We start from the raw sequence: 144,179 nt of genomic DNA on the forward strand, positions 1-144,179 counted from the left end.
CTTGCCTGGTGGCAGGAAGAAGCATAGGCACCTGGTTATATTCTCCCAGAGTGTTTTTTGTGGTTTTTTTTTCTTTTTTTTTTTTTTTTTAATTATTTATTATTTATTTATTTTTGGCTGTGTTGGGTCTTCGTTTCTGTGCAAGGGCTTTCTCTAGTTGTGGCAAGCGGGGGCCACTCTTCATCGCGGTGCGCAGGCCTCTCACTATCGCGGCCTCTCTTGTTGTGCAGCACAGGCTCCAGACGCGCAGGCTCAGTAGTTGTGGCACACGGGCTTCGTTGCTCCGCGGCATGTGGGATCTTCCCGGACCAGGGCTCGAACCCGTGTCCCCTGCATTGGCAGGTGGACTCTCAACCACTGCGCCACCAGGGAAGCCCTCCCAGAGTGTTTTAACTGTGATTTTCTCACCATTAGTGCATCATGATAGCAAGATACTGAGTCATGACCAACACTGCCATGAAATAAAATAAAGTAAGAGAGGCATGAGTTGTTTCTTGAGACTTTTGTTTCATTTATGTAATCTAAACACACATATTCATGCACACTGTTTTGTGATATAAACTATCTTTATTTCTTCCTGTGATCCTACTCAGAAATGAAACTAATTAAACTGCCAAACTACTCTCTTTTGGGGATTCTTTGTTATTCTATAAAGACCCCAGTTTATGGGTTTGAAAAACATCGTTCTGAGGCAAAGCAATTGCATTATGAGTTTTTTTCTCCAAGTGCAGAGATTAATAGAACTATTAACTCATGTAATTCCCCACTGTAATATTCTGAAACTCCCCAGTGTGAATCTGCAAAAGACAGCTCTACCTCAGTATTACAGTATTTATAATTTACTTTAAAATACTTTTGCATAGGCAATGTGGTGAGTTTATATATGTGGACATGTGCATTTGTACGGTGAGGGGAGGTTTGTTAACTTAAGAAGTTAACGCTGGTGGTACACTAACTGTGAATGCTCATCTCAGAGTTGGTGGATCCGCCCTTGAAAGAATCTAAGCCAGTGACTTCCAACCCTGGCTGTACATTAGACTCTGAGACTTTTCTAAAGAATTTAATAGGTATAATATTTTATTTTTAAAATTATCATACAATAAGATTGACCTTTTCCTTTGTTGTTGTGTAGTTCTATGAGTGTTAATACATGTACAGATTTGTATAAAACTCTCACAATCAGAACACAGAAGAGTTTCTCCACCCAAAAAACTCCCTTGTGTGTATTACAACCCCTTCAGGGTCCAATGCCAATCTTGATTTGTTGAGAGGTTTTTAAAAAATACCAATGCCTAGACTCTGCCCTCAGAGTTTCTGATTAAATTAGAGTGGGGTTGGTATTGGGATCTTTATTTAAAAGTTTCTTCGGTGGCTCTAATGTGCTTCCAGGGCTGAGAAGCTGGTGCCCTCGTAAGCCCACACTCCCGAGGCTGCTATCACAAGATCTTCTATTCACTTCAGCTCAAATCTGCAGTATGTGTTTAGTTGGGATCATGGCTATTAAAGACTTTTTTTTTTCATTGTAGAAATGAATGTTGCTCAAAATCTGTGAGTGACCTGGAAGAAGTCTTGCCCAGGCACCTCCCCCCACCCCCCGCAGAGAGGACTGGTCACCTGGTGAGCCCATCACCCATTGCAGAAGGCCATGGGCCTCGTCAAGGAAGATTGTCAGGCGCAGGATCTGACCAGACGTTTAGCTGAATTCTGTCCCTAGAATATTATAGGATCTGCATGAGCAAATCCTTTATGCCTCATGGCTGTCTAGAGTGCCTAAAAGGATAGGTATCTGTGACTTCACTGAGACTTCAGAGAAGTTTGATGTCTCTGTCTCTGCTTACCTCTAAATGTTTGCTTTGCAAATTTGGTATGAGACTTGATTTCTTTGTAATTTACCATCCGATAGAGAGATGTTGGGGGAAAACATTACGCTTTCCAACTTCTAACTTTTAAAGCAGTAGTTCTCAGTCTTAGCTGTACATTAGAAACGCCTGGGGAAATTTTAAATCCTGATACCCAGACTACAGCCTACTACAATTAATTCAGAGTCTCTGGGAGTGGGATCCACGTATCACTATTGATACTTTTGAAATTCCTCAGATATGTAGCTAAGGCTGAGAACCACTGTATTAGAGGCTACTAATATCTGGCAAAAATAATCTAATAATTTTGAACAAATAAATTGGCTTAAATTTATTCAGCTCTTTAAGTTGAACTCCATCTTCCCTCACCTGCACATCTGGGCCTGGCTTCCAGCTGAGCAACTGGCTGGATGCTTATTTATACCATGCAGCTGCACATTGCCTTCACCACTGGCCTCTCCGCTTGGAGCCATAAACACCCTTAGAAGATGTATTAGTTGTCTACTGTTGTGTAACCAGTTACTCCAAAACCTAAAACGATAAACATTTATTATCTTATAGGTTGTGTGAGCCAGGCATCTAGGAATGACTTATCTGGGTAGTTCTGGCTCAGGGTTTCTAATGAGGTTACAATCAAGTTGTAATCTGAAGGCTTGACAGGGGCTGGAGGGTCCACACTAAACTCATTCATGTGGCTGTTGCTAAGAGGCCTCAATTTCTTGCCACGTGGGTGTAGGTCTCAACACAAGGCTGTCTGAATACCCTTATGACATGGTAGCTGGCTTCTAAGAGACGGCACAGAGGAAGCTGCATTGTCTTTTTTGACCAAATTTCTGAGTCACACACCATCAACCCTCTTTAATTTTATTTGCTAGAAGCCAGTAACTAAGTCTAGCCCACACTCAAGCGAGGGGAAACTAGACTCCATCTTTTGAAGGAAAACTGTCAGATCTTGTGGACAAATCTTAAAACCACCACAGAAGATAATTGGATATGGCTAAGGGAATATAAAATGTGCTTACATTGCCTTTATGAAAAAAAAAAGTCTAATTCCACTAGGATGCATCAACTTAACAGTAATCAGACACCTACAGAATGCAAAAACTCTTGGAGTGGAGATCACAAATTTCATGATTGTTAATGTATTAATGGGCAGCCATGGCAATTGGTTCTCATACCTTAAGTCTTAAGAAGGAGAAAGAACACACCAGATCAAAAGAAGTCATCTCATCTTGCTCAAACCCCTGTTTTACAGTGAATCAGTTCCTTAAGAGACATGTACTTTATGGGGAATGCTATGCATGTTGTTAACAGATAAACAGAAATGACGTTTAATTTCAAGCTCCATTAGTGAGAACAAGGGAATAGGGAGAGTGGTGAGAACAAGGTCAGCCAAGATGGTAAAGGACAAAAGTACTTCATTTCCAATCACTTAAAATAGTGTACAAATGCAGCAGCTAGGATATTGTTGAGTGCTTGCCAACTTAAAATAGAAGGGATTATAGGAAAGAACTAGAAAGCCTTGATACCAGAAGATCTCAAAATGCTCTATTTTCTATTGAAATAATTGTTTTTACAGCAAGCATTTGGATCATCTAGACTAGATATCTACAGTCTATAGGCCGAATCTGGCCTGCTGTTTATGTAAATAAAGTTTTATTGGAACACAGCCATGCTCATTCCTTTACACATTTACCCTGGCTGTTTTCACAGTACAGCAGCAAAGCTGAGTAGTTGCAAAAGAGGTTCTATGGCCCACAACACCAAAAGATTTACTATTTGGCCCTTTACAGAAAAAGTTTGCCAATCTTACAGACTCAAGATGGGGATATATGAGCATTATTAACTTCATTACAATAATCCCAAAGCTTTTATGATAGATTCTCTGGGCTTAAAGACAGATCTAAGAGAAAAAATGATGATCAAGAGACTGGCAAAAAGCATGCCATTATTTATTAAAACTTGCTACATTTAGGGCAATATGACTAAAAGTTAATGAGAGTATTTCCTCTCATCCCATAAGTAAAAACGTAATCTGGAAGTAAGTCAGTACTCTTTAGTATGTAATTGATAGAAAAGAACCTTAAACTATTTTCATGAAAAAGAGGGAGAGACATTTATCGGCAAATAAAATTAAAGGGAGTCAGAACCTGGGAATTTGAACACCATTCTTCTCTTTCTTTATGATTCTGTCTCTCACCCTTTCCCACCTTTCCTGCGCTCCCCCCTACACCCCAATCCTGTTCGTCTTTCTCTGTTGGCTTCAGTTTTTCTGCTGCAACTGAGTTTTCTCCATGTCATAAGGAGTGTGACTCCTGGAAGCTCCAAATATATGATTCCTGTCATCACTAGAGCAGCCAAGAGAGCATTTCTCTTATCTAACCTCAGTATAGAAATCCCAGAAGATGAAGTACAATGATTGGTTTGGGGCCCACTCCAGTGGTTACAGGTCTTTCTACAGATGAAGAACAGAAGAGGAAATGGTGTGAAGACAAAACGACAAGCAATGGATGGACACAGCCTACTCCATAGTACCAACTGGCCCTGCTGTAATAGTTAGCGACAAGACCCAAGGAAATTCTAAGAGGATATTCCATCTCTTCCTTGGCTTAGGCATGGCTCTTGAAAATCATAATTATTTAATATATTGTGATTTGAAAACCTCTCTAGGTTTCACAACTCCATTCACTTGTTTCTCAAGAAATTCTTTATTCTTCATGCTCTACTTGATGCTTCATAGAAGATAGACATACAATGTTACGTTTTCCTTTGACCATATCTTTCTCAGGGCAAATAATTCCAATTTCTTGGTTCTTCCTCAAGACCCTATAGCTGAGAGTTCACTCGTTTTTGTTTGTTGTTGGTTTTTTTTTTTTTACTTCTGTAACATTTGTTTTTTCCAAATTTAAAACACATCTTCTTAATATATGAAACTCAGAATGTGACACTGGGTAATGATCCATAGAACCCTGGCTATATTTAGAATTAACATTGGAATCAGATTCACCTGGGAAGAAATCCTAGCTCTGTGACTTACGTGTTGTATGATCTTTAAATAATACTCTCATTTCATAGATGAGGATTATAAGATTTCATTTAGTAAATATTTATTGAAGTGCTTGGGATATCAACAATGAACAAGAGAAATAAGTTCTCCACCCTCACAGAACATGTATGTCAAGGAGAGTATAGACACATTGATAGGCTATTTCCATGTACTATGGGAGGTACTGTGATATGAAACACAGGACGCTATAAGGGGACATAGAAATGATATTCAGCCTAGACAGGGGTGGGGGTGAGAAGTAGACACTTCCCAGAATTGGTATTAAGGTGAGACCTAAAGCAGTGAGCCAGGGAAAGGAGAGGAGAGTGAATAGTGATTGAACAGTGTTTGGGGGTAGCAAATTTATCATAATACAGGAGAGCATGGTGATTTAAAGGAACTGAACGTTAGTCAAGTATTAGTCAGGAATCTTCAGGTGGTGAGTGGCAGAAATGCATTGCCAACTGGCTCAACTGAAAAAGTAGAATTTATTGGCTCACTAATCAACCTATGGGTCTACTTGGCTGGCATCAGGGATGGCAAGATATAAAGACTAAAAAAATGTCACAGTTCTCTTCATCTCTGCCCCTGCCTTTTGCTTGTCTTTGCAGGTGAGGTTTATTCTCTACTTCTGTAGACTATTTTCTCCACACAACTGAGAAAATAGATACCAACTGATGTGAATTTACAAACGGTAGCTTTGCTATTGACAAGGAAGGAGAGGTGCTATTTTCCATTTGCTCCAGGCTGCAAAAATGTCAGTAATTGTGCAGGGTCTGAGATTTACCTTACAAGCTAACAAGTTAGCCTGCCACAGTTACATGGATGCTGGTAGAAGACTCTAGACTGCTGGCTCAAAGACATGTAATTCTCATGGCACAGCGGGGCAACGTGAGCTTACTGTTCACATCAGTTCCCCCTTGGTCCCCTAGCATCATGGGGATGATGTGGGGACATCCCAGGTAGATGTTGCACCCACAGTGGGCTTGTGTCACCCCTAAGGATCTCTGATCTTAAGAAACTTTCGATCTTAGAGAGGGACTGCTAGCAAACCTGCTCAAATTTCACCCTGCGGGGAGACATTATCTTTATTATTCTAGCCAGGGAACAAAAATGTCCTCTGACCCAGAGGGAGATACTATCTCTAACGTCTGGCTGTTTGATAGGCAAATATCCTTGAAAAGATAGTCCAGGATAAAAGCTGTCACAGGATGTGTAGAAACACCACGGAGAATTGCCCTCCAACCAAAATCCCAGGGAAGGAATTGAATTTGTGTGTCTTGGGTCACGTGCCCATCTTGGATCAAGCACTTTGTCCCAGGATATGGGGTAATATTATTGGCTCTGGTCAAAATCAACTTCCCACCTAAAGACAGGAGTCAAGGTTGGTTACTATGACATTGGTGCTTGACAAAGATGAGTCATATTTATTATGATTCAGAATTAGAGTACAAATTATAAGGCTGAAGAAGTAAGATGGGTTATGAAGAACTATGTAGTCATATTAAGGAGTTTGGAACTTTTCCTATGTGCAATAGGGATTTATTAAATAATTTTATAATGGGGTAGTGTTAGTGTTATCATTAGAAATATCACAGTAGCACAGATTTTAGGGATAGGAGAGGGTAAATGAGGAGACAAGTTAGGGGACTATTACAATAGTCCAGGTAATAGATAACAAGGACCTGAGCCAGGACAGTAGGGATGAAAAAAATGGGCAAATGTAAAGATATTTTGGTAGCATCAATAGGGAGCGAAGACAGAATCAAGGACAAACTTTGCTTCTGTTTTGGGAAACTTAGTGAATTGAGATTCAGAACCTAGAAAGAGAAGTAAGTTTTAGGAAGGAAAGAAGGCAAATTCAACTTTGAAAATTATAAATTTAAGGTAGGACGGGTCATAGAAAGCTAGGTTGAGGAGATGGATTGGGAGACATGTCCAAGACATGAGAGAGAAGTAGGCTAGATAGAGAAAAGACTCCAGGACAAAAGCTGAAAAACACGGATATTTTAGGGGCAGGCAGAAGAGATACCTGAAAAAAAAAAAAAAAAAAAAGTTGGGAAAGAGTAGCCAGGATGGTTAGAAGAAAACTAAGAACAGATGGTAGAAGGGAAGCCAAAAGAAGATAATTCAAGAGTAGAAATTGACTTTTTTAAAAAAAATGCTGTGCAACATGCCATATGACAATGTACCACAAGGTAATGAGAATTAAGAACAAAACAAAGAACTCAAAGCTTCAGGAAATCAAAATTCTTTGGTTGTAAGATAAGAAAGGAATTCCATCAAACTTAAAGGAGCACTGAGGGGATAAAGTGGGTCCTTTTTTCACATTTCTCACACTATGAAGGCATTCATAAGTGTCCATCATTTTCCTTTATAACAGAGTCACTGTGACCTCCACGTGGCTCAGATTATACTTACTCCTAGATCCTACTCAATCACTCATAAATATCCAGTCATTACATCTGTACTAATATAGCATTTTTGTGCTCCACTGTACTTGGCCTTAAAAAAAAGTACCTTTTTTTCCCTTCTGATTATGTCACTGGTACCAAATCCTTTGACATATGGGTTGCACCAAAAGTCATAGATTAATTGGCAAGGTAAATACAAGTGGCATTTTATTTCTGCTCATCTCATTAATGTAGATCAGTTCCGGGTGATTAGTTCTCTTCCACACATTAGGTTAAACAGCCCTGTAACTTGGTGCCACACAGAGTAGAATGGTTTGCGATCGTTCTGTTTGCTTTCCCAGGGAGGAGTCAATAGCTTTTTTGTTTATGTGTGTTTGCACATGACACTCTCTTACATTTCTCTTTTTTCTTCCTCCAGAACTAGCTCAAATAAAATAAAAATTCTTAGCTCTTCCTTTGAAAAGGGGGGGAAAAAAAACTCATGTGCCAATCCAAGTCGAGAAAGATTGGGAAAGGCATTTTATAATTCATTAATATACATTGGTTCCTCTTAAAATTTTTTCCTTTTATGAAAAAGAACTGAATAATGTTACAGGATCAGAAACTAATAAAAAATCACATACTTTCAAAGATTTATCACTTGCTTTTTATAGCTTTATTGACTATTACCAAGTTTCAAATAATTAAATACTGCAATTGGGACATTAAAAATACAAACTAATTTACCAAAATAATTGTATTCTGAATATTATGTACAATATTATACATTTTACATTACATAAAGGGTTTTTATACATAAAGATTTGATTCATGATTACCGAAAATCCAAAATACATTTGAACAAAACATTCCTAGGCATACATACATAATCACTCAACTGGGATAATCAAAACCATACATGAGTGTGGTTATTAAAAAATAAAATTACATTCATACGATAATGGTAGAAATTGAAATCTGTTTTTATTGATTTGAAAGTACTATTATAAAACCACACACATAAGAATGATGTAACCTAATTCTATTTAGTTAAAAATCTTTATACTGGAGACTGCAATATGTCTCTATCCCATGGGAAATTTTTGATTTTTAATATTTTTATTTTAAGGGACTTGTATAATTCATAATCATTAAAAGTCTATCCATGGGCATAAAGCAGACCCAATCCCAGCAAACAGAAAAGTCATAAGGGTCAACCATACCACCATGTGTATTTCACCGTATAGTTTTTGAAAAATACCCTATTCAGTTGTACAATTTGATATGTCTTCATATTCATGCTTGTCATCAGTGAGTACATACAGAGGCACAAAGCTCACAGGGAAAATATATATTACTGTAGAGAATTAGATACTAAAACAAAGCTATCACTGGGTGACTACAGAAAAAAAAGGGGTGCTCACGTGGAAAACGCCACCCATACACACTAAATTAGTTATTAAACAAGGTGTCAGTCCTTCAAAAAGGTTAATACGCTGATGTGTCATACCTTGTTTGAATCCTGAAATATCTAAGTCCAGAATACTGTCAAGTGAGTTTTAGTTCTATCTCACATTTAAATTTAATTCCTCTCAAGAGGAAGAGCTGTGATTTTAAGCAAAGCCAAACATTTCTTCTAACTGATCTGAAAAGCCTGAAAAAAATGTCTTTATAACAAAAACGTCTTTCTAACTGTATGTCACTCTGTCCATGAATCTTATCCTAGAGATACACCGACTGGTGAAAATTCTATCAGAACTATGCATAAGAACCTCGGAAAGGCAGCAATTAGTAAACTGGCCATTCTCCTCAATGTCTGTACAGCATTTTTCAGTATTCTCTATCCTGCATTTCATCAAAGGCAAACAACAGAATGCTTGGAACGTAGAAGACAGAGAAGGAACAAGTTGAAACATATACAAAATCAATGTCTTCTCCAACATCACATCATCTATGAAAAATGAGATTCAGAGCCTAAGGTCTGCTTTATTCTTCTTCTTCTCGTTCATGTTTTGCTTGAATATAAAAAGAAGCTCTAACCTAGGTTAACAAAATATATTCATATAAATGTATGAGCATTTCTAATACAAAAGTTAAAAAAAAAGTCTAAATTCTTAATTTTTGTAGTTAAATATCCTAGAGTTCAGTAGGCAGATTTATTTTTGAGCAGCTTGAAAAGAATCCGTCGGCTGAGCTCTGTCTGTGAAATCGGACACGGCTACATTTCAGCTCTTTGCCGAGATTTCTCAGCAGCAGCGGCTCCGTCCTCCTCCTCCTCTTCTTCTTCCTCGTAGTGATCCTCTCGGCCTTTGGGGTGGTTGTCATCTCGAACTTCTTGCTCTTCTCCATCATTGTTTTTCTCATCGGCCTTAAAGTTAAAAAGAAAAAAAAGGAAAACTAAGAGAGAGGGCACAGAGTTAGTGGTATAAATAATTCCCTCTAAAAAAAAAAACACCCCAAAAAACCAGTATGAAGTTATTCATTTTTGGAGAAAGAAAACAAGTGAAGAAAAATGTTCCAACAGGCGAGTGCTACAGTCTTTTCTAATCTTCACGTTGTCACAAATTTTCCTAGTTCTAGGTTGGCCTGTTAAACTCTATGGCACCTTAGATGTACCCACTGGTATCTTTCCAACTATACATACGTATCTCCCATACTTTAGCGCACAGGCACACAAGCACAATAGAAATAGGTAGATCCTACGCATACATTTTCATCATTTTCACCATAGGTCTCTTCAGCATTATGCTCCAATTCCCTTTTTTTCTCCTCAGTCAAATCTTCCTGAACCTAAAACAAACCAGAGACATCAGGTGACACCTTGATCATTTCAACACTTGCAACAACATGTTTTGATTTCCCAAAAGTTCATTTAAAGCAGCAGAGATAAAATTAAACTAAAAATAAATTTGAAAAGAAAGAGATTTGACTGGTCTATTAGCCATGAAGAAATGTATAATACACCTACTACAAAAAAAATCAACGTGATTCAGAATCTAGGACCTTTGTGTTTTGAGTTTCTGATTTGTTTAACACTCCAAGTATAACACCTGAAGAAATTCACCTTATAAAATTAAATGGGAGAACCGCTGGAAGTCTGAAGGCTCTGACAGAATGTAAGTTCTTGCGAAGACAGGAACCATCTGTCTTACTCAACTAACTGCCTTCAATGCCTAGATGCATACTTGGCACATTGCAATTGCTTAATAAATATTGTTGAATGAATGAGTCAATGAATGAATCAATGCAAAAAATAGCTGCTCTGTAAAGGCACAGAAATCAGGCACCACTACCTATATATAATGTAGTAGAAAACTGAGGAAAACCTGTGTGTATACATTTCTAACATTAAGAATAAACTTCTCTGGCTAAAATATCTAGAACACATTTCAATTTCTTCATATAATAGTTATTAAGCTACCTCAAATCCCTACATCTCTTTAGTGTTCTAACACATTTCTGTTTTAAGTAGTTTTCTTCATGTATGCTACTACTATCATGTGTCACTGATTCCGATTTTTTTCAAAATGCAAATCAAAGAAAGCATCCAAATATTTTTGCTAAATAATCTGTATTTAATGATCACAGTCCACACAAATAGAGGGTAAAATATTTTCTAACTTAACTATTCTGAAAACTATACATATGCCAAAAGGTTTAAGTCATTTGAATACATTTCAAAAAATCGCTGACTACCAATTAAGCATGATGCAGTGTCCAGGTACCAGAAAGAACCCTGATCTCTCTGAGGAGAGTGGCATAAAAGGAAGTCTTCTTGAATAACACACAAAATTACCTAATTTTGGGGGGCGGGGTGTATGTGTGATAAGTATCCCAGAAATGGGCAAGGGAAGGAAAGTATGCAGGTGTTACAATTAAGGAACGACTGATTAAGGGCTGCCTCAAGGTGTCCAGCCCAGGTTCAGCAGGGTGAACTGCAACCCACCAGACTCACTTCGGAGGGACCCTGGCCTGTTAGGAGCTTACAAAGATGACCCTTCCAAGATGCCCTAACGGAGCCCAGCCTTCACGAACCTCTTCTAACCAGTCAATTGTTGGCTGGACTCTCAGCCCCTACACCACGCTGGCACCAAATAAATACATTGTGGGGACAGGTATAGAGTATATTTTATATTCATGTGTCCTGGTAGAGCGAGCTATAAAGAAGACACCTCTGTCTTACCTGCAGTTTCTATCAGTGGCCAATGACATCTCTTCTGCCCTTAGTCATGGAATCTCATGACAGCATTTCCCAGGACATTGTAACGAAAACAGTGAAGCACTTATTTCAGACTATATTAAGGTCTCACTAACTGAAAATTGCTGAAGTGTCCCCAGTCAATTTCAGTAAACAGACATGTCTTCTACAGCCTTAATAATGAAAATATACTAGTGAACACTAAACATGCTTTAGTTGGGGTTGGGAGGGAACTGCCTTGAAACTGTGGTATGGTGAAAAGAACCAGGGTTGGCAAACTTTTGCTGCAAAGGGCCAGAGAGTAAATATCCAGACTTTCTTGGCCATGAGGTCTCTAGCAGCTACCCAACTCTAGTGCAGCATCAGCCTTAGACAACATGTACACAAGAAGGCATGGCTTGTGTTCCAATAAGGCTTCACTGATAAAATAGGCCCAGACTCTGTAGTCTGCAGACCATGGAGTCAGACAGACCTGTGTTAAAACCTTGGCTCCTCAACTCTCCAGGTTGTATGAACAACAAGGTCATTTGTTTTTACTGTGAAGATTTTCAAGCACACACAAATAAAGGCAATAATTCAATAAACTCCTTAGAGCCATCACCAAGGCTCAAAGGTTACCTCAATGTTGCCACGCTTGCATCACCTATCACTTTTCTTTATTTTCTGATGAATTATTCTTAAAATTCTAGATATCATGTAATTTCACCCCTACTCTTCTCGGAATGTATTTCTAAGCACACTGGACTTTTCTTATATAACCATAATGCCATTATCACGTCTGATAAATAATTCCATGGTATCATCTGATGTCTAGTCCTTACTTACATTTTGCTGATTGTCTTAAATATGTCTATTTATAGTTGGTTTGTTCTAATCATGATCCAAACAAAGGCCACATCTAACACCAGTTCCGCTCCCCTCTTTTTCCCTTAATGCTACTATCTTGAATTGTTGTCCAGTAAAATGACCCACATTCTGGATTTATTTGCTTCTTTAAGGTATCACTTAACTCGTTTTTTTAGCCTCCACATTTCTTATAAAAGGAAGTTAGCTTAAAGGCTTGAATGAATTCAGATTCAATTTGCAAAACAAGGACTTTTCAGAGGTGATGCTGTAGATTTCATATTTTCATCACATCAGGAGGCATATAATGCTTGTCCCACTTTTAGTGAAGCTAAGGTTGGCCAGTGAGCTCAGATAGCTACAGCCTGATCCCTCCATGGTAAAATCCCCTGACCTCCATCCATCTGGTGATATCATCCATTGATGACTGCTCTTAAATCAACTGTTTTAATTAGGGGGTTACAAAACTGGTGACTTTCTAATTCCATCATTCCTTCTGTATTGACTAACTTCTATAAAGAAAAACTTGCCCATATCAGCTATTTAGTTACTATGCTTAGTATATTTAATCATGGTAGCTTTTAACAGCAGACCTGGGTAGGGTCTAATCGTGGTTCTAACAATAACAAGCTGTGTGACCTCTGAAAACTTACCTAACCTCTCTGAAGCTCAAATGTCTTATCTGTCAAAGAAAGGGTTAGATAAAAAGCGGTGATTTTTAATTTTCTCTCTCTCTCTCTCTCTCTCTCTCTCTCTCTCTCTGTGTGGGGGGGGGAGCGGGTAGGGGGAGTCATGGACCCTTTTAAACACTTTGGTTAGGAAGTCTTTAGTAAATGGGCATAGGTACACATAATTTTGCATGGAAGTTTCAGGAGGTTCAGACTTCCCGAAGTCTAGCTACAGACCTGACCTGTCGTAGGCCTGTTCTCTAAACAGCGTGCTCCTGAAACATCAGCATCAGCTGGGGGGCTTGTGAAAAACTCCAACTCCTAAACCCCACACAGACAGGATCAAAATCTCCAAGGGTAAGGTCTGATCCAGGAATCTGTATTTTTTACACACTTTCCAAGGTGATTCTTAGCCACAGCAAAGCCTAAGAGTCATTCGCTTGAGTGACAATGAATGTCTCTGGCTAGAGAGATAAACACCTGTTTATGAGTTCTGTCTTCTCTTCTCTTGGGATCTACTGTAGGAAATTTAGGTTGTTGACTAGTTGTCAATATAATCTGAGGTGGGAACCACTGATTTAAATTACTTTTTAATTTAGGGATTGCACAAATGAAAATTTTGTAGGTTTTCAAATTTATAAATGTACCTTTTCTATTCTAGTAATATATTCTTCATATTTGGGGCAAAAGTAATTCAAATGCATTTTAAAGGCACTGCTGACATGGGACAAAGTGATATGGAGTTTCTCATTTTAAAATATGCTTACACTAATAACCAGAAGCCAAATGTGACTCTTTTACAATGTAGACATGCCAATTATGTCTTCCACACTTGACCCTCTTTATTATCCTGCTAAAGCCGACGCAAACATTTTGTTAAATATCTCCCTACACCGCTCCTCATTACTCATTACTGAAATCTAATGTTTTAGGCATTTTAGAAATGGTCCCTATGTGATGTGGCAAAGTTTAATAAATAGCGAAAACAAAACAAGATAAAACAGATCTTCTGAATCTGAAATGGGCTTTGGCTAGCTACCCAGTCCCCGTATGTATTCGCGCCTTTCTCTGATGCATCAAAGATGTTACGGGATGAGCCAGGAACCAGAAGGCTGCACCTTAAGTAGTCAAGAATCCTGGAATCCAAAGAAGTGGATGGGATGTGACAATGGAAGGGCCTTCCAACAATGTCCACTATGGTGGTGAACACCCCTGCTTGCCGGCGAATGTTTAATAGGAGAGGTTCTGCCATCTGGACAGCTTCTTGATGTGGTGATTCACAGGCTGACATACCACTAAAGGGAGCCAGGTAACCCTGTACCTGCTCTTACGTGAGTGTTCAGATCAATCTGTTTTCAGTTAGATGGGAGAAACTGAGCACTCGGGTTTTTCAAAGCGGTCATTTAGTCTCTATATATTTTTAAACATTTAAATAATTTTAAAGCACACATAGTACTTTTTGGCAATGTCATAGTTTGTCTCGTTTGCTCATAAGGATATAAAAAATCTGTAAAGTAAGCAACATGAGGATGGGCACACCATATGAATGTCTTTCACTCTAAGGATCCCAAACAGTAAACAATGAACGCGTGTTAATAGCCATCGTCTTTACGTCTCAGAAGGATAACACTGTTGCACTCAGATAAGAGAAGGCAGGGAGAATGCACACTTGTTTTGGGTCCTCTACTCTCAGAGCTCAATCAGTCTGATGAGCTGTACCTTTGAACAGTTATAACCCTGGCAAGGTGCAACTCCTCCCTAGGGGCAAATGTGACAGAAGTCAGGCTGATTGTGGGCTGGAAGGGAGGGGACCCCACGGCAGCAATGGGCCTTACATCCCAGGGGTCAGCTGGGGCAGCGGAAGACTCTGAGGCTTAAGGAAGATAAGAATGATGCAAATCACACAGCGTTTTACGGTTTTCAGTGCTCACACACACAGCACTTGTAAACAACATGCTATGTGTTCTCACGTATTGCATCCCTGTTTGTTTTTCTTATTTTGCTGCAGTCTGCTGAGAACTTCGTCTCTGTTACTAATCCTTGCCTGGTATATGGAAGTGCTTCTCCCTCCTCAAGGCAAGAGCTGAGAACAATGGAAAGAGGTGGGAAAATCCAATAAGTAATCAGCACAGGAACTACCAGAAAACTACCAGAAAAATATAACACAGCCTGAGCAAGGGGCGCTTACGGGGCGGAGGGGAAAGGTACCCAGGGAAGAAGAGAGGCACGCTGGGCTTCCGCTGAGAGCTCACACGGCAACCACCCTAAATGAGAGGGCGTGTTGACCTGGGGCCTCTGTGCGAGGGTTAGGAAGTGGGGGCAGGGGTGCCACAGCTAGGAGCTCTGGGCAGGGAACCAGGGGTCGGGCGGGGGAGGGGGAAGGGCTCCAGTCAGTCAGCCCGCCTGAGGGAGGAGGGGCGGCGGCATCGGGCACCGGGCTCTGCCTCGTCACCATCCTCCTTCCCTCCCGCCTCTCTGCCTTTGTTTTCTTTCTATCTTTGATCCCTCTTGGATCCCGGGATTTCTCTCTCCACCTTAACTGACAGAATATAGAAGTTAAAAAAAAAAAAATCAGTAAATACTGATTAAAATTTTATGTTTACCCTTCTGAATTTTTAAAAAGAAGCCAAGGTCAATCTCTTCTCTTTTAATCTCCCAAAGATTCCTGGCATCTGACATAATGAAACAAAGTCATATTAGTCTAGACATCCTGTTACAAGAGAGGTCCAGATGAATATCTTTCTCTTGCCAAATGTCTTAATATTCAAGGCTGCTGGGTTCTCTAATGCTCTCTTCTGATAATACAGCTCAGGGTCTTCATTAGGATGAACAGCAGGATGAGAAAAAGGAGAGTAAGAAGATCAAGCCAGGTAGACTGCACGTGACTAGAGGTGTATGTTGCCAATGGCTGCAAAGAATGATGTTCTTGGGCTTCCCTGGTGGCGCAGTGGTTGAGAATCTGCCTGCCAATGCAGGGGACATGGGTTCGAGCCCTGGTCTGGGAGGATCCCACATGCCGCAGAGCAACTAGGCCCGTGAGCCACAATTACTGAGCCTGCGCGTCTGGAGCCTGTGCTCCGCAACAAGAGAGGCCGCGATAGTGAGAGGCCCACGCACCGCAATGAAGAGTGGCCCCCGCTTGCCGCAACTAGAGAAAGCCCTCGCACAGAAACGAAGACCCAACACAGCCATAAAATAAATAAAATTAATTAATTAAAAAAAAAAAAAAAAAGAATGATGTTCTTTTCTGTTTTCCCGGGATAAACACAAATATCAGCATCAGCTCTGAAAAGCTGATAAATGCAATCTAAACGAGACGGCAGACCTGGTCAAGGGAACCACGCCCGTGAGTGTAGCAGCTCGTGCCTTCTGAGCAGGCTCTCAGGGGTTGGGGCGGGGTTTGTTCAGGCTGCCATTTGTCCATCCTCTCCTGCCGTTCCCCTTAGGGTCAAGAGCCACACATCTGCAAGAGGCCTGGCTGAGAGGGGCCTCTGAACCAGGGCTTTAATTTGCTGGTCCATCTGCTGGTCCAGAGAGAGACTAAACATGGGGCCTTGGCCTCACCCGTATCATATTCCCGAGAACTGAGCTTCAGCGGTCCACACAGTACCCCGCCATGACTGACCAGCTACAAACAACAGCGTTCATCAGTCAATTACATGATTGTGGCACCAAGGTGGATGCTCTATAAACCTAATTAACAATGATATGCCAGAGGTTTACAATAAAAAGCAAACTAAAATGAAATGTTAAGAAATTCCACCCAAGTGCATTTTACTCAGCAGAGCTCCTTACATACTCTTCCTTTTCTTCTTTGTTAAACTTGATTAAGATGCTAAATTCTTAGAAGGGCAGAGGCTAAAAGGAGAGGCTATAAAATTTTTTAAGTGTCTGGGGGTGTTAAGTGTATTCTGATAGACACCATGGGGTGCCCCTGTGACACAGGCACGGTGGCCGTGTCTACAGGGAAAGTCTCTGGGGTTAGTCCAGACCCTCAGTGTGCAGAGCTTTGCTCTTCTTTCTTGTGAGGGAAAGAGACAGGAGGAAATAATTCTTACAAAGATCACATAAACCTAAGTCCGCCATTTCTGGAAGGCCAAGTGTCTTCCCAATTCAAAATTTCTAGGGAAAACCAGAGAGGAGGATTTTATCACCCCATTTTTGTTATCTTCTAACCAAATGTCTCCACGGCCTTGGTCCATTTCCCCTCGAAACCACCCTTCCTTATCCAGCCTACCGCTCTCTGGACCTTTCTACAGAAGCCCTCGCGGCCGAGGTTTGTTTCAGGTGAGCGTGAGGCCCCCAGCAGTCTGGCCTCCTGCCCTCCCCCTTCCTACCTCCTCTTCCCCCTCTTCCTGGTACTGGTCATCCACATTGTCCTCCTGCTGGTCTGGATTCCCTGCCATCTGTTGAAACAAAAGGGGAGGCTCAGGTTACTGAACACTGGAGATGGGTTGTCCAGTCCTCTGGGACAAAGAACAGGCAGGCCACCATGAACAGTACACTTTCGACGCATCAGTGGCCAGGAAATGATGACTAACCATTCTCAACACAAAGCCCAGGATGCCCATCACCCGCTCTCTCTGAGGGTGGGCATTTCACATGAGGACCCCCAAAAAACCCAAAGAGGTGAACCTCCTGTCCATGAGGTTATGGCTAACCTTTTGCGTAAAACCAGGCATTTAACTCGGGTTAAAATACCCGAGTGAAAACCACCCTCCATCGTGGCATCCGCTTACCACCAAATGCTCCTCCACTTCTGCATTCTCTTGCTTTTGGTGACTTTGTTTCTGCTCTTCATTTTCATCTGGCAAGTTTTCTTCCCTCACTTGCCCGGCTTCCTCAAATTCATCCTCCCCTTGATTATTAGGGTCGTCTGCTGGGTTTATATCCTCTACAGCTGCCCTCTGTAAAATTTTAATGAAAAGCAACCACCACTTCAAATTCCAGGATCAAGTCTAATTTCATTTGAAAGGCCACACACTGGCAGAAAATGAAATTGTCCTTCACCAGATTGTTCAGATCTATCCTTGCCAAGACTCACAAGTATTCATCCCATTGTCAAAAGATAAAGCCTCTGCTTTATTTGTCAGAGACTGATGCATCAGAATTAAGTTCAAATAGCATTTCTTTCCTGCAAGCGATTCCAAAATAGTTCTCAAAACTCTAATATCACAAGTAATATGAACATAACTAGATGACAAGAAAAACAGTTAATGAAAGCCAAAGGACCAAGTAGGAGAAATAATTAAAATGAGAGATTTAGATAGGCAAATAGTAACTTCTTTCACTGGTATGTTGACTTTTTTACAGACGAGTTATCCTTTTACAAAACCAGCTGTTACATGTAAGTGAGTGAAAAGCAGTTGAGGAGAGAGGAAGCCCACACCAGAAAGGACCCAAGAAGAGGGTCCACGAGGAGACGAGAGGAGGCTAATTCACATGTAGACGATCACGTTCTAGTGTGGATCATATTTCTTTACAATGAACACTACCGTGAAGCTGAGAGAGGCTGCACTGGCAAGAGACAGGAGAAAAGGGACCGGGCTAACCCAGCCTCCGGCAACATATTTTGAAAAATACCTCCCCCTCCCCGCCCCACCTCTCAGGTAGTAGTTCTGTTATTGTGTTCAATGAATGCCCTTCACATTATCAACTTTAGGATTATCTGGATGTCCCACTTATGCTCCCAAAGCACCTTTCAAAATAATACATGCCCTCATAAAGATTCGGATTTTAGAGCCTGAGCCGGGCAGAAATGGCGATGCTTGTAAGAGCTTCCCTGATCACACCAGGGTCATCAATAGGACACTTCACGGAAGCAGCAAATGCTTCCCGGAGACGGTGAAGCCTCAGAGTGAGATTTAGTCTCCAGACCACAAAATTCTACTTCAATTCACCTCAGAGCCTTGAACATGTACAAGAGCTCACTGCAGTCTCAGCTGATGTATTATCTGCACATCCCTGGCTATGTACTTTGTTCAAGAGCAAAATGACACTTTTCTTGGGAATATAGAGAGTGACAAATCATAACCTTCACACTAAACTCCAGTTACTCCACAATCTTGTTACATGGATCACTTTTTGTACGTTATCAATAAATTGTGTGGAAATACAGGAAAAACGTAACACATTTTCTTCAGAAAAAAAGTACAAGATGTCTTTTGCAAAAGTACATGAAAATGTACACATTAGTTCCAACTCTAACCAAGTGGTAAAAAAGGTTTAATAGGCACAGTTGTTAACGTTCAAAAAATAGTTAGATGATCAATTAAATCTCAGTTTGTTTTTACTTTAAAAATAAATGGATAAAGTATGAGACAAAGAGAGGGACAAGCAGGCTAATAATTTCTAATTAAGAGAAGGCATGGTAGAAAGGCCAGCGTTTTCCAGCGTGTTATCTAGAGCAAGTCAACTGATGAAAGGACAGTAAAGGATTATGCAGTCAGGTAAGCAATCGAAACACACAGCGTTTCCCACAGTCAGTGACTGGAATACCCACCCTTCCCCTGTCCCCTCCACCGCTCTCAGGACGCTCTCAGACATTTGCACACTCGCTTTCTTGCTCTCTCTTTCACATCCTCTGGCTTTCTCACACTCTCCTGCTATCTATAGCTCTTGCTCTTTCCTGAAAATATTTCAGGGCTAGGGTTCCCTGGAGCATACTCTGAGAAATGCCAATTCAGGGGCGGGTGGGTAAATGTGTTCTGCCACCTCTCAGTGCAAGTTATGTGCAAAAGCTGTTTCCATCAGGGAGGCTTCAAGCATCTATCAGGAAGACCTTCTCAATGTTTATCAAGGAGGAATATGGACAGGGCCCATAGGATAGCACAGACTGAATTTTATGAACATGGTGGTGGATTTCCTAGCAAAAGATGACAGGAGAGCTAGGATTTTACACTGTGAAAACCACCTACACATAAGCGTTAAGGACACACTCATTTGCAGGCAAGGCCAAGGCCCCAGACCACCCAACTGAATTGGGAGTCTTGGTCCTTTTTGAGTAAACAAAAAGAACATTTCTGGTTACTATATCTCTACCTGCTAATATTCTAATTTTTCTATAGCACCATGGTGTCTGGGAAATTTTTTCTTTCATTTCTCAAACCTCACCTTCTTATCTGTGTATTTATTAAAATAGTCACTGGACTGTTGGGAGATTACAGAGTCACATGACACACATTCACACCCCAGCAGACGGTTCCACGCGCTCCACAGTGGTTAATCTCCTTTCTCTGGTTCTCTCTCCAACTCCCACACTTGCTTTTTTTTTTTTTTTTTTTCTTTTTCATCTTTCAGAACTACTACATATTTCAATGCCTCTTTTTTGCTTTGCTATTTTAATTTGACTAATCTAAAAGTCCCCAGAGGGAACCTCCTTGGATGTTTTCCCAGAGCAACCTTTAACCCATTCTCATCACACACACACTCCGTGGTTTACAGTTAACAACACTGCTCATATCATATAATTGTGTAAGCCACCTTCCTTCTTTGCTGATGAAATAACAGACATATCTGGAGCCAGAGTCACGGTGTCAGGTAAACCTTCATGTTTCCTTTCTGCCTTGTGAGTTCCCGAGTGTCAAGACCGGAAGAGAGGACACTTACATCTGCCTCGGATTCTGGGTCAGCTTCGGGGGGCCCTTGTTCTTGAAGCTCATGTCCATTCTCTGGGTCTTCTTCTGCCTCATCTTGGTGCTGGTTGTCTCTCTCATAGGCTAGCAAATCAAAGGAACTAATATCAGCCCGAACAAACCAGACAGGATTCTTCCTTTCAAAGCAAAGCAAAGTCACCAGCGGGCTTTCCTACAGACCACTTCACCCACTCTCTCCTCCTGCTAGGTTAGCTCAACATAAGGTGTATGTCTCAGCTTTTCTGGAAAAGTTATGCCCTTTCCCCAGGCCTTCTGTCTACAGAGATAGTGTGGAAAGGCCTTGTGTCTACAGAGACAGTGTGGGTAAGTGACACCATTCTAACTCTCCAAAAACAAATGTTTACAACAAAAGCGGCATTTTCCCCCCATTATGCCAAAAACAACGATCAAAACTTTCTTGATAAAATAAAGCCCAGTCAATTGGACATCGCTAAAATTATCAACTAATTTTTGGTAACGTCAGAGAAAACGGCAAGGCACTGAAAGAAGAAACTGATGCTATTTCAGGAAATGAAAGAAATAACAACCCCATTTGTGGAGCTAAAAAAACAAATTCAGCCCATCGTCCTGTGTTCTCTGAGGTGGCGGTAATGATGATGCCACAAGCATTGCATGTTTATACTCACACACACATTTACTTGCTACGTTTTGAAAAAAATTATTTCAATTAAGAGAATTTATTGATAGGTAAGAGCACACAAAGAGAGGAACAAATAACTTCTTTCGGTAAGATGCAAGAGGAAAGGTTAACTATAGGGAGAGTATTCAGCCTGTAGAAAATAAAGATGCAGGTAACTTTCCATCAGGTTTCAAGTGCACCAAGGGATCCATTAAATAAAAGCGAGAACAAATGGTTCTCTAGTCTTACTGATAATGGAACAAAAAAGCTTAAAGTGCTGCATGGGGGGACATAAGGAAAACAATTTCTTGACTATAAGGGCTATAAAATATCAGAACAGGCTGTAGAGGGAGTTTGGGTAATCACCTTCCTTTAGATTCTTTAGGAAAGGATACAGAGCTAAGTGTTAGTGTTGCCAGGGAAACGGTTACTGTCTAGTCCTATTATCACAGTAAGCGGTATTTGATAAATGACACATAGATGCGCACTGCAAATGAAAGCTACTATTGACTTAATTTGAAAAACTTTCAAGGCAATAATCTAAACACCTCCAAGGTAAGAAGAAAATGTAGAAGTTTCCCAAAGCATAACAGTCCTATGACAATGTGTTAGAAATAAGTATTTAGCATACAAAAAGCTTAAACTACCATTTCCTCTCTAAGATGTCAGGGAACAAACAGACTATCTTGCGTGATTTAGGCTACCAAGGTGAACTGTTTGGGAGGATTAAGAAAAGCATACCCACAACAACAAAAGACAGATGGTACGCAAATCTCTGAACGTACAGGTATCCTCCACTTTTTGAAAGTTCGTTTTACGTCACTTCACTTTCACGAAAGACCTACATTAGTACCTGTTTTGGGTAACCGAAAGAATTCGGAAGAGGATTTCCAATTTTATGGAAAAAGGTGAAAAGCAAAAATAGCGACTAGTGTTGGTTCTGCAGCGAGAGAGAGAGTCTCGTGGAGAGAGTACACACCCAGGGCAGAGCGGCGAGAGTGGCATCGTCCAGCTCCTTCCCCAGGACCTACACTCAGTGGCTCAGCATCAGCCCCCAGAGCTCCGAACTGTGCCTGTGAGCATCTGTGCTTTACCTTGACTTATTCTGTGTATCCCTTAGCAAGATGTGTCCTATGGTAACTGCTTCTTTGCTTTACACCATTTCCGTTTACAAAAGGTTTCACAGGAACGCTCTGCTTTCAGAGAGCGGGAGAAACATGTACGCAGATACACATATAACTCTGAGTTGATGTTATATATTACCAAGCAGTTTTATTAAAACATTCATCATCTAAGAAGCTCACCACCTCCTTCCTCTTCCTGGATGCCCTGGTCCTCTGCTCCCTGAACAATATCATTATCTACAGCATCATAACGAGCTTGCTGCCTGCAAGGGAAACAAACAATCATCACCTCAGGGACACAAATTAAGTAGCACCGTTTGACATAAGTCATTTATCTTTAAAGAGAGTTATCAGTGAATTTTTCGACACTTTTTTAAAAGCCATAAAAATATTTCTTAAGCTTATCCAATTAGGTTTAATAAAGATTCCAGATATACTTTCAAAACATGCCTTATAAAAGAGAAAATACCTTTCAAATGATCAAATAAAATGAAGTTAGCACAAAACCTGATAGGTTATTTTGAGACATACACTGCCATTTTTAAGCAGGGGAAAAAAATGTTGACTGTTCTGAAAATTCAGTGTTTGGAATGTAATTTTCAGGTAGTGGTTCTGCCTCAGCTACGTGAGCAATAGGAGCCCCTCAAGTTCAAGGGTAACAGATACAGGAAGCTGTCTTTATGCTGCTTGTGAACGACAGAGGCGGGCTGCCTAGGCCCATCAGGAGGCTACCGTGCGTGCTCCGGGCGCTGCGGCCGGCCCTGCGCGAGCCCAGCCTGCCTCTGCTGGGCCGTCTCCGCGGCGAGGGGCCGGTGCTGCTGCGGCGGGGGTCCCTGCAGCCTCTGCTGGGGCGGGGCCTCCTGGCGCTCCTTCAGCCGCTGGGCCTCCTCCGCCCGCCGCGCCGCCAGCCTCTGCTGCTGCAGCCGCTCCTCGTACGGCGACGGGAATTTGGCGACCGGCCTGCCTGAAGGATACACCTGGGGAGCAGAGAGTCGGTGCTGAGCAAGAGCTGTCTGTCGGGTGCCCTGGGTCCTCCCTTCGTCCTTCGTCCGTTTCGCGCGACACGCGCAGAAGGCGGGGCTGGTTTACCAACACCTATCTGTCAGGCCAACTGTCATAGCGGTCCAAAGCCACCCGCGGCTGGACTCCACTCCTGTTTCCCAACGCTCTGAATCACCCCTGGCTTCTTTCGGCAGCTGGTCTCCTCCATTTGTTGGCATTAAGGCAGATTTTTGCTCCCTCTCAAATGGAGGAGGACGCAACAGAAGAAATGTTTCGACCCTAATTAAATTTATGCTCAGAAGGCTCTGGTATATGTGGGCACTTAATAACCTCAGACTAAACGGGGCGATTTGTGAGCTGAGGCTGAGGCTAAGGCTTATTCCATGAAGCGCTAAAGACCTAGGGAAGCTAATTAACTCTAGCAACGCAGACACTAATCTCAGGCTAAGCGGAGCCAAAACAAGTCAAATTTCAGATTAGGGTGGAAAAGCAGAGAACCATTTTTCTTCAAAGAAACCAAAAATGGACGAGAAGAGAGAACTTTCAGATTAAAGGAAAACCTGATACAGGAATTCTTAAACTCTGCTTCCATTAAGCCGTCTACCACTCCCTCCTCCACCCCCCCCCCCCCCAACTAATACAAGTTCACACAGTTCTCAGCAAAGGAAAGAGCGTGCATGGTTGAGGGAAATTAAACCTAGTGGGGAATTACCTTTGAGGAAGGCTATGAAGGACCCAAGACTGGGAGAGAGGCTTCTTCATGCCACGTTTGCAACAATTTAAGAGTGCACCTGCAGGGGCCTTCACACCTGCCCAGCCAAAGCCTCTAGCGGCTTGAAGTCTTGGAAAGTTTGAGGCCAAACAAAGCTTCAGAGCTATAACTAAAAGGTGACCGGCATCCACGTAAGGGCCAGGTAGCCTACCGTCAGGTATCACCTTCGAGGTTGTGTAAGGAAGGTACACCTGGCTGCATTCAGGGTTGCTTTCAGTTCTTTTAAAGTGTCATTTATAATAATAATGGATGTTTTTCTGAGTCTTACTTATGTGAGAGGGGAGTGCTCAGTGGTGGAGCCTGAGCAGAGACTGGTTAGACACACTCACCTGGTGGCGTGTCCTTAAGTCAGCTTTCTGATGACTTGCTAACCACCCTGAAGGCGAGCGTGCAGAAGCCAACGCAGGATTTGACAGTAAGTGAACAGGGAGAAAAGTACCCTTGATCACAGAAACTGAGTCACTTCTCGGCCTCAAGATGCCCACGGGTCTCGAGCACAGAGGGGAAGGTGCGGGACGAGGTGCCCGTCTACTCTCCTACGCTGTTAAAGGGATGTGCCTGAGTCTCTCTCGCTGCGCACCCTTGACGAAGACAACACATACACACGTGCACAGCACCTTCTCTTTCCCCCAACCATCTTTCTGGGATAAGGAAGCTATGCTACTAACATCACAATAGAACATTTAAATACGTACATGTAACATTTAGCAAGATCACCCCGATTTTATTTTATAGACTGTTATACATGAGGGCTTTTCCCTTAACACAGCTGACCCTTGAACAGCGTGGGAGGTTGGGGCGCTGACCCTCCGTGCAGTGGAGAATCTTCTCATAACGTTCAGTCGGCCCCCTGTATATAGGGTTCCTCCGTAGCCTCCCTGTAGGGGCTCCTCTGGGCGGTTCCCCACATGCAGGTTCTACCAACCACGGATCTTGTAGTATTTACTACTGAAAAAAATCCTGGTATAAGTGGACCCATGAGGTTCAAACCTGCCTTGCTCAAGGGTCAAGTGCACGTAGAAACAGCGGCGCACCCCTCATCCCAGCCAGCTGGCTGGGTGGCCTCGTACCTCAGCACGAGCCTGCCCTTGCGGGAGTCTGGCCTCCTTCTGTTCGCGCCGTTCCATCCACTCCCGGCCCCGCTGCTCCTCCGGCGGCGGGTCGTGCTCCTCCTCTAGGCGCTCCGCCCGCCCGACCTGCTCCATTGCCTCCTCCTCCAGGGCCCTCCGATGCTCCTCCTCCACCTGGCGCTCCTCGGGTTCCCCGCCTCCTGCTTCCTGCCGGGTCAGTCCTGCGGGAGCCTGGGATCCTGCCTCCTTCTGGGTGGGGGGGTACGGTTTTGCTTCCTCCGTTCTTCCAGGGACTGCTTCACGGTTCTGCCACACTTGGCCGTTTCGAGACACCTAGGCCAAGCACATCACTGGAAATGACACTCTTCTATTTCGAAAGTAGTGACAGAATTTCTTTATTACCATTGTCTACCGGGTTACAACATAAGCAAAATCCTGGAGTCTAGCAATACAGAGTCCTGACTGAAAAGTATGGCTGCAATGGAGTCATTTAACTCTTCTCACTGTGTGATCTCACCTACAAAATAGAGATAACATAAGCAAAATTTCATCGTGGAAAGAATACCGTAAATAACCTAAAAGTAAAGCCTACAAGTGACCACATCTCAGTAGACCCTACCCTCGAAAGCAATCTAACGCCTGTTCTCCCTTAGAATAGAAAGGGAAAAACCCTCATACTTCAAGTGATCAAATACTTACATAATTTTCTTCAAGGTAAATTTTGTTTTCAATAGTTATTTGAAAAGAAAAGGATAAGATCAAATAGAGGATGAGTTAGCTTTTTTGTTAGCTAATATAAAAAAAAGAATGCCATTACTAATGGACATCCATGTTGGCTATAATAGTGCCATAATTAAACATTTTTGACATATTAAAGTGGTATTTCTTTGTAAACCAGAGCAAGTCTTTTTTTTTTTTTTTCAGAGCAAGTCTTTTGTGAGTATTTTATATTATTAATACAGAAAACCCTGAAGAAAAAAAAAGATGTGTCTTTTTACAGAGAACTCCTCTTCTAAAACTGGTTGATTTAAATCAGTTTTCTCTGCAAGTCTCAGAGATTTCTATATGGTCTTCATTACTTAGAAAAGAGGGGCAAAAGAGAGATGGTATAATATCAATAGGAAAATGTGTCACTGTCCTCCCTCCCACCAGCCTTCTTTAGCAGAAAGAATACTTTCTTTGGTCAGGTTGCTGTCCCGTAATTGAAATAAATGTGAAGCCCTGTTCTTAAATTAGCAGAAACATAACTTAGAAACTGGATTGTATACATAAACAAATAAGCCAAGGAAAAAAGTCCTTTCTCAGACATCTGAGGACAGCTTTTGGAGGTGTACATTTTACCAAGTCCTTGCAAACCTGGCAAGTTTGAATTGATACTGCCCTGGCTTTACAGGAAATATTTCTCTGAAGGGCCCTAAGTGCTTTCCAACACCTGTCACTTATCTCCACAACATCCCCGTGAGAAAGGTTAGAGCAGATGACTATTATCTCCACCTCCCAGATGGAAGAACTAAAAAGTCTGAGTCATTAAAAGATTAATCCAGTAAACTGGTAGTTAAACTTAGATAGAGAATAGAACCAATTTCCACACCAGGGCTCTGGTTGTGCTTTCTTAAGTTAGGAGCAACAGAAGACCCAGACAAAGAACAAGCATCCAGGAGGATACAGAATCTGTCTGAAGGAATGCTTTGCTCAGACTGAAGATTCAAACGAAGTCCACTCACTTCAACTTAATTATTCCCATAAGGTGATAAGAAGGTGAGTTGGGGAAGGTCTTCTCAAACATTCATTGTTTAAAACGACTTTGTCGGGGGAAAGATAATCATACTTGCCATTTTTATTACAGGTGTGATTGCAAAAACACCTCTGTAAGAATTAATCATATGGGCGACATCACTTTTGATGTTTCACTTGGGAGATATTCTTAAGCAACAAGGCTTAATTTTATGAAGAACAGAATACAAAAAATGGATTCTGTGACTAGCACTTACACTCTTGTAGTTTTATGAAGGCTATATAATACAAATTTTGACATGTTTTGTATGGACCAAGCACAGCATCAAGTTCAAATATATTATCAGCTTTAATACTTAAGTGGGCTGATTGTCATATAATATCCTCATGATCATTTAACCGCCTCACTCTATCCCCAATTCCCCCCCAAAAAAAAACCCCTAAAATATTCAGACATAACAGCTCCTTTCAGACAAATATACCCACATGAAGAAAGACAAAACTAGTTCAGTCTTTTCCAGGAAACAGAACAGCAGTTCTCAAAGTGTGCGTCCCCAGACCAGCCGAATCAGCTAGAAATGCAAATCCTCAGGTCTCACCCCAAATTAACTGAACTGTAAACTGTGGGCTGGGGCCCAGTTATTCCTGTTTTAACAGCCCTGCTAGGGACTCTGATATATGCTAAAATGTGAGAACCGGTGTTCTTCAGTTAGAGCTGGCAATATTTAGAGCCGTTCACCTGAGGACAGCTTGACAGGGAAAGCACAGCTTGACAGGGAAAGCACAGGTCAGCTTGACCTGACCACAGATGACCAGTTCATGCCTCTTACCTCCCGAAGCTCTCCAGGTAACTTGTCCCTTGTTGCGCTGACACCTTGTGGAGAATGTGCCACCTGGGTAACATTTTGCTGCTCTGCTGGTTCTGGTTTTCGAAAGCTTGGAATCCTATTCAGAGTATCTTTCAGTTGTTTATATTCTGCAACTTGAGTCTGCATACAAATTGCACAATTGGATGCAAATTGCACAATTTGAGGAGGGAAAAGGATATCATTCATAGACAGTTCACTGGAAGACTAGACAAAAATATTATACCTAAATGCAAGAAAGGATAAATATGCAGACTGCTTCCATGCATTAGCTATACTTACTTGGACATGCTCAACCATTTTTAAGCACATGCAAATTAGAGTTAAAGGGAACAGAGAAAAAGTATTTAAGACAGATGTTAGTTTCCCATGCTACATTAAACTAAGTCAGGATTTTTATATATAAATTTCTAGTCTAAATATCATTATTAAAAGTAAGAAAGCTATGCAATCAGTTTTATGACATTAAACTCTATTTTAAAATTCCACAATTATATAAATATAAGTGCAGATTATCTTTTACCAATATGGTCTGAGTAACACTTTTCAGCAGAAAAGAACCATAGGCTTCAAATAAGTTAACTGAATATATATGTAAAATCACTCAGACCACCCTCTTCTTCCAGTCAATATGTGCTCACATAGGGTCCCTTCCTCTCCAGAACGCTTCCTGTATTGTGCTGTGCAGTTTTGGAAAGCAATAGCATAGGCATGCAATGAGGCTGGATTTTTATTCTTCAATTCTGAATGTCCTTTTCTTCTACAGCAACAAAGGCACTAATGAAGGCATAGGTCTAGAATATACTCATATACTCATATGTGTGTACCTGTGTGTATATGTGATAGGGTGTGTGTGTGTGTGTGTGTGTGTGTGTGTCTGTGATATTTTTAATACAAGAAGCTAGAAAGACGGAAAAAAATCAGACACTTTAAGTAGGAAAACCAAGAGACTATACTTAGCTCATCATAGGCACCAACACTGCAACCCTAAAACAGAAATACTGTGTGTGTAAACACACACGTACATGAACACAAAGCACCCAGAAATCTCTTCTGAAAGAAAGAGCCTGCTGGCCAGGGCCGCTGCCCTCAGTGTGCACAGCACGGCGGGAGTCGAGGCTGGTTGAGTCGTGCTCCTGCGGCCACAGCTGTGCACCTGCACGGTGCTCTCCCACCCCCGTTCTGCCTTTTTCTAATTCACACAGAGGTGCAGAAGTCCGCTTGCTACATCTGTCTCAGGGGAGTGCTTCTTTATCATTTGAACAAAGGCGTGCCACACGGCTAACAGTGGCCCTTAGCCCAGACATCTACCAAAACATTTGCAAACCAACTTTGGAGGTCAACGAAAAAAAAGATGACATCCACACAGTGATACTTTTAATAAGATAAATATTCTAGTCTTTCTTCTTTCTCCTCCTCCTAGATACATAACCTTTGAAGGCAGTAATGCTGTGGTTCTCAAATACTAGCGTGCATTAAGAATCATGTTAAATTATGGAAGGATCATGTTAAAAATGCAGGCTCCTGGACACCCCCCCCCCCACCCCACCCTAGAAATGATGATTCAGTAGGTCTGGAGCAAGGCCCAGGTAACTGTGATACAGGGAGTCTCCACAAATTCCAGCTGAAAAGTTAAGTGTGACTTTGATGTCCGGATGACCTAAGCTTCCAGCTTGGTTCTGGGCAATGATTTCGGGCCAGCTACAGTACTCCTTTTGACCTTACTTTATTTAGATATAAAAAAGATACAATATTTTATAACTCAGTAGGTTGTGAAGAGTAAATAAAATTCTGTACATAAAGTTATTATGATAATCCCGATAAATTGTAAACTCTCAAATTCTACTCTGTTCCTGCTTTCTCCTGCCCTTAATTATTACATTTAAAAATCAGGTTGTCAAGACAGAATCTCATAAAATGATTTACATGAGAGACGTAGATGCCTGAGATAGCAGTTGTTTTCTGAGCAGATCTGGGGAAAGTTTTAATACGGGGGTAAAAGAGCAGGAGAAACTTGGAGGCCCCACCCAAAAGAACCAAAAAGCTATTGAAAGAAATAGAAAATCATATGTAAGTTAAATAAAAAAATTTTTTCTGTTGCAAAACCTTGTCGGCAATACTCCCAGGATGCTTACGACAGAATCTGGTTTTGGTCATTAAATGAACTATTTTACTTATATTTTTCTGAATTTTCAAATTATTGCTTAGTCTAATATTTATGGCTATTATAGTATATAGAGTATTCAAATTGGTTTGTCACATTTTTCAGTATGAAAAGCAGCCTCAGAGAAAATAATAATACTTGGTAAAAATTTTATAAAGAAGGTTTTGAATGTAATAATATCCTCTAAAGACAATTTAATTTATACCCATGGAAAAAATTACCACACAGCTACAGTTTTGTAGGGAGATAATCAATGACTGCCTTGAAAAAGGACCCCACAGACACAGATGCTACAGCCTCTGAGATGAATCAGGGCCCAGCATATGATTCTTTTAATAATTTTATAAAGACAAAAGATAATACATGGTCTCCTGGTAAGCACAGATAGTTGGTTTTCCTTTGCCCTTTTCTTTTAATTCTTCCAAGAGAAGAAAAGTGAAGACCGGTGATTAAGAAGACATAGCAACTAAACTAGCCATTCCTATTTCTTTGCTTCGACTAGAAAGCTGTAAAACACTCAATGTGATATTACTTTAATAAGCTCTCCAACACTTGTATTTGTTCATTTGTTCATTCAGTAAGTGTCTACTGAGGGCCTGCCTTGTGCCGAGGACTGTTCTAGGCTTTGAACAAATGAAGCTTACGACTCTCATTTTCCTTCTCTATTGACTTGAGAGCTCTTCTTATTTCCTGTAATTTGACCAAACAACACATAAGCCTAGTCCCAAAAGCAGTGTGTGCAGGCTGTAAAGCTGGGAGCAAGGGAGGGAGGAATAAAATATAGAGCTTGACAATAATTTATTTAGGTAGCTAGCATCATAAAATCCTACAGATCATATAGCGTGCGTCAATACAGGTCATACGGTGGCAAAAGACCACATATGTGGGATAATTTCTGTGACTGAAACAAGTATTAGACTACTGCATGCAGGGGCTGGAGGAGGGTAGAAAAAGTAATATGCACCACACTGCCAGTGCAAAAAAAAAAAAAAAAAATCAAAGGTTCATTTAATATTCTCTTGATCAAGTTTTGAAAGCATGCATGATCTTCAGGATCAGGAAAGCTCTGTCCTAAGGAACTCAGTGAAGCCTGGCCTTTAAGAGACTACACGCAAAGAGGAATTCAGAAATGTTAAGCAGACTTAAAAAGAACCCAGAGAGGCCGCTACCCTTCTAACCTGTGCAGCAGCTAGTGCACTCTTGTGGTCTTCCAAAGTCACTACAAGTTGTTCATGCTCGGAGAGTAAATTCTTATGCTGTTGCTACACAGAAAAGAATTTTACAGGTTGAGTTTTAACATTCTAGGACAAACTCTTCTTGGGCAGACAGTGGCATGAGCACCCAGATGCTGCTTGCTTGCTGGTTGGTTTGTTTTTGCAGTATTTGTTAAGTTCCAAAATCTTTGTAGAGGGAAGACTATGATTAACGTAGTATTCCACAATCTAAAACGTGCTACCCAAATATCACAATCACTTACAGTGAAATCAACACACACACAAAAATACCTCTCATTATTAATAAACCTTTGTAAATAAAAAGCTTATTAATCTAACAAACCTGCAACATTACAGCCATACTGGAAATAAGTGAAAAATATTATTAATAATATTAGAATTAACATTTTTATTATTAAAACATTATAACAGTAGTGCAGAATATTTGAAAAATAGATGGGGAAATATATAATCCCACTATCCTTAAATAAGTTACAAACGATTTTATATGTTTCCTTTCGGTCTTCTCTACATAATTGTATATAGCTATCATAATAGCCTGCATTCTATTTCATGTACTTATTTTTCACTTAAGATATTAAAGGTATTTCTATATTGCCAAAAAAAAAAAAAGCTTATTAAGATTCAGCCATCTAGCAAAAGAATCATTTCAGTACTAATGGAAATGTTGGGATTTCCAGATCATCGTTTAGCTTATGATGCAGAAGTGGTAAAAGTATTGGGCCTGGTCCAGTTTATGCAAAGCCCAAAATAACAGTGTGCATTGTAAAGCATGTCAAATAGGGAACGACTTTTAAGGTCACTCTACAAAGTAAAGCAGGCAAACACTAAACAGTCAAATGCTGGGTTTTTTGGTTTTTTTTTTTTTTACCTTGACATCTTGCAGCTGTGTGTGCATGTCCTGATGCGCTCTCCTCAGCTGTCTGTTCTCTTCTCTCAAATTGTACACGGATTCTATTTTAGAAAAAGGAAAATCATGCGTAAAGCCCTGGGCCTTTTGGGCTCTTGATTCTATTATTTTCACATCTAAAGCCTCACATAACTTTTTCTAGGACTGTTTTGAACTTTGACAGTACAATATTCCAAATCAACAAAACCTATACCATTTTGGGGTGTGGCATGGATTCAGCTGGACAACCCAATACAATCTGGTTCAGTGGTTTAAATACATTTAAACAAGCTACACGTCGCAGAAGTTAAGGATTTTTAATTACTCCTGTGCTGAAAATGAAATGTTTCTGTTAAGAAGCAAACCCTTAGGAATGAAATGTAATGGGTAGGAGTCATCTAAGATTTTGCTCTCTTCACAAATTAAAAACAGGGCTATCAAAAAGCAAAACCACATTTCTCAGAGCATGAATAATTTCCACAGTCCCCAAAAGGTATTTCAGTTACAAAAGCAACTCAAGAAATAAACAAGAGACAGAGAGACACCCCATCTGCTCAAAAATTCTAAATATATTTTCTTTCTCCCACCATTGAGTTCTTGACTGATCCAAATTCTCCCTCCGATAGCTATAGGACAGTTCTTTCCAGGGCTACCATGTGAGACTGCAGCAATCAGAGTGAAGTCTGAAAACCTCCTGAACCACAAGCTCCACTGTTCGGGGAACAACCTCTTGCTAATTTTCCCACATTTTCTGTATCTGGATGCTATGAACTGGCAGTGCTTGGGCCAAATCCAACACACAAACATTTTTTTTGGCCCCTGCAGTGTTGGCCTACACATAGCGTCTTCCACATTTGAAGAGGTGTCACCATTTAAAAATCAAGAATCTGGGTCTAATAAGACTCTGGCAACATTAGGCCAGTTCTCATGAGACAGCACTCAGCAGAAGTTAAATGGTGGCTGGGTGACCATAATGACTCATTTCCAACGGGAGATACTGTTGAGAGTGAAAGGGGTGCTGTTAAGAATTACGCTGGGACAGCAGCAGGTGTGGACCTGCACTACGTCGGGCAAACCGTCCCCAGAGTGGCAGCCGCTCGCTGCAGGCAGAACTTTATGCCTCCAGGGTGGCCCTCAGCACAGAGGGAAGGTGCCAGTCACCATCCCGCCTCGTACTTTCTGTCCACTTTCACTCCACTCGAGTCCCTGCTTGATCCCTGGGCGCTGGCTTCGTGACTGGGTTTGGGGAGAGATCAAGAACAAGGTGGGAACTGTGGCCAGTGGTTGGGTTGTCCACCTACACGTCACACCGGATTTTCTCAAAGGTCAAAACAGGACACTGTGGCAACTGAAGAGGACCACAAGCGTGTCATCGGCTGGATGGGCCCTCAGTCTACACACAGGCACACGTGCACTTGAAACACCCGAACTTGGCTGACTTTTAAAGGAATTCAGTTTATAACCTTAATGACGGTGTCTCCTATGCCTTTGCTGTGTGACCCTGAGCAAGTTACCTAACCTGAGCAGGCCTCAATTTCTTCACTTGTTAAATCAGACTAAATATAATGCCTACCTTGCAGGTTGTTATGGGACTTAAATAAGATACCTGTACGAAGAGTTTCCCCCAGTACTGGCACATGGAAAACATTTGTTAAGTGTCAGCTATTATTATAACGATAATGGGAAGAATAATCATCTAAGTTTATATGTTATCAGCTCACAGCTATCCATATTCTAAATTCTAAACTCCCTCCTCGTGTCACAGTAATCTGCCAAAGACTACTCGGACTACACACGTCATAGGTTTGCCACTACAGACCCGCATCTATCACGATGCATCTATCTTTAATTTACTATCAGGGACCATAATCAAACAAAAGTGTTGATGTGACAATCACTTATCAAAGTGTCATCAAAGTCACTGTCACATTAAGTTGTTTGAAGTCTCTCTGAGAAACTTCTTCCAAAAATTAACTGACACCAAAAATACTGTTCTCTCTCTCTCTCTCGCCCTCTGTCTCCATCTCTGTCTCTCTGTGTCGCTCCCTCACCCACCAAGGTATTGGTAGATTCTCTCTTCTGATGACAAGAGCCCTATCACTTACTGTATTTCTCCTTTTGTTCTGGGTTCTAGGAAGCTCAGACCAGGCCATCAGGCTTGAACTATCTGAGTATACAGAACTCACAGACAAGTATCCTCCTATTTTCCATGGTTCTGATTTCTTGTTAAAATTTTACTATACATGGACTTGGTTTCAAAGAAAGAAGTAACTACAGAGTAACACAAGATAATATGCCTTTTAGGGCTATTACTAAAATTGAATGAACTAAATTATGTAAAGCATGCCAAGGTCAGACACCTAGAAAATTTTACTTCTCACTCCTTTATGGATCTCCTTAATAGCAATATAATTAAGTATATTTCCTCAGCTTGGCTCAGGTTTGAAAATGCTAAACAGTGGATCCTACAAGTCAAATGTCCTCCTTCACCACACAAAGGTGTAGCATCCCCACGGTGGCAAGTGCTATCTGCACAATGGAGTCGTCTGGTTCTCTCTTCCTCTTACCACCTTTGTAAGGACTTGCAGTGTTTAGTCTCTTCCTTTCTCTATTTTGTTATCTTACTGACTCCTCACCACCTGGCTCACCACCAACAAGCCAAGGCCCCTACATGTCTACATCTCTTGGGTGTCATCTGCTGACATCTGGCTCCATCAAGACCATCTCAACCCTTTGTAAACTGCCTCAGTGGCTATTTAACTCCCAGGTGCCTTTTTGGAATACTTACAAAGTATTCCTATTATTTTGGAATACTGTTATTAGCCTATTATTTTGGAATACTTTGAGACAAAGCATTGCAAAAAAAAAAGCACAGAAAAGTCCACAGGACCCTTCACACAGTTTCTTTCTATGATGACATTTTATATAAAACCAGGACATTGTTCTTCACCCGTGTTTTTGCAAAGCACCAGGATTTCACCTGTGTTTTTGCAAGCACCAGGATTTCACCCGTGTTTTTGCAAGCACCAGGATTTCACCCGTGTTTTTGCAAAGCACCAGGATTTCACCCGTGTTTTTGCAAGCACCAGGATTTCACCTGTGTTTCTGCAAGCACCATGTACGTTTTTAAACCAAATCTCACACTTCAAACTTATTTAGTACCTGAATAGGTGATTGCAGAATATGCTATTGCCCTTTTCCAGAACTCACATGTACTTAGAAGTGATATATTTTGTTCCATATTACTATGAAAATACCTGATGCTGATGCTGATGGTGGTTAATATAGACTGAAGGTCTACCATGTACCAGTAACTGTTCTAGGTGCTCTGCATAATGTAATCCTCATACCAACTCTACAAGGTTGATACTTTTTATGAATATCCCGCTTTTACAGATGAGGACGGTTTACACTACACAACTTGCCTGTGGTCATATATAAACTAGTCATTGAAGAGGCCAAGATTCACCAGGGCAGTCTGACTCCAGAGCCTGAGCTTTTTGAAGCTACTATTAGCGATCAACAGGGAGTCTTTATGCCCCTGTGGAGATTTGGAAATGCATCACTGTAACTGGGGAGCACTGATGGCATTTTGTGGGTGGGGTCAGAGATGCTAAATGTCTCACAACACACTTAAAAAGAGAACTGTCTTGCCCAACATGGCCAATGTGCCCCGTTGAGAAACACTAAGTATTCTGTTCTGTTTCCCTAAACGAACCCAAAGAGATAAGTATAAGTGTGAAACTTCATAAAGAAGTAAGAAGTAACTGGTAAAGGACCACATGTAAGGTAATCAATCACCAATCAACAAACAAAATAAAACAAAAGTCTATTGTTCTATTCAAATGTTAATATGAGTATTCATTTCCATGCACACTGACTAATGAGGTTTCCAAATACCTTTTAGCTTAGAAAGCTCTTGTTCTTTCTCTTGCTGCAGCTGCAGGTATCTCTGCTTGTGGTCATTAAATGTCCTACTGAAGTCCTCTCCTTGCTTGCGGTGTTCCTCTTCCAAGTCGCTGTGCTGTTTCTTTAGCTCCTCATGTTGACTCTGCAAAGATGAAAACTTTAGCAGGGATGTACATTCTCTAAATAATATCAGAATCTGTCTCTCGATAGCGTAGCCTTTCTCTTGCCAGAAAGTAAGCACAAATGAAGAAGTAGACTTAGTTTTCCTCAGCTTGCTTTGAATTTGTGCAGCTCCCTTCCATTCCAAATGAATAGTTTGCGATCATGGCCAAAAATAATTTTCTCCTGCATTTTTAACATTAACGGGAACAACAAGAAGTTGGAAGTTTGCATGAGAGATGGAAAAGGAAGGGATCTGGGGAAATTCCCAGGGACTTAAGTTACTGTGGAAACAGGGTAAAGCTAACGAAAAAATTACCCCTCCGTGGATACTCTAGATTGCCTCTTTCAATCTGATGTTTTCCCAGCAACATTTTTTATTTCCCTTCTTTGATTTTCAGCCTTCCTGGTAACCCAGTTTAAAGAAGGGGGAAAAAAAAGACTTTTTTCCGTTTGGGGGAAGTAATAAATCTATTGCTTATAGAATGATTCTTACGTATATTACTCCTGATTATAATACTGTAATCACAATCTAGATAAATTCTACAGTCTCCAAATGCTTAATGTGAAAGGGTGGTCTGCTTTAATTCATGTATTGCTTTCTTGATAATAGGAAAGATGCTGGTTTCAATAAAAAGCATATGCCCTACTGATATAGGAGAAAAGACAACACCAAACAAAAAGCTGGGGGGTAGGGGCTGGAGACAGTGGCGTGGTTTTTTTCCCTGCTGTGCAGGGTGGCATAATGTCTGCTGCTCATCTCTTCTGGCCTGAACAGAAATAATGCATCTCTCTCTCTCTCTCTTTTTTTCAATTTTCCTGACACAATAATGAGTTTTATCCAAGAACAAAGGAAGGAGAATCTTTAAACATAAATTGTGCTCCTGTGGTAGGCAGAACACTTATTACACATTAGTAACAGGAAGGCAGCATTTTAATACTTCTACTGCCTCCAGCACGACTAAGATAAAAGAAAATCCCTAAGAAAAACCACTCTGAGAAATTAGATTTAAAAAACAAACAAAAATCCTTAAAGGATAGAGAACAAAATTAAAAATTAGGTGACCAGAGAGCCTGATTTAGAAAAAATATGTAATGAGCTAAATATGTTCTTTGTAATCAGGTGATAAAACATGATGGATCATTACAATTATATATCACTTTTAGCCAGAAATGATTTTAATATACCATATCACAATACAAATCAACTTTCTGTAAACTTTCTTTGATCACTTAAGTTACTTAGTTAATCCTTTGATTCACTCACGAAGAACAACTTTAAATTACTCACCTTTAACATCTGATGTTGGACATTCAACGCGCTGTACCTGCTATTAGAATCTTGCTGTAAATTGAAAAGCAAACAGTTAACACAAAAGTAACAAATTTGGCTCTTTTGCTAACCAGAGCTTAAAGGTCTTAATGGAAGGATTTCACTCATTTCACTTGTGTTAAGTGAAAATGAACTCTAAGCTCGAAACAGGACAATTCTGAGGCCATCTCTTTATTTAATAGCAGAAATGAAGTTTTCGCATTCCTCTAAGTTTGCTAGACTTTAATAATGAAAAATCAGGACATGGATCCTGATGGATCCACGGATTAGATCCATCCATTTTTTCCCCTCATGGAAAAATCATGGACATGGACAAAGAAACAAACAGCAGCTTGACAGGGCCCTTGGAGGTGATTTACTTCCACTCTCATACTGAGAAGAAAAACTGATGCCAGAGGCACAGGGGAACTTGTCCTGAGATGCAGCACCGCATATGGCTGATAAGGCACAATATATTGTGCCCGGTGCTCCAAGGGGAAAAGGAGATAAACCAGGCCTCACCAGCTTCGCATGGCTTCCGGGAAGGGAGAGAAAAGGCACTTTCCTGCCTTGAGCTTCAGCGCTAAGAAATTCTACATATGTGACTTTACCCCAACTAGACTCCAGCTCACAGAGTGAGAAACAGAAAGGCTAAGGAACAGGCCAGGGCAAACATTTCCTTTAGTAGCAGAGCCAGGACCGAAACTTGAGCCTACATCTATGGCTGAAGCACGCGCTCCAGGAGTGTATCTCTGTGTGCCAGTGGAGTATCTTCACATGTGGACCTCACACAAGTGCAGTCCTGGGCAACCATAACCAGTGAGTGTGCAAACCACAAACCGCCTGAAAGTTTTCTCTCCCCAGGCTGCTGTGTTGTTCTGTCTTATGTGCCCCACTCCTTGCTTTACCCGTCACTGGTACAAGCACAGCCTCAATTACTTCTTTCTTTCATATTCTTGCAGCTTCTAAGATGAACTGTGTTTTTGCTTTATCATTTTATTTGATCACGTTACCATTTTAATTTGTAATAAATTACATTACAAAATGCACAACAGAACACACACAATTCTGGCTAGGGCTTTTAAAAGCAGGTAAGAGTTGAAAGCCGACAGCCTCCTAGCTATTCAAGGGACAGGCTCTTCTCAGTTTTAATACCCCAAAACGCCAATGCTTTATTCAACCAATGCTTACATATTTTTCTTAGCGTAAGAGAAAAACTTGTTTTTCTCCAGTTAATTTGGACTTTAAAACTTTTTAAACTGCCAATATCATTTATGTATTCATTCGTTCCACAAATGTTTTTGAACATGGGAACTCTAGGCCAGGTACCATGCCAGACATTACACAGCAATGTCTATGCAAGTGACAGTAACGTCGTGCAAAGGCAAATGAAAATAAATATCACATTCTGTAGAAAAGAGAGACTACAAATGAATAAATGAGTGAATAAAAATAATCTCTTTATGGTTGAACATTAAGGCTATTTCCAATTTATCACTATCACAGTAATGTGACAAACAAAGGAAGGTAGGTTTCAAAAGAACAGTTTTTAGGTCTTCCTCTGAGAATCTCTTGGGAAGGAAGGAAGGAAAGGAGAGAGGAAGGGAGGGAGGGAAGGAGGGAGGCAGGGAAATGTATTTCAGCCCTTCAATCCTAATGATCAACAGAGTAAAAGGTTTTGCGCTGTATTTCCCCCTCTTTCAAGTTTCGTGAAATAAAAAATTAAGGGAGAAAAAAAAAACTCACCCTTCCCTTATTTAGTGTTTCTTGTGCTTCTAATTTATAAACCAGAAAATCTAGAAAATACAAAATGGAGAAAAGAGAGTAAAAGTTAATTCACTGTGGCATTTTTAGACATCTAAAAGAACATAGGCGTACTCTACTCAGACCTAAAAAATGTTTCAGGTTTAAAACAATCTACTTGGTGACTTATACACTTTGTCTTTTAATGCTTTAGAAAGAGTTGAAAAAAACTGTTATATAATTTTCCTCTTTACCTTAAAGTTGTGAGTCTTGAATCAACAAAATACACACTATAACCAACTGATTAAAAGTGCATTTAGAATGTGTACTTGGTGATGAACTGTCCATGAAATTAAGGAGAAAAAAAACATGAAGTGCACCCAAGGACAGAGATGATTTATTGCCGGCCACTAGATGGCACACGAAAATCATTCAGGACCTGAAGAGGAAATCAAGCTGTGCAAACCATCTTTAATGCTCTTAAAGCTTTATTATCCACTAGATGGCTCTATAAAATCACTCTGCTTTCGAAGACAAGGGAAATCCAAATCCTATCAAAGCATTTTAATGATCTTAAACATCTCAGTAAAACATCCTAGCCCACACTGCCCTCCTCTGTTCTCCCTCCTTCTACCTCACACCAAGGTAATCGGACGGAACACCTCACTTCAATCTCAAGATTTACCAAAAAGATGAATAAATAAAAATAGAATGCAGGTAATTTCAAATCACAACCTGTATAAGCTCCATGCTTTATAGAAAAACTCTGATAAAAATCAACAGCATTGCCTAATACCTGTGCTAAATGTTAATTTTTCAAACCAAACCAATTAGTTGTGCCAGTAAAGCCTTTACCACAAGATGAAAACAGGCGTATAACTTAAAAGACATCGTACGATAAGATCAATTCATTACGTTCTAAATGTACATGTATACGTATATGTTTATATAACGTTTGTCATATTCCGGACAATGCACGCTGTTACTTTCCTGGATGCCTGTGGACAGAAGTTTCAGGTGTTAGTAACGTATGCATTGACAATATTCAAAGAAAAACTGGGTGTTATTTCCAAAGCAATACATATAACCAATATATGAATGACCTCAGAGTGGCACCAATTGAATGAAAGATTCTAAATCTAGTCTTGAGCAGGAATTATTTTGTCGCACAACGTATAGCATATTGCTTGGTATCTCCTTCTCCATCCACCAAATAAAACTGACTTTGGGTGATTTGAAAAATTTCTTAGCCAAAAAATAGTAAAGCAAGTACGTGATGCTTCAAAGAAGAGTATGATAAAAACACAGAACACAAATTACATTATTTATTTACCTTCCTTCGCTTTCTTATGTTCAAGTCTTTCCTTTTGCAAGGATTTCTCTAATCTTGATCTGTGTTCATACACAACTGGAAAAAAAAAAGTTAAAACTTATCTTCAAAGAATTAGAAATTCTAAGGTAAAATTAACATCAATTTTCAAAACAGGAAGAAGACAGCTGAGAGTCCCTTCACAATTAAAATTAAAATGTATGCATTTTAAGTTCCACATTCTTGGTAGAAGATGGAAACGATAATAGACATAATTCTGGGCTGACTCCTTTGCAGTCTGCCCCTCTGTAAAACCAACACTCTGGAAGAGGCTTCCACCTTCTTGGCCAGTTCCTTGCCCTCCTGCTTCTGGAACATGAGTCTCTGTGAGGTTCCAGGTCTCTTCCCGGACAAGCGTGTCCATGCTCACAACTTCAGCCAACATCTACACAGCATTGACCCTCATATCTGTGTGTCCAGCCCCCACCTCTCTCTCAGGTGCTAGGAGAGGATTTCCAGCCAGATATCCCATAAGTACTGCCAAGTCAACATGAGCTGAGTGAGTCTCAGTTAAAGATGCCTGGGTGGGTGAGGAAACCTCAGCAGCATACTAAGGTTTGCTGAAAGAAGAGGTGGATTCCGCCATGTCAGGAAAAACTTAGGTAAGATAGCCACAGAGATGAAGGAGGGAGAGACTCTCCCCACTGAAGAACCTAAACAAGTGCCCAAAAAGGAACAAGTCAGGTTTACATCTGCCATGGCAGGAAACCCAAGGCAAACTGATGTCCTGCTGTAGCACCTTCCTGCACTTTACCAACCCCACCTCCCCCATCTACTCTGAAGTAGCTGGAGTTGCCTGGTGAGTCGGGGAGAGAGAGCAGATGTGTTAGGGGGAAAACAGGCAGAAGCCCATCGGGACTCTCTCCCCCACTACAGGTTTCACATCTACAGCAAATGGGAGCTGCAAGAGTGCTAGAAGCTTTACCTTTAAATGAAAAAAATATGTATTACTGCACTGGACTAGACCAGACAGGATCCTTACTAAACTAAGACTGTGTTTATGGATAAAAGTTACTGGAAGATTTTTTTTGATCTGAGAGAAGCTGAAAAGTAGTGAAGTCTGTCTTAGATTTCATGCAGGGACAGAAAACCCAGCTCCGCAGAGTGGTTGGAATAGGGGAGAGGAGGGGAGAGGCAGAGAGAACAAAGTTACGTTTCTGACGCGTCCTTTAATCCTGTTTGTTCAGCATTATGGTCACAAATGATCTCATTCCCTGCAAGCTCAGCCAAGCCCGTCACTTGGTTCTTTTACCATCCCTAGCTCCCCATGACTCCCAAAGATACAATTCAATCACCAGTCACTGACTGTCCGCCGTCCAGTGCATACAACTACCCGACACTGCTGGCCGCCTAAAGTTGCCGTGGTCGCAGCAACTCCCCTCCCTGACATCTGCTTGTTGCCGATGGACCCCCTGCCCCGTCCCTCCCCCCGCCCTTTCCCCACTGCCACCCCTGCCAGTTACCAGCTATCTCTGCCCTCCTTCCAACACGCCCATCATCCCCAGGGTCCTTCCCCTTCTCCCAACACTGCACCTCTCATCTTGGCGTCCCATAGCAACCTGCCATTCCCAGGGCTCCACCTACGACTCCCACAGCCCCTCGCTCTCCTCACACCTCTGCTAGCATCTCAGTCCAGAACTCCTAGAAGGCCTGCCGCCGCCCAAACTGCTGTGGTGTCGTCCCCTGACGGCATGCCTGCCCCAAACTCATCTTTCCCCTCAATTCAGCCTCCCATTAGTCATCGAAATAATGACCTGCTCCATTCCCTTTCTCCACTTGGGTTCCTATTCTATTCACCAGATGATCCCTCCCCCTCCCCCAGCGCTATTATTACAAAGGGATCTAATCCAGCTCCACATTTATTGAGCTGCTGCAATGTACCTGGCCCCATATTATGAGTAGAAATGCAAAATGAATACACATGGGCCTTGGCCTCAAGAAGCTCTAGTCCAACACAGGAGATAGATTAGGTAATTTTAAATAATTGGAGCTAAATGCATTTGGCATAATAAAAGCCCAGTGAAAGAGAGGGGTGAGCTCTGGATGGGAGAGGAGCGAGGGGAGATTCTCAGAGGCGACAATCTCTTGGCTGGCTTTGAGAGTGAAGAACAAGTTGGCAGATGGGAGCACCACAGGAGAAAGGCACTGCTGGAAGACACATCACAGGGGCAAAGACACAGAGGTGCTGAAATCGGACTAAAGGCAGCTGTGTTCCAAAAAGCTTGGTTCCAAGTCCATTGTTGAGAAATTAGACTTTTTTCAACCATATAGGTGTACAGTATATAAGTCTCTCGGCCAATTCCTGAAAGCCTATTAAAACCAAGAGGTTCCTTGGATTGGTACTAACACTACCATCTTGAATGACATTTGGAACGAGGGAGGGAAAACAAAGACTAGTGCTGGGGAACCTCACCAAGCCAAACCCAGAACTGCCTGCTCACAGTCTTTGAGAATGTCCGTCAGGTAGTGGAGGCTTACAGGGGAATAGATAAATTACAGTGTTATCATGATATACACAGGCAAGAACAGGATGCCATGGGAACACCTAAGCTCCCCAGCTGGAAGGAAAAACACTCCCCTCATCTCCAATCCACTGGCCAAAGTTCCCACGGTCTGGGTAGAGGGTCACAGGAACATAAACATGCCGGGTAATAGGGAATCTGGGTGCACTAATTGGACATATTGCAGACAATTTCAGCAAAAGCATGTACATCACTTTCAAAGAAGGGTCAACAGGCAAAGTAGTCAAGATCTTGCTCTAATGGAGTCAAAAGTGGCAGCAGGGGTCCTGAGTCTAGGGGGCTCCTGAATGGAGGTCAGGACCATTATGGGGAGACAATCCAGCCTAGCAACACCCAAGATAACAACAGCAACAAAACCCAGCAGCAGCACAGCCAAGAAAACATATGTGGGGGACTGCTCACCACCGTCCCCAGCCACCTCAGACTCTAGATGTTAACTATTATCATGGAAGGGTAAGGATGGCGGCAAACGTTGTAGTTACAACTTATAATCCTGTGAAATTCTTCCTGACTTAATAAAATACGGCAGCAGTCACTCAACGTCACGTGGCACTTGGTGACAGCGGAACGCTTACCTTTGGTTTAGGCAGCAGAAAACTCATCTGCAGGATTTCACCTTCGATAAGGGCGGAGGGTCCACTAGATCCCACCTAGCGGAGAGGGGGTGTGGGGACTGGGGTGAGGAGTGCTCTATGTGGGGGGTAGGGGAGACGGTGCTCCGTGCTTTACTCTCTTCCCTGCAATTCAGCCAGAAGGATAATGTGCCAACGGCTGGTCCAAAGTCCCCATCGACCAAACTGTCTTTGACAGTTGTATGTATAATGGGGATTTATACATTCGACATCTTAAGAGCAGTGTGTCTCAAGAGCTAGAAGATCCTAGGATACACAGTTAGAAACTTTCCTATATCACCTAAAGAGATGCTATACAATGTCCACAAAGAGGAGAGCATGTTTATGGATTACAGTCCGCATCCAAAGGTCTTGGGAAATCTGAGACTAGCCACGAATCCATAAAATGGCATCACTCATAGCGTGACCTAAGGCATGAATAACGTGCTTTTGCAAATGCAGCAGAAAAAAGATGTGGTAAACAGGAATAGAGGCTGTATGTGAGGAACCGTGAGGTAACTGTACGATTAATATTGTCTTACTCAGAACTGGCCATTATGACAGCCACCAGCTTTAGTCCTGATATACAACCTAAGAATTCAGCAATGGTTTGAGGGATGGAGAATATCACCGAGGAGGAAGGTGAGAGAATGGGGCAGCAGTGACTGACGGAAAGCTGGAGAAGTGCTCAGAAAAAGGAAAAAAAAAAACCCCAAAACCGAAAAGGAACCTTAAACTATAGGCTGAGGAAACCACGTTAGGTAAAGGAAAGTGAGAGTAAAAATTAACCCTTAGAATTGGAAACTCTAGAAAGAATGGGAGAAGGAAAGAGGCAGGCGGTACGTAAAGGTCGAGAGCACAGACTCTGGTGTCTGGGTTCAAGTCCCAGATCCATTCCTTATGGGGAGAGTTGCTGAACTTCTTTGTGCTTCAGTTTCCTTATATGGTACACGGGAATAAAAACAGTGCCCATCCCTTTGGGTGGATGTCAGGGCTAAATGAGTTAATTTACGTGAAGTGCTTCAAACACGGCAGGGCACAGAGTAAATGCCAGAAAAATACTAAAATATTTTTTCAGCTATCTGTGATGGCTTAAAAGTGCCAGAGGATGAATCAGGTGATTCCCTGAGCTCTTTCAACCCTACAATTAAAGTCTAATAATAACAAAGTAATACACATATATATTGAGAGACTTGAAACAGCAATGAAATACTGATCTCAGTTTCCTGTTACTTAAAAAAAAAAAAATTCCCTTAAAAAGGGGGGAGGGTTGCGAATAATCATTCTAATAGCTTAGTAAAACCTATAAGCCTATTTTCTAATAAAAATTGAAGAACAGCTAAATGGACCAGATAGAATCTTTGTGTTCTTGTGGCTCTTCTAGAAAATTTCCCTATCAATTAAACACACACACACACACACACACACACACACTACCCTTAATTCTTCAGCATGCACTCTCCAGGCTCTGGGGCTGGTGATTTATCTAGATAGGTTTATTTACTGTTTTGCTTACAAGGAAGATTGCTAATCAATCCCTGTCACCTATCTCTATTTTTCTATTTATACTCTGAAGTCAAGGGCATCAGTCAAGATGAAACCAAACTGCTAGAACCTTTGCAACAAAAAAGGTATATAATTAATATTCTCAAAGCACCCATCAGGTTCAAGAAAAAAATAAGTATAAAAATAATGGTTCAATCTCGGCATTCAAGATCATTAATGCAGACCAACACTACAACGGGGATAGGATGTGAATCATAAGAACTCGTGAGAGAAAGATGAAAATCCACAATACTCATCATCTCCCCTGCTTACTGACAAGGAGGTTAATATTTTCCATGCACTCAAGGGTGGAAAGAGTTTTTATTCCCCCCTTAACTCACTCAAGAGTTTAAAAATATGCCAGCTTCCGACAGCAATTTTCCATTTTAACTCTGACTTCCATCCAAAAGGCACAGAGAAATTAGGGGCATGCATCCACATAGGGGTAAAATATACATCTATGACATTTCATCCATGACAAACTGCTCCAATTCAGAATTAGAAAACAACAGTTTAAAATTAGACAGAAAACACTGCTAAGTGTTTTAAAACCTTAAGCCAAGAGAGGGCAAGGTTTCTTTGGCAGAAGCAACGGCCTGTGAAATTTTGCTTTCAGTCCTGACGACAATACAGGGTTTTATCTTTATTTAAAAAAAACACACAACCAAGTCTTGGTATGAAAGGCACACAATTCAACTTGTGAAAACACTGATTTTCGAGTACCTTTATCATTTTACAGGTGATAAAAATTAAAATGCACAAATTTGTGTTTTGATAATTGTGGCTGAAGATCTTTAAGTAGGATAGCAAGAGTGATGACAAAAAAGGAAAATAAATTGAAATCACTATAGTTCTCAGAAGATAATACCCTTGAGGTTTTGCTTTATTTTGGTTTTTTAGGCCTAAAATCGTAGATATTTATTATGTCTTTACGAACAGTTCTCAACTGTGGTTCTAACTGGCCAGAAGTGGGCTGGAGGCCAGCCACTTGCCCACCCACCTCCTCCGCTGCACCATGAGCGGGTAATTAACATGAAGACAACATCATAGATAAAGTTTTCCAGTTATCTTTCCTTCCTTCTTTCATAATTTCACCTCATAAGAAGTCTGAGAAAGAATACCAAAGATCTTCTTAGAAAACAACCCATATAAAACAAGTGAAAAGACAAAAGAAGGGGGACACCTATTACCATTTTGAGGATCACACCGGATCCCCCTCGAGCCCCCGTGAGTGGGCAAACGTGCCCCTAAGGCTCTTCTTTGGTGTCTCCACCCCACTCTTTCCACAAAGTCTGCCCCATCCTCCTGACTCATGGAGCGTTTTTCTCACAGGTAACTCCTGAAACATTAAGTCCAGCTTTGGCTTCTCACCCCATTCCGGTTTTACAACTTCCAGTACAAGTCAACCTTTCCGGTCTGCTCGACCATTGATGGCTGAATTGAATTATGGTTAGTTCCCTTGGTCACATTGCAGGCCTGGGGGCAAAACCTCCCAATGGCTTCCCGTCACGCTTTGGGCAAAACCCACAGCCCTCACGAGGCTTCACCCCATCGTCCATCCTGCTCCAGCCCCAGCGGCCTCCTCACTATTCCCCGAACATGCCAGGCGAGCTCTCACTTCAGCACCTCACGCTGCCGCTTCCTGGCAGCCCCGCGGCCCCTCCTCCAGGTATCTGTGCGACTAGCTCCCTCACTTCCCTCAGATCTTTACTAGAAAGATACCTTCTCATCAGATCCTTTCCTGGACAACCTATCTGAGACTGCCACCTGCTTCCCACCCTCAACACTTCCAGGCTCCCTGCCCACTTCATTTTTCTCCTTAGTCCTTAACTTTTTCTACTAAATTTTTTACTTTCGGGGGCCTTATTTATTGCCTTTCTAGCTCACTAGAATATAAGCTCAGTCAGGGCAAGAATTTCTGGTTTGATTTATTTCAGTGTTGTATCCCTGTTACAGTGAGTTATAGGCATTCAACAGATAATGAATGAATGAATGAATGAATGAACTATGGGTGCCATGAAGGCTGGGATTGGCTAGCTCCTCTTTCCTTCTCTTCTATATTCCCAACCCTCACTACCACTTCAGTTCCAATCCCCCAGCTCCTAATATCTAGTGGTATTCAATAATTCTTGTGAAATAAATGAATGCATTTAGAAGCTATTTCATTCTCTTCCTCCTTTGCCTGCCATCCTTTAAGTCCCAGCATTTTTAACTGAATTTCCATATTTGTTGGCTCATTAGTACTCACATATCCCAGAGAATAGACAGCTAACAGAATAGAGATTAAATATAAATTTATCTGTTGATGTATAGGCTCATAAGATTAGCATTAGTTAAATCACAGCCTTGAAATATAGAAGTTTTCAGAATGCTGAGAGAAAAAAAGGACAGTCTGATTAGGTATTTTTCTACTTCATGGCAATTGCTGTATTTTTTTTTTTTTTTTACTGCACAATAAAGTTCCTATAATAGTTCACGAAGTGTCTATTTTTAAGTTTGCTAATGCATACAGTTTATGAAGTCATTTAAATGGAATTTTAACCATGATTTGAATTGGTGCCTAACTGCCTTTCTTATTTTGGATAAAACTATACGAAGGCTTTCCCTCATGACACTATCTAATTGAGATTCGGCTTTTTCAAACAAGTATTATATTAGCTGACTTAAGATATATGTCTTCACACAAGTCTTTTTCTTGGCATTCTTTTGAGTGGTGAGCTACTAATAATTCTACTCTTAGCTGCTCAGAGCTATCATAGCACCAGCAGTATTCCAGGCCCCTTGGGAGACACTAAAGTACAGGCATTACTCTTATAAAAAGCTTCTAATCAACAAAGTTGGGTTGTGAGAGGAGGCTAAGACAGTTAAAACAGTAAGAAGACAATCAGAGCTCACCAAAGGTTAGGTAAGCCAGGATGACAGAATGACCTGCTGAGCCAGCAGATTTTTACATATAATCTCTTGGTAAGCTAAGAGAAAAATTACCCTCCTGTCCCATGAAAATGCGGGACTCAACAAAGTAAAAGTTACATTCTCAAAGGCATGAATAAGTACATATGCGCATATATTAGAAACTTACGAATTCACAGTAATAGAAGTAAAAGTTATTCTAAAATCAGATGTATATAAATAGACCCTCAAGAGTAATATGCTTATCTAGCAATCAGATTTCAGCTGGACTGCATCACAGCATTTCAAGAAATAATGCATGAGAGAGAAGTTTAGGTTTCTGGTCACCCAAAACTGATGCAAGGGTATATAAGAATGCTCTTCAGATGGGCTAAAATAGGCAAAAGCACATTGGTTTTATAATGGGACTAAGAATTTATGCATAAACTTTTCAAAATCGATGTGCTTGAACCAAACATAAAAGACATTTAATTTTCTTAAGTTATCTGATTTCTTCATGGAAACCTGCCTCTACGGACACTTCAAGTAATGCCAGCATCTTTGCTGGCATTTTTTTAGGGAAAAACCTAACATCCAGGACTCAAGTATCAACCCTGTTGTATAAACCTGCACCTCTGGACTTCCCTGGTGGTGCAGTGGTTAAGAATCCGCCTGCCAATGCAGGGGACACGGGTTCGAGCCCTGGTCCGGGAAGATCCCACATGCCGCGGAGCAACTAAGCCCGTGCGCCACAACTACTGAGCCTGCGCTCTAGAGCCTGCGAGCCACAACTACTGAGCCCATGTGCTGCAACTACTGAAGCCCGTGCGCCTAGAGCCAGTGCTCCGCAACAAGAGAAGCCACCGCAGTGAGAAGCCCGCGCACCGCAACGAAGAGTAGCTCCCACTCGCCACAACTAGAGAAAGCCCATGTGCAGCAACAAAGACCCAACGCAGCCAAAAATAAATATAAAATAAATAAATAAATTTTTTTAAAAAACCAAAAAAACACCTGTATCTCCGAGAATACACACAATGCAGGGAGGATGAGCTGGGCTGCAACTGGCTTCTCCTTCAAACCAATGAAGCAGTACACAAGCAACCCCAGCTTCATCCAAACGCCAGTGTCAAGTTTTCACTTCAAAATGTGAAGGTATGCAACATATCTTGGAAAAGGCTTCATAAAAAACCTGGCTTATAAAGAGATACTATGTAAGGCCTCTTCTCTATTGCATCCTGAATATTACATTCTACAAATCAAACAAATATTCACTGAGCATTTATTATATGCCAGGCATTGTTCTGATATTTGATAATATATTGTGAGCACAACAGTAGAAAATATTGCCTTTGGGGAACTCATATTCTGCAGAAAGATGTAAATGATAAACATAATTAAGAGTACATTAGAGGGGCTTCCCTGGTGGCGCAGTGGTTGAGAATCTGCCTGCCAATGCAGGGGACACGGGTTCGAGCCCTAGTCTGGGAAGATCCCACATGCCGCGGAGCAACTAGGCCCGTGAGCCACAATTACTGAGCCTGCGCGTCTGGAGCCTGTGCTCCGCAACAAGAGAGGCCGCGATAGTAAGAGGCCCGCGCACCGCGATGAAGAGTGGCCCCCGCTTGCCGCAACTAGAGAAAGCCCTCGCACAGAAACGAAGACCCAACACAGGCAAAAATAAATAAATAAATAAATAAATAAATAAATAAATAAATTAAAAAAAAAAAAAAAAAAAAAAAAAAAAAGAGTACATTAGAAGTCAGTGAATGCCACGGGGGTGGGGGGAGAAAAGAACGGAGTATAAGAGATTGGAGTTGTGGGAAGGATGGATCAGGTTTCACTTTTAAATAGGGTGGTCAAGACAGGATTCACTGAGAAGGAGACGTTTGAGTCAACACTTGAAAAACGTGGTGAAGGAGTTAGTACTACAGACGCCTCAGGGCAAGTGTTCCAGATAGAAAGAACAGGAAGTGCAAAAGCTCTACAGTGCAACTATACCTGGGATGTTCTAAGAAAAGCAGGGAGGCCAGAACAGCTGAGGCAGAGTGAGTCTAGAAGGTCAAAGGGTGAAGGTGGGGAAGGCGTCAGATGGCGATGGGTCTTGTAGGACCTCATGAAGACTTGGCGTTTACTCTGAGAGAAATGTGGAGCCACTGGAGCGTTTTGAGCAGGAATATGTGATGTTAACTTAGATTTTAAAATAATGATCACTCTGACCCAAGATGCAAGCGGGAAAGCTAGTTAGTCGCAGGCTTCTGCAGTCACGCAGGCCCGAGTGTAACGGGAGAGTAGGACCGTGTGCAAGCTGCAGCCGATTCTGAATTTAGACTGAAGGTAAAACCAGTGCATGTAATCAGCTGAGATGGGGAAGGCCACCGTGGACTAGGTTTATGAGGAAGATCGGGAGTAAGACTTCACTGACTACAGAGTGGTTTACTCAGCCTGCAGGAGTCAGTCTAGATTCCCAGAGGCAACATTTGTGCGGATGTTTCCTTCCAATGGAGGAGAATAACCCAGACAGTGGACAGAGAACATGTAAGAGCACTGAGGCAAAACCAAAATCAACCTGTTTGTAGTATTCCTCAAACTTCCCTGAAAATAAGAATAACCTGGAGTGCTTGTCCATCACACAGATTCCTGGGGTCCCACTGGAAGCTACTGAATCAGAATTTCCAGGGAAGAGCCTTGATAATCTGAATATTTAGCAAGTGTGCCTCGACACCCGCCCAACGCCTGCTCCCCAAAACCCTTCAAAGGGGAGTTCTGGAAACACTCTGTTTAGCATAGCATCGATAGGAAGGTAGGTAATCAGGGAGGGGAGAGAATGAATGGGATAGGGCTACCATTGACTTGATCAGATCTGCGTATAGAAAATCACTTTATGGGTAGCACGGAAGACGGAGCAGAGGATCTGAGAGAGAGGAGAGGTTGATGGATCAGTTAGGAGGTCACCTCAATAACTTCCATGTTGCCCCAATATAAGATGATGTCCAGTTCTGCCAAGAAGATAATCCGATTTTTAAAAAAAAGTTGATTTCTTTTCCAACTGGAATATACAAAATTTTAGAAGAGTGAAAATGAGTGGGAAGTGAAAAAGAATATGAACAGACGCTTAAGGATATCCCAATGGTGGTTAAATATTTGAAAAAGTGGTCAGCTGGGTTAAGTCATCAGGGAAATCAAGTTAAAATCATAACGTAATACCACTATTCTCCCCTCAAAATGACTAAAATAAAAAAGACAGAAAGTACCGAGCTGGCAAGAATATGGAGAAAGGCGCCCTCCTACCTTGTTGATGGGCGTGGAGCTTGGTACAACCACTTCAGAAACCTGTTTGCCAGCACCTGTCAGAGCTGAAGAGGGGTATCCTGTGTGGTCTATAATCCCAGTCCCACATAGGTACCCAAGCCAATGCTGGCATGCAGTCACCGGAAGTCACAGAGGAGACTCGGAAGAACGAGACTCTTCACAACCCTCCCCAACTGGAAACAACATAAACATCTATCACCGGAGGATGGATAAGGTGTGGTTGTTCATAAAATGAAATAACCACTCCGCAACGTGGAGAAACCGAATGAAGCAACACTTGAGTTTCACAAACATAATGTTGAGGAAAGAAGCCAGACAGCAAAGTGGCGCTTACTGAATGAGTCTGCTTACAGAAAATTCAAAAATAAGCGAAACTAGTCCGTGGCGAGAGGAGGAAGGACCTGTTCACACCGTGCCTACTGGCAGTGGGAGGTGCACAGGCAGTTCCCAGAAGAGCGCAGGAGGGCGCATTTTTGGGTGCTGGCAACTGTCTGATTCCACACTGTCTGCTTTGTGAGAATTCACTGAGCTCCATATGTAAGATTCACGTACTTTTCTGAATGTACAAGTGTTTACGTAAGATCATGGTCCTTGTTATTTTCAGTTACATAAGTGAAATTAATAGGGAAATATAAAACATTTAGATAGGTCACTTTTGTCCCTCCATCCGCGTCTCCCCAATTTGATTCAAACTCTTCACAGGCATGTCTGACATCTGCGTCTGCATCACCTCAGGTCAGCATCTTAGTCCTCTGACAGTTTTCTGAAGCACACCCAACTTCACTGGAATACAGCATTAGTGGAATCTCTGTCTGATGCGGTCACTGGAAACGTCCTAAATCACATATATTTGGTAAAAATTAGGATAGCTGACATCTCCATTTGTCCTGGAGGTGCAGATTCATGCTTTTGGTAGCCCTAACTCCTGAACGTATTGGGGGTGTTTTTGTTTTGTTTTGTTTTTGCAGGGGTGGGGAGGGTAGTGAAAAGGCTTATTTATAAAGATATTTTGCATTTACCGTTGTGAGATCACATTCCTGGGAATAAATACCCACACTATCTTAAATGTTGCCACGTCCTTTAAAAACAAAAAAAAAGATTTTTGTCAGGTGCCCTTCATAAATATCTAGTCGCATTAAACGAGGCCCTTTTGGGCCAGTGTGTCTCCCTCACACAGTGCTCTGTGGTTTAAAATAAAGCAATTGGGAGAGCTCCCAGAAATAGCAGAGGCTTTATGCTCACTCCAGTACAACGAGGCCCCCTCTTTTCTGAGGAGTAGTTTTGCAGGAGGAAGGAAATCTAGCTTTGTAATATTCAAGTATATGCAGTAATTATTGATGGAGGGAGGGGAATGCACAGAAGCAAAATGTATTTAAGCAATAAATGCAAAATGCCTCAGTGACTGACTCAAAGTACGTTATCAAAGTGGATCCAAGGCTGGTGCAAAGATTTCCGGCTTATGCTACTGCGTGAAAGGAGGGTCCAGGACCAAGGAGGACAGTGGGAGCTCTGTGGGCGGGGGCAGGGCATCACGCACCCTGCATCCCACTAATGCATCTAATGCTTGAGAGGGATACCAAGATAGTGCAGGGAAGGAGGAAGAGTCATCTAAGAAACACTCAAGTTGCTAGTAGCTAGAAGGTCACTGCTGGAAAGGTCTATTTCATTATCACTTACAAGTCTAAGAAGACCCAACACAAGGACCCCTTTGAGGTAAACCCCAGCGTACCCTCCACAGCCACCTTGTACGTTTCTTGACATTTCTTTTTGTCCCACAACTAAACTGCTTAACTACTTATACCAATTACCACTGAGGGAACTTAAGAAGATAAGATACTGTGGGGACAAAGTCAACACCAGATGTCTAAAACCTGCTTCACCAGTTTGATTAGAATTCTTAGGGATATCCTGCATTCTCTTTCCATTTTTGGACATTTTAAGCTCTCCTTTGAGATAGGAGTATAATTAGGTATGATTTCTTTTCTTTCCTTATATTTGCTACAGAACAATGAATATTTTCAGTTTGCTAAGATCATATGTGACTCTAAATAAGAATATCTCCTGCATTGAAATCCTGGGCACTGCCTGATTCGGGGCAAGGGTCATATTTTAATCTCCACTCACTGCACGGGCCCATCAAAGCCCTTAAGAGTAGAAGGCTGAGCTCACTGATTGAGACCCTCCAAGGTCAAATAAAAACATTATCTTTTCTTCATGCTTTAAGAAAGGGTATATTACGTATCAGGATGTGTGGGTTTTAGGGTGACAGCAGGAGACTTCTGATGATGATGTGACATGAGGAGGACGCAGAGGGCTTTGTGAAATTCTGGTGAGTAGCCCTTGAGGTACTGCAATTGTATCGGCCTCCGTCATGTAAACACAGTCACCCACGATGTGAAACCCGACATGTGAGATCAGTGCCCACCTTCACTGTGGTCCCCAGGGGCTTCTCCAGGCAGTACGGATGCCCCACGTCTATTCTTCCGTGGGGGCCTAAGCAAATCTCTATCCGTGGTCTTATTATCATACTTTACATACAGATTTGTCACTCCTACTGTTTTGTGGAATTACTTATGAGAGAGTCAAATCTGTGCAAATTGTCACCCAGCCTTGGGTCTGGTACAAAGTGGATAGCTGCCGATGGTTTATTAAATGACTGAACCAAGATAATCAGCACATGACGTTAACGATGTACTCTTCATACCAATTATTTCACAAAATTTACATATAAAATTTGTACTTGGTTACATATCAAGATGGATTCCTAAGAGTCCAACTTTAAGAAACTTTAAATTTGATACAGCTGACTTATACCAATATAAGCATAGGAATTCATTGGCAACCTCTCAAGGTTTTCTATGAAAGGTAGAGACAATTTATCTAATATCTATATTGTTTAAATTGACAAAGTACATGGGGATCTTTGAAAGCACAGTAAAATCAACAGACAGTCCAGATCTGTAGAAAGGTGCATACATAACTGGATGCTAAAAGAAAGAAAAAAATCGTTGATGATACCAGCATTCTAATTAAACTTCCAGTTTTTCTTTTCAACCCATTCCATAGTTAGTATTCACACTAAATCCACTGAAAGTGACTTAAGTAGAACTGAGATGGATTAACCTGGAAGAAGAAAAAAAGAGAGAGAAGGAATAAAGAGACAGACTGACAGAGAAATAGAAACAGATGGAGCCAAGAGACAATTTAATGAGAATTTTTCAAGTAATTTAGGGGAAATAACACTGGCCTGAGCCAAGATTCCTGAGCTCCATGCTACCAGACACTAACCAGTTCTGTGCTCACATTTAAGAAACTTCACCTTTCAAATTCTGTTTCCTCAGCAATAAAATGAGGTAGTTGGACATTTGAGTCATCAAGGTCCTTCCAATGCTAAAATTCTAAATATGCATATTCAAAGCAAAGGAGAAGAGTAGGTGGCATCAGCAATACACTAATCATTTCAAAGTGGATTTGTATATTCTCAGTAAAATAAACTTGGGGACTTGCCTGGCCGTCCCAGTGGTTATGACTTCACCTTCCAATGCAGGGGGGTGTGGATTCGATCCCTGGTCATGGAGCTAAGATCCCACATGTCTCATGGCCAAAAAACCAAAACAGAATCAATATTGTAACAAAATTCAATAAAGACGTTAAAAATGGTCCATATCAAAAAAAAAATCTTAAAAAAATATAAATAAATTTGAATAAGAGAGGAATGATTCAATTTAGCAGAATGCTGGGAAAGGCTCTGATTTTTTAGGAAAAAGTTTTTGACAAAAGAATACTATTTCAGATTTATCTGTCACCTATGATTTTCAATAAGTTGAAAACTATTATATATAAACTAAGACCCTGTGTCATACTTAATGTGTTCTATGGTGGGGCTCTCCTTTTCTATAGGTACAACTCTAAAAGATACAGACACATTATCCTTCTTTGATACTGAATGACTAACAAAAGCAGTAAAGTACATACATCCTTGCTCCTTTTTTTCCCTGCCTGATTCATGTTTCAATTTGCTCTTTCCCATACTAGGGCATAACCAAGCATATCTGGTGAACAGCCTGGACACAGAGGTGGGAGAATGCAAATATCAGGTATTCTTCAGAATAGGCAGATTTTTGCATGTGTCTACTTGCACATATCTGCAGGCAACACTTCCTGGTGGAACAGGCCAAAGGCTAGAAGTCCAGAGATTTGGGTTTAATTTTTAATCTGAAAGGTATTTATTTAATGTCATACGTTTCATCACTGGTAAAATAAAGGGGCTTAGCAACTGATTTCTAAGGCTTCCTCCAGCTCTAAGATTCTCTGATTCTCTGATGTGGTTTAGCAAGCAAGGACACAGAATCAGAACTGTGGAATGACCTGGATAAATGTTTAAGATCTTACAGCATAATAGCGATGCTCAGAAAGAATGCTGGCTTGACTAGACTAGGGGGACCCAGCGGGGTTATAAAAGAAGACCACAAGAGGAGGGGCAACATCTTTTTTGGCTGAAGGGCTTAAGTCCCTTTTCTTCTGCAAAGTATCTGAAAATGATTAAAATTATTTTGACAGCTGCAAGTAATTGGGAGGTGGGTGAAAACAGGAAGTGCAGGCACAGAATAACCTCACTGGTTCCAGATTCTGACAATTCAATATTTATAGTAATTTGGACAAGAGTAGCTGACATTTATTATTATACTACATTTTGATTTCAAGTAATATAGCATAAAACTAATTATAACCATAACTTAAAACAAGATTCATTAGCATACTAGACACTTCACCTCTGATGCTATGCTATTTCCCCGTTGACAAAGTATAAATCAGAATTTCTCTGGAAGAGCAAACAGGTATTCCACTAAAGATCTCGGTTCTATTCTTTATCACCTTGTAGATAAATCTGTCACTAAGAGGTTAAATACATTTGCAGATGAGTGTTCATATATTCAGGGGAAAAAAGTGTCCTTTAAGAACCACTTTTGGTAGCAAAACTATGCTTTTATAGTCCTTTACAATTTATATACAAAGAGCTTTTTTACACCCAATTCACATGTAATTTGTGGGGGAACAAGGTGCTAATAAGAAATTACTCCTATCTATTCATTAGAGGATCCAGTGACCTTTCTTTAGCCATTAGCTTAGTACTGAAAAGGCATTTACTTAAGAAGCATTAAACTTTTTAGTGATTTAGTGTACTCTTGTTCCATTATTCTGAGTTTCTGGGGAGATACTTCATAAGAAAAGGAATCCATTTATTACGGTAATTTCGTGATTGTCATTCAAGAGATTGTGAGAAAGAAATTATTATCTTTAAATTCACCTTTAAATCATTGATACAACATGCCCACCACCCCACCATAAAGCTGTATGAATTTAAGTATATAGATACAAGAAAGGGTTTTTTTTTTGTAATTACTGCTGAATATGAATTATCATAGGAGAATTGGGACAATTTTTAGTTAATATTCATGCTTGGTTCTTTCATCTTTGCTTTAGAATCTTGGGAACTCACTAGGTAAATTTTTTAACATTTTAAAGAACCCACTTTTGAGTTCTACTTTTAATGAAGATAATTTTGTGCTACTTTGTTACTTACTCAATGATGAAATAAAAACTACAGTACTTACAAGTAGTCTATCCCTTCAACACCACAAATTTATGAATTAGGAATTGTAGCTCTTGATCCAAAACAATAAATCTACAAATACACATTAGGCATAAATACATTTAGCAGTATATGTAGGAAAACAAAAAAAATAGCACTAAACAGTTATTAAAGTTTTTCTTCTGAGGCTATCAAACACACACACATACACACACAAGCACACGATATAAAAAACCAAAAACCAAAAAACCCCCAAAAAACAAAAAACCCTCTGATCTAAACATTGTTGCCAATGTACTGTCAGAGCTCAGTAAATCATCCCCATACTAAAAGCATGAGAGAAAACAACACAGGCATTTGAGGGGGAAAAAAAGGCCCCTACCGATTCCTGTAAGGCAGAAAGGACAATTCTATATTATCAACATGCAAAATATACATGATATTTATCTGAGGTGCAAAAAGGGAGTATTTCCATCATTTCGTCTTTCAGAGTTCATGAATTTGAAAAGAACATAGATAAAAATCTAACAAGAGCACATTCATATTTTCTGGCCTGGTGTTTCACTAGGAATATACAAAAATAACTTTTTAATTCCTTAACTTCATAACTAAGAAATAAAAGATGCTATGAGCTTAATTTCTCACTCTGAATTTAAATGAGATTATAAAGTATCACTATATATGATATATATCGGATGAAAATATGTATCTGATAATACTGTATTATAGGATTGAAAGAATTTTCACAAGATTTTCCGTACAATCAATTATCAGAAATTAACCCATGTAAGATAAAGAAAATATTGATAATTCATGGCTGTGTTTTTCTGTTAGGCTTACATTCCTTATTGTGATGGAAAAACCTGAAAGCAAGCCAACAAAAAATTACTGTGATTAAAACTTTTCTTTCAATACTCCAAGTCAGAAAATAAGTGGGAAAAAACCTCTTAAAATTTGGCTTCTGAATGGTTCTATTTTTCAGAGAAACTTTTTTCCCGAATTCTGAAAGCAGGTACCTGATTTACTATTTTACATATCAACTTCTTGCAGAATAAAAACCGTTTAAAAATAATCTGTTATTTTTTTTTCTGTTTCCCCAATGCAATATTGATTAAGGACAGATTTTTTAAGCCACAAAGGGAAGTTTCATTTCTGTTCTTTTCATCCGTTTGTAAATTTCTCTAAAACTTAAAGTGGAAATATGACTAGATAAAGCAAAACATCAAGTTAAACAGATTCTAAAAAGCTTAAACTAGTCAAAGAAAACTGCACATCCATTTGCCTTTGATTCTATAAATAAAGACTAAACACTAAAACTTTAGAGATTGCTCTGGTTGTTAAGAATTATGAGTGACTTTTTGTCTCAAAATTTTTCTGCACTTTTCAAATTTCTACACAAACATAAACTCCTCAAGTTTATATCATAATAATTAATTATGCTAATGCTCATTTTACCATAACTTAAGTGGAATTTTTTTTATTGTATTCATGTTCTAAAAGAAAGGGAAAGATCAAAATCTGTTGGTAAGTTCATTGCCATGTCCAAGGGACAATATACGTTTAGTTGAATCTTCTTCATATCTGATCTACATTTTCATCCCTAGAGGAGAACTGTTGTTTTTAATGATGGCCATTCTTAACAATGAAGTAAAGCAACTAATGCGGTTTGAAATGCTTTTCAATAAGATAACATGAAACAAAAAGTATTTAATTGATTTCTCTTTTACCAGAAAAAAAACTTGGTACGGAGCTTTCAATACAACCTCAAATTCAACAGAATGATTTAAATACAGAGACCAGAAAACACATGGGTGGAGAAGGTAATATGTTTTTTATTTAACACTGACAACTGAATTCACCAGAATATTCTATTTCCTGACTATTCCACTTAATTGAGTTTTATTGCTTTGATGTTCACAGTCTCTGAGTAAAATGAATTAACGATTGAAGCAGCAGCCTTTCAAAGATCGTTCCAAAATATGCTTCATGAGAGAAATAAAAATGCCTGTTAAAAACATCATGTCTTTTAATATGCTAAACTTACTTTCCCTAATGGAGATCTTAAGAGGGTGTCATTAGAAAATAAAAATAGGACATAAAGCTCTAAGTTGGTGTTATATGAAAACTTTGATGTAACGTAGCTAGTTTTCAACTATGAAGCCTTTGTATAGAAAGATGAAGTTACTAACTCACCAACAGTAAGGGGAGGATTTTAATTTGTTTTTCTAGAAGTCGTAATTTATCAACTAATTAAAGTGGGGTGGAGTTGACTACCTTTTTCAAAACGTCTACCGTGTACCAGGCACAGAATAGATGTTTTCATTAGACTCATAACTTCAGAGAGCAAGTATAATCTTTGTTCAAATAGGCAATGAAACAGGCTGAATGGCTAGGTAACCTGTCAAAGATCATCCAAGTATTTAATTATGGAGTCCACATTTGAACTCTGGTCTACACTCATTCCAAATTTTGGGAAAGTGCATAGTTTCCTCATCTTCTTGAGTTGGGTGTTCACACTGTAGCTTCATTAAAGTCTCTGACGTAATCATCTGCCTCATCAAATACAGATTCAAAGGACCTCTAAAAACACATTATAAAACTCAAAATGAATTATTTTTAATATTCTCTTCCAATGATAAAATTAATCAATAATGGCCTAATTTTCAACTCATGGAAACCACCTTCATTTTCATTAGGGTTATTAAAGAAGTAATTTAAAAAAAGAAAAACAGTTTCTGCGGCCTGCCTGGACAGAGGCACGTGGCTTTACAACCTGAAAGGGAAAGCTTATTTATTCAATGTAACACCTTTCTGATTAAAGATTAAAACCATACTCTGAAAAAATTGAGGTCAGGGAGTTCCCCCAACTTCTTTACATTTAATAAGTTCGCTCCTCTTAGTGAGTGGAGGTTTTTTTACCCTGAATTGTTAAATCTACTTTTAAGACCAGTTCTTAAAAAAAAAAAAAAAAAAAAAAAAATCAACACTGAAAACTGCAGCTTTGTCTTCATCCTGCAAGCCAGGAGCTGGCATTACAGACTCAAGGTGGACCCAGAGAATGGTGCCCAGGGCACAGCTGCCACATGTGTTTACAGCAGCCTCCTGTGTCAGAAAAGGGATGATGGCCAGTGGCACAGACTTAAGCATGACCTAATGAAGCCTTCCAGCTCACATCATCCGAGTTTCTCAATGCCCTGGCACACCTAGAGGAAACGGGAGTTGTGCTAAATTGGAAAGAAACCTGAATTTAGAGTGGGCAGATTTTCATTCAAATTCCTTCTCTCATATACCACCTTTGTCATTCTGAACACAAAACCTTTCTGAAGCTCACTCTTCTATTCCATAATGTAAGTATTAGGGCCTATTTCTATGTATGGGACAAAATAGGTACTCAGTGAATTTCCGCTGAATTTAAAGCAAGAAAAGGGCAGAATCTTGGCAGGACTCTCAAGGCATGAATGATGAATAAATGCAAGAAATGCAACATTCAGAAGGGAGCAACCTGGAGTGAAGAAACCGGTCATGGTGAGAAGTTTCTGACGGTCAGTGGAAACCACCCAAGAGGAAACAAGGAAATTGGGCAGCAGGAAGAGGCCTAAACTGAAATGAGAGTCTCTGGGGGCACACCGGACAATGCAGCAGGCCAGGGAGATGACCCATTTTGCTTGATGACTAGAAGAGAATGCTGATTTCACTGATTTTGCTACTGAATGAGTCACAAGGGTGGATAAACTGAGAAAATATGTGAGGGAGTGGAAAAATGTAAGTAATTACATGGATGCTGTAGAACTTAATTAAAAAATTCCTTGCTCTGAATGTTTTGTTAACTCTGAGTATGTACAGGGACTGATACATCCCCCCATGAAAGCCCCACGGCCTTATGCTTCTCAAGGGCTGAGCTGCCTCTGAATTCCACTGTTGTAAACCCCAGGCAGGGAGTGAAATACCATGTAGCAGCTAATACCTGCTTCAGGGTATCAAATCTCTAAAGGATACCTAGAGAGTGAGTTTAATTTTACAGTCAATCTTGGACTGTGAATTTTCCATAGGGCCAAGTTACTGGTACCAGTCTGCCATGAAACTCAATCTTGGATTGCTCCCCAAGTTGTGCTGACAATGTTAGGAAAGAAAGCTGTCTGCAGGACTGGTCCTCCGAGTCCAGCTCTACACCGCTGGGTATAAGCTAGGACATCCTTGTCAGAGTGGCATGCATATGGATGCTGCTTACCAAGGCGTTTGTTGCCAGGCACCAGGTGGTAGAGTGTGAAGCCCATTCAACCTGGTGGGGATGACTGGGGAAGGAAGAGAGGACGGAAGAAAATCCATGCCAGTAACGTTCTAGGCCTTTAACATATTTACTCTTTACATCGACACGGTAAGATACAACTTTTTAAAAATCAGGCTCAGAAAGATACAACAATTTGTTTAAGGACGTAAAACTAAAATTTGGCAGACTTATGAGTCAGTCTGACTTCAAAGCCAACTGTGATATATTGAACAGAGACAAAAAGTTCAACAGCAAACCTAAGTAAAACAGCATCTTGTCTATTAAGAGAAGTTGTTAAAACACAGGTGAGTACCAGCAAGATGAAAAAATGAGCCACAAAGAGCTAAACTAAAAAGAAAACCTCCCTTAAAACTTAATTACTTGAAAATTCTTTCATAGTCTCGTTTATTCTTATTATACATAATTCTATCAAGCGTGGTTACTGGGCTTTCAAGTCCACGGCAAAATTAGATGAAGCAACTTTTAAGGCGAGGGAGACAGAATGACTACCATAAGAAGCTGATAACAGTGAAGAATACTATACAATACAAGAATACAATTGTTACTCGGAGAACGAATTGCAAAGATACACTGATTGAAGGCTATTTAAAGTATGGGCAACTGCTCTATATATGATGACAACCACACATTACGAAACATGATTTCCTTTACTTTTAGTCATTTCAGCAAGGTGATCTTTAAAAATACATAACTAAACAATTTACCATATCTATAATACTCTTGCAGACCAGGCTTCCTGACCTTTTAGTTGTTCAGGAAATATGGTTTTTTTCCTTCTTACATTCTGAGAATGCTAAAAGAAACACAATATTACACGACAAAATAACATACTGACCCTAAGACATCAAGAGGGCCTTCTATTGTGAAGCCTCCTCCAATTCTCACCCTGCCTCTCGCACGGCAATTTTTTCCCTCTTCTTTATTTTACTCATTCTTTACTTTACTTGTTATTTCACTTGTTCTCATATGGCACATAACTTTCCTCACTTAAAGGACTCCTTGGGGGTAAAGACCATTTGGGGGTAAGATTATTTCGTTTGTAACTTCAGAGTATCTAGCACAGTGCCTTCTACATAAGGTAAACTCAGCAAATATTACTTAAACTAATGAAATTTATGTTCAGTACACTCAATTTTAGAATACAGGGATGCCTGTAGAAACAACTTCCATACGAAATGGTTGAAAAGGTAACCTATGTGTTCATTTATCACAAAATGATCTACTTCATTTCAGGCATTGTTCTAAGCCCAAGGATTAAAATAGTGGACATGAAATACCCGTTTTCTGAATTCAAGGTCTCATACTCTCATAGAGGAAGACAGACAAACAAGATACAATTAACAAGGAGATACAATACGGGATTTCAGATAGTCATCAGTGCAAATAAGATAATAATGTAGGATAATGGGATAGAGAGTACTTAGGTGAATGAACTATCAGCATTTTTCAGCTTATTCCCTTATATCAAGGAAGAGACGCAGCTATGACTTCTAAAGATTGTTCAGAGGTAAAAAATATGAAAGATGCGGGCTTCTCAAAAGTAACCAGTGAAATTCCTATGGGCTGCTATAGTAGCCAGCCTTCCAGATGGTTCCCTATGATCCCCACACCGCCTGGTACTCATACTCTTGTGCACTCCCTCCTACACTGTACCAGGGTTGGTCTGTGTGATTGATAGCATCCAGCACAGTGGATTCGATTATAAAAGCCTGGCTTCTGTATTGGGCTCTTCCTCTGTTAGATCCCTCACTCTGTGGGGGATGCCACGTCATGAGGACACTCAGGCAATCTATGGAAGAGCGTTCTGTAGTGGAAAACAGAGGTACCTGACCAACAGTGAGAAACTGAAGCCCGCCAGCAACCACGTGAACGAGTTTGGAAGTGGATCCTCCCCCAGCCCATCCTGAGTCGACTGTAGCCCAGCCAACAGCTTGAGTACAGCCTCATGAGAGACCCTGAGCCAGAACTGTCCAGCTAAGCTGCTCCTAGATTCATGACCCTCAGGAAACTATGTGAAACAGTTAATGGTTACATATGTTTGTTACTTGAAAGTGCTAAGTTCAGGGGTAATTTGTTACACAGCAATAGACAGCTAACACTGCTGCCTTTGTAAGAGTTGGCATCTGAGCTGAGGCCTGAATAAAAGGGAGTCAGTCAATGATGAAGAGATCTTAGGGAAGAAGATTCCAGGTAGAGAGAATAGCAGGTTTAAAGACTCTGAGAAGGCTGTGAGCTTGGGGTGTCACTGCAACAGCTAAAAGGCCCATGTGGTTGGAAACTTGTTGGTGAAGCACAACCAAGTGGTAAGAGAAAAGTGAAATTTTCCTTAAAGAGAGATAGGAAATAACATTACCTACCCTATATTTTACAATGAATAATCTTTATAAACTACTGAGCTACTATGTGGGAGGTAAGGGTGGAAGCAAGAAAACCAGGTAGAAGCTTACTGCAACTAGCCCAGTCAAGAGATGACACGTAATCAGACTAGGATGTTAGAAACAGAAATATCACAGATTGGTAAGATTCAGGAAATGTATTTTCAAAGTGAAGGCAACACAACTATATAAAAAGCATGCACGTAGTCTACACCATGCCAGTAGGTTTTTGAGTCACCTGGATAACACCAGAACAGACCTAGAAAAAGGGGAAATTAGATATGATCGAATGAGACACAACTCAAAATTCAAGACATAATTCTTGGTGTGATGGTTAAAAATTGTAATTTCTTGCAGTTAAAATGCTGTGGGGCCTGGTAAGACTCTTCCCTTTACAAAATAATTAAGCAGTCAGTAGAAATGTTCTCTTTGGCATCTGGTCCAATTGGTGCCAACCAGAGTGTTTAAAAAAAAAAAAGTATTTAAGCAATCAAATAGCAGAGTTAAAAAAAAAAAAGGTAATAAAACAGAGATAAGGAAAACCAAAAATAAAGTCAGATTTTCTTTCCACATCGACGTATTTCCAAAGGGACAAAGTTAAAGACAGGAAGTATTTCTTTAAGTTAAAGAACAAATACATGGTAACTGGCCAATTATTCACTGGTTTCATAGAGTATTAGAGTTTTACTTACTGGGGCTTAACAAGAATCTACATGTTCCTACTCTGAAAATTTTCTGAGCAGGCATTGTTCACAAGAAGTACAGAAGTGAATTTGTCGAAAAAACCTGCCTTTCTTACTGCTTCTTCTATTGTATACACAAAAAGCATGTCAGGACGACTCACAGGAAATATTTATTTCCAAATCAAGGCCATATTTTTGTACCTGGGGACCAGCCTTCAGCTTCCCTTTTTTAGTTAAAAAAAAAAAAAAAGTTCTGATATTCTCAAGCTGAGACATGAAGAATCAAGCTTTAAAAAGTAAAAATATAAACAAATTGTTATTAGGATTATCTTACTACAGAAGACCAATATAATTCTTAACTTACTAATCATACACACACATATATACTATATATATATACATATATATACATCTCACATTAAATGGAAGGAATTAATAAATATGCAACTTGAAAAATAAGGGTGTTTTAAAGAAATGCTTAAAATCAGATAAATCTTTAAAAAGACAGAAAGACTGACAAAAAGACAGGGCACCCATCTCTCTAAATTTTCCATATTTTTTTCCCAAGACCTTGGGTATAAAAATATATAGCTGCCATAGTAGGCGCTAGAACCTTCAAGTAAATACTAATGGCATAATTTTTTAAATTTATTTATTTTTGGCTGCCTTGGGTCTTCGTTGCTGCACGCGGGCTTTCTCTAGTTGCGGCGGGCAGGGGGCTACTCTTCATTGCGCTGGCTTCTCTTGTTGCGGAGCCTGGGCTCTAGGCAGACGGGCTTCAGTAGTTGCAGCGCGTGGGCTCAGTAGTTGTGGCTCGCGGGCTCCAGAGTGCAGGCTCAGCAGTTGTGGTGCACGGGCTTAGTTGCTCCACGGCATGTGGGATCTTCCTGGACCAGGGCTCGAACCCGTGTCCCCTGCATTGGCAGGTGGATTCTTAACCACTGCACCACCAGGGAAGCCCTGGCATAATTTTTTCATTTAATTTTTTTAAAGAAAAGAATCCCAGTGAATATATAATGAATATTTTTAAAAAGCCAAGCATTACTTGCATATCCATGAGAAGTCTACAAAAATATTTAAATGCCCAAGCCTATCCATGGGTCCATGTTCTATACTGTTCTAGTTTTTTCTTAACCCACATAAATCAGTGTATTAAATTAAATCCTGTATTTGATCACATCTGTTTTTGCTGCTAAAATCAGCATATTAAATGTTGAAATACTTCAGTGGAGAAGTTCTACTTATTCTATGTCACTGAAAGAGCAATCATAAAAATCTGATAGAAAAGCCTTCAGCTTTAAAAAGGATACTTCATTTACGTTCTATCTCTTAATGGCAGCACCAGTAAAATTATTATATCCTCCAAGAGAGCCTGTGGGCAGCAGGTGCTTCAGAAAAAGTTTGTTGATTAAAAGAACATATATACTCATTGCCTTTTGTTTATAATTTATGCTACGTGCCTTTTCATTATGAACTCATTCCTTTTGCCAAGAAAACTCAAATATGACTAAAATTATGTTAACCTTTTTAAAAGTCTACGTCAAATCACTGTAAAATAATTCTTCAAATGAAGGAAGCTTTCTTCTTTTATCTCACACTGTACCGATTTTGAAACTGACTATGGTACATAGGGTCATCACTCCTAATTTTTCACCCCTCACTACTGTAATTATATGCTCACACCCTGCCACCCAGGCAGTAGTGCCTAGCTGTGTGCAGAATGTTCTTCCATGCCCCAGTCCATCAATGTTGGCATTGACCACGTGTCTTACCTGGTCAATGGGATGACAGAAATGACAGTGAGTCAGTTCCAAGCTTGTCTACGCCTAGATCCAGACAAATCAGTCCCAGGCAAGCCCAGTCGACAGTGGTCAAATCACAAACAAACTGCAGACCTGTGACCATGAATATGCTTGTTCTTTTAAGGAACTGAGATTTTGAAATTGTTACAAAACAAAAATATATCAATGTTCAGTATCTTTATATGGCTACTCATGTAACATTAGTTGCATCAAACCACACCTCCTTGGATTACCTATCCTAAATTAATAATAGTAATTTTCTTTGGCTATCTTCTATTCCAGAAAACAGAATCAGAAATCTTTTTAATAAAGGAATTTTTAAAGAAAAAGTTGTCATGGAAAGATATTGTATGAAGTCTAATTTTCAGAAATAAATGACGATATGCCAAATAAACTATATTTTAACAAACCCAAGTTATAATTTTGTAACCTCAGATATGTCTACAATTTACCAAGCAGTTCTCTAAGTGAACTGAAAGTAACCCATCTCCCTAACTATCTGAAATACTCCAGAACCGCTCAAAAACCGCTGGTTTTTTGAGCAGTTCCTGAATAGCTTCCCTTGAAAACCTCGCAGGTGTGAACTAAGCAGTGTTAGGAGGGGGAACCAGTATAAATTAGTAAAAATCTTGAATTAAAGAAGAGTTTAGAAAGTACAGTTTTGTTACTTTTGAATAATAATACTTTTAGCGTCTGCCTGAATCACAAGACAGGAATCATCTGTTAATTCTGTGGCTAGGAGGATGTCTTTCCTTTTTATGCTAAGTGATTTAGAAATCTATTCTTTTAAAAAGTAGGGTAGATTTTTGTTTACTCAAATATTTTATTAATTTTTTTCTGTCATAATTTGTATGAAGACAAACTGTGGCCTAACACAATTCAATTAAGACAAGTTATAAAAGTAACGAGATTTTCATGAATCAATTCCAAGAACATCATTGCCTTTTTAGCCATTTATATATAATAAAGCAAAACTAATATAGTGTGAAAACTGTATATTAATAATTGGCTGAGCATGAGTCACCACAAATAATTCTTATTTTCATTATTGTTCACTAAAGCTAGCATCACAGAATATAAAAACAGTATTTTAGCTTAGAAAGATTCTTAAGGCTACTTCAACCACCCACCAGATATTTGAGTTAACTCTATAACATTGCTCCCAAATGCTCAGTTATCCTCTGGACCCTTCCAGTGAGAGGCAGTGTTCCCAAATCAGGGGGATTGTGAACCTGTTTCAGTAAAATAGCAAAAGGCGGTAATCAGGCCTATTGTAATTTCCACTTTTTAAATAAAATAATTACTTTAAAAATGACCCTTTTACACAACACAAATGGGAAAAGAATGTATCAAAAGAGCACGAATGATGGTGAATAGAGAACAGATAAGTCAGCTCACATCTGGACGGACCCTTGGGCAGCTTATCCTTATCCTTGGCTGAGCAATGACACCAATACTTGCGTTTTGAATGTTAGGTTTTAGTTGTTTTTATTTTTGCTCATATTTTTAAATTTGCACTGATAATAGTCCAGTGCATACAGACAGGATGCATAAGGATATTAAATTAGCACTAGTAGAAGGGAAATAATAAAATAACAATTTTGCAAATGCACTCAAAATAGTCCTTAAGTTGCATTATCTTACTCAAAATAGTCATCAAGCACGTCAAGAAGTCGCTAGCCCTTAAAAAAAAAGAAGTCAAAAGGAACTAGAGCATTCATAGCAGCAGATCTATTACTCAAATGCTTACCAATAGTAGAATGGATAAATTGTGATAGACATATAAGATGGCACACTAAAATAAGTGAACAATCTATAACTACATGTAATAGCTTGGATGAATCTCACAATGTTAAGAAAAAGAAGTCAGGGGACCTCCCTGGTGGCGCAATGGTTAAGACTGCACGCTCCCAATGCAGGGGGCCCAGGTTCGATCCCTGGTCAGGGAACTAGATCCCACATGCATGCTGCAACTAAGAGTTCGCATGCCACAACTAAGGAGCCCACATGCTGCAACTAAGGAGCCTGCAAGCCACAACTAAGGAGCCCACCTGCTGCAACTAAGACCCAGCACAACCAAATAAATAAACTAAATAAATAAATAAATATTTTTTTTAAAAGTCAGAAACAAGATTATATGTTGTTTGATTTCATTTATGTAAAGTAAAAAAACAGGCAAAATCAATTCACAGCAATTATCCTTAGGGGGTGGGGGACAGTTAGTGACTGAAAGGGGCTCAAGGAAACTTCCGGGGTGCTGGTATTGTTATGTGTTTTGATCAGGTTGCTGATTATACAAATGTGTTTGTGAAAATTCATCAAACTGCCTTGCTTACAATTTGTACACTTTTATGTATGTATGTCACAATTCATAATAACTAAAATGTAAAAAAAGAAAGTAAATGCTAGACTTGATTGGGCTATTCACATGCCCAGTGTTTTATTTGTGAAGTGTTTGATTTCTTTCTTCTCATGTCAAATATAGGAACTCAATATATTAAGTGTAAAAGTAATTTTGTCTAGTTTTAAGAGCTACAATATGTAACTAATTTTAGACTACATTTTAATATACATCTGTGTCAAAAATCAAATACAATGTTATTTTGAATGTGTTGAAAATTGTTTTCTTAGACAAATAATTCAGAGACAACTAAATGGTCAGTGTCACTTAAAATGAGAAAAGTAATTTTAGTCTTTATATATCATGAATATTATCTTTAAAATTACCTTTATTATATGATCATTGATAATACACAAAGCTAAATTTTCATTTACATAGAATCATTTCTGTATCACGTGCCATGCAAAAATGAGGAAAAATAAACTCCTATAGGGGTTTATGAGATTGTCTGGTATAATGAAAAGGTTTTGAGAATTAGAAGGAAAGTTGGGCAAGAGTGTAGTAATAGAGAAAAGAATGGTTAGAACCGTGGATATCAGCTGACAAATTCCAGACTTTCCACCAACAAGCTGTGTGAGCTCTCTCAGGTCAACACTGTCCAACAGAAATACACCGTGAACCACATTTGTAATTGTTAGATTTCTAGCAGCCACATTTTAAAAGGTAGGAAGTATATGTGCACTGCAACACACCAATAAGATCTAATGCGACCCAAGAGTTCATAGAAATGTAGTGCCACCAAAGCAATAAAGTTGTGTTTAACAGAAAAATATTTCACAATGCTTCCGCTAAAAATTTTAAGTTTAAATTAGTTAAAATATGAAATTCCATTCCTCAGTCACACACTAACTGCACTCTAAGTGCTTCTGCCACACAGGACCAGTGGCTACCACACTGGACAGCATAGTTGTCAAGTCATTCGATCTCTCTGAGGCTCGCTTTCTTCATTGATGAACTAAAGGAGGTATTCGAGAGGAAGAATTCCCAGCGGAAATGTTTGCCAACCGAAGCCCACATGCCGCACTCAAAACACAAGCCACGCAGGAATGCAGCGCAGTGTCGAGGGATCCTATGACTTTTCAGACAAAGTTGGAAATCCGGATGCTCACATGAAACATCTTTCTTTTTCCATGTAGACAACTACCGTGAAATTTTTCCGAGCACTGTGTGGGCCAAACCAAAACATAACCATATGCTGCTCTTTGCAACCTGGGTTCTACAAAGCTTCTTTCCTGTTTTTCCAATCTGTGATTTATTTAGGAGTGATTTGGCTTCTACATCTGGAAACTAAAAATCACAGCTGGAGAATCAGTTGAGTGGTGAGCTTCAAAGCCCCCCTGTGAAGTCAAGGTGAAGCTACAGAGCCTGTGGTGAAAGTTAGCAGGATCCCGGTGTGGGCCCGTGCCATGTCTACACCCCAGGTTGCGGAGGAGTCTGAGAAAGAATCATCTGACGGTTAGGGACAGCCCAAGCCGCTAATTTTGGATCAAGGACAATGTGCCGGAGAGAGATGGAAAGGGCGGTGAAGCCAAGTTCACCACACTGACTATCACTCTTATTACCCTGGGATCCAACCCTGTGGAGCCTGCCTCCATCCTTCAGAGCACGAGATGCAGAGAGGGACACGGTGAACATGCTGCTGACAGTAGAAAGCTGCAGAGGTGAAGCAGCAAGCGGTAGCGCGAGCAGCCTGCAGCACCTTCCGAGGACACGGAGATGGGAAGTGGTGGGGGATGGCAGTGGACCCCAAGGAGGCCAGTTCTCAAGTCCAGCTGCGTCACCGTCTGGGAATATTCTTAACTCTGAGGAGGCAAAGTAAAAAACTCTGTTTTGTGAATAGGTACTTTCAAAACCTCCTTTTAGCTCCAGGGTGAGGGAGCCTTGGAAACTGAGGATTAGTAAGAGTCCTGAGTTACGATTCAAGCAATTTGAGCATTAATCCCAAGTGTGTCACTGTCTTGCTGTGTGACTTCTGTTTCCCCAAATTCAAAATGGTAATAATATTGCATATTACTTTACTCAACATCACAGGGTTTTCAGGACCAAATGATATCATGAATACAAAGCAATTTGAAAAGCATAAATGTCTCATGTGATAGCAAGGCATTTTTTTTATTATTTACTAAGCAATTACTAGTGGATTCTAGGAATGCAATTTATTAGATGTCATTTAAATCTCTAACCAGGATTCTTACATTTGAGGGAGGTGGAGTGGGTTTGGGCTTTAGAGGAATAGCAGTCAGCACCGATGACTCCATTACAAACCTGGCCACTTTCTAGAGGGTTCATGGCGTGGAACCAGGGGAGGTCAAATTCCAAGATGGACTTAAAAAAACCTCAGAAGGGGGAATTTGCCCGAAAGCAGGGGTTCTTAACCTTTTTCAGGTCACTGATGCTTTGAGGATCTGATAAAAGATGCAGCATCTGTCTTGGAAAAAGGCACTTATACAAAATTGACATAAATTTTCAGAAAATTCATAGACCCCACAGATCCCAAATTGAAAATGCCACCCTCAGGGAAGAGAGGGTCACAGACAAGACCCACGACGTGGTCTTAGGACTGAGCTGCCTCCAGGTAGGAGGCAGTTTTGAGAACAGCTGGAGGCCTGCAATAAAAACAAAGCATTCTTTCTTTAAAGGCTCGGTCTCTGCTCAAAGTATTGCTACTGTGGGACCCTCAGATGAACACTTCTCAGGGGCTAAAAAACGGGGTCTCACATGTATTCACAAATACCATCATTCTAGCTAACTGGGTTAGTAGCTACTGCTTCCTTGGGCAGTTTCAACAGAAAAGAGCATCTGCTAGCTTAATCCATATGGACCCTGACCAACCCAGGAAGCAAAAGGTAAATGAGAAAAAGACAATCTGCAGCCTGTTAGGTGTCCCTAAGAACCACGCTGCACATGTTAGTACTATACTGTAGAACACGTGGGGAATTTTCCCATTTTGGTTTTTGGGACAGAGAACAGAGACCACATGTCTCAAAGGACTTACAATCACTGAGAGTATCACCAAGAGACGCCCCAGCAACCCAGCCTAACAGAGAGGATTACGGCAGCAATCTGGCACCCACATAAATAGCAGAAGAGCAGGAAGAGAATCACTGATTTCCTAGGAATTCAACAGCAACTTCTCATTGACAAGAACAGAACTCTCCCTGATGTGTGAATCAAGTATGGCCTCAAACATTTTGACAAAATATTCTCCACCCACTTCCTGATCTAATCTCTTACAGAAATATGTTTAGGAAAGTACAATGGAAGTCAAATGGAAAACAGAAATATTCATCTCATGTATCTCTAATTATTAAAAGTATGTTTGGAAGAGTGAGGCGGTACTGTGAATTTGAAATTACAATTGTTCATAAAACATTTAATGACTTTTTCATAATATGCTCATATGCTCTATTTTTTATTTTATTGACATCACAAAAGAATACCTCATGTATTGCAATATTTAAAACTTGACTTTCAAAATAGGGATGAATGAACAAGTTGAAATTACTACTCATGCAATTAATGCTCTTTCTTTAAATCAAAGATATTTATCTTTCTAAGACTAGTTGAACTCCATTAAAAAATATATCTTCTGAATATCAAATAATATTTGATTATTATCAAATAATAATCACCAAGGACTGCAGGCTATATGAAGCCAGAAGGAACATTCAGAAGCAAATGAAAATACTATATGAACAAACACACTGCACTGCATTCCTATCTACTTGCCAAAGAAATACAGTCATTTGTAGGAGTGGGAAATTTTCACAAATTGTCAATGGATTTTGAAACTCCCCAAGGACAGGATGGCTTCCACTTTGGGATTTCCCCTAACAGCCTCCTAGTTATTAGGTTTATACTTCAGAGAGATACCTGGAAATCTCTTTTAATTTTAATTCTTCCAGGTCAGACGGTTTAAACAGCAGATAATTTCCCTCAGTAGTCCCATGACTTCAAATGCCACTTCTTATTAATATACGTCAAATTAAATGGTAAATCACATTTTTATATAAAGTAGAACATTTTTACCAAAGTATTATGTTGGATATTCCAAGAATATAATTTAGAACAGTGCCTGGCACATAGCAAGTGCTCGAAGAATGCCAACAATGACGATGTCGTTCTCACCTTGTGGGAGGCAGCTACTAAGATGACCCCAGGTGATCCTTACTTTCTGTCATTCTTGCCCTTGAGCACAGGCTGGACTTGGTGATTAGATTCTAATGAACAGAATATGGCAGAAAGTGATGAGTTATCACCTTCAAGATTAGGTGATTAAAATACTTTCACTTTCATCTTGGGTTTATACACGCTCTCTCTCTAGCTTTCTCTTGGATCTCTTGCCCTGAGGGAAGCCAGCTATTACGTTGTAAGTTCCAGGTTGGAATCATGGAAGTTCCTTCAGAAAGGCCCGGATGAGCGAGATTGGAATTGGATCTTCTGAGGCCTGCCAACAACCACATCAGTGAATTCTGAAGCAGAGCCTTCAGTCCCGGTCAAATTTTGAGATGACTACAACCCTGATCGGCTGTTTGACTGCAACATCGTGAGACAGAGATCTTGAGAGAATCACCCAGCTAAGTCGACTCCTTTCCAGCAAAAACTGTGAGATAATATTTGTCATTCTAAGCTGATTCAGTTTGGGGGTAATCTGCTATGCAACAGGATAACTAATCCAGATTTTAGAAGTGGGGTGCTGCCATGACAAAAACCTAAAAGGTGGTAGAGGCTTTGGAACCAAGTAGTGGGCCTAAGAAGAGTGACAGTGACAGTGTAAAGTGCCTTGGACACATTGTTCACAGAATATTGGACTTTGAAGAGATTTCTATTAAGGGTATGAATGAAGGTGAGGAAAATCTTATTGGAAACTAGAAATTACATAGTGGCAAAAGGTTTAACAATACGACACTTACGTGTAGTTACGTGACCTGCAGACCCATGCATTTATGTGAGACGTTTAAAAAGTGCCAAATGAACTGGGTGATTTAGTTAAGGAGCTTTCCCAGCAAAGTACTGAAGATGCTACCTGGTTCCTTCTTGCTGTTTATAGCAAACTATGAGAATATAAATCGGGGGAGGGACTACCAAACAAAAAAGGAGGCAGGACCTGAAGGTTTTGAAAATCCTCAGTCTCTCTAGACAGCAAACAATGCTAAAGTTAAGAAATAGTTTCCAAGCAAAGATCACTTCTAGGGAACTGTCTGAGAAAACATGGTCTAAAGTGAGATCAACGGTGCAGCTTCTGAAATCCTTTTGGTAAGCCCTGGGAAACATGGCATCTCAGAGTACTATTCAATCAGACCACAGGATCTCCTACAACTTTAAGGGTGTGACTCACAGATACTCTCAACAGGCCTTTGGTAAGTTAAAGGGCATTGTCTCTCCCTTGCCTCTGCAGAAACTCAAGGTAGAGAAGGAATCATCTCCAAGATGGGTGTGGTTTTTTGTCTAACAGAGTAAACCTCAACAAGTTTCACAGGAGACCCACAAAAATTTTGAGAGGATTTTACCAGCAGATACACTGCCAGTTTGGACTGGAAGGAATGCAGATGGTCCTAAATGAAAAAAGGCCATAGATCCCCAAAATTCTACAGGCAGGAAGCTGACTGAGAAAACTCAGCTGCCAACACATGCTACCTTTCATGAAAAAAGGAAGGATGACTCAGTAGTCCATAGGGTAGAATCAAGAACCATGGAGAATTATTCCCGGGCCTGGACCTAGTTGAGGAACATTTGCCTAACTGGATTTCAGAATTTTCATGGACCAGCCACTCCTACACACCTTGCACTTTCTGCTATTTTGAATAAGAATATGTAGGTATCGTATACCTGGCCCACTGTTGTATGTTGCTTATGTTGAGGTTTAGTTTCACAGATCTACCAATGAAGAGGAACTACACTTGAGAAGTTGTACTTGAGGAACTATATCCAAGGAGCCATACCCACACCTGGATAAAACTTAGATGACTTCTGGATTTTGAGCTGATACTCACCTATCTAGTAAAGAGGATATATTTTTCATCTTCTAATAAAAGTGATGTTTGACATCAGGACTATTTAACATGTTTTACAGAATCAAACCTTTAAAAAGGATATAAAGTCCTTTTAAAAATTACCTCTAAATGTTTGTTAATAGGTTGAGAGATTATTGCAGTAGGAAGCATAGATTTACAATATTAAATCTCACTAATGTAAAACTTGATAAACTGTCCTACACTAACCAAACTAATCAAGCAATTTATCAGCTGCCCAATATTAATCTACATTTAGAATACTTACTTTATAGTATCATAGCTATTGTCTAGAGCATACAAGCAACGTCAAAGTTCTCTTACATACCCTGATTTGTAGAATTTTTTTTTTTTTTTACAAAAATTCCACTTAAAGAAGGGCTTTAAATGAGAGGTGAAATGGGAAATAGAATGTTTGACTCTCCTAAAATGATTATATATTTTTCTTAAGTTCACTTACTCTCAAAGGAAAGGAAATGGTGTCATTCAAATGTTCTAAAATGCCTCATTCTTCAGAATGACAGCACATCTTTCACTTTTCTATTCACCACGCATCATATTGTGACATTTTATATGTGAAAAATAGCTAAAGCAGTATTTTTTTTTAAATGTCATACTATTATAACGAGCAATTTATTTCACGCCCATGTCCCTCCAGGCTATGAGCCTATTTAGTGAGCCTTATTAGTGTAGGGCAGTGGCTGGCATGTCCCCTGGAAAAGCACCCACGGGCCACTAAAAACAAAGAACACAAGTGTGCCATTCAGAAATACATAGCATTGTTTAAAAATAGCAACACCCATGCTGCTCAGACAGAGAGGCGGGTGCTGCCGGTCTCCAGACGCAGCCGGGCGCCGTGAGGAGTGCTGCGCTGTTCTGGAAATCAGCGTACGTGGGCTCTGGGCTCAGCTTGAGACACATGCTAAGTGATCCATCCTCTTCGGGATTGTTCTCTTAACTGTAGAATTCAGTGTCTGCATCACCAAGTGATGCGTTCCTAAACGTCAGACATGCAGGTACTCACAACACGAGTTCTTATTTTACACATGCAAAACCTGTCTAGGTACAATGGGTTGCCAAATGCTCACTTTTTACCCTGACATAAACTTCTAAAAAGGAAACTTTACACTACTACTTTGTAAATGAAAACTCTGACTTAACGTGCCATTAATGGGTAGTAACTGTAAAATTTAAATACAATAAAACAACAAAACAATTATTGAAGTCTACTTGTCAGGCTGTTGGCTGCCTGAAGTCTGCTCTCTGAAAACAAATGAGCAACTATATCTAGGAGAGAGGCTCTAGTATCAAACCGAGAGTGTCTCCTTGACTTGTCAAGAAAACACTGAAAGGGAATTCAAAAGGGCAGAAGTTTCTCATGTGATTTTATGTTATTTTATGCAGCATCTGCAGATCACCTAAAATCAACTCCAGTATCAACTAAAATCAGCTTTTTCAACAGCACCAAATGTCCTACACTCTGGAAATGCTGCATCAAATAATCACACCTGTTACTTCTGATTCTAAATTTTACCTTGAATCCTCACACGACCCACCTAACCCACTTTCTCAAAACCTGTAATACTGTCGCAGAGACACTAAAATAATTTTGAGGGCAATGGAGTACTGTGGAAAGAACACAGGCTAGGAAGTCACATTGGGGTTCCAAGTTCAGAGTCATTAGATTCAACCTTGACACTGGCAAGTGAATTTACCCCTCTGAGTCTCAGACTGCTCCTTCACACCAAAGTGCTCAGTCAGGGTTAGGTGAGAAAATGCATGTAACGTGCTTAAGCCCAGCACTTGAATGTGGCAGACACTCAATAAATGGTTATGTATTTAACATAATTTAATTCTTTCAAGGAAATTTTCAAATTTCTATCAAAATAAATTCGTTTCAAATAAGAGTGGCTTGAAAGAAAAAATACAGTTGGCCATTTTTATTTTACAGTAAAGTTATATTATACATACCTTTCACTTCCAAACAAAGCTACAAAACCCATAAACCACTGACTGGCAAAAGTAGCAAACACATTTTGTCCTCAGTGATAAAATAAGAACACTTAGTTGTCAAAATGAAAAACAGCAACTCTTAGCTGCTACCATGCAAAGCGTTCTCAAGTCCTGTCTCACCAAAAAAGGGTCAATATGGTAGAAAAGACAGAGTGAGAGTGTCTTTAATCAAGTAAAAGTTTCAGCCAAGGTGGGCATATGGCTCTGAAAAGAACCACATTTAGACCACAGATAATGACTCTATTACCTACTAGATGTAATACACGGTGGGCAAAATAAAAAGTAGCCCAATATTAATCCTGCAACAGCAGTCCTGGTTACCTAGTAAATGTCATAGTGATGCGCTCTGGGATTTGTGCCAGTCACATTAGATGTATTATTTCTAGTCCATGCAAGTGTGCAAAATAGACATTGCTATCCCCAGTGAACTAGGAAGAAACCGAAGTTCAGAGAGGTTACCTGCCTGCTCAAGGTCACTTCATTGGTAAACACCAGAGTTGCATTCAAACGGTATCTGATGCCAAACCCACTCCCCCTTCACTAGTCCCCATTTCTTTCTTTTTAGGACATGCAGATGTGGGTAAGAATCTTCCCCAATGCTTTGAAATGTCATAAACTGATGTTAGTCCCCTTCTCTCTCTCTCACGTCTTCTATTTTCTCTCAAATCATTTGCATTTTCGTCCTCCCGGCTTCAGTCGTCATTCTCAAACTCCAATTCACTCATTACTTAAGTCTCTAAAACCTGGTCTTGTGTCCCAGCTCTTGGTAAGGCAGGTGGGAATTTTAAAAGGTCAAGGTAAGTTTTCCAATCTACTTGGATGCAGTGAACTGTATAACATGCCTGGGTCTTCTACCTCGGACTTAAACAAAAGGCTCACAGATACTGAGCAATTCTCTTCCCTGGTGAACCAATATTGGGGAGTTCCAATTTACAGGGACGACTAAGGCAGGTACAATGTGTGGAATCACACATATTCGCGCATGTCATATATATTTAACAGAATGTTTAACTGAGTCATATTTTCAAAAGTTATCTATCTTTTATTCAGGAAATAAATCTTAAGGCAGGGTTTTACATAAAGAGTTTTTATGTCTGTTCCATTTTTAAAATAGAACAGAATTAAACAAAAACAGCTTGATAAATTTCACCTTTCAACTGCACGATGTATGTACTTCAGTGAAAATGTCCATTTAATAGACAACATCTAATTGATGTTTGTATGTCCTAACTTTGCGCTTGAAAACGAGTATCCCTACTACGCATTGCCTATACCCGTGGGGCTAAATTACTGAGGTCTGTGAACCACTCTGTTGTACATGAAGTTCCCCAGTACTCCAAAATGCAAGTATCACCCTTCTAAGCACTGTATACCCCACTAACACTATTGATCCTATGACAAACTATTATAAAAACCATTATCCTGATTATTACATATGATGAAAGCAAATCACAGAGATGTTAAGTAACCCAAGATTACCCAGCTGGTTAAAAAAAAAAAAAAAAAAAAGATAGCAAGACATCAAATCCAAGAGCTCTGACTCCTCAGCCCACATCCACTACATTTCACTGCTCACCATATATAAGCACATTCATTGGCAGAGAGCCAATGAATATATAGGTATAGACCTATATATTTATTGATCACCTACTACAGTATATGCCAAGCACTTAGCACTGGAGATGAAAGAATTTTTTAAAAGGCTGGTCCTGAGCTGAAGGAGAACTTTTTTTTTTTTTTTAAAGCAAATTCAGGGTAGGTTGAAAACAAAGAAGAAACCAGATACAATATGTTTTCATGCTCAGGCAAATGGGCCATTCTACGTCTCAGGGGAACATAATGCAAAGGACAACTAACTTGAATAACCATGTCACCCTTAGAAGCACCAAACGTGTTTGTTTTAAATAACTGTAATACACTTATCTGGAATAGGAGCATAGAAGACATCATATGAACCTTTTCTTGATGGTTTCTGGTCATCACTGGGAAGACCAGGAGCACTGCAATAATGTAATACAATGTTTTAAGAATGAGGGACTGTTTGCCCCTACTTTTTAAAAAAAATTTAAATAGTTACATCCCTCTCCCAGATCTTACTGCACAAGGTTACTGCCTACCTCTAGCAATCACACCCTCTCCTAATCTGACATGATATAAAGAGAGTTAATTAGTAACCAGACTTGAATTCTAAATTTAAATTGTCAGGGAGGGTCCCTTCTCCAGAGTAAAGTACTTGGATTTATTCCAGTCTGCCTATTTCCTTTGATGTTCATTTAGGTACAACAAAAAAGGAGCTAATTATAAAAACAAATTCTGCCAATTTCAAAATTTTACCCATGGCGACCCTGGGAAGAGAAAATGATCAAATATCTCAAACAGGGACTGTTATGATAACAACAGCTAAGGTTGAAGGAGCAGTACCTACCATGTGCTAGGTATGTGCTAGGAGCTTCACAGGTATTAATTATTTTATCCTCACAGTATTTTATAAAATAGGTCACTCTAATCTCCATTATATAAATAAGAAAAATGAGGCCCAAGATCACACAAAAAGTTGCAGGGCTAGAATTTGAATCACATGCTTGGGGTAAAAGAAAAAAGCCTCAAATGTCTTTGCAGCCAAGCCAGCGAAGTAAACGTGTGAATCAGCTCAGTCTTAAGATTACAGAGCTGTGGTTCTCGACCTTGACTGCACATTGCAATCACCTGGGGAGATTGCCAGGTGGGTTCCACCCCACAGATTGTGAGTTAATTGGACTGGGAGTTGCCCCCAGGTGATTCTAATGGACAGTCAAAGCTGAGAACCACTGTTTATAGACACACAAAATGGTGCATGGCCCCAAAAGCATTTTTGCTTTTTTTTTTTTGGCTGCTTGGCGAGGAACGTGGGATCTTAGTTTCCTGACCAGGGATCTAACCCGCGCCCCCTGCAGTGGAAGCTCCAAGACTTAACCACTGGATCGCCAGGGAAGTCCCAAAAGCAGTTTTTTAAAAAAAAATTCTAAGTTAACTAAACACTGAGCTGGTCAAAGGTTGTTACTACTGCCTCTGCCACCAGAGGTAACCTCTGCCCCACTCCTCAATATAATTAAGGAACACTATGGATGGAAGATAGAGAGGCTGGCAGACACAGACATTTGTTTTTAGTGGACGGAGCATTGCCAAAGTCTGGAACTTTCCCCATGTAACCCCTGCCATTTCCTATTTATGGAACTGTTCTACTCCAAAATACACTTGGAGTTAGACATAACCTACTTTCAGAATAATGTCTGGTGTACAACCCATTATTAAACTGAAGATGACCTAAATATGTTCATTTAACAAACGTATACCTTCAGATTACATGGCCAAATTACTTAACGTTTTTCAAGAGGCATTTTTTAAAAAAAGAAGGCCACTCATAATTAACTCTGATTTTAATCCAAGCCAGGTCAAGAGATCTCACATAACTAAACAAGTCTTAAGAATGGAGAGTTTAATGTCCTAAAAACAAATCTATACGTGTACATAGCACTGCTGAGTAAAATGTCATTTGTCATTGGAAAAGGGAAGCAAAAGCTGCGTACCATCAGAAAATCTTCATTAAATGGCCTGCAGATATGAAATCCAAAATAAATGCTACAGAATAGAATTGTGAAAAACGAAGAATTGTAAAAAAAAAAAAAAAAAAAAAAAGAAGAAGAAGAAGAAGAAGAAGAAACTGTAGCCTACTTGGGAAATAATTCTTCACACATAATCATACTGCAACTGTGCAGCACCACAATTCAAGAGGAAATGGCAAAAGACTAAATTAAGAAATGGACTGTAAGGCCACTGGTTCAAACTAGCTACAACATTTTTTTTTCATCTACTGCAGCAAAGCAAATGTTGTGTATTTTAATGGTCTTGTATTACCACTTACCACCCCTCTCCCCCACTACCACCACCAAAAGAAGGCAAATAAAAGGAGAAAAAAAAACTGAGATGGATTTTCTAAATGGAATACTGCAAATAAAGGCCATGACTCAGAAATCAGGGCCTCCTCAGTCAATGAGTTCCAGCACTGGGAGTTTAGGCAAATGTGCTACTTGGGCAAAATATTTCATTGCTGTTACTTGGTTTTTTTCAAAAAGCAGACAAGAAAGTGAAGTCTGAGAAAGCAGACAAAAGTGCTTGGGACTAGTTTTCTCACCACAGGTAAAATTTGTTTGTTGACTGAATAAGTATATACATTGACCCCCTCCTGAGTGTCAGGCACTGTGCAGTGCTGAGGATGTATTGGTGAATGTGACAGTACCTGCTCTCACGACTCTCCTGAACTAAGAGAACAAGGCATCATCCTTGCATAATCCACCATATACACCCTTCCAGTCACGTGTGTGAAAACCCAGTCCTGCCATTGTACTACTGGATGGCAAATTTTTCCCTTGGTCTAACTGCTGCTGGTGTCTTCTAAGTAAACAAGTAAATAAATAAATATCCATATTTTGCATACCAACAATAACTCATGGGTAAATTTCAACAAGTTTTAAAGAAAAAAAATTTTAAAGTAAGACTGAATCAAAACAGATTTTCCTTTTGAGCAAAGCCCAGCTCACGTATTTTCATTGCCTGTGGCTACACAGCTTCAGTAAGCTAAAAATACTTCCTTTGTTTCTAAATTGGGAAAAGCAAATAAGACCAAGAATCAGCTGTGTATCCTTTTCTCTCATATTTTTTTTTTTACTAGAAAACATTCAAAATAGCTAAAGCAACGAAAAGGTATCTGTTTTATATTTGTACAAATATACAATAACAGATACTATCCATGCAGCTTGTATCTTCCTAGTAATATGAAATAAGCTATGTTTGCATGATCAGCAAGGACTGTCAACATTTCACTACTCACAGCCCTTTACTATTTTTACTTTTTTTGGTGGAGAGAGGGCTGCATAAGTGTTGAAAACTAACCACAAGTACAAGAAAAAGCTTTCAAAAAAAATGTAAAGGACGACTCTGCTCTTAAGAAGGCCACATGGTGCTTACTTTGCAGTCATGCATCATTTATGTTCCCGAAATTTACGTTAAATGGGATTCTAACATAGAAGGATAGGAGCTTTCGGTCTTTCTGCAGGTATTGCTCACGTTGTGTTTGCTGTGTGTCTGGCAAAGTGAAAAACCAGGTTTCTCCTCTTGCACTTCTCAAGGCTAGCTGTAACTAACACACACACACACACACACACACCCTACCTACCTCTCCGGGACAAACTGAAAGTTACTCAGTTTAATAAAACTTTTTTTTTCTTTTTCCAAAAACATACCTGCAGGATGGTGAACAGTAGCGTGGACTTTTCCAACACATCCAACATCTCTAAAGTCACACTAGTGAGTTAACAGAAATAAGAAACTAGCAGGTCTAGGCTCCATTCGACTGGGCCATTAGTTTGGACCACCGGGTCATGGCTTAATTTCCCTTGAAGAAACAGCACAGTTTGAGAAATCTCGGCCAAACTCCCCATTTCTTAGGCTACTGACAACGTCAACTGGAAAGCAAATGCCTAGAAACCAGGAAACCGTGCCCCTCCGGATGGGCTGGCAGGAGCGGAGGCGGGGATCCTGGCTTCTCTGCCCGGATTGCAGCTGGGCCTTTGACAAGGGCTGGGGTAAAAGACTCAGTGTGTGCCCGCCCATCCATCGCCCAGTGGGACCTGGGCTGGCGCTGCCAATTTCAAATGTAACCACCGGAGGAAGCGGGAGGATGCGGATGTGTCATCTCTGACACTACGGGGTCCGGCGGGGCTTGCCTCTGATGTCCCTGAAGGTCAGAGGTGGTGCCCGCGGTGCCAAGAGCTCATCAAAACCACTTTTCCAGCCGGGGCGGGAGGCGCGGGGCAAAGTTGGCCACCGGCCGCGCGCGTCCCGTTAACCGTACCTTGTAACTGGGCGGAAAGGGACTCCTGGTGCTGCTGGTACTTGAGGGCCACCGCTTCGGCTTTCCGCAGCTGTGTCTGCAGCTCGTAGTAGAGCATCGCGCCATAGAGAAAGCCGAACACCACGGTCAGCAGCAGCAGCGTCTGGAAGATCCGCTTCTGCTTTCGGGAGCACATCCCGTTTCCCATAGTCCCGTCGGGACCCCGCGCCGCGGCCGTCCTCGCCGCCGCCGTCCCTTCCTCCCCTCGGCCCGAGCGGGCGCCTCAGCAGCGGCCGCCGCAGGAGGTGGCCGGACGCAGCATGAGGAGGAGACGCGAGACACAAAAGCTGGGCCGGAGGGGAAGTGGCGCCCGCTCAGCCACCGCGCGCCGCGGGGCGTGCAGCCATCGACGCCGCCGGGGCAGCCGCCGCCGCCAAACTTTGGCGAGGCTGTGTCTCCGCGAGTGCCTGGGCCCGGGAGGGGGCCCTCCGCATACTTCTGAGCGGGCTGTCCTCGCGCCGGTCCGCAGATGCCGCCTGCCTTGTTCCCTCCTCCCCACTTTTTGGCCCGGCTGCCCCCGGCGGCGCTCGGAGTCCCGCCTCTGCCGCTCCCCGCCCCCTCGCGGCGGCTCCCACGGCGCGACTTTGTTGCCACCAAAAGGAGGGGGTGCGCGCCCAACAAAGGGAACCGGGCTCCAGGCGGCGCCTCGGCGCGCGGCCCGCGGGGGTGAGTAGCTGGGTGGGGGCCGGCTGCCCCGGCCGGGTTTGGGGGACGGCGGGCCGGTGTCACTGACGGGGCTGCGGAGCCTCGACCGCCGCCGCCTCCCACCTAACTTACGTGTCACCCACAGCCCCGCTATTCTGGCCAACGGGATTCCGGGAGGAAGTCCCACTCGGGCTCCCCGCTCATTGGGCCCGTCAGAGCCGCCGCTCCCTCCCTTCGGGGAGGCAATGCCGGGCTCGATTGGACGTCCGCTTTGTCCGTCCGACCCCGGGGCCGCGCCTTCCCTCGAGCGCGGGGGCCGGCGAGGGGCTCCGTGGGCCGCGCGGCCGCCTGGCGCCGGGGTACGCCCACGTGGAGTGCTGGTGGCGGGGAGAGGCCGCGGAGCCAGCGGCGAGGAGGTCGGAGTGCGCTGGAGACGCGTCCCGGCTGACGGCTGGGAGAGATACGGGTGTGTGTGTGTGTGTGTGTGTGTGTGTGTGTGTGTGTGTGTGTGTGTGTGTGTGTGTGTGTGTGTGTGTGTGTGTGTGTGTGTGTGTGTGTGTGTGTGTGTGTGTGTGTGTGTGTGTGTGTGTGTGTGTGTGTGTGTGGTCCTGCCCTTGGAACGCACGTGGGGAGAGGAGTACAGTGTATAAAGTGGGAGAGAGTGGATAGGAACAGCTGTGTACACTCCACCAAGCACCCTTTCTTTCCCTGTCCAGTGGGCAGATGCGGCAGGCACACGGGATAGCTACAAGGTCAGCACAATTTTCTTGTGAACCGGAGGTGCCTTGTCTGCTGAGTCTTGCCCCATCCAGTGTACTATCACGGATGCGTGTGTTCTCACAGATGGCAAGACCCAAGTCCGGAGACTCGAGCGCGCTAGCATGCTAGACTTACCGCTCAAGTGTACACGTGGGTTGGGGAAATCAGCTTGTCTTTGGCAGAGGGGAAAGAAATGATCTCATATGTTTTCCCTGGCTGCAAATAGAGTAATTTTAAAACAAATCTTACAGGCTGAAATGAGTATGCATTTATTTTGTCATATGTATTTGTTCTATTGTTGGCAAAAATACATCAGTTACACTGCTGTTACATTTTAAAGGCCAACAAAGTTTCCCTATGTAAAAACAAGTAAAACGAACATAATAACTACAAACCTCTTCAAAGAAAATCCATAGTACATTTGTTCTTTCTATGTACTTGAGGGAAAAAAATTGAGGTTATGCATAAATGATAATTTTGCTTCTGCTCTTGACCTAAATTCTAAAAAAGTAAATTATTTCTTAAGTGCCTCAGTAATGTCATGGAATTTATCACATACTGCATACTTTTTAAGATACTTCAACCAGATTTTAGTTATCACTATCAATAATGGCCAGTGAGTACTCAAAATGAGGGTAGATCTGTTTAGCCACAAATACAACTTAAAGACAGCCCCCGGTGCAGAAATTTTTTAGTGTTAAAAGCCATAAAAGAAACCAAATTTACAACCTAGCTATCCTGTGACGTTTATACTACCATGAAAACTAAGTGTGCCTGGCATGTGCTTTTCCCTAATAAACGATAACTTACATTATATTTTTTAAATGCTTTCATTTACTATCTCATCACAGCCAGGTTAAGTATTTGGCTCACATACTGGTAAATAAAGAAAGCAAAGCTTATTAAAGTACTGTGATAGCTCTAGGACCTTCTAGAAAGCTAGGAGCGCAACAGGATTATAACCCGGGTCACAATCTTCTTCTTTCGATCTCTTTCTCCTATAGAAGCCAGGTTCTCATTCTTTTTAAGCAAGTTATATAAACAAATTATATCTGGTCCATTACCGTGAGAACCTAATTTAAAGAGAAAAAGGTCTGAAGTTTTAGTTTTTGTCCTGTCATGTAAATATTACGTAACGTTACTTGTTATTGAATTTACCACTGTTTAAATTTCACTCTTTCAATGTGACTCGAGACTGGAAACTGAGACTGGGTAATTCCTGTGACCTTGTCAGAATTCCTCGTAACTAAAAATTCCTCACCGTTGTCAGTGTACAATTTGCTAAACAAACTCTTCCTCCAAAAAAAAACTACCCAAACTGCTCTGGAAGAAATTAAGTTTTATAGCAACAATCCTTGCCCATACATGAATAGAAAATTATCCTAGACACAAAAGAAAAAGAAACTGTCTAGAGGACTGGGAAATTATTGCTCATATATTACACAGTATGCAGTATTTGGTTGTTTTTTAAAATCTTTGGAAAATTCCTATGCTTCCAGAATACATGATTACTCATTTTAAACCTCTGATTTCTTCCCAAAGTCTGATTTCAGACTCCAAAGGTATTCTTTGCCTAAAGCTGCTGGCTAACTCTACAGAATATAATAAATGTAGGTCATAAAACACAACTCAATATTGCAGTCATAAAATTTGAAAGAGAACAAAAATTATTACCTGAACTTATCCATTATTTCAAATTCAAGAAGGGTATGTAGAAGTACATAAAATCACTAATGGCAGCGTCTTCACAGTGTTACTTTTTCAGGTTGGAGTGTGCTGCTAGTTTCTTGAAAATATCAGTGTAGAGCTTTTCAAAGGCCAACATTGGGGAGGCTATTCAAGGTCTATAAATTGAATTTACATAACATTGCCTTTAGGCAGAGCTTGAAATAGATGAGCTATTCATACTGGTCTTGCTAGCTCTGTTTTAAGTTCTATCTTATTTTTGTTTCTAGCATTTAAACAATAGTATGTAATTATATTTCTGTATGCCATATATTTAACAATATAGTATGTAAAATTTAAAAAAATGTAAATCTTGAGGAATTTCACCAGTTTAATGTTTTATTCCTAAGACAGGAAGAAATTAGAGAGATTCAAGATCTTACATTTGAGAAGGGCTAAGGCAACATTTGGGAGCCTTAGTATTCTCTCCAGTTTTAGTAAATTTGTCATTCTAACAAAATTTGTTCATTTTCAAAATAGGGGAAGGCAAGAAAATTATAGTCAAGAGATACAGCTAATTTATAAAAATAGATGACTTTAAATTAATAATGTTTAGGATCCTAGAGCAAGTTTTTCATTTAAATCTCTTTACAAATTGAATTCAATATTTTTTAATTTGCAAGAGAAATCAACACTTAAGATGATGAATTTTAAATCATATTTTAAAAATATATAACTAGGTGTGGTGATGGGCATTAACTAGACATTGTAGTGCTCATTTCAAATAAATGCATATATCAAATCATTATATTGTACCTCTGAAACTAATATGATGCTGTATGTCAATTATACTCAAATAAAAATAAGTAAATAAAATTTTAAATGGCGTTTCGGTATTAATAAACGAGTTTTAACCTTTTCACATGAAAACTGCTGAAATCAACTATCTTTTTTTCTCTATAGGAAACTTCACTCTTTATCTCTGCCTTTTGGCTAGCACCTAATTAGCACACAGGCTTCCTGCATGCCACCTGTACCTGCCTGTTTCCAGGGGTAAAGGAAGCTACGTTCAAGGTATTCTGTCTTTTTGAGGATTCTGTGAGAGATGTTTTTAGAACTCCTTTTTACAAGATTTTGCTCATGACCTGGTGGTAATTGTTAGTAGATTAACAAGGTAAGCCTGTGGCTAAACGCTTAACAAAGCAATTGAAACCCCGCTCAATGTGTCTTGGTGCCTTGCTTTGGTCTAGCTCTAAGCCGCCACGTGGGTAACTTTGAACTATTTAAGGAGTTAGAGGAGAGTAAAGGGGAAAGTAGATGATTAGATGAAAAGTAAAATGCTTTTCAATAACAGAAACCACACCATCAGCACCACTGGTAAATACTTTGTGAGCACACTCTGATAATGGAGGAAATGATTTAGAAGGTTCTACTTGCCACCAGATGTGTAGCTAAAGAAACAGAAATTATCATTTCAAACTTCTTTAACCTTCTAAAGCAGGACCATCCAGCATACTCTAAACTCTTCCAAATTCTAAGATGGCACAAGAAATTATTTTGAATTTGTTGCTTAATGTTTATTATGGCTAACATATTAATTTTAGAAAATAGTTTAGTTCCATAGAATGTTAGAATGAATGGAAAGGGACCGTAAGTGAGACTCAGAAGTGAAGCGAACTTCCCAAATCTTCTGCTGCCTGGTTCAGGCAGCTTTTCACTAGCTCGTTGCCTTCAGTAACTCAAACACTTCAGATAAGCAGGTGGACCGCGGAAAAGATCAGTGGCCAATGAAACATACATCTTTAAATGTTCCCCTCTAAACGTATAGTTTGTTGGAGTCCTTTGTATTAAAGAGGTGTTTGGTTTATCCATGACCATTTTATAGAATTGGTATTATAATTTTATATGTTATATGATAGGTATTTATAGTAATTTCTTAATCGTCATGAGACATGGCTGGTCATATTTATGATGTATCTAATGCTGAGTCCTGGGTCAGATATTCTATATTCAGTTTCAGAACTGTTCCTAAAGGAAATCGTAACCTGCTTCATAAACATTCTTTATGCTCTAGTTTCCAGGAACATTTTGAGTCAAAACAAAGGGACTATCAATGTTTTTACTTAGAAATAAAGTAGAGCAAATTTTCAAATAAATAGGAAGAATCGAGTTACCTCAGGATTAAGTTCAGCTCAAATAAAAATTGTGAAATAGAAACATTTGTCTTGTGTTATTCTGCTCCTTCTCATTCTGTTCTCTAGTTCAACTCCAACTCCTGGCATCCAACATCCTAATAATTGCCTTTAGTTTCCCAGAATCCTTGCCTTTGACTGTGCCCTTCACTCCTCACCACCCACCCATGTACATATAATACATTGGACTTTCCTTCTTGAAGACAAAGTATACTAATCTAAAATAATCCTTCCACCAGTCTTGAGAGGAAGTTCAAGATGGCTGTGTAGAAGATCCTGAATTCACCTCCTCCCATGGACACACATATGGAACAAGTCCCTCTGAAAGAGACCTGAAAACTAGCTGAGCAGCTCCTCCACAACAAAGGATAAAAGAGCCACATCGAGACAGGTAGGAGAGGGAGAGACACATTCTCACCAGAAACCTCACCCCCTGCACAGAGAGCCCCAATCTGTAGGGGTCTCACAAATACGGAGCTTTTCCCTGAGAAATGAAGCTCTCATGCACCACATCAGACACCCTAACCCCTGGGACCTGCACCGGAGAGAAGAGCCCCCCAAACGTCTGGCTGTGAAAACCAATGGGGCTTACATCCAGGAGACCCAAAGGGCTGCAGGGAACTGAGATTCCTCTCTTAGAGGGCTTGTGTGGAAACTAACGTTCCCAGGGACCCAATGCAAAAGCAGCAGCTTGAAAAGCTTGTAGGCTGAATGTGAAGGAGGTTCATTTGCTAATCTTAAAGCATTAGGGTCAGGGTCCTGACCCGCAGCTCTCTCTTTTTGCACTCTCCCTCTACCTTGCTAGCATTGCAGGCATGTGCAATCACAGCCCTCTCCAGCTTCCCCACTAAAGCCTGAGGGTGTGCCCCATGCCTGTGCTCTCCCACTCCCTTGCAAAAAACAGTGGGTGCTCCCCAACCCTGTGCTCTCTCACTGCCTCGATAAAGCTGGTGGGCATGCCTTGACCCTGCACTCCCCTGCTGCCTCACTAAGGCTGTAGGCAAACGTGATCCACACAGGAAACGTTCCTTGATTGCCTGGCTCTGGTAGCTGGAGCTTGCATTTCTGGGCCCCACAGGACCGAAACAATTGGAGAGACAGTTCTTGGCAGGCTACCAGTCCCAGGGCACTGCACAGACATCAGACTGAAACACACCCCAAGTCTGCCTGTGAAAAAGGCCTATTTACTTGTCCCAGAGCATCAGCTTGTGGGTCAGGCTTCGTGTTTGCCACACATCTAGAGGCTACAGAGGTGCTCTCAGGAATGAGGCTGGAGGAGCCATCTTTGTGTTCTCCCTTGGCCTCACTACAGCTCACTAGTACATCCCAGAAAGGAGCTTATGTACTCATCTAGAGCCCCAATTTTTGCAACTGTAACCCATGGGACACTTGCAGATCACCTGGTCTGGAGGCCAGCAGGGCTTACGAACGAGGTGCCATTCATAGGACTGTATATGTTGGCATACTTAAAAAAATGCTGCCTGAGTGTCTGGCTTTCAACAGGCTGACTGAGATTTCTCCTCTTCACACATGCTCAACAAATGGGACCTATCAAGCATAAATTAGGCTGCTCAGACAATCAAAATGTTTGAGAGAAAGCCAAGAGCTAGGACAAGGTTGAGCTAGAAAGGTTCATCTCCTATACAAGGCCAATCCTTAAGACTGGGAAAGGTAGTTGTTGCATCTAATACATAAAAACTAACACAGAGTCAAGCAAAATGAGGAAACAGAGGAATATGTTCCAAAAGAAAGAAGAAGATAAAACCTCAGAAAAAGGACTGAAATGGAGATAAGTAATCTACCTGATAAAGAGTTCAAAGTACTGGTCATAAAAATGCTCACCAAACTGGGGGGAAGAATGGATGAACACAGTGAGAACTTCAACAAAGAGACAGAAAATGTAATGAAGTACCAAACAGAAGTCACAAAACTGAAGAAAACAACAACCAAACTGAAAGAATACACTAGAGGGCTTCAACAGCTGACTAGATGAAACAAAGAACAGAACAGCAACCTGGAAGACAGGGCAGTGGAACTCACTTAAACAGAGCAGCACCCTCCCCAAAAAGGAAAGAAATTAAAAAATTGAAGATAGCCTAATGGACCTATGGGACAACATCAAGTGGAAAAACATTTGCATTATAGGGGTCGGAGAAGGAGAAGAGAGAGAGAGAAAGGGAGCAGAAAACTTCTTATTTGAAAAAAATAATGGTTGAAAACTTCCTTAACCTGGGGAAGGAAACAGGTATGCTGGTCTAGGAATCACAGAGAGTTCCAAATAAGATGAAACCAAAGAGATCCACACCAAAACACATTATAATTAAGATATCATAAGTTAATGATAAAGGTAAAAATACTTATTACATACAAGGAAACCCCCATAAGACTATCAGCAGAAACTTTGCAGGCCAGAAGAGAGTAGCATGATATATTCAAAGTGCTGAAATAAAAAAACTTCCAAGCAGAATACTTTACCCAGCAAATTTATCATCCAGAATTGAAGGAGAGACAGAGTTTTTCAGACAAGCAAAGCTAAAGGAGTTAATCACCACTAAACTGACCTTACAAGAAATTTTAAAGGGGATTGTTTTTTTTTTAATTTGTCATTCCCTTTTTTTTTCTTCTCATAATATTTTTTTTTCACACACACACACTGTATTTTATTTTTACAAGAGATAAATAGACTGACACCAAGCATTGTACATGGATGACCACAACAAAAGCAACAATGACTGCAATTACCACACATGAAACACACTCATACTATGTCATAATATTGACATTCAGTCCAGTAATCCTCCACTGTAACAGCTCTAAAGGGGATTCTTTAAGCTGAAAAAAAAGGGCACTAATTCATAACAAGAAAACATGTGAAAGTAAAATTTTCACTGGTAAAGGTAAATATATAGTAAAGGTAGTAGATTAATCATATAAAGCTAGTATGAAGTTTAAAAGAGAAAAGTTGTAACAATAACAATAACTACAATAATTAGTTAAGGGATATACAGTGAAATGTGACATCAAAAACAAAATGTGTTGGAAGAGAGTAAAAATGTGGAGTTTTAGAATATGTTCAAACTTGGTATCAACTTATGAAAGACTGATATCTATATCTATATCTATCTATCTATCTATATATCTCAGTATACACACACACACAAACACAGGCTGTCATATGTGAACCTCAAAGAAAAAAAACGGGGCTTCCCTGGTGGAGCAGTGGTTGAGAATCCGCCTGCCAATGCAGGGGACACGGGTTCGAGCCCTGGTCTGGGAAGATCCCACATGCCGCAGAGCAACTAAGCCCGTGCGCCACAAGTACTGAGTCTGCGCTCTAAAGCCTGTGAGCCACAACTACTGAGCCCGCGCCTAGAGCCTGTGCTCCGCAACAAGAGAAGCCACCGCAACGAGAAGCCCACGCACCGCAACGAAGAGTAGCCCCCGCTCGCCGCAACTAGAGAAAGCCTGTGGGCAACAACGAAGACCCAATGCAGCCAAAAATAAATAAATAAATTTAAAAAAAAACCAAAAAAAAAACCTATACACAAAAAAACAATTAGAAAGGAATCTTAACATAACACTAAAGAAAGTCATCCAACCACAAAGGAATAGAGCAAAAGAAGAAGAACAAAACAGAGAGGAACTTCAAAATAGAAAACAATTAACAAAATGGCAATAAGTACATAACTATCAATAATTACTTTAAATATAAATGCTCCAATCAAAGCACAAAGTGGCTGAATGGATTAAAAGACAAAAAAAGATCCATCTAAATGCTGCCTACAAGAGACTCATTTCAGATGTAAGGACACACAGACTCAAAGTGAACAGATGGAAAAAGATGTTTTATGCAAATGGAAACTAAAAGAAAGCTGGGGTAGCTATAATTACATCAGACAAAATAGAGTTTTTTAATGCCCCAAAGATGGGCATTGCATAATGATAAAGGGGTCAATTGAATAAGAAGATATAACATATGTAAATATGCACATAAAATCAGAGCACCTAAATATATAAAGTAAATATTAACAAACCTAAGGGCAAAATTGACAGCAATATAATAAGAATAGAGGACTTTAATACCCCCTTATGTCGATGGATAGATCATCCAGGCTGAAAATCTATAAGGAAACATTTGCCTTAAATGACACATTAGACCAGATGAATTTAATAGATGTATAGAGAACATTTCATCCAAAAGCAGCAAAGTGCATATTCTTCTCAAATGTACATGGAACACTCTTTAGGATAGATTATATTTTAGGCCACAAAACAAGTCTCAATAGATTTAAGAAGATCATTTCAAGCATTTTTTCCAACCATAATAATATGAAAGCAGAAACCAATTACAAGGAGAAAACTTCAAAAAATCACAAATATGTGGAGATTAAACAACATGCTACTGAACAACCAATAGGTCAATGAAGAAAGCAAAGGAGAAATTAAAAAAATACCTTAAGATGAATGAAAATGGAAATACAACATACTAAAATCTATGTAATGCAGCAAAAGCAGTTCTAAGAGGGAAGTTCATAGTGATACAGACCTACCTCAGCTAACAAAAATCTCAAATAAATGAACAACTTTATACCTAAAGGAACTAGAAAAAGAAAAACAAATGAAGCCCAAAGTTAGTAGAAGGAAGGAAATAATAAAGATTAGAGCAGAAATAAATTAAACAGAAACTGAAAAGACAATTTAAAAAAATCAGTAAAACTAAAAGCTGGTTCTTCGAAAAGATAAACAAAATTGACAAACCTTTAGCTAGACTCACTAAGAAAAAAAATAGGGCCAAAATAAATAAAATCAGAAATGAAAGAGGAGAAATTACAAATGATACCACAATAAACAAAGGATCATAAGAAACTACTACAAGCAACTGTATGCCATTAAAATGGACAACCTAGAAGAAATGGATAAATTTGTAGAAACATACAATCTTTCAAGACTAAATCATGAAGAAATAGAAGATCTGAATAGATTGATTACTAGTAAGGAGAATGAAACAGTAATCAAAAACCTTTCAAAAAACAAAGTCCAGGACTAGGCAGTTTCACTGATGAATTCTACCAAACATTCAAAAAAGATTTAATACCTATCCTCCTCAAATTCTTTGAAAAAATTGAATAGAAGGGAATGTTTCCAAACTCATTTTACAAGGCCAGCATTACTCTGATACCTAAAATGGACAAGGACACCACAAAGAAAGAAAATTATAGGCCAATATGCCTGATGAACATAGATGCAAACATCTTCAACAAAATACTAGCAAACTGAATTCAACAATACATAAAAAGGATCGTACATCATGATCAAGTGGGATTTATTCCAGGTATGCAAGGATGATTCAACATCTGCAAATCAATCAACATGATACAAAATGAAGGATAAAAATCATATGATCATCTCAATAGATGCAGAAAAAGCATTTGACAAAATTCAAAACCCATTTATGGTTAAAAAAATCAACTCAATAAAGTAGGTATAGAGGGAACGTTCCTAAACATATACATGACAAGCCCACAGCTAACGTCATACTAAAAGGTGAAAAGCTTTCAGCTCTAAAATCCAGAACAAGAGAAGTGTGCCCACCCTTGCCACTTCTATTCAACATAATATTGGAAGTCCTAGTCACAGGAATTAGGTTAGAAAAGGAAATAAAAGGCATCCATACTGGAAAGGAAGAGGTAAAACTGTCACTATTTGTGGATGACATGATTTTATATGTAGAAAACCCTGAAGACTCTACCAAAAAAACTGTTAGAACTAATAAACAAATCCAGCTAAGTTATAGGGAACAAAATCAGTATACAAATATTGGTTGCATTTCTATACTCTAAAATGAGTTATCAGAAAGAGAAATTAAGAAAACAGTACCATTTACAATTGCACTGAATACCTACAAATAAATTTAACCAAAAAGATAAAAAGATAAAAATAGATAAAAGATAAAATGTTAACGATGTTAACATTTAACATTGTTAAAATGTCCGTATTACCCAAAGCTATCTACAGATTCATTGCAATCCCTATCAAAATTCCATGACACTTTTTACAGAAATAAAGCAATTCTAAAATTTGTATGGACTACAAAAGATCTGAGATAGCCAAAGCAATCTTGAGAAACAAGAACAAAGCTGGAGGCACCATGCTCCCTGATTTCAAACTATATTACAAAGCTATAGTAATCAAAGCAGTATGGTATTGGCATATAAACAGATACATAGATCAATGGAACAGAATAGAGACCTCAGACATAAACCCATGCACATATGATCAATTAATTTGTGACAAAGGACCAAGGATACACAATGGGGAAAAACAGTTTCTTAAGTAATGGTGTTGGGAAAATTGGACAGCAACACACAAAAGTATGAAACTAGATCACTATCTTACACCATATACAAGAATTAGGTCAAAATGGATTAAAGATTTGAATGTAAGACCTGAAACCATAAACCTTCTAGAAGAAAACAGAAGTGACATTGGTCTTGACAGTGATTTTTTGGGTATGACTCCAAAAGCAAAGGCAACATAAGCAAAAATAAACAAATGGAACTACATCAAACTAAAAAGTTTCTGCCCAGTTAAAGGAGACCATCAACAAAAGAAAAAGGCAACCTATGAAATGGGAGAAAGTATTTGCCAATCATATATATGATAAGAGGTTAATATTGAAAATATATAAGGAACTCATACAAATCAAGAGCAGAAGAAAATCCAATTAAAAAATGAGCAGAGGACCAGAACAGACACTTTTCCAAAGAAGACATACAGATGGGCAATAGGCACATGAAAAGATGCTGAACATCACTAATCATCAGGGAAATGCACATCAAAATCACAATAAGATACCACCTTACACCTGTTAGAATGGCTTTATCAAAAAGACAAGAAATAACAAGTATTGGTGAGGATGTGGAGAAAAGGGAAACTTGTGTACTGTTGGTGAAATGTAAATTGGTGCAGCCACTATGGAAAACAGTTTGGAGGTTCCTGAAAAAGTTAAAAATAGAACTACCATATGATCCAGCAATTCTACTCATGGGTATTTGTCCAAAGGAAATAAAAACATTAACTCAAAAAGATCTTGGCAACCCCACTGTAATTGCAGTATTATTTATAATAGTCAAGATATGGAAATAATCTGTGTTCATTGATAGATGAATGGATAAAGAAGATGTGGTATCATATACAATGGAATACTACTAAGCCCTAACAAAGAATGAAATCTTGCCATTTGTGACAACACTGATGGACCTTGAGGGTATTAGGCTAAGTGAAATAAACCAGACAGAGAAAGACAAATACCACGTGATTTCACTTACACGTGGACTCTAAGAAATAAAACAAATGAACAAACAAAACAGAAAAAATACCCAAACTCATAATACAGAGAACAGATTGGTAGCTGCCAGAGCAGAAGTGGGTGGCAGGTGGGGCAAGTGAGTAAAGAGGATAAAGAGGTACAAACTTACAGTTATAAAATAAATAAGTCATGGAGATGTAATGTACAGTATGATGACTGTAGTCAATATTGTATTATTTCTTTGAAAATCACAAAGGGAGTAAATCTTAAACGTTCTCATCAAACGAAGGAAAAAAGTTGGTAACTTTGTACGGTGATGGATGATAATTCGACTTATTGCAGTGATCATTTCACAATATATATAAATATAAAATCATTATGTTGTACACTTGAACCTAATATTATATGTCAATTAAACCTCAATTTTTTACATGAAATTAATGTTGTTTATTAATTTAAAATATCAATGAAACTAAGAGTCAAACAAACAGAAAACAAAGTAGCGACAATAATAATATCTGAAAAAAATTTTCACTAACAACTCCTTCATTTAGCACAGCAACTATTTCCACTTTTGCATATTACGATCTATTTCTGATCTGCATAGTTATATTTTATTTAATTAAAATTATAAAACAGCATATTGTTTTATATAATGCTTTTTTTTATAGTTTTTTTTTAAGTATTTATTTATTTATTTATTTATTTATTTATGGCTGTGTTGGGTCTTCGTTTCTGTGCGAGGGCCTTCTCTAGTTGTGGCAAGCGGGGGCCACTCTTCATCGCGGTGCGCGGGCCTCTCACTATCGTGGCCTCTCTTGTTGCGGAGCACAGGCTCCAGATGCGCAGGTTCAGTAATTGTGGCTCACGGGCCTAGTTGCTCCGTGGCATGTGGGATCCTCCCAGACCAGGGCTCGAACCCGTGTCCCCTGCATTGGCAGGCGGATTCTCAACCACTGCGCCACCAGGGAAGCCCTATATAATGCTTTTTAATTACCACTACATTTATAATATTTTGGTTTCCTATATAGTCTTTTTTTTTTTTTTTTTTGGCTGTGTTGGGTCTTCGTTTCTGTGCGAGGGCTTTCTCTAGTTGTGGCAAGCGGGGTCCACTCTTCATCGCGGTGCGCGGGCCTCTCACCGTCGCGGCCTCTCCCGTTGCGGAGCACAGGCTCCAGATGCGCAGGCTCAGTAGTTGTGACTCATGGGCTTAGTCGCTCCGCGGCATGTGGGATCTTCCCAAGCCAGGGCTCGAACCCGTGTCCCCTGCATTGGCAGGCAGATTCTTAACCACTGTGCCACCAGGGAAGCCCCCCTATATAGTCTTAATCATTATACTTTTAAATGTCTACATATCTATCCTTTTCAATGATGTAACATGTACTTAGCTGGTCTATATTTGGACATTTGGATAGCTTTTTTTAAAAATAATTAACAGTGAATATTTTATAAATGCTGTATTTGGTTTTTTGTCTGTTTTCACATCTGCTAATTATATTTTTTAAGGATAAATTCCCAGGAATGCTATTTCTGAGACAATGTGTATAAACAACTTCGTGGTCTGAATAGTTATACTAATTTTTATGTGCATTAGCAGAATTTTTCATTCAACATCACATTATTTGCTAATTAAGTTTTGGCTTGTGTGATGTATTTGTTATCCTAGCACAAGTGATAAGTAAATTTAGGCTTATGAGATGGGGAAGAGTTGGATTAAAGGAATGCCAGAAAAAAGGCGATATGTGACTAGGAATTTTATTATGATGATGAGAGTTCCCTGTTGAAAGCATAAGAAAAACGTTCATGGACTAGGGACAGAACGATAGTCACAAACAGGTACAGGCAAAATGTAAATAGCAAGAAAAAAAAAACGAAACAAAAAACAGTTTCAATTAACATTAGTTTTCTTTTTAGTAAGCACATTGTCAATCTTAGATGGAGAATGATGCCTGGAAGCCAAAGATGGCTGCGTCTTCAACAGGAGATCAGGATGAGGGTTTGAAAAGAAATGGGACAAGAAACCTCAATTTTTAAAAATGCAAAAAAAAAAAGAAACAAATTCTTTCTCAAAATGCCCATTCCTTTCCTTTCCTTTTCCTCAGGTAATTACTTAATCAAAGGAAAGCAAATTGGATATATTAATTAATAGAAAGATGTTAAAGAATGCATTATTAACTTATTATTCCTCCCAGGAATTTTGTGGGAAAATGTGTTAAAGGGCTGAACTCTAAAGGCATAATCCTAGACAGCCTGGTAAAAAGAGGAGTGATAATTGTGGATAGAAAAGTTTGGATTTTCGCTATTTAGTTCCTGATTCTCCTGCCCAATTGTGAAGGAGCTTAGGAAAAATTAAAAGGTGACTCAAGATGCCTAATGCCTGGGTACAAATCCCATTTAAGTCACAAACCATCTATAAGGTCAAGGGTAAGTCAGGAGCCATTAATTCTCTCATTTGTCAAATGGAAGAGATAATCATATCTGTCCTATCTAGCTTAGAGGCAATTGCTTCAGAGAGAATAAACCCACAGGATTCAAGAGATTAGCAAAACTTTAGCCTTCATTTAGATAAAATTGAAAGCTGTAGTGGTACTTGCCATTGTCCACCTAAATTTGTACATTTCTGGGAAACTATAGTTGATTTTTAAAGTTAGCTTCAGCTACCCAATTAAAACTGATAGTTTTCCGATTATAATTGTCGATTGAGTTTCTTTCCTTTAATTGTTGAGAGGGGGGGTAAATTATGACTTCAAAACAGAGGAGTTTTCTTGTAATACACCAATTTGAACCAGATTTCTAATTCTTGGGTTGTAACTTATGGACTAACATTTTCATTATGCTTTAAATCTCAATAATTTTTGAAGTAGTTACTGTGGGCAAGGCACAGTGCAGGGAGGGCAGCAGAAGGTGAGGGTTTGATGATGAATGAACCTTGGACCCCTCTGTGAAGAGCTTGCAGATGTGGTGGTTATTTGTTTAAAGGCTACACTGAAGCTCTGGTTGGAAATTAAATTTCTCAAGGAGACAGCAAAGCAAGGAAAGAAGAGGCCTCATGATGTAATCAAGATATTTCTGACGAATGCCTCTTAGACAAGGCAACTGGGACAGGTTAATCAGTAGAGTCAGTTACAGCTGGGAAAAATAAGTGATGCATAAACATCTTAAAACATATAAATCTACTTTCCTTTAATTCTCTCTTGATGCAGGGTCAAGGTCTTTGCTTTGTGTGTGGATCTGTTGTTGGTTGGAGCTCACCTTCGTTTGTTAAACCATAGAGCATCATTCAGATTCCAGTTTTAGCTTTGTTGAGTGGTGCAAGAACTTAAAGACACGTGCATGGTAAGGTCACTCAATGTAAAATATGTCAAGATTTGAAAAATATTTTTCTTGGCCTTGTTTTTCACCTGATTTGACTGCAATTTTTCTTTAAGCTACCAACCATTATGAAGCTTTTCCAAACCACTCATATTAATTTTCATAGAAACAACTCTTTTTTTACTCTCATATCTCATTAGTTTATATAACATTTGATTAAATTGCATAATAAAAACAGCAAGTGTAATTGCATAAACAGTTTTTAGAATAAACTATTTGTCTCTACTGACTGAGCATATAGGTCAGTAAGTATACACAGATGGATTGGAGGTTCATTTTTTTGTGCCAGGAGCCTTCAGCCCTGAAGTGTGGTGGGGAAGGAACCCATTTACAGAGAGGGGAAGAGCCTCCCCTAATCCTGTGAATTAGTTACCTGGAGTTAAGGGCTTCTACTGTACATTCAAAGGCTAGTGAGATAAAAGGAGGAATTGGTGATTAAGAACAAGGTATGTGAGAGGAGTAACAGGGAAAGCAAAGGTGTTGGGAAGAGAGTACTTTGCAGAGAGAGGGGAGTCTTAACTGTTGGAGTTACAGAGAGGTCAAGTAAAGTTAACTGACTAGGGGTGGGGTGGAAGATTGCAGTACTTGGGGAATAAATGGGTGATAGATAATTAAGGGAAGGGAAGTAGTAAGAGTGGACTCTGCTTTTGTTATGTTTGGCTGAGAAGGAAGATAGATTGGGTGGAGTTTGAGGAAGAAACCAGGTTGAGAAAAAGTTTGGTTTTGGAGTTTGGGGTTTTGTTTTTGGATTAGCATACACTTAAAAACTTTGGAAAGGAGCTAGTAGAGAGGAGTAGGTTAAGAATGTAAAGGGCTACATTTAAATATATTAGAATATATGGAACATGATTTCTTAAGGCAGTGCCCTATTATAGATCATTTTCCATTTTAGAGGCTCAATAAATTATGGAATGAATGGTCTTCAGAGTTACCAAAAAGAAGAAAATTGAATACACTGCCTGGCTAATAGAAAAAGAAATTTGCTTGAGGACGTAAGGTAGTGTGTGCTTATATTAATTCACTTGGATTAAATGTGTACACCTGAAAAAATGGGCATGGTTGTCTGATAATATCTCAAGTAGAGAATCTGTAAAAATGTCTATTTATTTAAGAAAAGAAACTAACTCTGCTTTGAAAAGAGTAATTGGTCCATTAAAACCTGTTAGGTATCACTATCAGATATTATTTTTACTAAGAAGCTTATGGCATATGCAAATATTTTATAATGTTAAATGGAAAAAGTAGAATGTAAAATTGTACAAACAATATGATTATAACCATGTTAAAATACTTATATAAAAGGCAATTTGTTATATCTTAGTACTTTTAAGTGATTAAATGAAGCAGTGGGGTGGGGGGGAGCAGATATTTTTACTTACTCCTGAAAACCTATTTATTCTTTTCAGGATAATTATGCTTTTGACTCGTTTGTATTTTTTAACATTATTGAGCATATCCCCTGATCATACGATCTGTTTCTCTACAAGTAATGAGTTGATAGCACAACATGCAAAAAGAGGGCAAAATCCCTAGCACTAGGCTAGGGGGCCACATATTTCCCCTCCCTCTTCTCTCTCCCACTGGCAATCAGTTAAGTGCACTCTCCCACTGAGTGACTTCAAATGTGACTTCAGTATCCCTCTCAACATTTGTCTCTAACAATGATGCCTAACACTGTGCCTGGTACATAGTAAACATTGAATATATTTTTATTGAGTGAGTGAATAAACTTGGCACACAAGATGGAATCTATTTTCGATCTCTGCCATATGTCAAAGTAAATAACAGAGGGATTCACAAGATAAATGTTAAAGAGAGACATAGGAAAGAGAGAAAAAATTCGAGAAAAAAATGTAAGATAAAATTTATCTGATTTTAATTGCAGGTCAACTTTCTGAGTAGGGAACCATTAGAAGAAATCACAAAGGAAAACAAATAAATAGATTGGATTACTCAAAAATCAAAACTGTTGTATTTTAAACAATTTTTAAACACTTAAAAGCAAACAGAATATTTGCATAGATAAAATAGATTGCATAAATGCTAAACCTAAACAACTTTAAGGTTGTATAGGTTTAACAACTTTAAGTTGTATAATTGTATGTATATTGTTAAAAAACACTAGGATAATTTAAAATTGCAAAGTTTAACAACTTTAAGTTGTATAATTGTATGTATATTGTTAAAAAACACTAGGATAATTTAAAATTGCAAAGTTTATAAACAGAGGGTAAACAACCAGTAAATATATAAGAAAATATTTAATCTCAGTGATCAAAGAAAACAATGCTAATAATCTCATAACTAATAAAATAAGTTTTTAAAAATGTTTACATTAAGATTGGCTGATAGTGGTAAAAATATTTTTTAAAGCAATACAGATAGATCAAGCACTGTAAAATATGCCTTCATGCCTTTTGATTTAGTAATTTCCCTTCTAGGAATATATCCATAGAAAGCAATCTAGAACACATGAGAACATTTTTGCATACAAAGATAATCATTACAAAGCTAGTTATTGTAGAGAAAAATAGAAACAATCTAAACACTGAACTATTTGTAATCATTACAAAGCTAGTTATTGTAGAGAAAAATAGAAACAATCTAAACACTGAATTATTGGGAAGTAGTTAAATTCTGGTATAAATGGTATAAAAAAAATATTAACCAGCCATTAAAACTTGTTGTTCTAACTTGGAATCCTCAGAAAGGGACCTTGAAAAAAGGATTTGTGTGCAAGAGTGTTATTAGGAAGAATTCCTGTGAAAAATCAATATAATTTCAGGAAGGATGGCAAACATGCAGCCCCATAGAAAGTAATTTTGCTCAATCTGCTTTATTCAGACTACCAATTTAAACTTTAACGTCATCCAGAAACACCCTCACAGACACACCCAGAAATAATATTTAATCAAAATCTGTGCACCCTGTGGTCCAATTGTGTTAACACATAAAATTAACCATCACATGGAGGATGAAGAAGAAAGGAATCAAAGACAATTCTCTGTGTTCTACCTTAGATCCTTGTGTGAACAGTGGGTCCATAATTTCTGAAGAGAGTATGGAAAGAAGGACAGACTTGAGGTACTAGTGAGAAGTTTAGTGCTGGACATGTTTTGTGGAGCGTATATGGGGCATCCAATTGTAAATATACTGCTTTGGATTTGGATTGGAGATACAGAATTGACAGGGGTCAGTATATAAGCTTTAGAAGGAGAGGATGAAATTCCCCAGAGAAAGTGTGTATAAAAAGAAAGGGTAGAGGGTGAAGGATGGAACCCTGGAGGATTATAAATAGGAAAGGACAGGAGAAAGTCAAGGTCACAGAGGCAAGATAACAGAATGAGACCAGGAACCCAAGGCAGGAGTTTCAAGAATGAAGAAGAGGAAAACTATCATCCACTGCCAAGAGGTCAAATATGGTAAATACTGAAAAACGTCCAACAGAAATAGCAAATAGGAGGTTAGTGTTATCTCCAGGGAGAAAACCTTACAGAGGTGGAATGGATTGAGAAGTGCCAATACAGAGGAGGTAGAGACATGAAACATACACTTACGCTGTCAGCAGCTTAGATTGATGGAAAGTGAAGAGATGACCCAGGATGGAAATAGGTTAAAGAATATTTTTCTAAAATGCTGAAGGGAAGATCAGGGATGGGAAGAGGAAAGACAGGGAACAAGGTCCCTGAAGAAGAATGAGATCAGAAAGAAATAAGATCCAGAATACATGGAAAGTTTGGTTTCAGGCATGCTGGTATTACTGCCCATTCTTTTCTGGTCCAAATAAACACATGGAAGTTTGTCATTACAATATTAAATTGCATTCTATCATAGGTGATGAATAAAAATTTCTGTATTTTAGATGTTACCTTTATATATAACCTTAGTACAGTGCTTAGTTTCATGATTTCAAAAAATATCTTTATCCAAATGGAATAATATATTTGAAATTACTGTGTAAACTCTAAAGAACTATATAACTGCCAGCAGTAAAGTCACTGGGAGCGATTTGAAAGAAACGTAATTTCTGTTCTTTATTCTCTACCTAAATAATAATAATATGTCCCAGGGCATATGTTCCTTTTGTAAGAGGTTCACAAAATCCCACTTTCTTTCTTTTTATCTTTTTTTTCTTTTTAAAATACCTCCCAAAGATCTTCTTTGCTTTCTATCTTATGGTCCAGTTTTTTTCCTGCACTGCTCTAATGATCTTTTCATAGTTCTCTATTTTGCTAATTTCTGCCCCCTTGAATCAATCCTGGACCTGTAGCCTAAATTTAATTTTCCTCAAACACTGATTGCTACTTCACTATTCTAGTCAAAATCCTTCAATAGCTCCCCAATTTCCCTGCATTAAACGCAGAATAAATTCTGTATTTCTTAGCCTGGAATTCAAGGCACTCCATAATCTGGTCTCCACTTTTCTCTTTAACCTTCTCTCTAACTTCTACCTAGTACCTACCTATCTTCCACCCCCTTCAAATTGATATGTTTTGTTTCTTGAAGTCATCTAGATGGACCGTATTTTTTTTTTATTGGACCGTATATTTTTATAAGGGTTGTGTATTTCCCAACTTTCAGAAGCACCGTTCACACTGCAACGTGGTTGGTGCCCACTAGCGTTGTACAGCTTACAACCTGCATAAATGGATGTGATGGCCCCTGTCATAGAGCAGAAATATTATTCCAACTAATGAACTCCAATTATATCATGACCTGCAGCTGGATTTCCCTCTCTATTCTTCTGCAAACGTACATATAGGGAAATTTTAACTAATTCAAATTCAAACCCAGTATTCAAAATCCTCCATCAGCTAACTTCTCTGTAACCCTCTTACTTTATCCTCAACATGAATTCTCCATTATGAGTGGGCTGTTGTCTACCATCAGGTCTCTACATATAGAATGCCCACCTCTGAGCCATTTCATTCTTTTTCCTTCAACCCTCACTCTTTCCCACCCTCTTCCAACAATTCAAAGACAATCCATCTTTCATGAAACAAAATACTTTTCACCATCTCTATAAACCTTCAATGATTGTTCTACTCCACAATCATCCTTTCTTTCCTGAATTAGTATTAAGGTTATAATATGTGCTGTAATATTTAGCACTTGGTTAAAATCACATCTTCCATTCATTCATTTGTCATGCATCAAATTTTGTCAACCACCAACTAGACTATGATTCTTCAGTGGTTGAAACTTTGGCTTTTATAACATTTGTATCCCTTGAGCATAATACACAGTCATATAATATTTGCTTGTTGACTTGATGTTTTCACTAAAATTTAAAAATGATAAAGCTAACCCTTATGTTAGTCTGTAAGATTCTTAAAAAGTTAATTTGTAATTTGCAGTGTAATTTCGTAGGGTTTTTTTTTACTGTCCAGCATGCTTCTATTGTCTTTGAGTTCCATTAGGAAACTATGCTTTTATTTCTGTATCTGGTATGACTTTATGAAACCCAAGAAGAGCCAATGGTTTTCTTTCCTGGAGTTTGTGACCTGAGGCTGCTGGTGCCTTTCTTGACTGCCATGGGGAAAATATCTCCTTAAATAATGAAGACAAAGAAATATAGAAAGAGTAGAGAGATGGAGAGAGAGAACTGTAATGAAATTCTTTGAGCCCGTAAATCCTTTTATATTTGAGGTCTGCTGCACCCCTGGATTGGCCGTTTATATGAGTCAATGAATTCCCCGTTTAGGAACTAAGCCACTTTGAATTGGGAGGGTTTCTGTTATTTTGCAACTGAGAGACCTGACTCTTACATTTGTAATATATAAACTTAAGAATGCTAAAATATGGGCTTCATTAGGAAAAAGGGAGTCATGCCAGAATATTGAAGAGGATCAAAGTATTGTAAAATACACCTACTATTAAAAAAAATTGAAGCTAGTGTATAATGAAGAAACTTGGGAAAGGAAGTGTATGAATTATACTTGAACTATAACATTTATACATCTCTTTTTGTTCATAATGTTTTCTTAAGTATCTCTATCAACATCTGTCAACAAAACTTATTTCTAGCAAACTATATCCAAGTAGGTGAAGGGGTTTGAATTAGTATCTTTCTTACAGATATTTTAACCATTTATACTATTGGTATTCTTCAGAGATTAACCCTTTGCCCAAAACATAGAAAAATCATTGCTATGACTGAGTTTGAATTATTTTACAACATGTTCATAATGTTTTATTATCCATTTAATTCAAGGGTAGTGATGATTACATTTATTTGAACTAGCCATAGGCTTGAAAGTAGAGTGCATTCTTTGGGTTGTATTACACAAGGTATTTTTAGAGAATAGATGATCTTATTCCTTTGTCCTTTATTCAGTTATACTTGGCACTCAGAAGCCTAGCTTTTGCATTGCATGTACATGCTTAAAGAGGAGCTTAGAGAAGTTCTCTTTTCACCCAACTGTGGGCAGAAAATGACATACTGTGTAGCACGTGCCAAGTAAAGAAGCAAATTTCCCACAGAATCACGAGACAGCCCCATCTGTAACTCTGGGGTAGCTGTGGTCTCATGCCAAGTCTTTGCTCTGGAAGAGTTAAATAGGACTCTTTCCCAGAACTTCTGAGAATAGTCATGTCAGTTGAAGGTCCTGATGCCAAGTATCTGATAACCACTGGCCTAGACTCATAGGAGTCCTTTCTACCTAGCAGCTGCCTGGCTTGCTGCAGTTCACTTAGGAGAGGCCATGTTGCTCTTTGACAAAGCAGTGTCTTAATCTGGAAGACCAAGACCCACTTGGATAATCCTGAGATTAGTAACAACTTAAATTACGTTGTATTTACCCTCTTGGTAGAGTTGTGAAAACTTCTTATGCATTTTAGAAAGATTTCCACTTAAAATGTGTTGAAATAGAAAATTTTGTGTGGAAATTATAGTTGTCCGATATCTGAGAAAAAAATAGCTGGGCTTATTTTCTGTCCTTGGTGATTGATGAGATACAAATCACCAGATAGGCATTTCTATATTGAATTTGTATTGCAAGCTGAAAAACTAAACCAGTTTTAAATTTGATAATCTTCAGGGAGCAATTATGTCATTTTGAGGTGAGGCAGTAAATAACCTATCTTACATACTTCTAATTCTAATCTTCTGTTGTGACTGACCAGAGACTGGCTAGTTCACCTAGGAATAAACTGGGGCACTGAGAAAAAGCAGTAGAAGGTGTGTAATTTTAGAGACAAGGGCCTGAGAGAAAATACTGTTTCTTAGGGTGGCCCTTGAGGGAATAGTGCTTTATTGTTGCAAGCATGCCTAAAGGGCTTCTTCCTTTTGTTTGTTTCTTTTAGTGCCTATGTACTCATCTGTGTTAGTATTAATAAATTACTCTTTGCTTAAGCACTTCATGTAAGAGCCTATTTTCCCCATAGCCTGGAACAATGCCACCACTATCACAAGACGAAACAAGCATGAAAGATTGAAGAGTGCCTTGGTGAAGCAACATTCTGCTTTATTTTCTTTGCTCTTCAGATAATGACTTTGGGGAAGGAAGAGAGACTCCAGAACTACTTTGTTCTCTTCAAAGACTGAGCCTCAGGAGAAAAAGTAAGAAGACAAGACACCTTTCCGGCTGAAGGGCCACAAAACACGCCAGCCCTTTGCCTTTATTTTATTATATTGATGATACTGAGTTCAAAAATTACTTACTTAAAAAAAAAAAAAACAGCTATGGGTAGTGGATAGAAGAAAACTAATGGTAGTGTTTAAATCAAACTTTAGTTTGTTCACATACATTCTCAGTTACGTTTCCCCTTGAAGAGTGCACAATTTTAATGCACAAGAGGAAAAAAAAGGAAATGAAAAACCTCTAGATTCTCATCACGCAATCAAATAAATAAAAGAGCATGTCTTCATAATTGTTGGACATACACAGATGAGTAAAGAATTGCTGAGATTTACTGTTAGTTGACGTGCTAGTTTCCAGTAAAAAAAACACAAACATGAACCCTTGGACTGTCAGTAAGTACAATGTGGAGTGAAACTAAGTGGCTGGTGATGTAGTTTTAGAGGAGCACCTAAACCATGGAAGGGAGAAAAGGAAAGAGAAGGGGAGGATTTTCTCCAGGAGCATAATCTTTCCAGGTCAGTCCCTCTTCTCCAAGCTCAGTGACGTCTAGGCTCCTGTCCTAACCATGGGCTATTCAGGTTTTGGCTTGCCCACCTCCAACCAACTGCGTACTCTGTGACCTTGAATAAGCAGTTTCACCTTTCCTGTTCTTGGTTACACACCTGTTGTTATGGACTGAATGTGTGTATCCCCTCAAATTCATAAGTTGCGGCCATAACCCCCCTCGTGACTGTATTTGGAGATAGAGACTGTGAGGAGGCTCATTAAGGTCATCAGGGTGAGGTCCTAATCCAATAGTATTGGTGCCCTTATAAGAAGAGGAAGAGACAACAGAGCCTTCTCTCTCTGCCCTGCGAGGACATAGTGAGAAGGCAGCCTTTTGCAAACGAGATGTGGGCTCTCACCAGAACTGAATCTGTAGGTCCCTTGATCTTGGACTTCCCAGTCTCCAGGACTATGAGAAATGTTTGTTGTTTAAGTGACCAGTTTATGGTAGTTTGTTATAGCAGCCTGAAATGACTAAGACAACTGTAAAATAAGAAAAATGAGGTATATAGATCACCTCTTATACCTTTTCAACACTAACATTTTATAACTGAAGTTAGAGGTTTGAAACAGTAATTAGATATCATATTTTGCCTCTTAGCTGAATGTATATATGTGTGTGTATATGTATATACATATGTCTCTAGATCCTTCTAGATCCTGTTGTGATTCCTTGTGATTTCTCTAAATGTCCATATTCTCTTATACACACTTGCCATCTCTGAGTAGAATGTTCAGGCTCTCAGATTGTCTCTTGTTGTTCAATCATATCTTTCCCATATTCAAACCACATTTACCCACTTCAATTTCAGCTGGACCAGTCAACCCTATGAGAAGTGCCGTGGAAGTGTTAAAGAAAAGGATCGAGAGGCCAGAATATATGATAGCAGAAAAGCTTCAGAAGTATGGATGATCTTAGGGTAATTAATAAATACAATTGAGATATTTTAAGGTAGATATAATTATAACAAAAATGCTATTCATGCTGCTATATTTTCCTTACAATTTTTTGATGCCCATTAGGCGTATGAGCCTTGTTAACTAGAATTCCCTCAGAGTCCATGAAACAAATCTCTTCTTGCTGATTAGGTAGTTTATTTTGAATTATTGCTGACAAGGCTTGGAGCTACAGTTACTCTTCTTTGAATCTTGAATAGACAAAAGAAATCCAATATGAGTTTTTTAAAATGAAATTTTTACCATGAATTAACACGAAAAAATGTTAGTTGTAATATTAAAACTTTTATATGTGATATTAAAAACTTAATATTCTTAATAAAACCTATAATATATTATAGGACTTAATATAAGTCCTCTAATAGCAGAATTAAGTATTTTATTATCAAAAGTATTAAAAAAAAACCCAGCTCCAAAGCCTTTTGTGAAATAGGTAGGAATATAAACTTTTGCATATTTATTTACACCAACACATATTATCATTGTTTTAGTATTTGTTCTTGTGTTCTTTTTTTAACTTTGGGGGGAAAAAGTGAAAGATAAGTTATTGACCCTTGAGCTGGAAAGTCCGAGAGTTGGGCCAGTAGATTGAGGTGCTCAGTGTTTGTATCCAGAGCCCTGGCTCTGTGACTCTTTCTGTACTCCAGTATCATCTTCATTTAGAGGATGAACCTTTGTGTTGGGAATTTTAATATAGAGTAGCTACATGACTGGTTTCTGAAAGACGACTGTATGTCACTTCATAAAGTTTTAATAGGACAGTACTTGTGCTTGCATGGAAAACTCTTGGCTACTTACTTTATGAGAGTGGGAGAGTCACATGTTCTGAATGCCAAGGGGGGAGTCTTTCCAGTGGCTGGCTGATTTCAAAAGAAATCAGACGACGACCCCTAACATGTTTACTGAGGAGATTTTTGCACCATCATCATGCAGGTACCAGTGGCTTGAACTTTCAAATATTTAGCTGCCTGACTTCAGAGATGTTTGATATAAGACAATTTATTCTGTTCTGTTCTATTACACGTTTTCACAATGTAACACCAATAGCTACTTTACCTTCCTGTTATTGATATACTGATATTATTTCCTATATGTATACCACTTAATGAGTCAACATGAACATCCATTTTATCTCCTTTTGGAAGGAAAAAGGATCAATTATCAACCATCTCACTTAATTGCAATACATGATTGGTGGACTTTGGCTAAACTCCATGAGGAGCATGACCGGGTCTGTTTTGTTGAATGAGTGATGAATAAATTCACAAATCTCTCATGTGCTTTGATTCCCTCTTATGATCTCCAACAGTTTCTCCTGCCAGTCCTCTGAAATCCCACCAACACATTTTTTTTTTTTTACTTAATATTTACCAGTTTGACCAGAGGGAACAGAGATACGCATTCTCTTTAATCCATCTGATCCTACTTATATTATTATATACTTATAATAATACCTTTGTTTATATTTAAAGTACAGATTATAAAGCACGTTCACATACTTCTCATTGAATCCTCATAACCACCTCAAGGTTAGCTTATGTGGTCAAATTATGCCCTCCCTTAGCACCTGATTTACCTTTGCAGAATTTAGTAATTGCCTATTTAATATCTATCTGTGTGCCTTGCACAGTGCTTAGCAGACAGTATCTGTTGAATCAGTACTTGCCAAAGGAATGGATGACTTCAATGAATGAAAGTTTCTATCCCTATTTCATAATTGAGAAAACCGAGAATCGGAACATCTGAGTAACTTTCCTAAATTCGGAGTTCAAAATAGGTTGAGTCAGGGCTCAAACTCTTTTGGACTTCAAGCAATCCAGCCGCTAGACTGCGGAGAAAATACGAAAACAAATTTATCAAACAAATAGAATTGATAGAAGCCAAATAGGAAGTATGATTGTGTGTTAGTTTCCTAGGGCTGAGGAAACAAAGTACCACAAACTAGGTGGCTTAAAACAATAGAAATTTATTTTCTCACAGTTCTGGAGGCCACAAGTACAAATCAAGGTGTCAGCAGGCTTGGGTCTTTCTTGGGAGCTCAGAGGGAGGATCTGTTCTAGGGCTCTCTCCTTGCTTCTGGTGGTTGACAGCAATCCTTGGCATTCCTTGGTTTGCAGCTGTATCTCTCCAATTTCTTCCTTTGTCTTTACACGGCTTTCTATTCTATGCATCTGGTATCCTTTGTTCTTCTTATAAGGTCACCAGTGGCTGGATTTAGAGCTCACTCTAATCCAGTGTGACCTCATCTTAACTTGTATCTTAATTACATCTCCAAAGACCCTATTTCCAAGTTAGATCACATACACAGGTACCAGGGGTTAGGACGTCAGCATGTCTTTCGGGAGAACACAATTCAAACTACCAACAGATGATTTTTTAAAAAGGGACTAATATGTGAATAATTTAAATATGGTTGAATTATTTCCACAAGTAACACTTGCCATAGGACTAAGGTTATAACTTTATTAAATCACTTAGTACAACATTTCCTCAAGTGTGTTTTTTAAACTAGTCTGTGGGATAATAGGAGGTACTGCTTAGGGGGGGAAAAGGGTCTTATTATTAAATAGCTTTAAGAAACAGTAGGTCAAAGAAAGTTAAATGTCCTTACAGGCTATTTACAGTACTCCTCGGAGCCTTTAATGTGCCAGAGCACATTGGGAAGATGTAGTACATTTCCCAAACTGATATAATGACAGACCATTTTTTAAATTGAGTGCTGTCCCAGGGAACACCCTTTATGAGACCCTGACTTCACAGGTAACATTATTTTGTAACTATCTGTTTACAAATTTGTCTCAGTAGGTTGTAAGCATCTGAAAGGCAGAATCCATATTTCACTAATTTTTGAATCCTCAGAACATGCTTAGCATCTGACAGCTATAGGGCCACGTGGTTGTACAGGACAGCGGTCCCCAACCTTTTTGGCACCAGGGACAGGTTTCGTGGAAGACATTTTTCGATGGATCTGGGGGTGCAGGGGATGGTTTCCGGATGATTCAAACACATTACATTTATTGTGCACTTTATTTCTATTATTATTACACTGTAATATATAATGAAATAATTATACAATTCACCATAATGCAGAATCAGTGGGATCTCTGAGCTTGTTTTCACTTGCCGCTCACTGATAGGGTTTTGATATGAGTCTGCAAGCAATTGATTTATTATGGTCTCTGTGCAGTCACACCTCTCTGCTAACGATGATCTGTATTTGCAGCTGCTCCCCATCACTGCCTCAGCTCCACCTCAGATCATCAGGCATTAGATTCTCATAAGGGGTATGCAACCTAGATCCCTCGCATGCTCAGTTCACAGTAGGGTTCGTGCTCCTGTGAGAATGTGATGCCGCCACTGATCTGACAGGAGGCTGAGCTCAGGCGGTAATGAGAGCAATGGGGAGCAGCTGTAAATACAGATGAAGCTTCCCTCACTCACCCGCCACTCACCTCCTGCTGTGTGGCCTGGTTCCTAACAGGCCATGGACCGGCACCGGTCTATGGCCTGGGGGTTGGGGACCTCTGGTGTAGGATACAAATAAATGATGCTTACTGGACTTGTGTAACCCAACCACACTGGACACATAGAGTGGTATTTTATCAGTGAGGATTTCTTTTAGCTATGTCACAAATCCTGGCCACTCTTCCCTGACCATAAAGGGGTTACTTTTTTTCTCAGATAATAAGAAATTTGGGAGGAGGCAGTCCAGAACTGATGTACAGCTTCTCAAAAGGAATCATCAAAGACACGGATCATCTTGTTTCAGTCTTCTGTAATAGGAGGTTTCCTCTCAATGTTGCAGAATGGCTGCTTCATAGCCAGCCTCCACTTCTGGGCGCCAGGCAGGAAGGAAAAGTCTGTTTTCCTTCTCTCTCTCCTTCCTTCCTTCCTTCTCTCCCTCCCTCCCTCCTTCCTCCCTCCTTCCCTCCCTCCCTTCCTCCCTTCCTCCCTTCCTTCCTTCCTTCCTTCCTTCTTTCTCGCTCTTCCTCCCTCTCCCTCCTTCCTCCCCCACCCCTCTCTTTCCCTTTTTGTTCTTTTAACATTTAAGAAAACAGTAGCTTTCCTAGAAACCGCACCAAGAACTTCAGCCTATATTTTATTGTCCAGCCTATATTTTATTGTCCAGCATCTGGTCACACAGTCTCCCCCAGGTGCAAGGGAGTTTAAGTAGGTGTCCTTTTAGGCTCATTGGCAAGCCCCCAAAAATGGGATCCCGTTGGCAAAGAAGAATGAGAGAAGGGCTTTTCAGTAGCAAGGTCTTGAATCCCATGCAATATAGGTTTGTTTGTCACTGTTGTTAACAGTACTGGAGTTGTGACTGGTGCTGACCTATTTATAGAAAAGAAAAGGTTTTTTTTAATTTAAATATTTTTATATTTTAAATTCCATAAAGAAGAAATTTGTTTCAATAATCACTTAAGCTGTTAGGTTATATAACCTGCTAGTTATAAACTATTTTGATGGGAGAGAAAAATGTGTTGGAGAGTGTCCCAGGAATTCTGGACGCAGAATAGTAGGCTAATTGAGTGCTTATGCAGTCATTGGATAAACTCACAATTCAACTGAACAAGAAATTAAATATATAACCTCAAAATATTTCATGATTCATTGCATTGGGAAACCAGTATTAACTTATTGCATCCTATTGATTCAGCATGATAAATAGAGCATTTTAATGGGGACTTTGATTCCATAATAATTCAGTTTCTGACATCTGTAGAAATTTTATATCAGCCAGCAGAACAGCTAGCAATCTTGAGCCACGCTGGTATGATGTTTGCTTTTCAAAGTTGGTGCCCTTTCCCTCTTAGATACAGCCATACTCAATTAAAATCATGCAATGTTGGCTAAGTAACAGGGCAGCGACCAAGATTGAAATTGTGGAGAAAAATTCCAAAGCATGTCTGAATAATAGGAAGCAGGAACTCAAAAATAGAAACTGCTTTCTGCTGTAATCACACCAGTGCAGCCGTTAGAGATTTTTCCATTGATTTTGGGAGTGTAGGAGACACAAATTAAAAATAAATAACGGTAGCAGCATTGCCATGACTTTTTCTGTCACATTTAATTAATTGGAAGTTTGGACAACTTAGGACTTTGATATAGCTGCTTTATTTGTCTTTCATTCTATTCTTAGGCTTCCTGTTCCTATTTAGAAGGTAGCTCTCCTTCAGTTTGTTTTAATCTTAATATCAAGACAGTTAATCAAGGAATTGCTCATCAATGATTGCATCATTAAACATGATGTTCTAGCACCTCTGACTTCTCAAACATGAAGCAAGTGGGACTGACCTCACTCTCCCTCAGATGTCTGCTCATAAAATCCTATTTTTAGGGAGAGAATGCAGAATATTTTAGGTCTGTCACATCTCCCAAAGATTATGGGATTGAAGAGAGTATAACCCCCGCCCCCCCACCACCAAAACTCATCAAGGCCAGACCCAGAGGTTTAGTCAAACCTCAGACCCAGACTCTGTGGCCAAATTCCCTGATAGGCACACGGTACATTTTCACTGCGTTTCACTTCTTTAGGTTCTAAATGAAGCCGTGTGTATTGTGCTGAGGATATGCCAAGCCTTAGGCTCCTAGGTAGCTTCTCAGGGCCCTTTCTTCATTTCTTCCTGCCTGAGGGCCTTTTCACAGGCTCTTCTTTTTGCCTAGAACATTCCTCTCTCCCCTATTTCCTTTTGTCCTACATTCCCTTCAGGTCTTGTTTTAAATTTCACTGGCATACTAGGTGAGTTTTTCTCAGTTATGAACTCCCAAATACACTTCTACTTTACTTAGCATGTTTATAATTATTAATAATTTCTCAATTATTTGGGTAGTATCTTACCTTCTTCCTTGGGTGCAATGTAATAGAAGCAGGTCTGAGATATATGAGAGGAATAGAACACTGTGGAGCTGACCCAGCATTGGGCTCGCATTTCTATTTTAACCCTAATAACAATGTATTATAATAACCTCTGTACATGATGCTTTTTTCTATCAAATTGTTTGTGCCCCAGTACTGAATACTTGTTCTCCTATGCAAGTATTCCCATAACATAGGAGCTGACAGTCTAGAGTCTAGTCATCTACTCATGAAAAGTAATTAACTTTTCAAGCCATCATATGCCAAATACCAAACAAATCAGCAAATGTGGTAGAGCTGTACTATCCATTCTGTTGTCCTCTAGCCACAAATGAGATGGAGAAGCAATTTATTTTGATAGTCATTTTAGTTCCTAGAGATGGCATAAAGTCTGTAAATACAAATTTAAATGCTACACAGTTTATAAAGCATGTCATAATGAAATTCTGCATATTGGCTAAAGCAGTGCCTCAAAATACTGAAGATACAGATGCAGAATTAAAACTAGAGGGCTGAAATATTATAACAGGATGTGGAAGAAAAGCAAGACATGATATTAGTGGAAGTTTACTATTTTTAGGACTTGCTTGGGGCATAGTCATGTCTCTCAACAATATATAGAAGTTTGTAAAATATTATTAACTTCTAAATCTTATACTATGTGAATGAATTGCTTATTCAAAAATAAAACTAAGAATAGGGAAAACATTGTAATATTAATATGCTTTATTTATTTTTTTAATTACTTTATAGCCATATTTTTTCTTATCCTACTTCTCTGTTAACTATTGTACACTGAAATCATAAGTAACTGCATTTTTGTTTTAAAGAAATTCACGTTCTTTTATTTATTTATTTATTTATTTATGACTGTGTTGGGTCTTCGTTTCTCTGCGAGGGCCTTCTCTAATTGTGGCAAGTGGGGACCACTCTTCATCGCGGTGCGCGGGCCTCCCACCGTCGCGGCCCCTCTCGTTGCGGAGCACAGGCTCCAGACGCGCAGGCTCAGTAGTTGTGGCTCACGAGCCCAGTTGCTCCGCGGCATGTGGGATCTTCCCAGACCAGGGCTCGAACCCGTGTCCCCTGCATTGGCAGGCAGACTCTCAACCACTGCGCCACCAGGGAAGCCCATATGCTTTATTTTTAACTTTTGGTTAACTAATACATCTTTTTAAGTTGGTTATATAAACATTATTATATTCTTAGAAGATGATGTTTGAAATTATAAGCCTACTTTTAAATATATGTATTTTGAAGATTGGCTTCAGGAAGCTAAGATAGAAATAAGTAGTGTAGATGACAATGGGGATGATGGAACCGTAACCAGTACACATTTGTATAAATTGTGAAGACCTTGCTGAGAGCACAGTTATAGAACTACTTCCCAGATAACTGGTTTCATGAAGTTCTTCCATGATTATGTAGCAATTCTGATTTTTGTTATCATTGTTCCGTAATTAAGAGGCTGTGGTTTTCAAGAGATTTTCCCTTTGGTCCATTTGATGTGCAGAATGTTTTTATTATTCTCCACCCTCAAAACAGCTTCCCACCCAATTATTTTTTATTACAAAGGCATTTAACATTTTAGAAATCTCTCTATGACTGAAATGTTAAGACTATGTCTGTTTTTATTGTGAAAATAATGGATGAGCATGTCCCAGTCAATACTTCTGTTTTAAAGTTTGGTGGATGTTTAATGCATTCAATGAATGCTACCGGTTGCATTAATGCAGTCCATTTACAAAAGAGCTGCCCTTTATAGTCAGTATATCAATATTAGTTACCAGATAAATCCTCCAAATCCTCCAAATGAGAAAGTTGAGGTTCCTTTTGTAATATTGCAAAAGCACATTTCTCTCAGGAGTCATAATGACTTGAAATAATTTTAAAAGTATACCTGTTTGTTTCCAGTTTCTATAGAAAAATTGGTTGATTCCTTACAAATTATAAGTTGAATGGGAAGTTTCCTCTTCTTAGGTTGAGAATTGGTTTATGAGAAATCGTTGAATCTCTTAGATTTGCGTTTGTGTATTTGAAACGTGGCTCTTAACTGGTTTGGCTCTTCATGTCACATGGGTTTTAGTAAGGAATAAGGGATATATTTGTCATGCCAAATCCTCCCCCTACCCCGCCGTTTTTGTTTTGGCTGCACTACACGGCATGTGGGATCTTAGTTCCCTGACCAGGGATAGAACCATGCCCCCTGAAGTGGAAGCATGGAATCTTAACCACTGGACCGCCAGGGAAGTCCCCAAATCCCCCTTTTGTAATGACAACATGCAGGGGGCAAGAAATCATATGCAATTGCATTTGATTAGTTCTAAAGTGTGGAGGTTCATGACCACTAAAATAGTTATTTCTTAACAATACAGTTTGAATGAAAATACAAAGAGTGGACACATCTTCCAAAATATTGTGTGTTACAGTAAAGTATGGTTTATTGGCCACTCTATTAACCTGGCATTTCTCTTAATAATGACATTTGTGTTTTGGCAGTAATAGGATAGAATGTGATAATTGGTATTTATTATTGTGACCCCAAAAATGTGTAAGAGTTTTAAATACCCTCTGACTTATCAAAGAAAGATTAAATTATTTATATTTTCCAAGGCACTTCAGTATCCACAAAATTGTAACTCTTTGACAATATTTACTCTCTATATAATATAGACAATAATCCTCTATACATTAGAATACCTTATTCCTAGCATATGTTAAAAAAAGAAACCCTGGAATTTGCAGTCATTTTCCATTTCAAGTACTTCTTTACAGCATGTTGAAATTCCTGACATACTAATTATTATAGAATATAACTAACTTATTTTCCTTTTATTCATATATTCTGTGGGAAACAAAGTTAAAGTAAAAAGATTTGAATAGTTTTCTATTTAGCAGAACCCCAAATGATGAAATATTGTTCAAGTTATTAGATCCCCTTAACAGTATCACTATTAGTGACTTTCTTCTAATCCAGGAGCTTATAATTGAATAAGAAATAATTGGACTTTTCTAAGTATGAAAAATAGACTCTCTGAAAATCTTAACTAGGGCTAAGTTTTTTTTTCAATGTAGTGAAAACCAAAAGGAACATGTTAGGTTCAACCTTAAAAGCAGGTAATATAATCAGTGAATGTATATAAATCAGGATATAAAAAGGATCTTGACTCATAGTGAGATAGAGATCAAACCAATAGGGCAGGCTCTCTATTCTGTTTTGCTTAGAAATAAGTAAATAGGCTGAACTTTAGGTTAACTAAACTCTGGGTGTAAATCAGCCATCTTTCAAGCCCCTGAATTCATTTTCCCCACTGGGTTAACCTCCTTCACTTAACAAGGGCTCAGAGGCCCCATGGAATTTACACTAATCAAAGCAGTGCCGGCAACCAAACAGCCTCAGTTTCAATACAAGAAGAAGCCAGGGGCAGAATACAAGTTACTGGTGAGTCTTGTACTTTGGACCACTCAGCAGGGCAGACATTCTTCTCCAAATATACCTTAAAGCAAAAGAAGGGACAGTGCATACCATTCTGCACCTGGTTGGAATCCAGGGGAAATGTAAACCAAGCTGACCCGACTGGTAACAAGGCTGACTAACTTGTTTGGGTCTCAGAACTTACGCTTTTGGTGAAAGCTATTAAAAGGTGGAATGTACCTTTGGCATAATTTCAGCTGTTTTATGTTTTCATTCCTACTTCATTTTGTCCTAGCTTGTGGTTTATTATGTGACCTTAAACTTGATTTAAACTTGAGAAAGCTCAGATCTGGAGATTCTTTCAAAGTTTGTTTCAGGAGATGGGACTAACTAGAGTCATAGAGTATCCACTAGCAGCAGTTTCAAATCTCAGCTCTGCCAAATCTAGGTCTGGCAGGTGTAACCCTCCTACGCCAAGTCCCTCATCTCTAAAATGAGGTTCCTAACATCTTCCACGGAGAGTGTTACTGGTGTTTTAAAACTCATATACTGAAGCACTTGGCACATAGTAAGGACTCAATAATGATTGTTCTGAACCTCTTTCTTCCTTTTCTCTTTCTCCCTTTTAAGGTGACAGAGGGCTACTAATAATGCCAGATTTTCTGTTTTTGTTGTTCTTTACTTTTTTCTCTCTGATTCTCCTTTCCTCCGTCTCTGAAACTGAGCCCTATGCTTGCTATTAAATTATATCTTAGTGTCAGGAAATGAGCCTTGCCTCTTGCTATTAAAAGTGTCTTTGTGTGTGTGTGTGTGTGTGTGTGTGTGTGTGTGTGTGTGCGTGTGCTGATATTTATGCTGTACTGACTGTCAGTTCATATATTCTGGCCAAAATTTCTTTTTATCATGGATCTTAATCCCTGCATTTTATCTTTTCTGAAATGGTAAAATGTCACAATGTTTTCAATGCTGCAACCGGGCAGCGATGGAGTAAAAAGGCAGAGAATGATGTTACTGGAGAATGACAAGTTAAATTTTCTTCTGTCTTCTGATCCTTTCTGGGTATGTGGATGTATTTACTTACTCAATGTAAGGAAGGGAAAATATTTTCTCTCTACTGTTTTCAAGATTAAAAAATATCAGGCCTCCTGAGCCTATAGAACTGATCACTACTGAAACAAGCAGACTGAAAAGGAGTGAAAGTGTAGAGTTCACATGTGTTGTGTTTACTATGCGTGAAGCACCATTGTAAGGATTGCATGAATCATCTCATTTATTTTCACAAAAACTCTCTCATTGTCCCTGTGTTACAGATGAGGAAGTTGAGGTGCAAATATGCTAAGATGACTCCTTGTCTCACAGAAGTGTCAGGGCCAGGATCTGAACCCAGGGAGTCTGGTGCTGAGGAGAACCTTATCCGCCTTCTAATGTATGATGTGAACACACCAGTAAGGGCTACAATCAGTCTCCATCTCCTAAAATTGTGCTACTCACCAGATGCACCGACATCACCTGGGAGCTTATGAAAAATACAGCATCTCATCCTCACCACAGACCTACCAAATTTTAATTTGCATTTTAAGAAGATCCCCAGGTAAGTGTCATACATATTAAAGTTTGGGAAACACAAGCCTAAAGCATTATTTCTGGGATCATATATATACTTTTTGTGTGATATAGGGAGGAAAACAATCAGGATTTTTAGATCTCAAAGGGATTAAGATTAAAGACAATGCAGTTCAATCTCTTCCTTTTATAATTGTTGAAAATGAGTTACATGGCGGTTAAATATGTATTTAAGAATAAATAAATTCTTAAGAATTCAATAAACATTTATTGAGGGTCTGTCACGTGCCAGACTATATGCCAAGTGGGCTGGGGATACAAAGACACATAAATCATATCCCCTGGGAGCCAAATGGAAGAGACAAATAAAGTGCATGAGATTTATAGGTGCTATGATACAACCATATATATATACTGCGTATAATAGAGCACAGAGGAACAAAGAGGTTGGGATAGGGATCAGGAAAGACATTATTACAGACATAGTATTGGAGCTGAGTCTTGAAAGATTAATAGGTATTAACCAAAGGCGCTAGAATTTGAGCCTTTTCATTTGCAACTAGGCCAATGAACATCATCATTCAGGGCCACAAGTTATTCAGAGAAAGGAGATGTTTAGAGGAGTGAATCTCAAACTTGGCTTCACATAGCCAAGATTACCTGGAGAGCTTTCAGAATGCTTATTCATGGCTCCACCTCCAGAGTTACTGATTTAGTTAGTCTGGGAGGAGATCTGGACATTTGTTTCTTTGTTTATGTTCTGCAGATAACTCTAGTGTCCACACAAGGCTATTATAGTTCTTTTGTGCTTGGTTTCCCTCTTTACTCTCTGGATTTTCTGACCATTTCATCTGGTTCCTGACCCAGCTTCCGGCCCTGGACTTCAGACCCACTCTTGTCATGAATCGCAACTTGTTACCTCTTGGATCCTGAACTAAGTCTGACGGTAAATGCCGTATTCGTGTGACCCCCCGTGAGCATGGAGTGCTTCTTCTGTAAGTCACCACATGTTGGGGCCAGAGCCAGCCCACTCTCAGAGAAGTTAGCATTAGAGCTGCCTGAGAGCAGACCCACCCAATCTCTATAACTAGTGTGCAGCCCTACCCACAGTATAAGACGTCATAATTTTCTCCCCCAAATAAATAGAATATCAAAAGATTTTCTTTTACAGTTTTTTAAATTGAGGTAACATTGGTTTAAACGTTATATGTTTCGTATGTACAATATGATATTTAGACTTCTGTATACACTATAGTGTGCTCACCACCAAAAGCTTAGTTTCCATCTGTCACAATATAGTTGACCCCCTTTACCCATTTCACCCTCCCCCACCATTCCCCTTCCCCTCTAGTAACCACTATATTCTCTCTGTATCTATGTATTTGGTTTTATTTTGTTTGTTCATTTATTTATTTATTTTTATATCCCTCATATGAAATCATACCGCATTTGTGTTTCTCCATCTGACTTTAGCATAATACCCTCAAGGTCCATCCCTGTTGCTGCAAAAGGCAAGATTTTTATCTTTATTATGGCTAAGTAGCATTGTGTGTGTGTGTATATGTATATATAACACCTATCTATCTATATCCACTCAACTGTTGACGGGCACTTAGGTTGTTTCCATATCTTGGTTACTGTAAACAATGCTTCAATGAACATAGGGGTGCATATATCTTTTCAAGTTAGTGTTTTCATATTCTTTGAATAAATACCCAAAAGTGAACTAGCTGGGTCATATGGTAGTTGTATTCTTAATTTGTGAGGAATCTCCATACTGTTTTCCATAGTGGCTGAACCAATTTACATTCCCATCAACAGTGTAAGAGGGCACCCTTCTCTCCACATCCTTGCCAACACTTGTTATTTCTTGACTTTTTGATAATAGCCATTCTAACGTGTGTGAAGAAATATCTCATGGTGGTTTTGATTATCATTTCCCTAATAATTAGTGATGATTAACATCTTTCCATGTGCCTGTTGGCCATCTGTATGTCTTCTTTGGAAAAATGTCTAATCAGATCCTCTGTGCATTTTTTAGTTGGGTTGTTTGAGTTCTTTATATATTTTGGATATCAACACCTTATCAGATATATGATTTGCAAAAATCTTCCATTCAGTAAGTTATCTTTTTGTTTTGTTGATGGCTTCCTTTTCTCTGCAGAAATTTTTTATTTTAATGTAGTCCCATTTGTTTATTTTTGCTTTTGTTTCCCTTGCCTGAGGAGACATATCTAGAAAGACATTGCTAAGACCAATGTCAGAGTATACTGCCTATGCTTTCCTCTAGGAGTTTTGTGGTTTCAGGTCTTACGTTGAAGTCTTTGATCCATGTTGAGTTAATTTTTGTGTATTGTATAAGACTGTGGTCTAGTTTTGTTCTTGTGCATGTGGCTGTCTAGTTTTCCCAACACCATTTATGGAAGAGACTGTCCTTTCTCCATTGTATGTTCTTTGCTCCTTTGTCATAAATTAAATATTCATATATGTGTGGTTCATTTCTGGGCTTTCAGTTCTGTTCCACTGATCTGTGTGTCTGTTTTTCTTCCAATACCATGCTGTTTTTATTACTATAGCTTCATAGTATAATTTGAAGGCAGGAAGTGTAATACTTTCAACTTTGTTCTTTATTTTAAAGATTGCTTTGGCTATTCAGGGTCTTTTATCATTCCATACAAATTTTAGGATTTTTTGTTCTACTTCTGTGAAAAATGTTGTTGGGATTTTAATAGGGATTGCATTGAATCTGTAGATTGCTTCAGGTAATATGGACATTTTAACAATGTTAATTATTCCAATCCATGAGCACAGAAAATCTTTCCATTTATTTGTGTCTTCTTCAGTTCCTTTCAACAGTGTCTTGTAATTTTTGGTGTATAGGTCTTTCACCTCCTTGGCTAAATTTATTCTTGGTATTTTATTATTTTTGCTGTGATTGTAAATGGGATTGTTTTCTTTATTTATCTTTCAGCTAGTTCATTGTACTTGTATAGAAATGCAACAGATTTTTGCAGATTGACTTTGTACCCTGCAACTTTACTGTATTAGTTTATTATTTTTAATAGTTTATTGGTGGGGTCTTTAGGTTTTTTTCTATATGTAAAATCATGTCATCTGCAGATAGTGAGTTTTGCTTCTTCCTTTCCAATTTAGATGCATTTTATTTCTTTTTCTTGATTAATTTCTGTGGCTAGGACTTCCAATACTATGTTGAGTAAAAGTGGTGAGAGTGGGCATCCTTATCTTGTTTCTGATCTTGGAGAAATAGCTTTCAGTTTTTCATTTGAGTGTGATGTTAGCTGTGGGTTTGTCATATATGGCGTTTATTAGGTTGAGATATATTTCTTCTGTACCCACTTTATTAAGAGTTTTTATCATGAATGCATCAATGCCTCTATTGAGATGATCATAAGATTTTTATTCTTTGTTTTGTTAATGTGGTGTATCACATTAACTGATTTGTGGATATTGAACCCTGGAATAAATCCCACTTGATCATGGTGTATGATCCTTTTAATATATTGTTGTATTTAGTTTGCTAATATTTTGTTGAGGTTTTTGCATCTATGTTCATCAGAGATATTGGCCTGAATTTTCTTTTTTCATGTTCTCTTTGTTTGATTTTGTTATAAATCATAAAATAAGTTAGGAAGTGTTCTCTCCTCTTCAATTTTTTTGGAAGAGTTTGAAAAGAATAAGGTATTAAATCTTCTTTGAATGTTTGGTAGAATTCACCTGTGAAGGCATCTGGTTCTGAACTTCTGTTTTTTGGTAAGGTTTGGATTACTGTTTCAATCTCCTAATGATTGATCTATTCACATTTTCTATTTCTTCATGAATTAGTCATCAGAGGTTGGTTGATTATAAGAATTCATCCATTCTTCTAGGTTGTCCAATTTGTGGGCATATAGCTGTTCATAGTATTCTCTTATAATCTTTTGTATTTCTGTGGTATCCTTTGTAATTTCTCCTCTTTTTTTTTTGATTTTATTATCTGAGTCCGTTCTTTTCTTAGTAAGTCTAGCTTAAGCTATGACAATTTTGTTTATTTTTTTTAAAGAACCAGCTGTGAGTTTCATTGATGTTTTCTGTTGTCTTTTTAGTCTCTATTTCATCTATTTCCATTGTGATTTTTATTTTTTCCTTCCTTCTACTGACACTGGGCTTCATTTGTTCTTCTTTTTGTAGTTCCTCTAGTTTAAGGTTAGATTGTTTATTTGAGATTTTTCTTATTTCTTGAGGTTGGCCTGTTGTTATAAACTTCCCTCTAAGTACTGCTTACTGTATCCCATAGATTTTTGGTATATCATCTTTTCATTTTTATTTGTCTTCAGGTATTTTTTTTAATATCTCTTTTGGTTTCTTCATTGACCCAGTAGTTGTTCAACAGCATGTTGTTTAGTCTCCATGTACTTGTGTAATGTCCAGCTTTCTTCTTGTAGTTGATTTGTAGTTTCATATTGTTGTGATCAGAAATGGTGCCTGATATGATATCAATCTTATTAAATTTGAGACTTGTTTTGTGTCCCAACATATGGTCTATTCTTGAGAAAGTTCCATGTGTGCTTGAGAAGTATGCGTGTTTTGCTCCATTTGGATGGAATGTTCTATATAAATCTATTAAGTTCATCTGGTATAATGTTTCATTTAAGGCTGCTGTTTCCTTGTTGACTTTCTGTCTGGATGATCTATTCATTGATGTAAGTGGGGTGTTAAAGTCCTCTATTATTATTGTGTTGCTGTCAATTTCTCCCTTTAGGTCTATTAATAATTGCTTTATGTATTTTGGTGCTCTCATGTTAGGTACATATGTATTAATAAATGTTATGGCTTCTTGATGGGTTGTCCCCTTTATCATTGTGTGATGTCCATTTTTGTCTCGTGTTACCTGTTTTGGCTTGACATGTATTTTGTCTGAGTATGGATATACCTGTTTTCTTTTGGCTGCCATTTGCTTGGAGTATCATCTTCTATCTCTTTACTTTGACCCTATGTTTGTCTTTAGAGCTGAGATGAGTCTCCTAGAGGCAGCATATAGGTGGGTCTTGTTTTTAATCCATACGGCCATTCTATGTCTTTTGATTGGTGAATTCAAGCCGTTTACATTTAGGGTGATTACTGATAAATGAGGACTTAGTACTGTCATTTTATCTTTTGTTTTCTGGTTGCTCCATATCTCCATTGTTTCTTTTTCCTTGTGTTTCTGTCCACCTTTTTAGTTTAGTGGTTCTCATGATGTTTTTCTCAGTTTCCTCTTTTTATGTTTTGTGTCTGTGCTCTAAATTCATGTTTTGTGGTTACCATGAGGTTTGTATAAAATATCTCATAGATAAAATAGTCCCTTTTCTGCAGATAGTATCGTGTCTTCATTTGGCAAATGGGCTCTGTCTTTTAACTCTTCCCCCTTTAAGTTTTTGTTTTCTCAAATTATCCCTTTTTATATTGTGCATTTGTTACCAAATTAAAGTATTTTTACTGCCTCTTTCCCTTTATCTTTTATGCTGTAATTATGTGTTTAACAATCTATTCTGATATAGAATTGCAGTTTCCTGATTCTGTCTATTTATCAACTTACTAATAGTTTTGTGTACTTTTACCTTTTCATTTCCCGTAAAAAATCTCCTTTCAACATTTCTTGTAAGACAGGTCTAGTGCGGATGAACTCAGCCGTTGTCTGTCTGAGAAAGCCTTTATTTCTCCTTCATATCTGAAGGATAACTGCTGGAGAGAGTATTCTTGTCTGATAGTTTTCATCTTTCAATATTTGGATATGTCATTCCACTATTTCCTGGCATGTAGAGTTTCTGCTGAGAAATCTGCTAATGGCCTAATGGGGTTCCTTTGTAGGTTACTGCCTTCCCCCCACCCCCAAACTGAAAAGTCTTTATCAATAACTTTTAACAGCTTTAATATAATATGTCTTGGAGAAGGTTATTTTTTGCATTTAGAAAATTAGATGATCTGTTAGCTTCATGGACTTGTAAATCTAGTTAATTCATGAGGTTTGGGAAGTTTTTAACTGTTATTTCTTTAAATAAACTCTCTCCCTTCTCCCTCTCTTCTCCTTCAGGGATTCCCATTATCCTTCTGTTGCCTTTCATAATGGAGTTGGATAGTTCTTGTAGAATTTCTTCACTTTTTAAAATCATAGTTCTCTCTCCTCTTTTACCTGAATCATTTGTATATTTCTATCTTCGAGCTCACTAATTCTCTTCCATATGGTCTGCTCTATTTCCAGTGCTTTCTTTTTTGTTTTTTGGGGTTTTTTTAAACATCTTTATTGGAGTATAATTGCTTTACAGTGGTGTGTTAGTTTCTGCTGTATCACAAAGTGAATCAGCTATACGTATACATATACCCCCATATCCCCTCCCTCTTGAACCTCCCTCCCACCCTCCCTATCCCACCCCTCTAGGTGGTCACAAAGCACTGAGCTGATTTCCCTGTGCTATGCAGCTGCTTCCCACTCGCTATTTATTTTACATTTGGTAGTGTATATATGTCCATGCCACTCTCTCACTTCATCCCAGCTTACACTTCCCCCTACCCATGTCCTCAAGTCCATTCTCTATGTCTGCATCTTTATTCCTGTCCTGCCCCTAGGTTCTTCAAAACCTTTTTCTTTTTTTTTACATTCCATATATATGTGTTAGCATGTGGTATTTGTTTTTCTCTTTCTGACTTACTTCACTCTGTACGAAAGACTCTAGGTCCATCCAACTCACTACAAATAACTCAATTTCGTTTCTTTTTATGGCTGAGTAATATTCCATTGTATATATGTGCCACATCTTCTTTATCCATTCATACAATGATGGACACTTAGGTTGCTTCCATGTCCTGGCTATTGTAAATAGAGCTGCAATGAACATTGTGGTACATGACTCTTTTTGAATTATGGTTTTCTCAGGGTACCTGCCCGGTGGTGAGATTGCTGGTTCATATGGTAGTTCTATTTTTACTTTTTAAGGAACCTCCATACTGTTCTCCATAGTGGCTGTATCAATTTACATTACCACCAACAGTGCAAGAGGGTTCCCTTTTCTCCACACCCTCTCCAGCATTTATGGTTTGTAGATTTTTTGATGATGGCCATTCTGACTGGTGTGAGGTGATACCTCATTGTAGTTTTGATTTGCATTTCTCTACTGATTAGTGATGTTGAGCATCCTTTCATGTATTTGTCGGCAATCTGTATATCTTCTTTGGAGAAATGTCTATTTAGGTCTTCTGCCCATTTTTGGATTGGGTTGTTCTTTTTTTGATATTGAGCCGCATGAGTTCCTTGTATATTTTGAAGATTAATCCTTTGTCAGTTGCTTCATTTGCAAATATTTTCTCCCATTCTGAGGTTTGTCTTTTCATCTTGTTTATGGTTTCCTTTTCTTGCAAAATATTTTAAGTTTCATGAGGTCCCATTTGTTTATTTTTGTTTTTATTTCCCTTTCTCTAGGAGGTGGGTCACAAAAGATCTTGCTGTGATTTATGTCATAGAGTGTTCGGCCTATGTTTTCCTCTAAGAGTTTGATAGTGTCTGGCCTAACATTTAGGTCTTGAATCCATTTTGAGTTTATTTTTGTGTATGGTGTTAGGAAGTGTTCTAATTTTATTCTTTTACATGTGGCTGTCCTGTTTTCCCAGCACCACTTATTGAAGAGGCTGTCTTTTTCTCCATTGTATACTCTTGCCTCCTTTATCAAAGATAAAGTGACCATATGTGTGTGGGTTTATCTCTGGGCTTTCTATCCTGTTCCATTGATCTATATTTCTGTTTTTGTGCCAGTACCATACTGCCTTTTTTTTTTTTTTTAACATCTTTATTGAAGTATAATTGCTTTACAATGGTGTGTTAGTTTCTGCTTAATACTGTCTTGATTACTGTAGCTTTGTAGTTTAGTCTGGAGTCAGGGAGCCTGATTCCTCCAGCTCTGTTTTTCTTTCTCAAGATTGCCTTGGCTATTCAGGGTCTTTTGTGTTTCCATACAAATAGTGCAACTTTTTGTTCTGGTTCTATGAAAAATTCCATTGGTAGTTTGATAGGGATTGCACTGAATCTGTAGATTGCTTTGGGCAGTATAGTCATTTTCACAATGTGGATTCTTCCAATCCAAGAACATGGTATATCTCTCCATCTGTTTGTATCACCTTTAATTTCTTTCATCAGTGTCTTATAGTTTTCTGCATACAGGTCTTTTGTCTCCTTAGGTAAGTTTATTCCTAGGTATTTTATTCTTTTTGTTGCAATGGTAAATGGGAGTGTTTCCTTAATTTCTCTTTCAGATTTTTCATCATTAGTGTATAGGAATGCAAGAGATTTCTGTGCATTAATCTTGTATCCTGCTACTTTACCAAATTCATTGATTAGCTCTAGTAGTATTCTGGTAGCATCTTTAGGATTCTCTATATATAGTATCATGTCATCTGCAAACTGTGACAGTTTTACTTCTTCTTTTCTGATTTGGATTCCTTTTATTTCTTTTTCTTCTCTGATTTCTGTGGCTAAAACTTCCAAAACTATGTTGAATAATAGTGGTGAGAGTGGGCAACCTTGTCTTGTTCCTGATCTTAGTGGAAATGGTTTCAGTTTTTCACCATTGAGAACGATGTTGGCTGTGGGTTTGTCATATACAGCCTTTATTATGTTGAGGTAAGTTCCCTCTATGCCCACTTTCTGGAGGGTTTTTATCATAAATGGGTGTTAAATTTTGTTGCAAGCTTTTTCTGCATCTGTTGAGATGATCATATGGTTTTCATTCTTCAATTTGTTAATATGGTGTATCACATTGATTGATTTGTGTATATTGAAGAATCCTTGCATTCCTGGATAAACCCCACTTGATCATGGTGTATGATCCTTTTAATGTGCTGTTGGATTCTGTTTGCTAGCATTTTGTTGAGGATTTTTGCTTCTATGTTCATCAGTGATATTGGCCTGTAGTTTTCTTCTTTTGTGACATCTTTCTCTGGTTTTGGTATCAGGTTGATGGTGGCCTCTTAGAATGAGTTTGGGAGTGTTCCTCCCTCTGCAATATTTTGGAAGAGTTTGAGAAGGATAGGTGTTAGCTCTTCTCTAAATGTTTGATAGAATTCACCTGTGAAGCCATCTGGTCCTGGGCTTTTGTCTGTTGGAAGATTTTTAATCACAGTTTCAATTTCAGTGCTTGTGATTGGTCTGTTATATTTTCTATTTCTTCCTGGTTCAGTCTCAGAAGGTTGTGCTTTTCTAAGAATTTGTCCATTACTTCCAGGTTGTCCATTTTATTGACATAGAGTTGCTTGTAGTAGTCTTATGATGCTTTGTATTTCTGTGATGTCAGTTGTTAACTTCTCCCTTTTCATTTCTAATTCTATTGATTTGAGTCTTTTCCCTTTTTTTCTTGATGAGTCTGGCTAATGATTCATCAATTTTGTTTATCTTCTCAAAGAACCAGCTTTCAGTTTTATAGATCTTTGCTGTTTTTTGTTCTTCTTTCTCTAAGTGCTTTAGATGTAATATTAGGTTGTTTATTTGAGATGTTTCTCGTTTCTTGAGGGAGGATTGTATTGCTGTAACCTTCCCTCTTAGAACTGCTTTTGCTGCATCCCATAGCTTTTGGGTCGTTGTGTTTTCATTGTCATTTGTTTCTAGGTATCCTTTGATTTCCTCTTTGTTTTCTTCAGTGATCTCTTGGTTATTTAGTAGTGTATTATTTAGCCTCCATGTATTTGTATTTTTTACATTTTTTTCCCTGTAATTGATATCTAGTTTTATAACATTATGGTCGGAAAAGGTACTTGATAAGGTTTCAATTTTCTTAAATTTACCAAGGCTTGATTTGTGACCCAAGATATGATCTATCCTGAAGAATGTTCCATGAGCACTTGAGAAGAAAGTGTATTCTGTTGTGTTTGGATGGAATGTACTATAAATATCAATTAAGTCTATCTTGTTTAATGTGTCATTTAAAGCTGTGTTTCCTTACTTATTTTCATTTTAGATGATCTGTCCATTGGTGAAAGTGGGGTGTTAAAGCTCCCTACTATTATTGTGTTACTGTCAATTTCCCCTTTAATGGCTGTTAGCATTTGCCATATGTATTGAGGTGCTCCTATGTTGTATGCATAAATATTTACAATTGTTATATCTTCTTGGGTTGATCCCTTGATCATTACGTAGTGTCATTCTTTGTCTCTTGTAATAGTCTTTATTTTAAAGTCTATTTTGTGTGATATGAGAATTGCTACTCCAGCTTTCTTTTGATTTCCATATGCATGGAATATCTGTTTCCACCCCTCACTTTCAGTCTGTATGTGTCCCTAGGTCTGAAGTGGGTCTCTTGTAGACAGCATGTATACGGGTCTTGTTTTTCTATCCATTCAGCTAGTCTATGTCTTTTGGTTGGACCATTTAATCCATTTACATTTAAGGTAATTATCAATATGTATGTTCCTATTATGTGCTTCCTGGGCTTGATTGACTATTTCCTTTCCCATATTAGGGAAATTTTCAACTGTAATTTCCTCGAATATTTTCTCAGTCCCTTTCTTTTTCTCTTCTTTTTCCGGGATCCCTATAATTCAAACGTTGGTGCGTTTAATGTTGTCGCAGAAGTCTCTGAGACTGTCCTCAGTTCTTTTCATTCTTTTTTCTTTATTCTGCTCTGTGGTAGTTATTTCCACTATTTTATCTTCCAGGTCACTTATCCGTTCTTCTGCCTTAGCTATTCTGCTATTGATTCCTTCTAGAGAATTTTTAATTTCATTTATTGTGTTGTTCATCATTGTTTGTTTGCTCTTTAGTTCTTCTAGGTCCTTGTTAAATGTTTCTTGTATTTTTTCCATTCTATTTCCAAGATTTTGGATCATTTTTACTGTCATTACTTTGAATTCTTTTTCAGGTAGTCTGCCTATTTCCTCTTCATTTGTTTGGTCTGGTGGATTTTTACCTTGCTCCTTCATCTGCTGTGTATCTCTCTGTCTTCTCATTTTGCTTAACTTACTGTGTTTGGGGTCTCCTTTTCAGAGGCTGCAAGTTCATAGTTCCCATTGTTTTTGCTGCCTGCCCCCATTGGGTAAGGTTGGTTCAGTGGCTTGTGTAGGCTTCCTGGTGGAGGGGACTCTTTCCTCTGTTCTTTTTTTTTTTTTTTAACATCTTTATTAGATTATAATTGCTTTACAATGGTGTGTTAGTTTCTGCTTTATAACAAAGTGAATCAGCTATATGTATACATATATCCCCATATTTCCTCCGTCTTGCTTCGCCCTCCCACCCTCCCTTACCTGTGTTCTGACAGATGAGGCTGGATCTTGTCTTCCTGGTGGGCAGGACCACATCCGGTGGTGGGTTTTGGGGTGTCTATGATCTTATTATGATTTTAGGCAGCCTCTCTGCTAATGGGTGGGGTTGTGTTCCTGTCTTGCTGGTTGTTTGGCATGGGGTGTCCAGCACTGGAGCTTGCTGGATGTTGAGTGGAGCTGGGTCTTAGTGTTGAGATGGAGATCTCTGGTAGGGCTCTTGCCGACTGATATTACAAGGGGCCGGGAGGTCTCTGGTGGACCAATGTCTTGAACTCGTCTCTCCCTCCTCAGAGGCTCAGGTCTGACACCCGGCCAGAGCACCAAGACCCTGTCAGCCACACGGACTGGTACATGGGGAGTTTCTTGCCTTTTGGGAAATCTGAGGTCTTCTGCCAGTGTCCAGTAGGTGTTCTGTAGGAGCTGTTCCACATGTAGATGTATTTTTGATGTATTTGTGGGGAGGAAGGTGCTCTCCATGTCTTACTCCTCCACCATCGTGAAGGTCCTCTCTCCAATGCTTTCTAATGCATTCTTCATCTCATTTATTGGGTTCTTCTGCTCCAGAAATTCTGGTGTTTTTTTTCTTTTTTTTAAGAGTTCATTCTGGTAAAGTGTTCCTTCTGTGCATTAATTTTACTCCTGAGCTCACTGAACTGCCTTTCTTAGTTTTCTTGTAGCTCACTGAGTTTCTTCATGACAGCTATTTTGAATTTTCTGTCAGTCAGATTGCAATATTCTGTGACTTTAAGTTTGATTTCTGGAGAATTGTCATTTTCTTTTTGTGATAACTGTGTTACCATGGTTTTTCATGGTGCTTGAGGAGTTGTTCCTCAATTGGTACATTTGAAACAGCAAACACCTTTCTTATATAGATAAAGCTTTTAAAATTTTGATTCTAACAACTCAACTGGTTGGTAATTAAAACCTTTCTTTTGATTTTCAGCAGGTGGCATTATAGCACAAGGTTTTGATTTCTCTTACCTGAACTGCCTCTGGCTATATTAGAGAACTGGCACTTTCCACCTTCCACTGCCTCTGCCAGAGGTGTCACTGGTGTCATCATTATCATTGTCTGTACCTCTGGGTCACTGGTGCCTTGCAGCTGCTAGTGTCACTACTGTTGCTGGCTTTGCAGCTGGGGACACTGGGATGGCGGGAGCTTCCACTGCACCCAGGGTCACCTAGATTGAGGGCATTGATGCCATGGCAAGGGGAGGGGAAGGGTGGGGGAAGAGTCAGGGTCACCAGTACCTCTACCACGTCTGGGGTTGTTGGGTTTGTGGGTGCTGCCAGCAGTGGCAGTGGTGGGGGACTGGAGTTGAGAGTGGTACCCCAGCTGGAGGAACCAGGGTCATGGACCCTGCTGCTTGCACTGCCCAGCTCACTGTGCTCACAGGTTCTGATGTAGCCAGGAGGCTGGAGTAGCATGTGCCTCTTCCTCTCCTGCTACTGCGTGTTCTGGGGCTGCAGCTCAGCCACTGCAGTCAGGAGGCTGGACTTCTGGGCACTGCTTGCACTGCTTCCCCAGTCTGCCTCGTCCGTGCATTTCAATCCACCCACCTTCAGGTGTACAGGTGTGTGGATCTCTCTGGTGTCCTGGTGGGCTGGGCAGAGGAATCTCTGTTGAATTCTGGATCCTTCACATGTTCTAGATTGAAGAGGAGGGGGATAAAAAGAGCTCTTCATGCCACCATGGTGCTGACTGACATCAGTCTCTTTATGGTTTTGATGAGCCTGATTTCCAAACTAATGACACCTGGATTCAGTGAGGGAGGAGTCAAAAATCTCTGTAGATGAAGCAAAAGTTGGACACGTTTTACTGATACACTATGAATCAAGTACAAAACAGAGAGTGCATGTTTCCTGAAGTGTGGCCTATGGGCCACCCACATCAGAAGTACCTGGGGAAGCTAAATACAATTCAGTTTCTGGCCCTTCTGGCTCCTTCTCTAATCCTTTTGGATAAGATCTCTAGAGATAGGCCCCAGAGTTTAACACTCACCAGATGTAATTCTGACAGGCATCAGGTGGGAGAGTAACTGAATAAGTGTGTTATTGTATATGAAATCATTTTAGTAATCTGGCAAGTTTCTGTTTTTCATTATTCTTCACTGATTCTTATTTCAATTATATCCAAAAGAAAATGTGTCATAAGCAGTCAACAGAACACTATAAATAACCACAGAACAGGAAGTGCATTTCAAATATTTGAACAGGCAAATATGTTGCTTACTTTGTATTGGGACAATTTAAAAAGGCATGGTGTGGCAAGGCTCCTGAAGAGTTAAGGAGTATTCATCTTTTTAATGTCTGGAGCACGTATTTGTTGATGTGATTTCATTTTAAAGCAGTGATTTTGCTGACCAAGAGTACCCAACCGAACTGGCAACAAGGAGAGAAAGTGGCACAGTGCCCAGGAATCATTAATGTTAAAAAGTTCGAAAGGTGCTGCTAATGGGCAATGCTGGTGAGAAGTTCTGCTTTAAATGCAGAGATTTGTAGAGAGTATAAAAGATGTGCTCTCCTGCATGCTTGTAAGGTTGGGGAGCAGCTAATGAAATTAGACAACTTGGTTGGAGTCAGGTGAAGTAGGGGAAAAGGTCTCCTACTACCATTACTATTTCTCTTACTTAATTTCCCCCTTTCTCTCATTCAAATTTTCACCACCACTCTTCATTTTTGCTACTTAAATTTGTACTCTATTATACCTACTCTGGATTATTGCCAAAACCTTCTAACTGATCTCCTGGTCTTCATTCTCTTTCTTCTACTTGCTACCAGAATCCCCTTCCTAAAATTAGATCTCTTTCACTTTTGAGCTTAAAATCTCGGCAATGAGTAGTTTCTCACTGCCTGCAGAGTCAAGTCCAAAGTCCTCTCCATCCCAGTGAAGACACCCTGGCTCCTGCCAACCATTCCCCTCCTTGACTTGAGTCATTCACTTTATGCCGTTTGCAGCCATGTTTCGTCACACTGATTGTAGTTCACTGAGCCATTTGTGAGTGTTCAGCTCTATTTCTTCCTCATAAACAAGAGATAAGCAATGCAACAAATCAAACCTCTTGAAAGTATACATTTCTGGCCAAGGCCTTTAGAGGTCAAAAATGTAATATTTTTCTTCCCAACGTCAGCTTATGAGCTCCCAAATTACATGAGTGCTCTTGGGAGAGAGAACACATTATCTTGATCCCAAGGATTTTCACCTTAGTCCATGGAATTTCTCCTGGGAAGTTCCTCTTATCTTTATATGAGCTGGTGACATCTAATGACAGGCCTTTTAGCAATGGGGGATTTTCCCGGACACTTTGGCGCTCAAATCCCTTCCCCATTATCCAGGATGCCCTATGCCCCACATATCAGCTGGAGGAAAGGTGAAGCTCCTGAGACAAAGGGAAAGGGCTCTTACATGGTGTGAGTTATAGATAAGGAACCTGGAAGAAGGGAACTGAACCTTATTTAATCTTGCAGGAGTTCTTACTCCAGGCTCCTCATTCTGCCTAGATTGGGAGTCTAGGGTACTTAGAATAGTCAATTACAAGACAGGGGAACTTTAATATTCTCTCTCCTGTTTGCTAAAGGTATACCTGGTTTAAATATTAATGAGACACAAAGCTAATAATGCTGCTCAATTCCTTTTCTCCTTTTCTTCAAAAAATCCCCTGCTGTCTGCAAATGCTTAGATGCTTACTTTCCAAAAAGATTCTTAGATGCTTAAGGCAAAATATTCTTTCTGTCTCTCCAACAGAAATTCTTTTATAAGGTTGCGTGACTTAAAAAATTATATGGTAAGCTTTAGGGGCTTCGTGTGTTTGTAAAACAGACAGAGTCAGGCCAAGACCAGAATATGATTTGAAAGCAACTGTAAAATAGTGCCCTTATTTAAGGACAGCCTGTCTTTCCTTCCTCCCTCCCTTCCTACCTTCTTTCCTTCCATCCTTCCCATCCTTCCCATCCTTCCTTCCTCCCTTTTCCCCTTCCTCTCTTCCTTTCTTTCTTCTCTTTTTCACTTACTTTTTCTCTTCTTTCTTTCTCTTGCACTTCCACCTTTTCTATTTCTCTCTCTCATTTTTTCCCCTTTTTCTCTCTCTTTTGTTTTTGCTTCCATCCATTTATTGAACAGTACAACAGGCCAGGCTATGCATGAGAGACAGAAATATGAAAAAAAAAAAAAACCCACTACTGCCTTTAGTGACCACACAATCTAGTGTTGGGAGAAACATACAGGTATGCAATTAACAAGGATGTTTGGGGTTAAGCTGATGTTTTTTAAGGCAAGGAAGGCTTTTTCTCCAATTCAATGACTTATTTATTCATTCATGGTACTAGATTATTCTCATGGTACTGAGAATTGTAACTTCTTTTTGCTATAGCATGAGGACCGAGTTGGAGAGTGCTGATAAATAAATAGGCTAGAAAGGGAAGCAAGAGCAGATGATAATAGCCTTACAGTTCATGATAAAGGATTTGGCATTTGTCTTGAAGTCTGTGAGAAGCCACTACTAAAGGGCTTGAAGCAAGGGAATGAGACGATCATATCATTAGAAAAAATGTTATCTGGTAATAGTGAGAATAGCCAGGTAGTGGGGAGAGGGTAGGGCATTAGATAAAGGTAAGGAGACATTTTAGGAGTATGTCACCATCATCTAAAGGCATTAAACTCAGTCAGTGGAACTTGAACCTTTAGAGAAGACATGAGGTTTTAACCCACAGAAGAAATGTGGGTGAGTGGCAGAAACAGAGGAGTTCCAGAAGGCACCCAGGTCTTGAACACAGTATCATTAACACAGGTTCAGATCACAGGAGGAGAAGGCCTAGGGCTGGGGTGGAGGGAGCATGATTTGGGGTTCAATTTGAAGCCTCTAACATATATTTAGGGGGGAAATGGCTTAGGAACTCAGATGAGAGATTGATAAAAGATGTAGCTTTGGAAGTTGGTGGTCTGTAGGTGGTGGTTGAGACCATGGGGTTGGGTACAATCACTCAAGGATCGGGGGGGAAGAGAGTAGGATAGAGGCAAAAGACCAGTCTTTGGAAACACTAATACTTAGGGAAATAAGAGATGGCAACTCAGGAGTCTGAGATTAAATGACCTGGGAGGTAGAAAGAGGGACTAAAGCAAGTGATTTCATGGGAGCCAAGGAAGAAAAGTTTCAAGAAAAGATAAATAAAGCCAGCATTGAATATTGTAGAGAATTCAAGAATAAAGGCCCCAGACAACATTAACTGAATTAGGCAACAAGGTGGTCATCAGGGACCTCAGTGAGAAAGGTTTCCATAGATTGGGGTGGCGGTGGAACACAAAATTGGTTGAGGAGAGAAGGGGTGGGGGGCATTGGAAAGCTGGGCAAAAGCTAATGGGGGCTACAGCACGGTGACACTGGAAAAGCTAAGCTGATGGCAGAGAGGCTGTGAATCAGGGTCCTTGCTGGGGTGAGGGTGGCCTTCTGTGGAGGCCCCAGAGCGGGAACTAAAGGGAACAAAGATGTGTCAGCGCTGAGCCACCACAGGAACAGACAGAAGGGGCTGGCCAAGCTGGGCTCGCCCAGCACCCACCTGCCTGGGGGCACTCAGGCTCCGGAGACTGAGCTTACGTTCTCTTCTTCTGCGACCCAACTCCAACACTGAAGAAGGAGGAGAAGCAGGAAAACATACCCTGGGCCTCTCTCTCTGTTCACTTCACTGTACTCCTCACATCGAGCCCTCTGTCCTTCCCCCGACACCCCCTCCATCGAAAGACTGTCCCTGCTTAGCCAATCCCACTAGCAATACTCAAAGAGGAAAGAAAGATGTGAGCTTATTTATGGAGGAGGATTCATATTAGACTCTACTCCGGGACACATTTTTATTAGTTTGTGCTACTGAGTCAAGAGATTTTTTTTTTTTAATTTCTTGTTTTATTATTTCTGGAAGGGTTGGAAAGACTTGAAGATGTCTAGATACAAAAAAAGAAAAAGTCCAGAGAGAGAAGATGAAGGTTCTGGAGAGACACAAGCTCTGAAGCGGTGAGAGGCGTCGCACACAGAGCAGCGGTGAAGCCAGGGACAGCCCTGTCCGCTGAGGTGGGAGGCTCTGAGGTGCAGCCGGGAACTTGGCTTCCTGTTCACTGGCCTCTAGCTGTCCAGGGCAGGAGACTCATCTTGGGCCTGGGTTGTGTTCACGGCTGGGCTGAGGCACGCCTAGGAGCGATAGGTAAATTTGGGAACAGACTCTGGAGCGGTCAGTTATATGAGTCAGTTTCCAGAAGAGTTTTTTATTCGGTGAAATGATGAAGAAGAAGTTTTATTCGCCCCAGGTGGGTGTGGGAGAGGGGCGAGTGAAGGTGGGAACGGGAAAAGAGAAACGGCATTCACTTCCAGCTCCTGTTCTTCAGCAGCAAGCTGAAGGAGCTCTTTTTCTTGAGATGTGGAGGCACCAGCCGACGGTGTTAGTTGGACACAGCCTTACTGGGCACCTAGAGGACCCCTGCCGGCACTTTGGTTCCTGGCCCTGCAATGACAGAAGCCTTGGGACCAAAGGGGTTCGCGGAACACATGGAGATTCTCAGAAGATGCCGGTTTGAGATGCTTGTTGGCCTCTACAGGTCTCTGTATCTCTCAGTTTGGGGTGGACACTCCATGGGGCTGTCCAGAAAATCATGGGGCTGAAGTCCTGAGGGAGCCGATGAAAGCAAGGGCTATCTTAATGCAGGTTACGTTTTCAGGAAGAGAGAGGCTAGGCCATCCCCGGGAGAGGTGAGGTGTGGGTCTTGAGGAGAGGAGGGTAAATTAATGGGGAATAGGACACAGCTCTGTCTGGGGCTCATGAAAGATTGCTGAACAGTGCAGAGGGCCTGGCTGGGGATGGCGAGAAGAGTTCGTAGCGCTGTCATATATCTGATTTTCTTCAGCGTTTAGTAGCTTAAACATGAGAATGTAAAAAGCAGACAGCCAGATTAATCCAGGCTGTCCAAAAAGAAATAATGTCCAAAAAGAAAGTAGAGGGACAAGTTTACAATAAGATTCTAAAAGCTTCCCAGCAAGACTTGGTTGGGGGAGGGCATCTAGAATTCCCATGGGCCGAACAGGAGCGCACAGCTGGTCGGAGAAGCAGAAAAACCCTGTTTTATAAAAAGTTATTGAGGCTGGTGTGGCCTGGGGGAAATCTTTGTTACACTTCCAGTAAGACAGCCTACAATCGAATTAGCATTTTTGGCAAACACATCACACCTTGGGCTTATATTGAGCTTACAGTCGACCAAAATCCCTAAATCTTTCACACGTGCTGCTCCTGAGTCATGTTTCTGCCATGTCGTACTTGTGAAATTAATTACTGTTTGGGACCTAAAAGTAGGGCTTTACAATTATGGCTATTAAATTTAATCTTGTTAGATTTAGGCCATGGTATCAGCTTTCAGAGACTATTTTACATACTGATTCAGGTTTTCACGCATTTCCCCTATAACTTTCAATGAGACAGAACCCAGAGGAATTCCTTATGCACATTCAAAAGTGACAGATTTACCCTATGTGTTGTTTTTTAGTTCACCTCTTCATTTTGTCTAAAAGGGACTTGGTCATATTTCTTCCTAACATCATAATTTGCCAATCATCGGTTAGGATGTTTTTGCCTGCAAGGGTGGAACTCTGAATCAGCCTGGAATAAACAATAAGAACATTTATTAGTGCTCAGAGGTAGGGAAGACTCCAGGCACAGCACAACCAGGGCTGAGACTCTGTTCTGCTGTTTGTAGTTTACCTTCTCCCATGTGTTGTCCTCAGGCCAGTTTCCTTTGTGGATACACGCTGGCTGCCAGCAGCAGTGGGGAGAGTGTGCTTCCTTGTTTGTGTCCAGAGGGAGGGTGGAAAGGGGAGAAAGTGTGAATAGAAGACTGTTCTTTCAGTTTGACTAGGACAACCTCCTACATGACCTTTAGAGTGACCAGCAATCCTGATGTGCTTGGGAGTGAGGGGTGTCCCAGGATATGGGACTTCTGGTGCTAAAACCAGGAAGATCCTGGGCTAGCAGGTGACAGCTGGTCACCCTAGCCCCTACACCTAGACCGGCGACCATTACCAGGATAAAACCTGATTCTGATTGTCTTAACCCATTGGCAAAAGGATGGGCGCTCATGGTTGGTTTGCACACATGTTTCTGAAGTGTGGCTCTGGTCTATCAGATTCCACTGGGGGCAGATTCCTTGGCACCAAACCTACTGATTCAGAATCTCTAGGCATGGAAATGGGAAATTAATTTTTATCAGGCGCTGCAGATGGTGTTCCTACACACCAGTGCTTAGAGAAACACTGGTTTAGACCTAATAGCGCTTATCCCTGAAGCTTCGGTCAACACCCAAAATGGCATGACTGCTACGCAGTGGGGCAGGGCTGGGGAGGATCCTGGGGAGTCATACGCCCCCAACACCGACTCTAGTTCCCTGGTTTTCCTGTCAAGTAATCGTGTCTTCCAGAAGGGAAGGAAGTTGCTTTGGGATTACTTGTTCTTAGAGAAACCATCCTTCTTCCTGGTAATGCCCAAGGGCATTAGTAAGACTTCCCTCATGAAGTGTTCACAAACCATGCTTGAGAGTCACTCTTACTTTTTTCTTGGAATCAGTATAAAACTCTCAAGTGGCAGCTTGCATAATCCGTGACTTTAAAATATTTTTTGACAGTCACAGAATAGTATTTCCTGTGTTCAGTCCTTGGGGAAGAGGCCTACATTTGAGGTTAAGAGTTTGAACTCTGGTCAGGAAACAAAACAAAGAATCTGAGCCCTTCCTTTGCATATATTGATTTTGCATATAGTTTTTAACTTCCTAAAACTCATCATCAGCAAAATAGAATAATTATCGAACTTACCTCATTGGGCTGTAGAATTAAATGAGGTAATGTTTCTAAAGTTTGAGCACAGTGCTTGTCTCATTAAGCAGTCAGTGAATTATGATCATTAATATCCTGCCTCCTCATTCTTTTGTTGTTTGAGATATTCTGAGTAGGACCAGGCACAGTGCTTGTCACTAGCGAACACAAAAATAAGGAGCAGTCCCTCCTATCAGGGAACTCACAGTATTGACATTATAATATAATGACACTGTAGTAGACTTATATGCCAGATACCAGGATGGAACAGAGGAAGAAATGATCAATTGAGGGGATGTTGAAGAATGAGCAGGAGTTTTCTAAATAAATATGGGAGAAGAAGGAAAGAGGACATTCCGGAGAAAGGATGTAACGTGAGCATTAATAAAAGCACAGGACATGAAAGAGTAGGGCCCCTTTGTGAATGTAAGTTATTTTGAAGGCTGGAATGCAGGGTTCAGGTCAGGAGCAGTGGTAGATGATATTATAGGAGGCAAGGGCCGACTCGGGGCTTTGGGCTTTTATTCTAGGGATAGAACAGGGTTTTAAACAGAGAAGTTAGTTGCATGATCACACTTATGTTTTGGAAAGAACAATCTGGGGGCAGTGGATGAGGAGTTGGAGGGTGGTGAGGCAGAGAAATTTAAGAGCTTGCAGCATTACTCCTAGTGAGAGTTGATGAATATTAAACCAAGAGAAAGACATTAGGAACAGAGTGGAAAGGATGCAAAGAAGAGATGTAGGGTAGATACAAATGACGGGACTGGCTGATTGATTAGGTATGAGGTGGGGAAAAGGAAGATTTGAGGGGAATTCCTAAGTTTCTGTCTTTCGTGGATGGTGATGTCATTGCCCAGACAGGACTGCAGAGGGCGATGGTGGTAGAGTCAAGCTTTGAGCCTATTGAATTTTAGTTCCACGGGAGACATCCAAGTGGAGATGTACTAGGTTGTCTGTTTCTGGGGAGTAAGTTCTGGGATGGAGAGATGGCTCGAGTCAGCAGGGAATGGCCTTCAGGCATTGGAATCTGTGGGTGACCAAAATTCCCTGGGGTGATGCCTCAGCAGAGTGTGTAGATTAGAATGAAGACAAGAATCCTCAGAAGCTACAAGATTCCACAAAGCTCATTGACGATTAAGTGGTATAACCTGTATGTTCTACCAGGGTCCAGGCCAGAAGAATTCAACATATTTAAGCTTTATTTTTTTCTCTCTACTCTTTCCAAGATTTTTTCTAGTCCTTCATTTATTCCTCTTCAAGTAACTGAGATTTTTCTCTCAGTTTTGTTTTTCAAAGGGTAAAAATATAATGTTCAAAAAAATTTTAATTACATTTCAAGAAGCTTGTTTTCTGATTAGGATTGTCTAGTTTCTTTGGAATTTCTCATAACTGTTGTCTTAGGTTCTTGTCCAAAATTCAAACAGTTCTAAATAGAAAACTTAAAAAAAAATTAAGTTAAAATAGAATATTACTTCTGATGAAGACATAGGGATGAAGAGCTTAAAAGTGAGACAGGCCTGATAAATGCATGCAGAAGGGCGAAAAATACTACAAAATCTGTGTACAAAGAACATTTTTAAGAAAGTGAAATGGACGTGTTTACTGCGTCTGCTCTGGTATTTAAACGAGCTGAAGCTAAATTCTTCAGTCTTTCCCCTCAGCAGTTAGAGAGGCAGCCTGGGAAAGATTAAAGGGAAAAAACCCACTAGTTTTGCAGAGGAAGTAAATGTACAAGTCTAGTGAAGTAAAAGACATTGGCCGACTGCAAACAAGAAACCGTGGGTCACTGGGGAGAAAGACCCCCGTAGCAACCAGGAAAGAAAGAACTCCGGATGATGGACGCCACCTAGTGGGAAACTGGAGGATTCGGAGAAAATGAACCACAACAGGATTTCAGAACTTGGAGATGGCTTAACATAATTATTATGAGATTTATTCACTCTTTCAATAACATTCATTGAGGACCTGCTATGTACCAGGCACATTAATAAGTTCTAGGAATTACGTAGTAATGATTTTCAGTTAAGCCCACAAACCCAGATGTCCAAGAATTCCCACTTTATTTTTCTACAACATAATCAATATCTATATTAAACCTCCATTTCATTTGTTGATGAGAACTTAACCTTCGTCACTTTAGTGCCCCTACACCCCTTGCCCTGGTTGGGTCTGAGCTCTAGGGTTTAATTGCAGTGAGACCTCTGCATTTAGCGCTCTGCATTGCTGGTTTCTGCTGAGATGGTTTTGTTTGTCTGCTCTTTGGACATTGGCCCTCATAAGTCTGCTGAAAAAAAGAAATCTGCTTGTTTCTGTACATAAGTTTCTTAGAGTCTGCCTCTTTCTCATCTACTTCCGTTACCATCTCAGACATTCTGCTGCTCCTGTAAGGCTGTCTACTGCCCTATCTGCATAGATACATGAACATCCATTTTTATGCTGGCATCTTGAGGCCTCTTCCCTTGGTTTTATTTAGGAACTGGGTCACAGGTCCCTTTGACCTCAGATTCTCCAGATCTCCCTTGGGCTTCCTCTGTCCCATTTTCTTGAAGCACAGAAGAGCTCATTACGGTTAAATAGCCCTGTGTGACTAGGTCGTAGGCTGCATGTTGGACAGCAAAGGGAGATGAGGCCACTTTGCAAAATATTTTGTATGTTGTGCTAAATAATTTTGTATGTATGCAATGCAAATAGAAGGCTGTTTCAGTGGTCTGGGTAAGGGATGACATGAGGCTGACTTGGAGCACTAGAGAAGACTTGGTCAATTTAAGGGACACGGTGGTGGAACTAACTTTATTTGGCAACCCCCATCTCCTCCAGCCCAAACAACACCCGTGTGAAAGTGAGACAAAGGCAGTTCCTATAGGAAGAGGCAACACCTGGGTACACAGCTTGAGGACTAGAGCGTAGTCTAGATTTCATCCCACCTCTTGGCTGAGTGCATTGGTGTAGGGAATCGTCTTCCCCAACCAAACATGTTGACCCTGAATGTGGAGGTGAAGAGTGGGAGGAATAACTAGGTTGGTGCCTTTAAGAAATACGTCTGGAAATAAATTTCTATTCACTTGTTTCTCGCCCTTAAGTATTTCAGAGAATGACTCCGTAGGGTGATAAGCTGCAGTCTGGCGTGCCATGTGAGTTTCTTACCCCGGTTTTTACCCCATGAGAATATATTAATTGACCCAGCAATTCCACTCCTGGGTATGTATCCAAAATAAATCAGAAACACTAATTTGAAAAGATACATGCACCCTAATGTTCATAGCAGCATTATTTACAATTGCCAAAGTATGGAAGCAACCTAAGTGTCCATCAACTGATGACCGGATAAATAAGATGTGGTTTATGTATGCAATGGAATACTACTCAGCCATAAAAAAGAATGAAATTTTGCCATTTGCAACAACATGGATGGACTTGGAGGACATTATGCTAAGCGAAATAAATCAGACAGAGAAAGACAAATACCTTATGATATCACTTATATGTGGAATCTAAAAAATACAACAAACTAGTGAGTATAACCAAAAAGAAGCAGACCCTCAGATACAGAGAACAAACTAGTCAAAAATCAGTTAAAAATATTTGTGTGGGTCTATTTCTGGGCTCTCTGTTGTGCTCCACTGATCTATGTGGCTACCTCTCTAGCAATACCACATTGTCTGGATTATTGTAGCTATATGGTATACCTTAATATTGAACAGAGTGATGCCTTGCACTTTATTCTTCTTTGTCAACATTGCTTTAGCAATTCTAGGCGTGTGCTTTTCCATATAAATTTTAGAATAATCTTGTCTAAGTCTATGGAAATATGTGCTAGGATCTTAGTAGGAATGCCATCAAATCTATAGGTCAATTTGAGTATAACTGACATCTATACTATACTGAATCTTCTAATTCATGAACACGGTATGTCATTTGTTTAGATCCTTGATTTCTTTCATCAGCATTTTGTAATTTTCAGTATACAGATTCTCTATACGTTTTAAGTACATACTTAAGTATTTCATTTTCTTTGGGGCAATTACAAATGGTATTGTGTTTTTAATTTTGTTTCTTGCATGTTCTTTGTTAGATGTGTAATTGATTTTTTTGTGTGTTTATCTTGTATCCTATGACCTTGCTAAACTCACTTATTAGCTCTAGACAATCATGTTATCTGCAAAAAGAGAGTTGGTTGCCAGAGGGGAGGGAGAGGGATGAGTGAAATAGGTGAGGGAAATTAAGAGGAACAAACTTCCAGTTAAAAATAAATGAATCATGGGGCCAAAATGTACAGTATAGGGAATACAGTCAATAAGATACAAACTTCCAATTATAAGATAAATAAGTACTAGGGATGTAATGTACTATGTGATTCATATAATTGACACTGCTGTATGTTCTATATAAAATTTGTTAAGAGAGTAAATCGTAAGAGTTTTCATCACAAGGGAAACTTTAGTTTCTTTTATTTTGTATCTATATTAGATAATGGACATTCACTAAATTTACTGTGGTGATCATTTCATAATGTGTGTTAAGTAAAGTCATCCTGCTGTTCACCTTAAACTTACACAGCGCTGTATGTCAACTGCATCTCAATAAAACTGGAAGAAAAAAATAATATAAAAAGTAAAAGTTTTAAAAATTTTGATGAAGTTCAAATTATTGATTTTTTTTGGCTTTTGTGATTTATGCTTTTTGAGTCTTAAGTAGGAAATCTTTGCCTAAACCAGTGCCTCAAAGATTTTCTTTTATGTTTTCTTTTAGAAGTTTGATAGTTTTAGCTCTTATGTTTAGGTTATGATAAATTTTACTATAACTTTTGTATATGTGGTGAAGTAACAATCAAGGTTGATTCTTGGCTTATGGCTATCTAGTTGTTCCAGCACCACTTGTTGAAAGTTTTATCCTTTACCTTTTGAGTTACCTTCAAATATTTGTCAAAAATCAATTGTCCATACGTGTGTGGATCCATTTATGGACATTTTTTTCCTGTTCCACTGATCTATATTTCTATCTTTACATCAATGAAAGTCCTACAACTTTGTTCTTCATTTTATTTCCACATTACTTATAAAATGAATTAGTCAATTTCAACAGCAAAGAGCCTGCTACAATTTTGCTTAAGATTGTGCTAAATCTACAGATCAATTTAGGGGGAATTGACACCTTAACAAAATTGGTATCTCCCCACTTACTTAGGGATTCTTTTATTTCTACTAGCAATGTTTTGTAATTTTCAGTGTATGTGTTTTGCACATTATTATTAATATACCTCTAAGTATTTTATATTTTTGATGCTATTGCAAAATTGTAAAATTTCAGTTTCCAGTTGTTCTTTGTTAGTATATAGATTATAATTGATTTATTTACTGAGCTTGTGTCCTGCAACCTTGTCAAATTCATTTATTAGTTCTAGCAGTTTTTTTGTAGATGACTTAAGATTTCCTACATAGACAATCATGGTGCCTGTGAATAATGACAGTTTTACTTCTTCCTTTCCAGTTTTTAGGCCATTTAGTTCTTTTTCTTGCCTTATAATACTGCCTAGGACTCTGGGTATAATGCTGAATGAAAGGGTAAGTGAATATCCTTGCCGTGTTCCCAATCTTAGAGAAAAAAA

At 39.5% G+C, this 144,179-nt stretch overlaps 1 protein-coding gene and 1 long non-coding RNA gene across 5 annotated transcripts; one reads left to right on the forward strand and one right to left on the reverse strand.

Moving 5' to 3' along the window:
- Nucleotides 1-7,949: 7,949 nt before the first annotated feature.
- Nucleotides 7,950-82,764, reverse strand: GOLIM4 (golgi integral membrane protein 4). 4 transcript variants are annotated; one of them, XM_007197546.2, is made up of 16 exons: nucleotides 82,562-82,764; nucleotides 40,594-40,668; nucleotides 39,264-39,313; nucleotides 37,497-37,550; nucleotides 36,038-36,188; nucleotides 32,120-32,202; nucleotides 31,192-31,275; nucleotides 27,814-27,972; nucleotides 25,250-25,582; nucleotides 23,138-23,382; nucleotides 22,589-22,668; nucleotides 20,616-20,725; nucleotides 17,747-17,914; nucleotides 17,345-17,413; nucleotides 10,008-10,088; nucleotides 7,950-9,666 (listed from the first exon to the last, which is right to left on the reverse strand). In XM_007197546.2, the coding sequence occupies exons 1-16, from the start codon at nucleotides 82,746-82,748 to the stop codon at nucleotides 9,517-9,519; spliced, it is 2,079 nt and encodes a 692-aa protein (XP_007197608.2). In that variant the 5' UTR covers nucleotides 82,749-82,764; the 3' UTR covers nucleotides 7,950-9,516. The 4 variants fall into 4 exon arrangements, with proteins under 4 accessions (XP_007197608.2, XP_028018477.2, XP_028018478.2 ...); XM_028162676.2 differs by having other exon boundaries at nucleotides 22,586-22,668; XM_028162677.2 differs by lacking the exon at nucleotides 31,192-31,275.
- Nucleotides 82,765-83,537: 773 nt separating this feature from the next.
- Nucleotides 83,538-119,478, forward strand: LOC103009024 (uncharacterized). Its single transcript, XR_009008192.1, has 8 exons — nucleotides 83,538-83,711; nucleotides 86,633-86,743; nucleotides 88,101-88,252; nucleotides 98,374-98,506; nucleotides 106,029-106,103; nucleotides 107,484-107,591; nucleotides 118,208-118,488; nucleotides 119,328-119,478. It is a non-coding gene; the product is annotated as an uncharacterized LOC103009024 (long non-coding RNA).
- Nucleotides 119,479-144,179: the final 24,701 nt, after the last annotated feature.

This window comes from Balaenoptera acutorostrata, chromosome 4 (assembly GCF_949987535.1).
Source record: "Balaenoptera acutorostrata chromosome 4, mBalAcu1.1, whole genome shotgun sequence".
In the NCBI taxonomy this organism is placed as follows: Eukaryota; Metazoa; Chordata; class Mammalia; order Artiodactyla; family Balaenopteridae; genus Balaenoptera; species Balaenoptera acutorostrata.

Excerpts from the sequence above, each read along its gene's own strand:
- GOLIM4 (XM_028162676.2), bottom strand. The coding sequence starts at position 82,748 with ATGGGAAACGGGATGTGCTCCCGAAAGCAGAAGCGGATCTTCCAGACG. Across the intron at positions 32,203-36,037 it reads AGAGCTTTCTAAGCTAAAAG|AATCCGTGTACAATTTGAGA; the intron begins GTATTTGGAAAC and ends TTTCTAAAATAG. Across the intron at positions 20,726-22,585 it reads CCAGGAAGAGGAAGGAGGTG|CCTATGAGAGAGACAACCAG; the intron begins GTGAGCTTCTTA and ends TTGATTTGCTAG.